Source organism: Harpia harpyja, chromosome 16, assembly GCF_026419915.1.
Source record: "Harpia harpyja isolate bHarHar1 chromosome 16, bHarHar1 primary haplotype, whole genome shotgun sequence".
Taxonomy (NCBI): domain Eukaryota; kingdom Metazoa; phylum Chordata; class Aves; order Accipitriformes; family Accipitridae; genus Harpia; species Harpia harpyja.
Window position 1 is genome coordinate 25,786,844 of NC_068955.1, and position 144,179 is coordinate 25,931,022.

General features: G+C 40.3%; 1 protein-coding gene and 1 long non-coding RNA gene across 5 annotated transcripts; both read left to right on the forward strand.

Annotated features, from left to right (window-relative positions):
• The first annotated feature begins 1,579 nt into the window (after window positions 1–1,579).
• On the forward strand, window positions 1,580–9,285 carry LOC128152771 (uncharacterized). 3 transcript variants are annotated; one of them, XR_008238752.1, is made up of 6 exons: window positions 1,580–1,727; window positions 5,501–5,590; window positions 5,802–5,922; window positions 6,382–6,462; window positions 7,041–7,188; window positions 8,678–9,285. It is a non-coding gene; the product is annotated as an uncharacterized LOC128152771 (long non-coding RNA). The 3 variants fall into 3 exon arrangements; XR_008238753.1 differs by lacking the exon at window positions 5,501–5,590 and having other exon boundaries at window positions 7,041–7,170; XR_008238754.1 differs by lacking the exon at window positions 8,678–9,285 and having other exon boundaries at window positions 7,083–7,754.
• An 820-nt stretch (window positions 9,286–10,105) lies between these two features.
• MPPED2 (metallophosphoesterase domain containing 2) lies at window positions 10,106–120,297 on the forward strand. 2 transcript variants are annotated; one of them, XM_052811784.1, is made up of 7 exons: window positions 10,106–10,465; window positions 15,515–15,758; window positions 49,663–49,844; window positions 70,989–71,214; window positions 112,818–112,933; window positions 115,623–115,736; window positions 118,865–120,297. In XM_052811784.1, exons 2-7 carry the CDS (start codon window positions 15,631–15,633, stop codon window positions 118,981–118,983), a joined length of 885 nt encoding a protein of 294 aa, XP_052667744.1. In that variant the 5' UTR covers window positions 10,106–10,465; window positions 15,515–15,630; the 3' UTR covers window positions 118,984–120,297. The 2 variants fall into 2 exon arrangements, with proteins under 2 accessions (XP_052667744.1, XP_052667745.1); XM_052811785.1 differs by lacking the exon at window positions 10,106–10,465 and adding an exon at window positions 11,637–11,705.
• Window positions 120,298–144,179: the final 23,882 nt, after the last annotated feature.

The following is a 144,179-nucleotide window of genomic DNA, read 5'->3' on the forward strand; positions in this document are numbered from 1 at the left end:
TAACTATAGTTTGCATTTACAAAACATTGCAATTTGATAAGTCAGATAGAATATCTCATCTGATGACTCTCATCCTGTCATTCCTCTTAGGGAAGTACAAAACAATAGTAATAAATCAGTATCAGTACAGCCAGAGGTATTTTAAGACAGCGGCTATTGGATCAGTTCTTGGACAGTTTAGGAGCATATTTTCCTGTTGCTTCCATTTTTAAACCCAGACTTCTAAAATCCTGAAAGCTTGACACTTTTTCCTATGAGTCACACAAAGAAAGAAATTTTTGATTACAACATGTGCAGAACCCAGAGTCCAAAACCTTGGAGTTCTCTTCTGTCAGAGGCTCTAACGCCTGATATCAAAAGATAATATCAAAAGTCGGTGGAGCTCCCTGTGGGTGCAGTGTTCAGGTCACACTGATCTCTGGGAGACCAAAGCGCATTCAGCAACAATGCCACAGAAGTTTTCTATAAGTACTCATGCTGTATGTACACATGTTCTAATATAAATATAGAATAACAGCATAGGGACTCTTACAACAATGTAACAAGAACAAAGTATAAAAAAAAAAAGGAAATAAAGCCGTTTGCAGACTACGGCAATCTTGTGGCTTGTGGGCTTTAATCATTGATTTTTGCTTTGTTAATTTGGCAGTATTGAACGTAGGTAACTGTAGCATTCTGATCCGACAAATATGTGGAAAAGAGCACACTGAAAATCCATCAGAAGATAAGTGAATGTTTCAAGTAACATGAATGTGCATAGTTAGTCAGATTCTGAACTGAAAGTACTGAAGTGTGTGTGGACTGACAGCGGTGACCTCTTCCTTTACTGTTCATTGGCTCACACTATTCATTTGAATAGAGACCCCCAGATAGGAAGAAGTAATTTACCCATTAGAACTCCCATATGTGGTAAATTTTCTTTTTAAGCTTACAGACTGCTTTATGATAGGCTAAATGTGAAAGAATAGAAAGAAACAAACAACAGTAGATGAAATAATAGGGTTTAATAGTTTTTGCATATTAAATAGCTGGCTAAAAAATCATGTATACTTAAAAAAAAGCTTTTAGATCAACAGCTAATGTCTCAACTCAAATACAAGGGTCTGATCTCAAGGCAGGGCAGAACATCTGCTCCTTTCAATTCTATCAATTTAGCTAGAAGTGAAGCCAAGGATTTCAGTGGGATGAGGGTGATTCTGTAGCTTCTGCTCTCTAACCCAACAACATGAAGTGTGGCCTTTAGTCTGAAGCTTGGGCAGAAGCTTAAATATACATTTGTCCAGGTTTATTCTGGATTTTGACCATCTTAAGGTTACCAGCTTGTTCTAAATGGGAAAGAGTCATTGTCAGACTATTAGTTTATCTTGCAACTGGGTAGAGACATCAGCTAATCTGGGGAAGTTTTGTGTCTGGATTTGTTTTAGAAGCTATAGAGTTTTGTAGGCTTAGCCCTGTACTGGATGTGCCACTGTGCTTGTAGAAGGTTGGGATCTAAACCCCTACTTTTTCCTTTGTCTTTTACGTTGCCATTTTTGTATTTTTAATTTTTTTCCTTTTTACTTCTCCTTTCCAGAGGCGAGACATCTCAACAGACAGGTCACTGTGACAATGAGACTGCTACAAATGGGCACTGTGACTCTGCTGCTCTCAGCTACTGTCAAAGGCTACGCTGTGTGCAAATCTGAATGCACAACAGGAATCCACGGGAACCCTAGCTGGACAGAAAGGTACCCTGGTTAAATTCTAACTGAGATTTATAAACTGATTTTGTAAACTGGTTTTCTTTTAGAAGGCATTTTTTACAATAAGATCACAGTTTTGAATTTGCAGTAATAACATCCCAAAAGATGGAATTGTGGTCAACAGGTCTGAGGAGGGGGAAGAACACTGATAGAAGGCTCCTCAAGTGCATAGTTTGGGTTAACAGTAACTGACAGAGAAAAATGACTTTTTAAGACATAGGTTTTGAGATCACCTCATGGGAAAAGATGCTATCAAAATCCATGGAAATCATGCCTAGATTAGTTTAGAAACTTGAATGTATTACCAGAAAATCCTCTCAGGATTCCACTTACCCTTTTTCTACTAAGCCTCCTATATGTGTATTCCCTAATAGAAAGAAGTCTTCTAGATATTTGTTAGCACAACTTTCTAATTAGGCTTATTGATAATTAATCTGGATAAATCCATGTGCAGAAACTTCTCATTATCATTCTTCTAAAGCATGATATAGGACCTTCAAGAGATGTTTGTTTACAGACATCTTCCATTTCATAGTTTCTGCTATGTGCATGCCATGGTAAGATTGTGGGTATAGTTCAGTTAAATTTCCAAATCAGACTACACTTCAGAGAAATTAGTGCTTGGTATCCACTGCTTAATCTTGATGATTGCCTTTTGTACATGAAAATGTTGATGTGACTGTAATAAATGTCCTGACATAAATATTTTCATTTACAATAGGACACTTTCTATCATTCCTGGGTCTTTTTGTTTTGTTTTGTTGTTTATTTGTTTGATTTGGGCTTTTTTTGTTACTTCCCGTTCTTGTTCAGCTCTACAAACACACTGCTAAGTGGCAGGAGGAATAACATATAGCTTGCAGTCCATCATCTGCATTCCCTTTGCATTAGGTGTAACACTGGCATGAAAATCAGAGCCCCTGCTCCAATTTTTCCAGCTGTCTCTGTCTCCCTGTGATCTTTTAGTACAAATTTTCTGGCAAGTCTTTGAATATGCAAGCTTATATCCCTTTCTTGAGCATACATACACATGTTGCTATCTCAAAACATGGGTACAACTGAACAGAATCATTAAATTTTTTTTTCAGTAATTTGAGTGTTTACTGATGTAGGCAAACCCTCAAAACATACAATATCTTCTTCCTTTGTCCTCGTGCTCTCAGATTTCTATGTAAGTTTGTTTTGTTTTCATTCAAAATGTATGAATAAAGCAATATCAGGATCTTTTCACTGCCATCTTCAGGTCTTATTTATAGAGTACTATTACAGCTTCAGGAATTGTTACCTTTTAGGCAATAAATGTCATCTTACTTCTGAGGTTACATTTGTTTTATTTTCCTTAGCAATATTATTGCTTTAAAACTGTAATATGTTTTCTATTTTGGTCTTTTTCTATTGCCCCAAGGGACTTGAGCTATAACTAGGATTTGCATTGGCCACGGTGCTGTTCTTATTCTGCACATGGTTACGGGTAGACAAGCGAGAGTGCCAGGGCCAAACATGGTATTCTATTGGAAGAGCTTGTGCCAAGATTTGGGCTTGAACAGTTTGGAGGAGACATGATGTCACTGTCTCCGTAAAGTGAATTTGGACAGGAATGTTGTATTGTATTTTGGGCATGTGTTTAAAAAATAACAATTAAAATAATATCTTGTATGTTTCCTTAATTTTTGTATTTACTTTCTGGTTTCACAGTCCTCGCCCTACATTTCTCATGTCCTAGTAGTATTTCTGTTTCATTATTTTTCAAGCAGAGTTTGATGACACTGATTTAGCAGGTTCTCACAGTTCACTGCTTCAGTTTTCATCAAATTATACTTCTAGTTATACTAGACACTTTCATCATCAATTTCCATATGCCTCAAAGACATGCAGGGACCAGTTTGCCAACACTGAACTCAAATGCTAGACAATAACTGGAATACAGGATTTTTTTTCCTAGGGTGTCTGAAACAAAGAGTGTAGAATCCCTCAGTTCTTAGCAAGTGTTTTCAGCCTGGATGCACTAAAAATCTAGACAATAGCTGCTACGGAATATTGATTTTAAAATGTCAAATCAAGGGATAAAAATTAACATTAACCAGAGATTATACCGTAAGACCGTATCCATTTCTTTCCAGACGCCTATCTTACATTAGAGAGCACTGTATTCGAATTCAAGCTTTGCTCTTTCACCACAGAATGGGAGGATTCATAAGCACTCTGAGCTGTATTTTCTGTACAACAGAGTTTGATAATTATGATAGTTAACACATAATAAAGATTTTGACTTCAGGCTCTAGGTTTACAAGTACCTTCAGCTCAGCCGTGTTCCTGGGGATATTCAAAGTGACAAGACTCCTGAGAATGACTGCGAAAGTCTTTTCCTTCCTTTAGGGAGTCTTGTTCTTAGCTTCATGCTCAAATTGGAAAGATCTCCATGTTGGAACACCTGACCCCTTTAAAGTGCTCATCCTACAATTCCCTAGTTTTCTATAAAGGGACCACACTCCTGACCCAAAGGTCATTTATAGTCCATAAACTGGAACTAGATGTAGATGTGCTGGAGACCATGGTTCTTAACGTCTGTCAAAAGCATAAAGTTAATTATGCAAGGCATGAAGTGAAGCTCTATTTGTTTGGATGTAAAGAGGTTAATTCTGAGTAACTGTTGACAACAGTCATTATCATCAGATGAATTTGCCATTATAAATCTGTAGTCTTCAAAAAAATCTTCAAGATAGCATAGGAGTAATATTCTCTCTTCTGCACCACCATGTAAATTGCTTTACTTGCACTGTGAGCTCAGATCTATTTCAGTTCTGCAATTTGTTTTCCATGTGGAATTTTGACTGATGTCGAGAATTTCATACATAACTTTCAGTGCAATAGAGACTTTCTCTCAGGAATAGAGAGAATTTTTCTCTGTCTGCAGGAATTTCAGTTCGTGGAGTCTGTCATTTGCAGAATGCACTCAATGTGATATAAACCCACTTCACTGAATCTTCACTCTAAAATCAGAAGGACATGGGTAGAGGGAGAGTGTAGACAGGAAGCTGTCTGGCATCACTGTGACTTCTCAAAACTCATGGGGACACAGTTCATCTTACAACCAGGAACAGAAATGTAGATGGACAGAGTCTGCCACAGGATGAGATAATCTATGTGATGAAGAGGGAAGGGAGTTGTTGAATAAGTTAAAGGTCAAGGAGAAGAGAGGTTTGTAATAGTCTTTACTGTAGTACCAAATGCCTGTTTCCTGACAAACCTTCAAGTTTTGGAGTTATTTGGTACAATGAGCTTTTGAGTGCCTGAACTGCTGCTGAATTAAACGGCTGGTTTTCTCAGGCATTAGCTTTCACTCAATGCACTGTAGACCACTTAAGTGATAAAATGATCACTTGAGGAAAAAGACATCCACCTTCTCCTAAACAGGTAAATTGATATGCAATAAATAGGATGTTTGAACACCTCCCATTACTCCCACAGTTGCGTATTCCCTGCCACAGCTCATTGACCAGAAGGTGACCACCAAAAACCTTTCCTTGTATGGTGCCCTGAACCTTCGGTACCTGGGAGTTCCTGCAGTAATGTCTTTGCAATAACTGCTGTGCATCAAACAATACTTGCATCTTTATGGACATACAAAACTGAAGTTACTGCCTGCTCTATTATGAAGGAATAAATCACCCATACATCCTTCTTAATTTTCAAAAAGAAGGTTTGGTGGAATGTTCAAAACAAACAAAAAAAATTAATAGGAATGGTTTCTTATCTAGGCACCTTGGCTAGCAGTTACACTGGGAGTTTTCAGAAGGGCAAATGATTCACCCACAGCTTTTTTGCATCATTTTTTATTTCTACAGAGGGTGAGTAGGAAAGTTCCAATCAAATATTTAATTTAATTTAATTTAATTTAATTTAATAGGGGCAAGGCAGCAGACAACCATTATCCTTTGACAATGTTCTGGTCCATCGAATATAAAAGGAATGCCCAGAAGACAACTAGTGATATTTCCTTCAGTAGTCTTAACTGATGGTCTATCAGCATTATAGTGATGTGCTCCTCTCTGTCTGCAGATTCTGACAGAAGGCTCACTTCCCCTTGAGAGTTGTCCTTTTTCTCTAAAGGCTGGTGCACTTATATGGAGAGGCCATGGATTCTTCCTGAAGATGTAGTGTTTGCTGGAGTGTTGAACAGGTTAGTGTATGGGCCCATGTATGTGACAGAAACAGATAAAAATTTGTAATGGTAGAGATTACAAAAATCAAAAGCCAAGAGGCTTTTTTTTTTTTTGTTGTTAGGATTTTTTTAGGATTTAGTTAGCTGCTAGTTCCAGCCTGTGATTTTCTTAAGGGAAAGAAGCTCTAAGAGCTAAAAAACCAGTTTGTATCTTCAAAATTGGAATCCTGTTTTTTTTCTGTTTGTTTGTTTGTTTGTTCTTTGTATCTAATACCATGTTCTTCTGTTGTTTTCATGTTGTTGGCCAGCATGCACACCAAATGCTCTGTGACTTACAGGCTACAAATGGAGGAAGAGAGCAATGGAGAACTCTTAATCTATGCAACTATATTCTGCAAATTTGGAATGTAGTATCTGCTCAGTGGGGCATGAAGCCTAAACTAATGCAGTTTTCTCCTGTTGTCTTCTGTTCCACAGTTACTGAAGAATTTCTACTTTAATGAGGGGAACAAGCCTGTTAAGATTTGGCAGAATTGCAGTGGTCTATATTTAAATATGGTGAGTCCAGTGACTTTCAGTGTAGATTGCTACCAGTGGTTGTCCACTGGATGAAGCTCTACATTCTTAAAATGTTAACAAATCAAAATATGTGTTGTCTAGTGCTGTACCAGCATGCCTCAGTCTCTGCAGGCTGAAACTGAATTCTCTCTGCAATACAAATGAGAACCCTTGATGCTCTGGTCTTAAAATGGCTAAACATCCAAGAAATAACATGTATTCAAACAAACAAAACAACTCCTTCTGATACTGCGTCCAAACTAAAAGATAGTGTGAAACACTGGCCTAACTTTTTCTGAAACTGTAGCATACCCTGTGCTGGTCTTGGACCTGCACTACAGGCTGTGGCAGTCTCTATTATGCCAGCATAAGCATCCAAGAGTCTGTGCTGTGGTCTAGTCTGGGGAAGTGATATGCCTTAAAACCCTTTTTGCCTTTTTGGAAGGAAGCTTTCTTTAAAACTGAGTTTGTTCTTGTATGGTTTGTATCCCTGAAGCATGGGAGCAGAAGTAAGTGGCAGGGTCCTGGGGCAGGTGTGGAAACACCCTTGAAGTAACATTGTTGATCATTTTATACAGTGAGACCTGGCCTTGTAATCAGGTCTTCCTTCCTTTGGTCAGACGATGGAATATTCTTGAGCTTACTGTGAGACTACTCTCAACAAGCAACATGCAACAAACTGCGGAGCACAGTAATGCACCGCATGAGGTAGTACGTCCTGACCAGGTAAGGTCTGTATCAGGACAGTACTGTAACCACAGACCAATGTCACGGTATACACTTTGAAATGTTTTTAGTTTTTTTTATTTAATTCCTTTCTGTGTAAAAGATCACTCAAAAAGTCTTATTATTTAAGGAATGAGTTCTCAGAGGTGGACTTTAAATGATACTTTCTTGTATTCCTTCACAGATACTTAGGGAAGATTTTTCTCAAAGTAAGAAAGAACAAAGTAAGATGGGTGCCCATGGTTTACTCTGGACTACCCTATGTGTGTCTCAAAAGTTGTGAGCTCTGTCTTGTGCTTGGCAGAAACTGGAGACAGTGGTACCTATGAAGTGTGTTAGAGATGACACAATAGACTTTGAAGAATCTGTATGCTTTTTGTGATACTGTAGTGTTTTATAATTTTTAACATGCATCTGCTGCATCTGTACCTTTGATGATACTTTGGATTTGTAAAACTGAAAACCAAAATCCAGTGCAATCTCTGAACATGACTAAGATTTCATATATAACATACACCTTTAACGTTACGAATAGGAAGTATTAAACAAAAGCTGCTTGTTCACTGTTTTGACTAGAAAAATCAGTCCTGTGACACTCACAATAAGTTTTCAAATTTCTCTCTGAGACCCTCTTGTTAAGTGTGTATTAATAAATACACATTCCAGCCAAAATAAAGATGTTTTCTTTTTCTGTACTTACAGACTTGCATTTTGATGCTGCTTTTGTGAATTAGAAAAAGAAGGCAAGGAAATGCAACTCTTTGCCTCAGAAAACCCTTTAATCAATTTAAGAAAAATCCTTTTTTCTTCTTTTAGCAACTTCAGGGCCATCAGGTTTCTAAAGCGGGTACATCTTTGGAAAGCATACTTTTCTCCGGGAAACAGAAAACAAGTAGTTTGTAAAAAGAAAGAGTTTTGTTATGTGCTCTTGACAGAAAGTGTTTCAGAGTTTGTCAAGTCATGTATTAAAAACAGTGCTCCCAATGACTGTATTACAGCTTGGTGTTGTTGCTGAACATTTAGTATTGCGAAAAAGATGTGACCTTAGAATCGGGTCCCACTCTGGATTCATATGAGCAAAACCCAAGTACCACTAACTTTCAGGCCACATACCTTGCTTTATATAAGGACTAGTGAATTAGTTAAATGCTTATTTCAGTACTACGACTAGGGGTAATGTCTGATTTGTCTCTCACCATACAAGGTGTCAGAGAGAAGGTCTTTAGGCTTTCTAATTCCCAGTCACCTTACCCAGGCTTCCACCCTGTTTCTCCCTCTGTGCTAGAAGCTCATTTCTGTAGTGCTGGGAGGTCTAGATGTATAAGGACACAAATACAGGAAAAGTCCTGCTGCTGCAACTGCAGAGAAGGGATGCAGCAGGTTCAGGATCAAACCCACTCATCCTCACCTCCCCCTGCTTCCCCCACGTTTTTATATTTAAGCTGGCAGGGGTACCAATGAAGCTATCCTGTTCTCTTTGTGTCCCCAGTTGCTCATCTCGCTCCCTGCCTTGTTCCAGCAGAAGCCTTTGTGCAGTTATGAAGTGGATTGGATGAGGCGACCGACCCACATCAAAACAGGCTGCTGGGGCTAACTGGATTGGTTTCCCAGGTGGGGTTCCCTGTTCTCACATGAGGGCTAGCACAGGGATGAAAGTGGGGTAAGTGGGCTGAATGCTGGATTGCTTATTTTACAGCTGTCAGAGTAAGTCAGCTACAAATATTTGTGGAACTATGGCCCCGGACTCCATTCCAGGCAAAGATTCCCTGGAAATGTTGCTTTGATTTGTTGAGGAGGACGACTCATCTGTGGGCCATTTTGTCTGAAACAGGAATTCTCCTTTGGTGGTTCACAGTGCTTACTTCTGTTAAAAGGAAAAATGACAATAGTAAAAAAATCAGACTTAAAGGTCTAATATGGAATTTGGAAAAAACCTTACGCTGTTTAGTCTTTTTTCAGGTTGATTTTTCTTAATTTGCCATGCTTCTAAACAGGACAATCCATCCTAGTGGATTTCTGTTTGGCAATACTGGGGACCCTTTTCATTGTTTTCAACAACAAAGAAAAACCTGCCTAGTTGCCATGCATATCGGAAGGTTGGCCAGTGTCAAAATTACTTATTTTAGATATGTGGGACACTACTTACTCTTAGAGGCCTGTTAGAAGTATTTTCTGTCACCTCGATTATTCCAAATTATTTGGAATTTTTTCCTTTGCTTCTCTTTTTCTTTTTTCTCCCCATTTTAAGTGTATGACTGCGGAAGTCCCCCCTTCCATTTGCTGTCTGGAAAGTAAAAGAACAAACCCCTCTAATCTTTACTTTGTTACTGTTGTGGCCGTTGACACAATTGCTGTGGGTTTGCGGAAAAAAACCAAACCAAAACAAAAGACGAACAGTAACCTCCCTGATTGTACCTCTGCATAGAAAAGCCCCAATTACCCTAAGACAATGTTCAGCCTCAAAGGCTAACCCTACAGTAGTGTTTATGTTTTTTTCTGCTTGCTGAGGTTAGCTTATCTACCGAAGGAGCAGAGCACTGCATTAATACCTAATGATGAAAGGTGCGGAAGATGTGAAAACCTGTTTCGAGGATTTTTTTTTTTAAAATTGTTGTTATTTATTTATTTTATTATTTATTTAGGCAGAGGGAGAGCCGAGCAGCGATGCCTACTGCCGGGCCGGCTGTCTGTAAGGGGTGCGAGCCGGGCGCCTGCCGCGGCCTCCCGGGCGCTGCCCCGCAGCGGCGGGGGGGGGGGGGTCCCGGCGGGCTGAGGGCACAGCCCTCCCCGCTCCCCCGGGGCTGTGGCAGGCGGCACCCCCCCCCCACCCCTTGACCCCGGCTGGGCGGCAGAGCCGCTGCTCCTGCCGGCCTGGCGGGGGGAGGCTGTGCCGCACTTGGGAAATGCAGCAGCGATTCCTCCCTCCCTCCCTGCCCGGGGGGGTGAAGTGCGAGGCAGCGGGAGGAGCTGTGCGTGTGTGTGTGTGTGCGTGTGCGAGCAGCGCTCCGTGGCCGCCGTGTTTCCTGGTGCCTGCTCCCTGACCCCAGTGGCAGTCCCGCTCACTGCACCGCGCCCGCCCTCGCCGCCGCCCCGGACCCGGACCCGGACCCAGACGCGGACCCGGACCCGGACCCAGGCCGCCGCCGCCGCCGGGCACCGCCGCGGGGTCGGGCGCAGGCTCTGCCCCGGCCGCGCCCCCGCAGCCCCATGGAGCGGCCCCGCTGCCCGCGCTGAAGGCATCCCCGACCCGCCCGCAGCGGCAGCCGGCGGAGGGAAGGTGAGCAGCCCCAGGTCGGTGTCTGCCTGCCGGGGGGGGGCGGGCGGCGGGGGGCAGCGGCGCACAAAGCGGCGGGTTAGAGGTGCCGTGTCATGGACGAGAGCAGCGGCGGCGGCGGCGGGCGGGGGGGGCGGGCAGGAGCTCCGGCGGCGGCGCCGGGGCCAGCCTTCTGCAAACAATACTAAGGATAAAACTGGCCGCCGGTTCTCCCTGCCTCCCCCGGCGTGACCGGCCCGAGCCCGCTGGGTCGGGTCGGGTCGGTGCGGCCGCGCTTCCCCGCAGCCGAGGCGGCTTTTTCGGCGGCGCTCAGCGAGCCTGCCCTGCCCTCTTCCCCCAGGCCGTGCCCCCGCTGCCCTCCGCCGCCGCCTTGCGCCTCGGCCGGGGTGGATTGGGGGGGGCGTGGGGGGGTGGCTGCAGCCCTGGAAGTGGCCTGGGGGCGGGAGGCGGTGTGCCGGCTCCTGGCTGGGGGTCGGGGCGGGGGGCGCCGCGGCGGGGCCGGGAGGGTAGGCCGGGGAGCATTGTGCTGGCTGGGGCCAGCGAGAGCGGGCGGGAGGGCGGGCGGGCGGCAGCGCCGAGCAGCCGGCGGGGGGACGGGGGGCTCCGGGGCTCCTGGCGCGGAGGGAGCCGGGGGTTGTGGGTGAGGGGACGGGGACGGGGGGACACGCCGCAAAAGTAAGGAGGGTAAGGCGGGTTGCTTTGCCGTTCCCCGGCGGAGTTTCCCCTCTGCCTTTCGCCGGCGGGAGAACCCGCTTTGAAACCCTGATCCCGGAGGCCTCAAGCACTTGGAAACCTTCCGGGGGTGGGGGCGAGGTGCGGCGGACGGCGGCGTTGGCACTGCCGGAATAAAAAGCAGCCGGGCATCCCCCCCCCTCTCCCCGCCCCGGCTCGCTGTGGAGTTTATTGCATCCCTCCCCCGAGCATCCTCCCCACCCCCAACCCAAATCATTTCGGTTCTGTGGCAATGGGTGGTGGTGGGGGGGGTGATGTGAACTTTGCGCGCCATGGCACGTAACGCACAAAAATTGCTGAAATGCCCCCTCGGTGGCAAGCCGGGGGGGAGGGGGGTAGGGCAGGGGGCGCGGGGCGGGGGCTGCGGCACACGCCGGGACGGGGCCGCGCCGGAGCCATTGGCCACCCTGAGCCATCAATCATCGGGGGGGGGGGGGGCGAGCCCGGCGCCCCGCGGGGCCGCGGCCGGGGCGGCCCGCGAGGCGGAGGCGGGGAGCGGCGGGGAGCCCAGGTACCGGGGGGCGGCGGCGGGGGAAGGAGTCGGGGTCCAGCCACCCCCCCGCCGGTGCCACCGCCTGGGACTCGGCGGGTAGGCTGGAGCCCGGAGTTGGCCGCAAAGTGCAGCGCAGCCTGGCGGGGGGGCTGTCGGGGCAGGGGGTGGATAAGCCCCGAGGCGCGGGGGAACGCGCTGGGAGAAAGCCGGGGGTGCGGGGGGCGGGCGCCGGCGTTCGGGGGAGGTTGTTGCGGCGGCAGGTGCCCGCGCTCCGGGTGGGTGTAGCGTGTTTTGTTGCTGTAACAGTGTCGGGATGGTGGATGTATCAACAGAAGGTGTTGACACGGAATTAACCCTTTCCGTCTCCTGCCGTTCAAAATTTTCTTTTGCAACCCGAGAGCAGCCGGAAGGCAAATTTTTGAAATTCAGATGAGGAAGGCGTAAATATTTTATTTGGGGGAAATGCGTTTTCCGCGTGCCTGTGCGCTTGGACATACGTAGAGCTGGTGCGTGTAGCTTTCCGTGAAATGTAACATTACGCTTTCAAATTACTTATCTGTGCGTATTTTGTGATAGTTTTTTGACGCGGCAGTAGTATACTGGTTTAAAATTAGCTGCGCTTGAGTTTGTGTCGGCCCTTTTATGAAAAAGTGCCGGTTTCTACCTGTAAAACCGAGCAGATGTATACAATAGCACATCTCCTGTCTCACTGTCGGTACAAATCCACGCTGGAAAAGGTTTGTTGCTCCCAGGATAACAGCTATATGTGGGAAAACGCGACATGCTAAAAAAACCCCAAATCTTCATTTAGGTTTTTAATATAGTCATTCTTACTTAAAACTGCTACGTAAGGTGTGGAAGATACCACACATTGTTTTACTTGACAGATGTGAAAAATAATGCAACTTTTATTCTTTTGTACTCATCTCCTGTATGCAATCTTCAAAGAGTGATTGCAGTTGGAGGAAGGAGAACAGTAGTGATTCAAAGTAGACTTTTTAATTTTTTTTTTCTTGGGCCCCAAATAAATTTGTTTTTTAAGTTCTGAAGTGTTCAGCTTCTTTTTGATATTTTCTTCAGAGAAGTTCACAGTAAAGAAGGTAATAATTAGATACTTCTGGTAGCGAGCTGTAGTACTCTATGGGGCACTAAATGGAAATTAGAGAATTGACACAGAAGCCAGCTTCAAATGTTACTGTTTCTCCAGTCCAGCATTTGTTGTTGAATTTCATTTTAAAAGAATGCTTTGTTGGGCTTTGTCTTAATTTAAGTATAGAGATTTATTTTTAAGATTAAAGATTGGAACAATGGGAAGCAATTGCAGCTTATATACTTACGATCTTACTGAAAGTCAACTTTAAAGTATTTAATACAGCTATTCAAGTATCCTCTTATCATTTGTTTTATGCCAGTTAGTTGTAATTTCTTTCTGTAGCATGGATTGTTATAAACCTTGTAAAAAATGCTTATTATCTTTATGTATAATTCACTCTCATGAACAAATGGGATTTTTTTTCCTTGAGTGAACTATAATACGAAATTTAATGTTCTGACCTTTCTTATGCTAGATTACTGAAAATAGTGTGATTTAGCTTTTCTGAAAACCCAAGCATATTTTTGTTGTTGGTTTAACGTGTTGGTTTATATTGTAGCTTTTAATTGCGAAAAAATAACATTAGACATGTAATTTTCACACTACTTCTTAATTTATGCAGGCGTTAAAGTTCTTGCTGTGTAGAAGAAAAACTTAGGGTTTTTTTTTCCTGGGAGCTTTGATGGCTAGCATTCTTGTTAATGACAGTCATTTCTCTAACAGGAAGATGTTTTCATTTGTATTTACTTTTCAGTGCAGGGCAATTATGCTGCTCTGTGTTGCACACTCTTCGTAGTTTCTATCTCAAAAGAATTACAGTACTTGGAACAGGACTGCAATTTGAAGCAGGTGTTGTGTTTTACTGTTATGCAAAATAACACTAAAATATAATTGTAAGGGAAATTAAGGAAACAGCTGCAAACTTGGTGTGGTAACCACTACATTATGGTTTGTGAGCAGTTGTTGCACGCATCTTACATCATGTCTAACGCAGTAAAGATTTGGTTTAGTAAAGCTCACCTTGCTGATTTTTACTCCTGAAACTATTGCGTTTATTCTTATGAGAGGGGATTAGTGCAAAGACCAGACCATAATCTTAGTTACAGAGATGTACTGTCTCACTAGTGACTCAGTTTTTAAATGGGAACTTTATGGTTTAGTTTCATCTTCATCTTCTCCCCCCCCCCCTCCCCCCCCAATGCTAAAGAAGATGAAGGATAGAACCCAATTACTGGAATGAAGGTTGCAGAATGTCTTAACCCAACTAACATATGGAAGCCTACATAGGCCTGAGGTTGTAAAATAGTAAAATAAATGGCCTATAGCAGGCCATCTGCCATTTGCAGGGCATTTTTATCGTGCTTCATGCCAAAGTGGAAATTAGTCTTTGTATTAAAAATATATTTTGAATACAAATCAAAGATTCCAAATGTTTAACGTTACACATGGCAAACACATTTCTATCTGGGAGCGAAGAGAAGTCCAGGAATATCACACTGGAAAAATACTGCTTGGTTTGATGCTCAGGGCTCAAGTCATTCTCTTCGCTTTCCTATCTCTTTGTCTTCCCAGTAAGCACTGGTGTACTTTTGTAAATTACACACCAGATACGAAAAATTCAGTATTGCGTATGGCAGCTAAAGGTAGTGGGGGATGTGATCAACTGATGCAAAGTGTCATGATTTCGTGTAAGTCCTTGCAGCTAGGGTAGCGTGCTCCAGCTGAGGATCTACCTCGTAAACAGGGCTTTTATAGAGTTGCTCATCTTGAAAATATTCTTCGAACATCAGCTGATCAATTTTCACAAAGTCCCTCTGAAAGGAAGGCAGCTGAGGTATCCTCGGTTTATTGATTGAAGAAATTGAAGCTCAGATTCTGTGCAGGGAACTCAACAGAGAGCAGGTTTGCGAAGTTTCTGGCGGTTGGACCTGCACTCATATTGTAGAATGCTTCCAGTCTTAACGCGAAATGTGTTTAAGAGCACTTTGAAGAAGTGAAAGATGGGGATGCGTAGAGAGGGAAGAACATATTTCTTTCATCTTACGTAGAAATATTTATACATAAAATCGCACTTAAATCTGTCAGATAAATCATTACTGTCTGGTGATGAATCCAAACCAGTTTCATTGCTAGTGCACTGTAACACGGATATTTTGTTAACATTGTCTAGACACTCGCCTTTCTCTGGACAAATAAATACTTTGATTCAAAGGTATTTGGGTGTACCTTTTGCTATGCCATTTTAAAATTTTCTGCTTTGCATCAGCTTCTCCTAAGTCTCTCAGATGTAAGTTATTTTGTAAAGCTAAAACAGGGCCTTGAAAACAAGCGTGCGTATTTGTGGAAAGCCATTTGTCCTTTGGGAAACTGGGTCCACTTGTTAATTTTCATGGTTGCAATTAGCACAAGATGTTACTTCAAATAAAGAATAGTAAAGTAAATGCGGAGTATTTAACTGGAGCTTTCAACACAGATTTTTTTTTTTTTTTCCTGAAGATGAAGCCTTATTTTAAGCATTCATCCTTCAGATGCATTTAATGATGATGGAGTGAAATGATGAGGTAATTAAAAAAAAATGGGAATAGTAATGCTTTGAGAGTTAGGTGATGGGTACATCAAAAATATAGAAAAAGATCTTTGAATGGAAATCAGGAGAGGATAGAGTAATATGTCTGCGTATGTTTACATCTCCTTTGAGTTTATAGCAGTGTGTGCTGTCTTTCTCTCCTGGCAGAGGTCCACGGAGTTGATGAGGAGCTGCTGGGAGTCGGGAGCTGCCTGGAACACAATGCCCTACCCCGCTCCTGGCCTTGGGAAGTTGTGAGCTGCTCATGTCCATAAGGAGGAAGGATGGCTCATGGAATTCCTTCACAAGGCAAAGTTACCATAACGGTGGATGAATACAGCTCCAACCCAACGCAGGCGTTTACACACTACAACATTAATCAGAGCAGGTTCCAGCCTCCGCATGTGCATATGTGAGTATTCCTGACACTGCCTTTGTGTGCGTGTGTGTGTGTGTGTCTGCGTGTGCCTTGAAAGTGAGAACTGCTGCTGAAGGAGTGGGTTGAAAGCTGGAAAAATTGGTTAGTCACATTAGCTAATAGGCAAAACGGTTATCGAATTTCTTCCATGGGGTGTTGGAGAAACACTGCTCCATCATCTCCTGGAGATGGCTCTTTCCGCCTGAGGCGCAGTGCCACCGACTTCGAGAAACTTGCCCCGGCGATGAGTAATAGGGTACATTTTCTGATACTTGTCACTTTACTGATCTCACTTTAACTCGCCTGAGGGACCCGTTGCTTTAAAATTTAAGCTCCCTTCCCCCAGCCCTTACACTCAGCTGCGAAATAGGCCTAATTGGGACTAATTGTCCCCCCTGATCACTGAATCTTTTGTCCTCCTGGTTGCGAGTGGAACGTGTGCCGCATGCTGCATTCCACTCGCAACCCGCAGCACAAAGGAGTCGGGGGCTGCCCGGTAGTTCCTCCCAAGAAATACAAATACCGCGTTAAAACAACGTCCCTGGCCCGAGCTTAAACCACCAAAAGCATGGAAGTGGGGAGCTGAAGGCTTCTTACCTCACCTTGTTATTCCTGGGTATTGTATGACACGCAGGATCATTCTGCTGCACAGCACCTAGCACAATGGTTTGTGTTAAGAGCTAAGTACCAGTTTTAACTCTGAATTTCCTTTCCATTGTTTAGTTAGGTTTGATCTTTATCTGTCGGTTATTTCTGTGAAGGTTCTTTTTCTTTTAACATTAATAGACTGAAAAGCACGTGAAACTAAAACAAAGACGACATCTCTTGACCTCCTGCGTGCCATTGTTAGTCAGGATTTTGAACGATGTCACACTATTGAATTTGATAAGGATTTTGCATAATAAGGGCGGAAAAGTTGTATGGTACTTCATTGCATTTTTGTTATGTAGAAGCCTGCCGGAAGAGTCACAATGTAGGAGTTCAGCACCTTCTAATAGGATTTCTTGTCCTTACAATCTTCCTAAAGCCAACTTTAGGAAGGATGCTGAAGAGTGTCTGTCCTGCATGTGACTTTTCAAAGTGGAAAAAGTTTTCATTAATTACATTTGATTTATTACTACAACGATGATGTAACTCTTTTAGAAATATTTCCATTTCTCGATTCACTTTTCAGACCTTTCGTCAGCAGATTTCTGTTGCATGTTTTGCACTCCAGACTGCACTTCTGACTGACATTAAGTACAAATTCTATGTAGAGAATGAATTCGGAACAAACAAAAGAAATGCAGAAAGCAGTTTTAAAGAACCCCTTCTAACTGACATGGATTTCAGTGGGAGCTGATTTTAGGACTAAGTGTGGTGTTCAACATTGTAAAAATTGCCCATGCTTTGTTTCAACACTCCAAAACATTTATACAGCTACTTTTCTAATAATTTGTGTATCTCTTGAATGATAATTGACTAGACAGATGTCTTAAAAGATATTTTACTTGTTTGGAGAAATTGTAATTGAAATAAATACTGAAACTATAAAGTACAGTATAATGACAGTATTTTAAAGGATTTTTAACTGAAATACTGCAGCTTTCTTAAAACCAGTAATTTGGTTTCAAGGAAGGGTGTGGCATACTAAAAGGCACATCAAAATTTAGAAAAATTAGGAAGGGGGTTAGTCTCAGATTTACAATGGAAGCAAAGAAAATTTGCAGTGCAGGAGGTGAGTTCAGGTGTCAGTCTGGATAGCAAATGATGGTTTTTAGAAAACCTGTTGAGGAAAAACTGACAGGATCCTACCAGGTGTCTAGAGTTGTGGGTAGAAGAAAGCAAGGAAGTGAAGATACGACTATGACTGTGGGTTGTGTGGTGGTAAGAACAGCAGAGTTATTTCTGGGGAGGAGAGACTAGATTGTGTGGTAGCTTCAGAAGGGGTCCTTATTTGTCTTCCCAATGTTTTGTAATGGAAGCATGCATATTTCTGAAAGGAGATGTCATCAAGCGAGAAACCTGAACAAATAGATTGGTAAAAGCGGTATTAACAAAGAAACCATGATCTTTTTATCCTGTTGTATCTTTGCTAGGGCCACATTGCTGCAGCTGCCAGGATTGTTCGATGGGATTTGGTTTTACATTCTGCTTTTCTTTTTTGCTATCTTAAAGTAAAGCATCCGTATTTTTTTTTCTAAGAGGGAGTTCGAGGAGGTTTTATTCTTCTCTAGTGAAAAATTTATTCAAAAAATCATGGGAAGATGAGAAATGAGTAAAGCAACACGGGAGCTGAGCGTTATGACATGTATGTGAATAGCAGGGCAATACATTGTTACAGGGCCCTGCTGCATACCATAAATCAGTAGCTGGGTGCAGCTTAAGGACAATGTTCTTTTCTAAAGGAAATAATTTTTTTAGAAGTAATTTCTTTATAGAAATGTATCTTCATGTGCAAAGGTGAGGACTGGATTCTTGGTGTACACCAAGCTATTCTAGTATCCTTTGGGCCCAACTCTCGTCTCACACAGAGTAAATGGAGAGTCTGTGGAATATCACCAGCGTAAACCTGGTGGTTAAGGCACTACTGGCGTTGCTCTGCCTCTTCTGTGGGACACGTGTCCTGTGCTTTTTCTCTGGCTTTCATTTTGTGCCTTTCACATGGCAGTGTCATGTAGTTTGATCAGCAGGGATACAGTTCTCTTTTATCATCTTTATATGTATTTTTACACTAGCGCTGCTTGGTGAATCTGTTTAAGTGTGCTGTCAGGTAGATAACAGTGAATTAAAGCTCCCTTTGCTTGGGCTGGCTGTGACAGCAGTTTTGTCAGTTACTTAAGCTCTGGTCTAATATAACTTTTGAATCGGTTTGTCCAATCTTTGTATTTCTCTACTAATGAATGTTTGAACACGTATTCTAAAGACAATTTTTACTGTACGATTATTTTGGATAAAGTGATATAATGTTAAATATTTTGTCATCTTGAAGCAATGCTCCCACCTACAGGTTTCACTTATTTTCTGAAGATGTTGTAAAATGTTTGTATTTGAATGCTTTCTACAAGTAGTGTTTACTTTCAGTTAGTTTTAATTAACTGCATCACCTTTGTTCGCTGCTTTAAAGGGCAGCCGCAAAATAATAACAATTATAATGTGCCTGCCTTTGCTTCTTAATGATTATTATTCTTTGGAAAGTCTTCGTACTTTCCCGGTTTTTGTCAGGAATTGTGACTTCAAAGAGGCAAATGCTTCTTGCTCTTTCGGTGTAGTGCTACCAAGTATTATAAGGTTTTAAAAAAAAAAAAAAGCTCGCAAGCCTGTTTAGACCCTTGAGATGTTCTGTACAAGGCTATGGTCAGTGGTGCCAACAATACCAGTGAGCAGTGGAGTAGGATGCAGCCTGGGGACAGGATGGCACCCGCGGGAGGAGCTGGCAGCCTGGGGCAAGGTATGCTTGAAGCTGTAGAAGGCTTCATCCTGTGAAACCCATGGCCTCAAAGTAGAGAGGATAGAGAAAATTTCCACTATTGTAAGCAAACAGTAGGAAAAAAGTAAAAATGACTAAACTTAAAAGATAATTGAATTCATCAGGTATATTTATCATTTGCTTAGGGTGATCTCTCTTTTTTTTTTTTTTGTAAGACCTTTTTTGGTTTTGTGGCTGGTGGGTTTTTTCCCCCTTCTTTTAACTCAGCAGCTTTACAGCAGCCAACACAGTGGGTCTTCAAACTATTTTAATATAACAGGAATTACTAAGGCTCAGTTTTGTGGAACCTTCCCATCTCACCTGTTTTTTTTTTTTTTTCCTCAGTCCAGTGGAAAGGAGCTGAGAAGAAAGTGGGACAAATCCGAATGGAAAATTGTTCACTTAAGTTTTAACCAGAGGGGAAAATCTTCCTGTTTTGAGTACAACACACCATTTACTTTCACAGGGGAAAAAAAGGGGGAGAGTGTAATAAACTTTGTGTATCTGTCATGGAAAATGCCTTTTTGACAGGCCCAGCTGGTAAGAGTGAGGGAGTTTTGTGGAGATAAACTAGCTGTAGCCCAGGCTGCTGCAGGCTGAGCCTTTTAGAGGAGTTCATTAGCTTTCCTCCGGTCTCACCAGAATGGCTGGTGGCTTGTTTTTAGGATGCTTGGAGTACACACTAAAACTCTGGTATGGTTTAAATTCAGTAGTAGGGGAGTAAGAAAGACAGAGGCTTCTGTGCCAGAGCAAAAGTCTTCTAAATGAGTTTATGCATACCTGAACAATCTGTAACTATATAATTTTACTGCCTTTTCTGTACTGGAGTAATTCCCCATGTGAGTATTCTTATTTTAAAACAAAGAGTATAAACAGCGTTTTATATTATTAGGACTATATATGTATAGTTGAATAAAGTATTTAAATGTATGAGTGTGTGTAAATGTGTATATATAATAATAATAGTAATATAAAAATATAGCTGTATAATCATGGAAGAAAAAACTTTCAACTGTGACGAAGCCTTAAATTGTTAAAACCCAGAGCTCTTATTAGAATACTAACCTTGAGAAATAGGATCTTGCATATTTTTTTTTCTTGGGGAAACCATCCTGCATTTAATGGGTTTTATAAACTCCCACTGAGATTAGTGGGAAATCATGCATTTGATTTGTAATACTCTCAACTTTTGTTTCATATAACGTGTGTGATATTTAGGGGGAGGGAGAAAAAGTTGGCATTAGTAGAATGTGGACTCATTTGACATTTACCAAATAGTGGAGTTTGTGCATGTAATAATATCGGTTGAGAGAATACAGAGATTCAGTCTTAAGCTAGTTAGCTATACCTAGTGTGACTGGGCAGGCTATTTCAGCTGATACTGGTGTGACAGAGGATCACAGTTTTGGTGGAAATTGTTGCTCTGTCCATTAATAACACTTCTTACAAAAGCATACATAGCTTGTGACCACCTGAGTTCCTTTTCACTACTTATTTTTCTAAATAAATTGAAAAAAACAGTACTCCCTGAAACAATCAAGTCACATTTAAGCTTTAATTGTGAAAACATGAGTATATTGAACGAGTGTAGTTAAAGCTTGAGCCTTACTTTTGGACACGGGGAATTTTACTGGGGTTGTGCCTCACAATTGGTCAGCTTACCTTTGTGCAGTTTTAGTCTCCTTTCCCTCCCTCCCTGGTCCCTCAATGGCTTGGGTGGCTACTGAAACACAGCAGCTTACAGCCTGGTGCGTTACGTAAAACAAACCTGTTTTTCTTAAGCCAACAGCAGCAGCCCTTCAACAGCTGCCCCGAAGCAGCTGAGCTCTCCCTGCAGCGGCGTGGAGATTCCAGCAGAAAGGCAGGGAGGACGACAGCTGTAGGTGAGAACCCTTACAGCTGTCCCAAAATAAATAGTCCCCACTCAAGAAGAGGGCCATTAACTGATTGCGTTTTCTGATTCTCCTGCCATAGAACAATGGAAGCTGAGTTGCAAAGATGCTAATTTTAATCGTCATAAAGAAAACTCTTTTACTGGAGTGTGTGCATATGTGTATGTCTGTGTGAGTTAAGATCTCTACTGATCTTAATGATTTTACATTATTTAAAGTTACTTATTTTGCCCAAATCTAAGCATAATATAAGTTCTAAACTTGAATTTTACATGTAAAGTGAGAACAAAAAAACTTTCATGAGGGTACACTTAATATTTAAAGCCTTTTGAGATGCTGGACTGGAGCTTGCTGAAAGTGAAGTCTTCATACAGTGGTGATATAAGGCTCAGGGATTGCAGTTTTGTAATTAAAACTCAAATTTAGGCCCCTTGTATTGTGTTTATGCTGTTCAGTCATAATATGCTAAACTCTCTTGAAAAATTGATTACGTTTCTGACCTCCCTTTTTGTCATTGTAAAAGGGAATAATACCAACCTACCTTTAAAAAAAAGTTGGAACATCCCTGGAAGGCAGATGCTGTAAAAGTGCCATTATTATAAATGTAGGACAGGTTTAAAATAATTTTTTGTCACCATCACCCTGTTAGTTACTATATTTCCACATTGCCCTGTCCTAAGATGGAAGCCAGGTCTGGTTTAAATTGGTGATAAAACCTTTACCTCTAGTGCTAGTGGAAACAGGCTGCTAGAGCAGTCTCCATGCCTATCAAGATCAATCAGTCCCCTCAGTATGAGCTATCGGCCTTGTGCAATTACCACCGGTTGTCTGAATGTAAAAGCGGTGCCTGTAGGTTACTTGCAGGGCTGGAAGGGGAGAAGTTCTTGATACACAGACTTCAGCGCTGAACCTGTCGCATCCCAGCTGCTCGTTCCTGCCCCCATGCCACACAGATTGCCACCTCCCCTGGTAGTGTTGGCAGAGCCTTTTGCGAGGCTGCTGGATAGATCATACCACTGAAACGGTCTAGGTTAAAAATGGCCATTCAGTGGTGTGGTGGTGGTTTTGTGTTTGTATGCTTGTTTTTTCCAGTTAGCTACTTTCAGCGATCTCTTTCTTGGTATAGCCTCACGTGGAGTGGGTTACGGGGGTGGCCAGCAAAGGTGAGAGGGCAGTGAGCTTACAGATCAGCCGACGGGCAAGGATAGGGGATGGACGTTTCTTCAACTTACTTCTTCATTGACGAAATCGTGCTGTTAAAACACCACCTTGTAGAGTCAGTCCGGCCCCTGTGGTAAACCCGGAGAGGGAGAAAGAAAGAAAATTGTTCGGGTTTTATGCACATGTCTGTTAATGTTCTGTGTTCTGCTGTATTAATCATGTAAAAAAGCCTTCAGGTAACAAGTACTTTAATTGTAAGGCCCGTTTCAGTAACTGAGTACTATAAGTAGAAATTTTCATTACATGAGCTGATTCTACGTTATAGTATTACCCATGTAGTTCATTTAGTGGTCAGTCATACTGAGTGACAGTTGATGTATGGTTTCATATCTATGTACAGTATACAGTGTGTTCTCACCCTGTGGGAGGTGTGTGATGGGATCTGACCAGGAGTGCTTTCTGCAGCAGTGGTCCCTACCGCGGTACCTTGTGCTAGAGGGAGACTGCTCACCGAGGGAGTTCTTCTTTTCTCTGAAGTAGTTGGGCAAAAAAGGTGGATATACAGTACAGTCAGGATGTTGTACTGTCACTGGAAGTTTGTAGTTTCTTTTTTTAAAATATCAGGGCAGTAGGGGTATTGTTGTGGGAAGCAGCAGATTCTTGCTTTTGTGTAATGCTTGAAGGGTGAGAGTGCGATCTGTCCTGTGAAACCACTTCTAGAGCGTAGATTTCCAAACAGGGAGTTAATACCTCGCTAAATTTGCAGGCCCCACAGTGGGGGAATCCCATTGTAGAGTTTTTGGCTTATGGTTTTCTCCTAGTGGCAGAATGAGGCTGGTGCTCCCTGCCAGCAGTGATGAGAGAGCATGTTCCCTGTGACAGATGGCTATTCCAAGCCCAAGGAAAGTGCTGCACCTACCTGGCGCACATGTTGTTATTTTATTTTGCAAATCTTTGTTTGAATATCTCGTTGAACAAATAAGCAAAAGGAAAGCCCTGTAAACAATTTGAATTTAGAGGTCTGTGTTAAATTACTATATGCAGCTTACTTATGTTTGATGCAGCGCTATTTCAGAAGTACTGAAGTGTTGGTGATGAATGTCGATTTTGTACTGAATGTTGCACGGTAACTTTTTGAGTTTACATTTCCAATCCTGAGCTAGCAGAGGTGGCTTAATTTCCGCGTCGGTTGCCTGGCATGGGTATCTATGGAAAAATTTAGAAACGGAGGGCCAGCATGTCTCCTTCCCAAAAGAGCATCTGACGAGTTTCGTTTTGAATTCCGTAAGATGTCACGGCATAACTTGAGAAAGTAAACGTGCTTAGGTGTAGTAGAAGTACAGTGAGGCAGGGAGATTTATTTAAAATGCATCTCTTACAGCAAGCTACGAAGTTACTTCTTTGAAGATACAGTAAATATGGCGGAGGGGTCGGTTACTTGCGTTGCCCCAAGTGATGAATGGTAGCAGAGAAGGTGGAGTGCCAGTGTTGGGCAGCAAGTCCCCTCAGTCTTGCATGGTAAAAACATTTACCTCTTAATTCATGCCAGGTTTTCCAAGTCCCTAGAAAGGATTCCATCAAGTTGTGAGTTTTGGTCCTTGAAGCAATGGCTTCTTGTTTCCAGTGGTTTGAATAGTATTTGGCATATGGAGTTGTAGTTTCATGGACTTCGTTGTGGTTTTTTCTGCTTGCAGAAGGCCTGATACTGGCTTTCTGATCTTTTCTGTAATGTGTACCTGCAGAGCAGTGCAAAACAGAGGAAGGAGGTAAGCATGTCTGCATATATACCTGCACATATTTCATAGAAGATACTTCAGAAGATATAAAGAGCTTGTTGTTTGGGATTTGGAAATTCAGGTCTTGCCTATTTACTTTCAGTTTTGATGTGGGCTGTTAAGATTGCGGGTTTTAGGTCTTACGTTGCAGAGGGCAAGTTTTGTGATACTCTGTGTGGTTGTTCTTATTATGAGGAAGCTGTGGCCAAAACGCGTGTGTTTAAAACACTGAAGTCAAACCAATTCTATCCTGTAGTAAATGTGACGAGACTTCATTTAATGATTTTTATTTTGATGCCTTTTTCAAACAAAAAGACAGCCTATGATAGTCTTGTACCTAGTAACATGTACAGTAAACGTGCCCAGAGCAGTATCAAGTGGTTAGAGCAGAAAACTGCAAGTCTGGATTCCAAACAATAAACTTTAGGTACCTGGAGTTGCAGTCATTTCATTTATCTCCTGAAGAGTTGACCATAAAGCTTGGTCTTAACCTCCATAAACCTGGAGATTTCTCCTGGCACATCAGCTGTATGTGTCCTGCAGCATCTGCTGCATGAAGGTTGGCTGAAACAAAATGCTGGTGGATGAGCATTGGTGTTGCATGCTGCTGCTGAAGCTTTCAGGGTGGGGGCGGAGAGGATGGCTAGAGAGCAAGTCAACGCGTAATCCCCAAATACAGTTGTCCTCTTCATAACTCTGATGGGTCAAGCCCATGTTGCTTCTTTCTCTTGTCTCGAGGATCAGAATGCCGTCAACAGAGTTCGCCTGTGTATTCTTCACTGTAGGGAAGTGCTTGCTTCTATTTTTATATGCTCTATTTTATAATGGGCATATTTTCTAAATTTAAATCATTATGTTGAGGGGAGAGACAAATAAGAAAATCCCAATTCTCTCCTCTTTTTACCAAAAGATTATTTAAATGATTGTGCTGTGTGGTGTCTTGTGATTTTTTTTTTTTTTTTTTTTTTTTTTGTCACAGGTTGTGGATTTCATATTCCCAGACCCTCTCTTCCTTGCATGCTGCTTGACATTAGGGCTACAGAGATTCCACTGCATGTTGACAAGGAAAAAACAGTACTGGAGGCTTCCTCGCAGCAGAGTCCCCACTTACTGTACTGGGCATTAACTTACATCCAGCACATTAGACTTAAAAGCACACAGCCATTAAATGTAGCAGTCCCTTCCCAGGAGGGCAGCAGATGGAGAGAGAGTGGGGGAGGGAAGGAGAAAGGAGTGTGATAGAGGGACTTTATCTGATGTATTTGTAAGCCAGGAAACTTGCTATTTACCACGTTTACAATTTCTCTGGTATAAGGAATTGAGTGTAGTGACTGGGAGCATCAGGGTCAGCACATTACTTCTAAATGTTTAGCTATTGTATCAGTTTATGGGAAGGAAAAGGTGCTAGTCCAGTATATCTTCCCTCATGCTCCTTTTATATAGGGAGCACAAAGAAAAAAGTCATTACTTTTTAATTACTCTAGGCTTCTTTGTTCCTTAAAGCACATTCACTTTTGACCAGCAGTGAGAATTACCAAAGGGTTATTTTCTTTACTGTGAATGGTAAAGTAGTAGTTTTGGGGAAAATAATTGTTCAGAATTAAAATTTCATGTAGTCCAGCATATTTAATAAATAGGAGCCTTGTCCTATACTTGTTAAATGCAGTGATCAGTGACAGTGTTAGTGCTTCCAGTGGGACAGGACTAGTCACTTAGAGATGCCAGATTAAGTGACTCCCTCAATTTTAAGCTATCATTCTTTCAGGGACTTCTTTGGTTGCTAACGAGGTACATATAAGATTATGGTAATTAACAGATATTAAAGAAGAGGGAAATTTCATCTTTGTGGTTTGTTTATATTGTAAGTTTCAAGTCAGCCAGGCATTCACTTTTCCTGCTGCTGGAAAGGAGTGAATAAATTAAAACTAAATAAATACATAATTATACATAAAAAATCATATAGAACTCAGGTGTAATCTTTGAAATTATTTGAAAAGTTTTAAAATAAATTGCTTTCATTTTGATTATATCTCTTGACATTAGTTTGATTTTCCATCATCTTTTGTTTGTTAAACAGTGATGTTTGCAGCTTTGAAAGGAAGGCATGTTTACAAGAAGAACAAATTTTGTCCTGCTATCATTATTATTCTATACCTTGAAAGCTTCCACTTAGGACACCCTCTTTGGGTTACTGAGGGAGAGTTATGACTCATATTGGAACTTCTTAGATCTTTTGGAGGGTATTTTAGTTGTTTGCACGAAGTTCTTAAGACAGTTTTTCTGGTAGAAATGTTGTGAGTATAATGAGGATGCACAGATCAAATACTATAATACGAGTTTCAGAGAATTAAAATGATGATGACAGTCCTCTAGGGGTGGTATATGATTTCCCCCCCCCCCACTGTGACCTTTGGTGGTGTTCTGCTTGGCTACTTTGCATTGCTGCTTTGTGAGAGTGCTGCTGTGTTAATGGAAGGATCACACATACTGTTCCTTTCAGAACCTGATAGATCATCTTGGCAACAAAATGAAGACCTTTAACTCTTGGGAGTTTTCATCATTTGTTGTTAGTTATCTATTACCATAAAATCTGTGCCTTCAAGAAAACAGGTTGTTTTTAAAATGTATGTAAGTAGAGTAGAGCCTTCATTTTCTCTGAGCCAGAGGAGAAAGGAAATCCCTGGTATTGGTTTCAAGGAATTTTAAATGATCTCTGTATAGGGGGATTTTGTTTTGTTTTCAGGCTTATTCATTTTAGATATCATTAATACAGAGCCTATTTTCCTGAAAAGAATCCTTGCATTCAGTCTAGATTGTCAAGAAGGATATTAATTTAAGTTGAAAATTAACTTTGGATCACCTGGCTTCCTTGATTATCTGTTCACACCATCGTTTAATAACTGTGATATGCAGGAGTCACTATTTTCAGTCAGTATTTCTCTTAGAAGGTTTTAAGACATCATTTTACAGAATGAGAAAGACCTTTTATGAATCATTTTATTCAGTGCAGAGTTAAAAGGTGTAAACTGAAACATATAGAGTCAGGAAGTTGGTAGAGGGTTTTTTTTAATTAATTAGTTAAAATTAAATGGGGCTATATAGAAGATTTGGTACAAGAAGTGGCAGTTTTCTGGATATCTCTTTATAAAGAGGCAATGCAATTTCTTTAGGATCCAGACACTTGTCCAATAAAATGCAAGAGGAATGTACTGGAGGTGACTAATATGGAATAAATGGAAGATGAGAAATGGATAAATGCTCTCAAACACCCAGAAATAACTAGAGATAAGATGTTGGCCTAAAGTATAGTTCTTAGCACACCTTGCACCTGCAGCTGTATTTCATTTGTTACAATTTTACTGTCTGCATATGTGTTTAAAGGCAATCTTGCTCTAGCATGAAGCGTAGCAGTAATATACGGCACATTATAGCTGCAGCAGTAGTATCGCAGTCTGTCTTTCAGGTTTGTATGTGTTTTATTATTTTTCTAACAAAAGCTTTTTTGGATTTTGAGCTTCCAGACTTACGCCTTGTAGTTGTTCACAAGGGAATCTGGCAATGCTGACCAAGAGGTTATACGTTAACATACCGAGGCAAGGTCATCTGAACCTTTCAGTGCTGTGCCCAGAACCTAGCGGCTTTAAAGGCACACTTTTTTTTTTTATTCTTTACAATTTTTCTTCTTTTGGGCTTAGTGTGCTTGTGAGCAGTGTCAGACAGTGCACTGGGAACAAATTCTCTTTCTCCACGTATGCACACAGAGCTATTGTAGTTACTGTTAGAGCTTCCCTCATAAGTTCCCCACAAATGACTGTCGTCTCTTACCTGTAGGGACTTCACGTGGAACCAGAAGGGTAGATTAGTCTCTGCCTCCATTCAAACTAGAGTTTCTTCAGAGAACACCAGTTGCCGTGGTGGTCTTTTTACGTGAATGTCTTTATAGGAACTAAAGCACAGTCCTTTGTGGTTTTTTTTAAGGCACCAAACAGCTGTCAGGGGGTAGAACTTCTGTTCATTTAGGGTCAGATTAGACAATGAGCTCTAAATGAAAAATCAGGTATACTGCTATCTATCCACTGATTCATCTAATCTTGAACAATATACTGTGCATTCATAGGGCATGAACAGCACTGACCAGTAGGTTCAAAGAATTTATGGATTTTATTCCTCTCTATTTTGCAAGCAGAAAAAGGCAGAGAACTAGGAGGTAAAATGTTGGTTCCCTGAGGGTGTAACAAGTATATTATGTATCAGCTACATGGGTTGCTGCTGGAGTTGCCATCCCCAGTGTTCTGATTTTAGGATTCTCCTGAAGGATGGTTCTGTTATCCTGCAGAAGGAACAGTTGAACAGAGCCTGAAGAAGTTTCCTGAACTGCCTTAGTTTGCACTTCAGTACATTACTCCAAATGAAAATCAGCTTCAGTTTACTTGAATACTTTGACTTGAAACAGTGATAGTCAAGAACCATGGTATATGGGTGGCTATATCTGGGAGAAGGATGGAAGACAGAGTAAAACCTAGACTGTCCTTATTTAATTTGTTGCCAAACATGGGTCAACACCCTGGCTCAGAGTGGGCAGTGACACTTGTTAGCAGCAGTGCTCCGAGTACTGGCATACCAAAGTTTCATTAGGTGGCATTTAAACAAATGTTTTTAAATGTTTATCTGAATTTGCAGTCATTTTTGGTCCAGTACTGTAGAAGGGTTGTGTTACTATACACGTGGCTACAGATGTGACTACTGGTGTTCTTTGAGCATGACGAAGTTGAGGTCCGTTCTCCGTGAACATTATCTGTTTCACCCATTGCCAGTTTTCGGTAGTCATACCACAGTATCTCCTAGTTGCAAGAGGCGTTGTGGCTGCTGCCATTAGTTGCAACTTGAGATTTTGGTGATGTTGGTTCAATGGTTCTTGCAGATCTCGTAACTGAAAGGGCTTTTAAAAACAGGTGGGTATAGTATTAAAGCAGTGACTACATAGGGCCTAGCAAAAAATATTTTCTATTTGTCTTACTGATGCTGCTGCCTGTGTTTTTGAAATAAAGTCTTCTGATCCATTACACAGCTACACTTCTGCTTTCTCTGACGAGCCTTATGACTGTATTTTGGACATGTCTTCTGCAACGTGTGATACAGCTGCCAGTGACTTGGCAGCTTAATCAAGTTAGGAGTTCAACTGTACAAAGGAAGAAGAAACCTTATTCATTAACCTTCATGTATCTTTTGGTAATTAGTAAAGGTGGTATGGGTAATTACAAAAAAGACTTGAAAGTAAATTGAGACATTTTAGTAGGTATTTCCCTGACCGTGAGAATCTGACTGTGATGGTATGGGGAGACACCAGTCCACATGTGCAATTTAAATAGGTCTGGATTCTGCATTATAAATATGCACCGGATGCAGGGGAGAAAACCAGCACATTCTCTCAGGATGCTGTTAGGGCCAGGCAGAATCTCATTAGGGACAACTTCAAAGATCAGTTCCTCATGTCCATAAAAACAAGTGTAAATTATCTTCTGTGAGCCTGCTGTTAGCAGTTGCACTGTTACATTATGCATGATTCTAGACTGCACATGGTATGAACAAACTGTACTATGTTTCATTAGTGTGTTTCATTTTTATGCTAAGCCTGGCAGCTTTGCTATTTATTTGTGGTGTTTTGGCTAATACACTATGCTACTTAAAATTTCCTGTTATATTAGCTGTTGGTAGTGACACAACACCTGAAAAGGACTTTTAAGGTTCTACAGTGCTTATGTTTTTACATAGCAGTAGCATATAGACAACTCCCTGCATTGACAGCTTTACTTGCTTTCTCATTCTTCTTGCTTCCTGCACTTAGTAAGAAGGTGGCTGGCTGCTCCTGACTCTCTTGGAGTGAGTCTTGAAGGAGCTTTCTGTGATGTTGCTCTGCAGCACTTGACCTAAATGTTTATGAAAATAATAAGACAGTAGAACTTCAATAACTTGTGCTTTCACTGAGCTACATACCCCATCATATAGATTTGAAAGGCCAGTTTGTAATTGTTGCTGGAGAAGTGTTTTGAAATAGTGAAGTGCAACCTCTGTGCCTGGAAGTTTTGTCACAGGTTTCAGTAAGATCAAGATTTTCGAGTTTAAGTCTTCATTATGCTTGCAGAAACAGTAAGATGCCGTGGAATATTTTCCTAAACTGAGTTATATTGCTAAAAAGGGCAAATATATTTAAATTTTTTTTTCTTTGTGGTATTTCTGCCTTTTTTATATGGCTTAATCACTGATGAAGCCAAGCTAGGAAAGCATTCACTTGCACACTTAGTCAAGGCTCACCACTGCCTTCAGATGGGATGTTAAACTCCTGAACGGGTCAGCAATCTGATTTGCACTGTGGTTTCACAAAGACATGCAACCTGGGGCTGCTTTAAGCTGCTCAAACTAACATCCCTTGTAACATCCACTGTGTTTTGAGAGCTGGCTCAAGCCACTGCTTGTTAAATTCATAATGACAATGAGTGTGTGAAGCCATGCTTTTATGAGGGCTTTTTTGCTCCCTGTTTTTTTGGGGGCTGGTGGTACTGCCAACTTGAATAGCCCTCACTCCTTTGCACTGCTGTTCTGTTCTCCCACGTGTCTGTGTTGTACGTGTAACATAATTGGGAATTCAGAATAATCCCCTGGAGTGAGAGGAAGAGAAACTCTGTGTAGCCTGGTGGAGTTCTCCAGTCCTGTTCACCATCCGTCCCTGCAGACAGTTTTTCTAGCACAACAGGGGAGACTGCTGAAGCAGGAGCCAGCCACAGCAAGACAGGGCTGGGAGCTGCAGAGGCTGGCACTGCTGCTGGAAGGCAAGAGTATCAAACTGTATACCCGCACTGGTTAGTAGTGGACTTGTGTTCAATGTACGGCTGACTTTGCAGTTCGTTTGCAGAACTACTTCGGGAGACGTAGCCATGAAATTGTTGGTTTATGTGTCTTGTGGTGTCGGATGGTTTAGAGTTCACTGTGTAGGTGAATTGCAAAGCTAGAATGAACCCACAAGACTTTCGTGTAATTTCCAAACAAGACGTAAAGAATTCCCCACTGTTACTCAAAGCTACAAGAATAATCTGAGATAATTTCTACATCCTGAAGGGCCTGAGTGCACCTATGGAGATCAGTGGGAATTTGACTTTATGCAGGGCCAGCATAGTGCTTTAAAGCGTGGAGAGCGCTGAGCTGCCAACGGTCCTGCTGGGGTTGCCACAATGAAGGACGATGCAAGGCACTGGTCGGTGCAAGGATTCAAAAGAAATACCCCGTTTTGAACTGCAGGGTAGCGGCTCTGGCCCTTCCCTGGTACTGAGGCCTCTGGGGAGCTGCAGGCACTCAATGTGGTCCCACTTACAGCTGTGCTGATGGGATGGAATGAATGAAGAGTGGTCTTTGTTGTGTGCGGTCTTGGATAGGATGTTCTTCTCTCCTTGAAAACCTTAATCCTCATTTAGAGCTCCTACCTGTGGCCCCCCTGGAGGAAAGGGCAGTTAGTCTGAACAGAGGCCAAATCTATTTCAGTGAAATTTGCTAGTATAGTTCTAATGTTAATCATCTTAACAGATCCACCTAAAGAGGACACAGATTATGCTGGTAAAAAAGGTTATACTCTTGACAGCAGGCAGCCAGATGGAGAAAATTATGGAAGCAAAAGTTTTGCTCCTTCCTGGCTTTAGGGGTTTTTTTTGTTTGTTTCATATATAGTGGATCTTTTACTGTTATAAAAACATTACAAAAATAATTTTCTCTAACTGACATCACTTTCTAGTGCAGAATTTTCTGAATTTTAATGAAATTAAAAAACGTTGAGTTCTTTACTCTGGAAAACTCCCAGCCACTTCAGCTGCCTTTGAAAATCTAACGAGCAAAAAAGCCTCCTTTAATTTTTTTTTTTTTTTCCTGCTCACCAAGTGTAATAGAGGAGAATTTGACTGAGCTTTTTTTTTCCTGTAATTAAAAACCAAAGGAATCAAAAAACCCATGTGGTGTATATTTGTTTCTACATGTGTGTATGTATGTACATATACATATAGTTGGTGGCTTAACTGTTGCCCAGAGAGAATGTTTACATGCAGTAATAGCTTTGCCATTCTCTGGAAGCTTGCTTGCTTTTGACATTCTTTTGACTTCAGTTTTAAAGCACGTAAAACCCCAACATGGTTTGTTATCTTGCTAAAGAGTGATCAGTTTCATTAGAAGTTCAAGACTGCATTGGGAGGAAGTCTTCATTTAACATCATTGTTTAGGTCTGGCTCTTTGTCTGACCATAGCAGACAATGTTTGAAACAGCGATAAGATAAGAAGTGGCAGTGATAGCCATGCTGCAGGGTTACTGGAAGGGCATGAAACAGCATCTCGCCATTGGACTTTAGAGGTCTGATTCTTAGTTGTAATGGGTGATTGAAATGTTCTTCTCATAGAGTTGGCAGTTAATGTGGCGTTCATGTCAGTGTGTCCCTTAGGAAAAAATGAAGTGGTTGTAGGAAGACAACAAAAAAAAGCAAAGTCTGTAAAACTGAGCAGAACATAACTGTTTTTCATATACGGCATGGTCACTTGCTGCTTTTACAGTTCAAATAAATACATGAGACCATGTAAGGATACAGTTTTGTTCAAGGAAGTTACAAAAAAAAATGGAGTAACAAAAAAGCTTGGATGGTTAGGACTGAGATGCTAGGAAAGAAGGGTGTGAAGAAGGTTGTGAAATACAGCCCCTTAGCACAATAAAGAAACTCCAGTCAGGGCTCTTGTTATCTCAACATATTAAAGTTAATTGCTTTTCTTTTTTTTTTTTCTTCATTCATTTTGTTTGTTTGCTTTTAATTTGTCTGTTTAGGAAGTCTGTTTCCCATCCAACCCTAATACTATCTCTAACAAAAGTAGTCATCTAGAAGTCGAACATACGATGCTGGATCAAACTGTGTCTGGAAATAGAGAAAACTCTGATTAGACCAAGGAGATTCTTTCTTTTGTCTTAATAGGAAGAAAAAAACCCCACTCAACATCTAGGAAAATTGCTATGTTGGTCCAACATGCAGCTTCTGCTGAAAGGAGCAGCCCACTGCCTTCGTTCCTGCTGTGCTCCAGTGCTCCTGTTGCTTCACTTGTGCTTGTACTCACCTGTCCATCTGGTGAGCTGAATCGGATTGTGGAGGGGCCACACACCTTCCAGGGCTAGCCCAAGGCAGCAGTCACACCATGAGAAGTGGCAAGGTGGGCACAGGAGAACAGCTACATCTAGGTCTAGGTCTGCACAGCTGTCCTGTGAGTACTCCCTTCTAGGCTGTGATGTCTGAAGTCTTGACTTGTAGTACTGGCTCAAAACAGCTAGTGCAGCTGCACTGTGAGTGGGGTTGGAAAGAGGTTTGACTGAACACATGCCTGGAAACAAGGAGTGGTTGCGAGGATGTGACCAGCCACCTGTCTGTAGGCTCCCAGTATAGGTTCTGGGTTAGTGGAAGAGGAAGAAGGCCTTTTTTTTCCCTTTTTGCTGACAAGTACCTATGAAATAGTTCATGACTCGCACTTTTACACTCTGCCTGTTAAGGAGGGCCAAGTCTGTGCTTGTGTATTTTACACTCTTAGCCTGCAAATAGTGGCCTTTACCAGATCTGTGGATGGTAATGGCAATCATCTTGATAGGCTTCCTGATACAAGTTGTTATCTCCCATGAGTCAGAGCTTGGTGGGACACTCATGAAAGAGAGAATCACAGGCTGGGAACCATCAGGGAAAATCCAGGAGACAACAGGTCTTCGTGGTTAACACTTTCTTAGTGGTGTGAAAAATCACAACATAGTTTGTGCAGTCAACAGCACTTCCCTGCACTTACTTCAAAATAGAATAGTGGCTGTATGTTGTATTATCCTCAGTGAGCACCTCTGACATCTTGTTAAACTGGTGGCAGGCCATACTTAATGTCCCGGGGCTGAATTCCCTTTGTACCATACTGCAATTGTCCCTCCACATACAAGCGTGTTCCCACCACGCTGGGACTGGAATTGCATTTTTGCCATCAGGCTGGGAACTGAAAAGTGAGTGGCACATGCTATGAGTCAGAGACCTTGTTAAATTCCTGTGAGGTTAGACTCCCTTCGGATAGTTGGCTTGTCCCATTCGAGCACAGATAGGCATACCCCTGCTTACTGAGGTCTTGGAGCTGATGGTACATACGCCTGGCAGGTCGCCTCATACTGAGAAATAGTTCAATGGCAAGTCTGTAATTCAGGCTATTCTCTGGGCACGGTTATTTAGCAAAGGTCAAGGGCAGAGCGACTTACTGGATCATGTTTGGGGGGTGTGTGTGCACAGAGGGAGAGCGGCTTATGAGGAAGGGTATTGTCATACAGTGAATGTCACTGATATACATGGAAGTGATTGTCAGCCACTTTAATTAGCTGTTTTACAAAAAAGATACACCTGTGCTTATTTAAGTTGTATTTGCTGCTATCTTGGTGACACACTGTAAAGGGCATACAGGTATCAAATCATAGTAACAGCAAGGTATTACGTTGTTGAGAAATGGTCTTTGGGGAGATCGTGATGTTTCAGACAAGAAAATGTCATTTGTGTGGGCGAGATGAGCATAGCTCTTTGGAACTGCATGATATTCTCTTGATCAGTTAAAGATGATCTTTATTTAAAAAAAAAACTAACATGTTATTTGACGAGGAGAGAAATAGATGTGATCCTTGTTACTATAGGTAATACCAATGGAAAAAAGCAAGTGCTAGAGATGGTTTCTTATGCAAGAGTAGTTGCTACTGGAAAGCCTCTGAGCATCTTACCATTTGGTTTCTACAGCAGCCTGCAGACAAAGCCATTCTTGAGGAAAAGTTACAGTCGATTTTTCCAGAAGGCAGGTTGACCAGAGCCTCTTAATTCTAGAAAGAGACAGTTTTGCCCTTTAGGGGTATAGTTAGTCTCAAGTCTTCACAGTCTGCAGAAGATGAAGGAGCTCAAGATTTTATAGGCCAAAGTAAACCAGTAGAGTAGAACTAGATGGAATAATCAATTGCAGAAGGGATTTCTGGAACAGACTGAAGTATCTTGCCAGTTTTGCCCTTAAGGGCAGTACTCGTTATGAAACAGTCTGTAAGTCTGTTCTTGATTGCCAGAAAGTTTGGAGGGAGGAAGGAGGAGAAAGGTTGCAGGAAATTAGTCACTTTAGTCAAAGAACTAAGAATCTTAACTGCTAATTTTGTTTAATATAGATGACTGTTAAGTATTGATGTGAACAAAATAGTTTCACTTAGCTCACATTCCTGTACCATTACGGTCACTGTGAACTTTGACTTTATTGACTTCAGTAAGCACGAGCACAAGCCCTTCGTGCTGTCCAACTGGAAATTTCAGTGGCAAGCCAGAACGCAGAAATGTAAAGAAAACTAAAAAACAAATGGATCCAGATGTAAAGGAAGGAATGGTTAAGACGGCTGTTCCCAGGTTTTAACAGTTTTGGGGTTTTGGCTGGGTTTTTTTTGTTTGTTTGGTTTTTTGTTTGTTTTGGTCTTGTAGAGCAACTTAGTGAATTAGCCTGTTTCCTTACTTAGAAAATGCCCTAATAGTTATACACCTGTCAAAGATGCTGGGAAGTTTTAGTTAATATCTTTTACAGAATGTTTAGTAATGATTTTTTTGCTGAAAACTCATAGAAACATATTTTTTGTTAAATCTGAAATTCCCCAGAGCCTTGCAGAGCTGTTGTGGAATTCTGTCATAGTCTGTCCCTGGAAGGTATCTTTTCCTGCACCATAATGACAGGGAAAAAGAACTGGCATTTCATTTGCATGCTGAGAAAAATTACTGCGGATGGGTAGGTGGGTGCAATTTTACACATATTCTTAGTGAAAGCAAAAATGGTTTTGATTGTTTAAAAAAACCCCACAACCCTCCCAAATTAGTATAACTGGTGATGAGTGCGCACTGATATTCCATATATTCATGTATTTTGGTTTTGCCAGTTTGTCAGTTTTACTGTGAATTTTCAAGTAGCTGAAGCTTTCCTTAAGTTTTTATTATCAGAATACATACTAAGGGCATTTAAGTTACTTTTCCTTTTAAGTACCAAGAGGAGTATGAAGATGAAAACCAAGGCTAAGTATGTAGCCATAGAGGGAAACCGATTCAAGATAGTTCCTACAGAAAAGGCTGTTCTGCAGCTGGTACTCTGAAATTCCTCTTGGTGTTGGACACTCATTTTCTAGGAAGGGTGCTTAAGCTAAATCAGAAAACAGGACTGTGTCTAATAAATAGACTCCCTGTGGAGTCATACAGGAAAAGCTATGGTACTTTTAATTCACATAGCCGGTCTTACTTCAGAGTAACTTCCTCATATTCTCAAGCTTCAAGAAACCAGAAGATAAGTAAAAACAACGAAAAAGATTCTTTTGCATAAAAAAGGTGTGGGGTTGGTTTTGGTTTTTTGTTTTGTTTTTTTGTTTGGGGGTTTTTTACTCATGGTTTAGGGGATCTGAGGTATGATTTCTCTTTCTTTAGCTTATTAATGACAAGTTTGGTGGAATTCATCTCTGTGCATAAGACCTTATGTACCATTGACTATGTGAGCTTAAGTGTTGCATTATTCAGTTTATGCCTTACCAGCACCCCACCACAGTAGGATGAATTTCACCCACTTTGGTTATTCCCATCTAAATGTGAAATGATGGTTTCTATTTGTTCTGCTGCAGATAGGATGTTTCATAATTTTTACATGTCTAATGCATTGGTTGAAGTAATGACATTCCCTCTTTTGTTTTGAAGTGTAATCAGTGAGATTGCATTTGCATCGCTTTTAACTGAATCACGTAAGTGAAATTACATTGCCCCATCTCATTTTGTATCGTAAAATGTTACGTGGTGCAGCTTGTTTCCCTCCTTCCTGGAGCTTTTCATGGTGATACTCTTTCTCTAAATTTCAAAGCTGCAAAGTATTTGCTTTTTGTATTTGGTGTAGAAATTACTTTCTGCAGTGTACTTCTACATCTGCCACGTGAACCAAAATTTTGATAGTGTGTAACATATGGAATTTTCAGAGCTTTCAAGGTCTTGTGTTCTGTTGCATATTAAGTGATTACTAAGTAGGTTTGTACAATTAGCAACAACCTCTGAGTCATATGTGATAATGCCTTACTACTATTCACATATAGAAGCTGCATATTGAGGCATTTCAGCTGATTTGGCTTTGGAATTGACTTGTAGAAAATATTAAAATCAAAATGATTCTGTTGTTCTTCCCTCTTTTCCCCTGCCTTTGTTACTGGCATAGAAGCGAAAGTAAATGCATTTTTAAATTGAGTTTTCTAAAAGTATCCCTGAGGTAGATTTCTATCTTGACTATAATTCATTTTTGGATTTATTTGATTTTAGGGATACATCTTTGGAAATAAATGGTTTAATACAGTAAGAATAATTGCTAACTGCAGAAGTCAGTAACAGTTCTGATAAATATGAATGTCCCAGATACACCCACTGAGGACTTCTAAGTCATTAATTTTTATGATAGAAGTATAAGCAAAACAAAAATGTTCTTGGATAACCTGTAACACTGTGGTTGCCCACAAACCCTCTGCCTATTAACTACATTATTGATAAAATCTCCTGATCATATATGCAGCAGTGCTTCTCATAATATTGTCTAAATGTGATGTGTGTCAAATAAATGCCATAAACAAGTTATAGTGATGGTACAACAAATATATTCAGTGCTGGTTTTTACCCATAAGATTTTTTTCTTTCCTTTTTTTTTTTTTCCTTCTGTAAGAAGGCATTGGTGCTGAGTTCAGCAGCCTCTATCATATAAGTACGCATTGCTTAGGAGAAAGCGTATGAGAACGCCAAGTTATGAGTGAGATTTGAAAAAGAAAATAAAGGGGGAAGAAAGTTAGTCAGAATGAATTGTGCATTTCTAAGGAGTATCTCCAGCTGAAGCTACATTAGTGCCGTGTTCTGCTAATGCAGACATGAGATTTTATTTCTCCCCCTGCTATAGCTTTATCTACCAAGCTTTTTCTCCCTCGAACTAATGTTTGTATCTTGAAATATTGTGGAATGTATACTATTTGACCTGCAGTTTCCTTGTCATAAGTTGTTTAATAGTGGAGAGAGAGAAAAGAGGGAGAAAGCTATCTGGTATAATCTTTTTAGCTGGGGATGTATTTGGCACAATCTGTTACAAATAAAAGAACCTGCTTTGAGTATCTACAGTACAGCACACTACAGCCCTCCAATCCAGTCACCAAGGAATTGCAGCTTTTTGTTGATGGAATCCAGTTCTGTCTGTGACTGGGTTTCATGTTAGACATGTATGTCAGAGAGACAGTGTTAGCTGTAATGAAGACAATTGCACTAGTAAGATAAAGGACGGAAAGATAAAAGTGCAAAATTCTTTCCAGTGGAATTTGATGCCCAAAGTCATCTTTTTATGTTTCTGTGTCTTCAGCAAAGTTACTGTGAAGGCTTCAGAGCATATCTAAGAGCAGAACTTGGTTCTGGTAATTTTTTTTTTCTCCTCCATGCTTCAAAGAAAATTATACAAAGTAAATTCATATTTTTCTATACATCCTGAGACTGATTCAGATCTCTCGCCAGTCTAAATATAGAATTCAAGTTGAGCTTGAGATGGATGACTGGTGTCAAAATTTGTGGCAATGGAATTACTAGGAGTTTAGAAATAACTAGGCCAGCTGTGTGACTATGTAACATGAAAGCTTAGATATTTTCAGTCAACCATTTTAATGTAGCACCGAGCTTTTTGGTAACCTGGATGCTGAGTAGGAACCTGTATTATGGTGTTGGTAGAAGCTAGTTAATAATCTCCTTTCTCTATTCCTATTAAAAACAAGGACTTAACTTTAGAAGGAGAGCTAAATTGCTGTCTGTATTTTATCACCTTCTTTGCAGAAAGCTTCTTAAACCTTAAGAGGAGCTAGAGGCTGAAACCTTTGACAAGGGCTGAAATAATTCATATATGTGAGACTGAGTGGCAAAAGGCCTTTTAAGACAGCATGGCTATTATGAAGACTTTTATTTAGTAGGAAAATAGAGTTAGATGCCCAGATTTCAATGGGAAACATTTTATTACCAATATCTTCAAAAAGTTTGTAGAGCTTAGATGCAGGAGAGAATATACATCCTAAAAGAGACAGATTTTTGTACTGGTGCAGATCCACAAATTGATTTTGTAGATACCGTACAGTGTCTGCCAATTTACTTCCTTAAAATAGTATCTCATGCTGCATGTATACTAGGAAATTTCTTTTTATTTGAGTTACACGTTCCACTCTGTTCACCAATCTCCTACTGATATCAGTGACAATTTCATAGGCATGTTGATGGCACTCTATGCCCTTAGTAGCTTAAAAATGGGAACTGGTGGCGTTTGCCCAGCATGAATTGTCCTTCCTTTGAACAGATTTTTTGGACTCAGTTCATCACGCCTGTGGAAGTCAAATCATAAGGCAGAGAGAGCAGCAGAGAGACTCATGATTAGCACTCTGTTTAGGAGAGGGCTAACACTTTGCTTGCATGGAAATTGAATTGCATCTCATCCCTGGAGAGGGTGATACCTTCAGGTCAGAAAGTAAAATGATTGATAAGGTTAAGTGCAGAGTTTCTTACTTGCTCTGTATACTTAACTTGTGGATTAAAGAAGAACACCACTTGTATTTCCTGAGCTGAAAGTCAGTGAAATTTCAAGTAGTTACTATACTTTAGACTAAATGTAGGGGGGGGGGGGGAGGTGTGTGGTGTGAATCATAACCAACCTTGAGTGATTTTCTGCAAACACTCTAGGCGTAATCATGTGGGTGTCTAAACACTGAGTATTTGTTTCCAAAACACTAAGGTAGATTTTAGATTTGGTAGCAAATTCTAAAAGATAATTAGTTCTCAAAATTCTGTGCGCCTTCAAGTCCAGTTGTCCAGTTGCCTTATTGTATAAGAGTTACTGTCTATTTGCTGAATTTATCATCTCCAAGAAAAAGTACTGAGTTATGCTTATGAATTCTGTACATTTTAGGACATTACAGATTTTATTCTTAATACAAATGGGCATCAAAAATGGAGTATATGCTGCAATACATGCTTATACAATTCTTTTTTGACAGAACCTTGTGATTATAAGTCATCTCATTAGTTTTCTACAATTGTTCCTCTGACAAAAATTGTCCTAATTTCTGAGAAAGATGGCATTTTTGATGTGTCAAGTTAGAGCAAAACCAATTAAATTTAATCTATCCTGGAGATCTGCTTCTATTTGTTTTGGGGAGGGTTTTTTTGCATTACAATTTGAAAAACTGTTTTACTGTTGAAGCAAGGGCTAAAGCCTTCTCTGTGGTTTTCACCCTAGAAATAAGTCCACCCCATTTTATGACTTGTGCAATTGAAATGATTGGAGGGATACTATACATTAATTTAGCCTCACTCTTGCGGAGATATAAAGATGTATATTTTGCAAATCTCGTCCTTTAAATTAAAATTGGATCTAAATTTACTTCTCTTACTGGTTTGGGATGCCAGATTGTACTTTCTGAGTATATTTAATGAGTCTGTGTTTGTAGAGCTTATAGTAGGGAAATAAAAATCTGGTTTCAGTGTAGAGAGGTTATTGACATACCTTCCTAGTAGGTGCAGTTTTATCAGCAAACGAGTTCTTTTGGGATGGGGGTAAGGCATAATTTATAGCATTCCCCCAACAACAACAACAAAAGAATGTGGGAAAAGTGCTTCTTAATGACTTTTAATTGAAGCCATACCAGCATAAAAATGGGAATTTACTGTGTTACTAAAATGAAACTTTTGTCTGGGCCCTCGAGTGATGCTGATACTGGTGTTGATACTGCTTTCAGTTCTGTTTTGCTTCTCTAACCTTTGGAATGCCACTTATACCTAAATTTTAGAAGGTATTTCATTGACTAAAACAAAATTCCGTTGCAAAGGGATGATGAATAGGATTTTCAGAAGCGCTCAAGCAATTCAGTTTCTGAATTCCCATTAATATCAAAGGAGGTTAGGTACTTCAAAAAGGAGACCAGCTGACTATTTGCCCCCAAAGAACACCATAGAAAATCTGGATTTTAGCTGTTTCTGGTTTTATTACTGACCAGAATCTGGGATTAACAGAGTTTGGACTCTTAATTAGTTGAGGTTTATATCGGGCTGAGAAGATGTATTGCTATAAATTCCTTATAAAGGAGGGGTTTTTTAAGTTTGCCCAAATGATGACAGTGGATAATATAGGTCTTTTCTGTTTAATCTCATAAATCTCACTGGAAGTAAAACAGCTCCAAAACCTGTAATAAAAAGATCCATCATTTCCCTGCAGCTGTAATTGTTGGAAACATTAGCAGTAAGCTGCTGAGTGGTGCATTGAATCCTCCTGTGGGCTTGTAAATGTAATTTTTTTTTTTCCCTCCACATTGCGCCGAGACACAATTAATGCCGTTTCTGAAATAAATATCAGACCTCTGTTTTACAGTTTCCAGAACTCTCTCTTAAGGTTTTGATGGGTGACACATGTACATGGAGGTTTCCAGAAGAGGTGTGGCTTTCTAGGTAATTTGGGATAGTCTGTTCTTAGATATGTGTGCTTGTACAAGTAAGATCTACCAGCGAGAGTGTTGAAAGGTATTTGCATCCCTTTCTAGTCAGAGAAGAAACCAGATGTTTTCTTGGTGTTTGACTATACTAGAAGACAGACTGAAGTTAACAAAAGCACTAATACGTATGATTTAAACAATTAATGGCTGACAGTGGCCAAGTAAAGCAATGCTATATTTTGGCATTCATTGTGTTTATTGAGAGAAAATTAGTATTTGGCTTTGTGTCATTCAGTGTGTGTTGTATCACAAAATCAGCTCTGTGTATGTGCATGTATGTATTTTTCTGGCTGGAGATGTCCGGATATCTGTATGATGTGCTGAATTTATACTGTAAGAATTTGCAGACTGTTCACCTTTCATTGGAGGGGACAACATGATCAGATAACCTGCCTGTCCCCTCCATCAAAGTTTTTGTAGTTTCCCTTTTGAAATCAGGAGATCAGTTATAAATACTGAGGAGTTAATCCATTTGCCAAACCATTTTATAAAATAGTCACTACAGCCTCAAAAATATTTGTAAAAGGCCTGTTTTGTTTGGAATTTTTAAATTCAAGTTACGAAGTGATAGTAATTCTTGACTGACGAGAGTGAATTTTCAGGACCGCAGATCTTGACACAGGAGTGTTAGCACAGTGCGTCTGGAGGGGCCACCAGTGAGCTCTCTAATGGGAGGCGGGTGTGGGAAAGGAAAGGAGCTCCTGGAAGGGGAAGGCAGAGGTGCCGAGGCGGCCATGTAGAGGTTGCTGACTTGCAGTCGTTTTCTTACCTGGTGCGCTGGCTTTTACCTCTCCTCCCTGATGACAGGTGTTAGGCTGAAGCAACCGCTGCCACCTCTGTGGGGTGCTGTTACCAGAGTGTTTCCCTGCTGGGTTTTCTTCCCGTCCCACCACCCCACCTGGCTTTTTCTCCAATTTGCTTGCTACCCTGTTGGCTGAGGAAAGCCATGGTAACCTGTGGTGTCTGGCTTTACCCATGGGTTCTAGGATTGTGGACTCAGTGTGCTGAGCCAGTTCAGGGAGCAAAGCCAACTGGACCGAGCAGCTGGGGAGGCACGGCCATGCGTGCCAGGGCTGCGTCAATCTGAGCACGGGTGGTTGGACCTGCGGCAGAGGAGAGTGAGTGCTGGGTAAAACCCCTGGGGCCTGGTGAGTCCTTGGAAAAAATCTGAGGTCTCAGTCACTGTCCCAACAGTCTTATAGCCTCCCTTAGTGTAATTTGCCTTTTTCTGGATTTTTTTGTCACCTAAAAGCCTTGGTCTTGACTGTGCGCTGTTGGTTCTGGTGTGTGCCCAGCAATGGCCCTTTCACTGGTGTTTCATCGTGGTGTGCGAGTGGATGTGCTTGCTCTGCCTGGCCGGCCATGGGGTGTCGCAGACGGGCAGCACGTGTGGGAAGGCTGTCCCCATGTGTGCCGTCGCTGCCGTGGCTCTGGCTGCCGGCATCCTGCAGCTGGGACACGTAGGGGAGTTGAAACGTTGGGTATTGAGTTGGGTGCTGTCACAGTGATAATTGTAAGAAATACAAGTGCTTCAGTAGAGGAAAAAAGAAAATGCTTGGATCTTCCAAAATGCCTTACAAATTTGGGAAACCGCATTCAGAATAGCTGTGGGAGATGCAGTTGCAGAGCAACCCAGGCACAGAAAGCTTGCTTCCTGGTAGCTTTGGGAGAGTGGAGCAGCTCAAAAGATTTTGAGTAAGTTCTAATGAAGAACAGGGGCACTGTGTCTGCTCCACACTTGATGCTGGAGTTTTAGTTTTTAATCTGATGGTGTATGAAGTCTTTAGTAGCGTGTCCATGTTCATATCAGCCTGATCAACTAAACTAAATGACACTACACTGAAGACTTATGTTAATGTTTTGAGCTGAAGACTTTGAATTCAGATGTTAAATTTTTGTTTCAAAATGGTAGACACATTTGCAGTTTGGTTTTGATACAGTCCTTCTGGTCTGTGGCATTAAAAACTGGTTCTAAAATTATGACGTTGGCCTAATAGTCCTGAGATTTTTTTTTAAAATAAGAACAGTTACACATCTTTTATTTTCATTCCATTTCTTGAATGTCTGCAGGGCATACAGATGCATTTCATGCATTTTTCTTCAACTGAGAGACTTATTGATCTATTTTGACAAAAATAATTAAGCCACAGGTCTCACATGATCACCCAATTCTAGGACATGGGACTGGCTCTAAAAGAAATAATAAATATCACAGTATAACAAAGCTGTGAGATTTGGTTACAGTAACAAATACTTTAAATACCGTAGCAAGGAGTTTTCACAGAAATTCCCATTCTGCTCTTCTCCTGAACTTCCCATGCCAGCGGGATCATATGTAGAGACAGAGGTACAAATTCAGAGAAAGAAAAAGCTGAAGATGTAGAAAATATATTGCTTTTGTTTTCCAGTTCAACAAAATTATCTTTTGTTGCCTTAGCTGAGGAGGGGGAACTAACAGCACTTAGAAACAAACTTTTTAAAGTGTTTTTGCAGAAAATGTTTGTATTTTAATCCTAAAATAAATACACTAAGCTAACTGGCTCTTTGAAAAAGTATTTTGTTTACAAATTTTGAAAATAGGAGTAGCAGGAAGAGTATGAAGATTTTGCAAGAGGAAGCTAAACTGTAAATGAAGAAAACTGTGACTATTCGTAGCAAGTATGAGTAGGTGTTTTTTTAAAAGCTAGTAATATAGATGTGTTTTTAATATAGATCAGTTTCTAGATAGCATGTCTCCAAATGACTCCCAAAACAGTAGAGTAAGTGCAACAACACACACGGATTTTATGTGGTACACAGACTTGAAGTCTGTGCTTAAATGGATCTACAATGAATACTAATTTAGATGTCATAGAAAACAAACCCACAAATTCAGTCACACATATAACCCAATGGAGGAATTATTAAGAGATGAAAAGACAGCATACGATGTGACACAGTCTAGGAAGGACATGGGCCCTTATGTCACGGGACTATTCTTAATGCATCTGATGAGCCTGGGAAGCAGTAAAATTACGTGGTCTTCTGCGCTGACTGCTGACTTGTTCACCTGTAGCAAAGCCAACAGAACCATCTTAAAAAGTAGTGGATTGTAAGCAGTAACAGTGCTGGTTTGAGTTGTAGGGTTTGGGGTGGGGGGAGGGATTTTCGGCATCTGTAAATGTTTTGTCCGGCATAGGTGCTACATTCATCTGAGTGATTTATTTGACACTGGGAACTGGAAATTCTTCCTGGCTTAATGTTTAAGATTTTTATTCCGTCTTCACGGATGAATTGGTTTCTTGGGAATCATTCTGTAAGAGGGGATTTGGGGTCTGCATATCTCAAAACCCAAGAGAGCAGGGAAGTGAAAAGGCTATGAGTTCAGTTCTCTAAGCACAGGCATTCCCGGGGAGCGGCTAACCCAGGCAGAGCCCTGTATTTTCAGCATTTGAACTCACCCATGCAGAATTATCCTTTGCAATCAAAACTTTTATTTCTTTCAGAAAAATGGTGCTTGTGTCTTTTCTAAATTTTCTTGGAAAAGAGGGTCTCAGTGTAATTCTGCCTGCAGCTATGTCTCTCGGAGGGCTGCACTGCCCATTCTGTCTCGGAGGTACTTTCTAACGCTGCTGATTTGTAAGACAACTATGAGTAACTAGCGTAAGCTTGGGCCAAAATACATAGCTAATGTGTCTGTTCCATATAGCGTGACATCCTAAATGAAATCCTTTGCCTCCGTGCATGTGAAAAGCCCAATGTTTTCCTCCTCTGTGAGTTTCTGAATTCGGCCCTCCTGCCTCACTGTCAAAATCTCCTTGATAACTTCTGTGTTGCTTATTGTTGCTTATTTACTTAATCTCCGCTTTTAAAGTGTAAAGCCATGACAAAATTTGCTGTCTGATGGATGAGGGATGGCGTACAACTCCAAGTCCGTGCAGTCCCTGGGAGCAGCACTGGGTGCCAGCAGCCCAGCCAACGCCACGCTTGGGCTGCTGTATGCACAGCCGGCAGGGCAAGGGGCAGCACTCGGCTTGCTTACTTACGCCACCCCGCTGTCTTGGAAGTGCCATGGGAACCGTGGTTTTGGAGGAAGATACTGATTAGTGATAGCTGAGCAAGCCAAATCGGAGCCTGGTTTATGTTGTCGTTTGATTTAGCTGCAGCAATGTGTGAGGAACTGTAAATTTGAGGTTTTTACCTGAGGGACTCTTACTCTAAATGAGAACAACTGGTGGTAAGGGCAGTTTAGTAAAGCCAAGTAATTATCTGATAAACAAGGTCCTTATAGAAGTGCATGAAGATTACATTGTCCCTTCTGATTTCGAAACCCTTGTCATAAATGCATTAAATGTGACAGATCTTACATTACTGTCATGATCTTAGAAAGCAGTCATTGCTCAATGGCCTCACGGGATTTCATTCTGGGTCTTACATAAACTTTTGAAAAAACACTTAAGTGCCTGATTTTCTAAGGTGCAAGATATCTTAGGATAGGTAAGTACCTATTAACAGCTGTCTGTAAAGGAAGTTAGATGCCCAAAATAATTTACTAACTTAAGGCAAAAAATTCCTCATTCATTTTGATACTTGGCTATTTTGTTAGGTTGTTATCCATTTCCTGATTGCTGTATTAATCCTAACATATGAACACTTAAATTATTCTGGAATAACATTTTCTGTGTCTTTCTGTGAGCATGCTTTTTCAAATGCAGTGATCAAATAATCTGTAAAGTGTTTCAGTCTGACAGCTCAAGAATACTGAAAAAATAAAGTGGTGGTGGTGACGGAGAGTGTCAGAGTTAGGTGGATGCCCTGTGTTTGGAGCAAATGGTAAAGAATATGTTGAACTTCTTAGTTATGTGCTCTGATTCAGCAGGGACTGGTGGTGGGCAGGGCTGAAATAATTTTTATCTCCTCTTGAATCGCAGTGAGGGTCAGGTGCATAACTATTACAGAGCTTTTAGAAATGCCCATCTGTAATCCCCAGATGTTGGGTTGTGAGGTGAGCAGACCACCAGAAGAAGGGATGATGTTCACAGCCCAGGTAGAAGCCTGCTAGCGAGCAGCAGTGTGTCGCCAAAAGCTGTGAAAGGGTAGCACCTCGCCTACTGCGGTAGCCGATCTCAGAAGTTCCGAGGCCAATCCTCTCATGATGTAGTGAAAAAGAAAAATCTCACATTACTGTTTGCCATACTGTAGTTGTGGACAAAAAGAACGCAAGCCTTTAGGACTGGCAATAACACCACTTTTATTAAGTTTCTATTGAAGGAGTATTTTGAGTAAGATAAATTGATGGGCTGAACACAATAACCTTCAGTATCTCACTTTCAAATACTTAGTAGGTAAGCACTACTGAATAAGAGACGAAATTAAGCTAAGATGTAGAAAAAAGGTTACTTGGCAACACCATAGTGTTTGTAAAGAGGAGAAGGAAGGATCAGGAACTTAATGAATTTCGATTATAGAATTTTCTGTAAGTCATTGCATGAATAGAAAAATCCTAAACCAGATTTTGGTGTCATACTCTAATAGGGGTTGCCTATAGCAAAACAGGGTTTGTTTGGAAACGAACTGCAGAGAATAGCAAAAGCATAGCTGCTGTGTACGAACAAAATTGGACTCCCCAGAGGCAGGCAGTGCTGGTCATAGCTCAAGCAGAGACACTCTGAACAAGGTATGTGGTAGTGATGAAAGTTGGTCTTCATTTTTTGTGTTGTGTGGAGTAAACATACTTGGAAGTGTGGAAGTGTTGATTCGGGGACCCCCATGCTTACTGTTAAAAAAGTTTCAGCTTACTCTCAGTGGTTGGGAGGAAGACACCAACTACAAAAACACTATGGCCTATAATTATAGTTTTGCCTAGCTTGCCAGTGTGATTTCAATGGGTAGATGAATTTTCCTCTGTAATAATAACCTTATTAATTTCTGACCCTTGCAGAGAACAAGAATCCATTGATTGCCAGAGTTCAGATTTTTGCAGTGGGTTTCTGTAGTGTTAACCAGTTGAATGGCTCAACTAATTGTACCTGGTGCCATGGGTGGAATAGGAGGTGCAATACCAAAACCAAAACAAGTTATCTATTGAACTGCCCCTTCCCATCCAGTCCAGCCTGCAGTAAAATCTGTTTTAAAGGTAACCATCATCTTGTAGAACCTGAATTTTGCAAATTAATTCAGCGGACCATGGCAACCAAATACAGTACATTTATGGTAAATACAGTTTGATTGGAAATAATTATGGTACCTAGGAAAACGCAGTCTAACAAATAATATCTTCCCCCCTTGCCCACCATGCTAAAATTTTAGCTCTTGATAAAGATTCTACCAAATGCAAAAGACTCAGTAAAATCTTGTTAGTAAGTGTGTTCATGTGGACATTTTCCATTGGAGACCAGTACATACCCATATGGAGTTTGACTTCTTGAACCACTATAAACTCCCCAGTGTAGGGAGCTGAATGCTTTTGGTCTTTCTCACCTGTGTAGGGAGCTGAAGTTAAAGACACTGGTAGAAGTTTTCACACAGTTCAGTGTATAGTAAACACTAAATACTAATTTTGTTTACTGAAAATAGTAAATACAGTTCAGTAAATAAAGGAATACTTCAAAAGCCTATATTTTCTTAAGATATGTGCTTTATTTTCTCTTACTGATCATACATCTTGTTACAACTATGGGGATTTAAGAAAAACGGATTCACAGTGATGTGTGCTAGTTGTTTTTCTTTTCATTCAGTGTGGAGAGCAAAACTGATAAAACCTGTTTAATTTTCTTTTTACCTTCAGGTACTGGTTTTGGAATGTTGGTTGTGCTAGTTTGTCCCAATAAGTCTTAGAACAGCATTATTTTGGGTGCTGTAAAATACTTAGAGCTTGGTTTCACCGCTCTGATGATTTGAGATGTGAGTGGGCTATTCTGACATAACTCCTAAACACCTCAAAATTTCTAGCTGAAGCTAAGCTCTAAATGTGATCAAAGTGGCATATCAATGGAATGGGTTGGAAGTTTTGTGGAGTTGGGAAGGGGTTTTCTATGGTGTTAATCCAGATGCAGTGCTATTCAAATGTTGGGTTAAGTTGAGCAAATCAAATTACAGTAACTCTGCAGAGAAATAATTGCTATTCCAAGGTAGACAATAGCTTGCCTTTTGTATTTTAAGTTATTCTGTTACAAATTAGAACATTTAACCGCTACGTATGCATAAAGCACTTCTCTTCCCTGTTATTTGTCTCTATTCTGCTTAAATTTAAAAAACAAAACCCAAAACACCTGAAAACCAAACTTCTATGATGGGTCACATATAGTTGATGAGACAAAATTAACAAATGTAGCTTGCAAATAACCAATTGAACTAAATTTTTAACATCACTGGCTATAGAAAAAATGTTTTATCTATGGTTGCTTAGTGCTCTGCCACATCAGTTCCTGACTTTATAGGTTTTGGGAAGATGAGCTCAGCATTTTGTATGAGGGTAAGAAGTTGTCATTAGACTCAGTTCTGCAATTTCCAGGCTTCATCAAAGCACTCCTGAATGTACCTAATTGTGTGTAAACAAATATTCCTGCTGGAATCTGTAGGAGTGCCTATGCCCTTGAACAAAACCAGATGCTAAGCTGCTCAGCTCAAGTGAGAGCCTGTTGCTGGCCCACCTGCGAGACCTCTTATTTAATGGCCTGTGTACCTGTTCATGTATAAGGTAGATGATGGAAAAAATATGTCTGAATTCAAAGTCTCTTAAATCCTTTTTTCCCAATGTTTAAATGAACTTTAGTATCAGAAACTGGCCATATCTTATGTATTTTTAAATTTTCCTTCCTTACCAGGTAAGTATTTAAGAAGCACTGTGGTCCCTTCTGGGTTTTTGGCAGTCTTGCATTACAGAGTCCTTTCTTTCAGCATGGTGTGTGTAAATGTATGTGTATGTGTGTGCATGCATGCTTCTGTAGAGATAGATCTGTGTTGATATCTGAAATAATAGATGTGAGGGTTTTAACCTTGTAACTATTACGAGATCTTTATGTGTCTGCTTTAGGGTCGACCCTATCCCATATGACACTCCAAAACCAGCGGGCCACACGCGATTTGTCTGCGTCTCAGACACACACTCCAGAACAGATGGCATCCAGATGCCTTATGGGGACATCCTTCTCCACACGGGCGATTTCACCGAACTGGGACTGCCCTCAGAGGTTAAGAAGTTTAATGACTGGTTAGGTAAGGAATTACTGCATTTTGGTGACCCCAATTAACCTCTCCTGTCCAAGTGTCAGTCACTGCCTCCTAATTGAATTAGAGCACTAGAAAATCCCCCCCCCCTCTTACTTCACTTGTCCTCATGTGATGTGCTGTTTCTAGTCTCAGTATGATTCTGTTAATTAAGACAAATTTAGAGACTTCGCTGTATTTCTGCATTATCCTGGGGGAAAAGATTCTGTTATTCCACAGCAAGGACTGTGTAGCCTTATGTGTGTGCTGAGCGGTGGTGCCACCTCATATGAATGCATACCGTGTCCCATTAGTTGATGCAGTGTGGGTTTATATCCACAGCCAAAACTATTGCTCGCTGTAATTTGGATTTACCATAACTTAAAGCAGTGCTGAAAGCTACAGTGTATTTGAAATGATAGAAGTCCTTCTTCCCACAATATAGGATGGCAAAATCAGTAATACTGTTTGGAAGAGGAGAATTTTTTGGGGGTGGTATTCACATGATTGCCCTTTTGAGTTAAGAGTACTGGCATTTTAACTTTGAACGCAGGCACTCCACACCTCTTTGGTAGAACGCCTTTCACGTTCTGCTGTATTTGATAGCAGTGCCCCGATAGTGTATTGCTACAGTTGAGGGCAATTAAACTGCAACAGCAGAAGACAAAATGAAGTAGGGGAGCTTGTGCTGGATGCTCCTGTTATAAATGCCACTGGTAGGCTGGCTGTGTACTGCCATGTCACCACTTGCACTAAAAATACTCAGAGTTGAAGGTGACTTGAGCAGCTGATCTTCAAGAAATGTTAGAATGAATTTACAGCATTATATAAAAACCTTTGAAAGCATAGCTTTGTTATCAGGCTTTACCTCCATCACTGCACTCTCTCTTGCCTGCTGTATGATGGCCACATCTCTACGTGCCTTTAATAGCATAATTTTATTCCATTGGAGTTCCTTGGCTGACCCTTCAAGAGATAAGTAAAGAACATTTGGATTTACAAAAGGAATTTTTAAATAGAAGAGCTTTCACATTCTCTGTCTTTTCACCTTCCTTTGCAATTTCTCCATACTGTTCTTTTTATCTTCCTTCTGACCTCCGCTGATCTCCACAGCCCAGTTTTAAAGAACATTTTTCCTTCTTTTTATTGCTGTGCATGTGGGATTGGGGCTTCCCGATATTGCCATGTTACTGTAACTTAATTTTATCATTCTTATTTCTAGGAAGTGGTACTAGATTTTATGGGCTCAAAACTATCCTTTTTCTAGGAATGTAATCGCAGGACTGGGAAGTAAGAAGAGTAGGAGAAGTAGGTGGATATGTACATAGGTTGAGGGAAGAGACACAGTAGGAATCATCTCCCTCAACTTTTGGGTGTTTGTTGTGATAACCTGTAGATGTTAGTGTTGCAAAGGAGGAAGAGCAAGCAAGGTAAGGGCAGTGGGAGGCCGCACAGCTTCCCTGGGAGGTGGGCTGTGTGGTCCTACCGAGCTTCAGTCCCCATAGAGAAGCCAGGCACCTCTGCTGTTCAGTGGGGTTCAGTTGTTATAGATGCCAGGCAGCTCCAGAAAAGGAATTGCTTTCTGGAGAGCGGAGACCTCCAAAGTCTACCCTGAATGCACTGCTAAGAGCAGTGTCTGGCTACCAAAGTTCTTCTTTGGACTTAGGTCATTTCACAAGTATTGGTTTGATATAGCCAGAGCCCATGCCCAGTGCTTGGCATTTGAAAACGCTAACTCAGTACTACAGAAAGAGAAAACAAGTAAGCTGCTAGTGTGTTTTCACCCTTTCATGGGGAATCTTAGAGTATTGGCAGCCACTTGGCATTCCTTTTATTTAACAGGTGTTTCACAATGATCTTATTTTATCACATAGATCCTTGGTTTAACACTGGCAACAGAAAAATTATAACCCTTTGAATAGGTTTTGTTCCAGCCTCAATAATTTACCATGGGGCATTCTTAACATATATATAGTTCTTGTAGAAGTCAGTATGGTATTTATCTGAGAAAGCAGATTTTTTGCATTCTTTGGCAGTCAGTGAAATGGGAAGCTTTGACTGTGCCAGGACCTACTGGCGTTGGCCTCAGGCTTTCATATTTCAGGTACAGAGAAAACCTCTTTTGTGGTTTTTCGGTGGGTTTTTTTGTTTTGGTTTTCTGGTTTGGGGGGTTTTGTTTGTTTGTTTGTTTTGGGTTGGGTTTTTTTGTGCGTGCGTGTGTGTGTGACATGCACAGAGTCCACTTGCATTTTCATATATATGACAATACCAGTTATTACGTTTCTGGCATAAGGTCAGGCAGCAAATTGATTCTCCTGTGTAATCTTGTCACATTGGTGAATACTTGCTCCAGTGCTGTCCTCTCCTCATCTGGAGTCAAAACACTATGAAGTCAGGCATGCCGTTTTGCCACTTTATTTCAGGCTCCTATCTGCAAAATGGGAGTAATAATGTTTTACTATTTACTATGTATATTGTGAAGAGTAATACCTTCAAGGTTGTGAGGTGATGACATGTAATATTTTAAAAAATACATACTAGTGGCAGGCAGGAACAAGCAGGATTCCTTCTTCTTCTGCCATATAGTGGGAGGCATCTTTTTTCATCATAGTTGGTAGGAACGTTATTCCAAAGCCATGCATTGAGAACTCCCATGAAATACAGCGTTGTCCTTATAGAAGGGGGTTTTCATATCTTTTGGGTGCATGGTTTTCTCCACTGGCAATCGTGTTGTAAAGCAGTAATGAAGACAAGGCATCTGTATCGTTTATACCTTGAGGGAGAGAAGCGAGGCTTCATTCCACAGCTTATTTTACCTACTCTGTGGTAAAAAAACAGGGCCTCATCTCCACTAGGATTAGATAATGGGATAACTAAGGCACAATAACTGTCCATAATTTTCTTGGCAGTAAAGCCAAGGGAGAAGTTAAAAGATGATTATTCTGAACCCTTGCCTCGCTTATACTTCACTGGGTGTTACGTATGCCGGAGTTATACAGGACTGAGAGCACTTCTGTCAACCCTGCAGTTTTGTATTTTGTGGGTCTCGCATCCCTTTGCAGCTCTTCGAGCACCTCACCTGAGCAAAAAGTTCAGCATCTTATCCATCCATTTCATTAACATTCATCCTTCTTCCCTGTCTCTGTAGCCGAATCGTGGAACATGCGTTCCACGCTCTCTTTCCCACTCCTCCTAGCTCTCAGCCCTTCCTGCAACTTTTACTAGTACTTCTGCTTTTTTCCCTTTGGCTGATAAATTTTCATTATTGGTTTTGCATGAAAGTCGTCTGGGCTTATACATTGAATAACCTCTGTGGTCACTTAGTGATTACATACACTGGCTGAGGTAATTTATTCACTTTGTTTTGGTGTGAACATGTCCCTTGGGTCTTGTAACTGCTGTAATCACTTGACCTTAGTGACTGTTAAATGCTTTAAACACAGTTATTTTAAATTTATAATTGTTTTCATTAAAAATCTCTTATAGTAACTTAACTGACCTTGCAGTAAACACAGCGTTATGTGCTGAGGAAGAATTAAGATGTTATTCTATGCCCAATATATTTCTTACTCAGTGTTTCAACACACTATTATTATCACTGTTCATATTTTCCCCATCCATTCTCATTCAGTCATATATGTGAGATGAAATACAGGAATATCTAATTATAGCTCTGTCTTCATAGTGCAATATTTCCTTTCTTGTGTGATGGGAAGTGATTGAATAACTCATAAGAACTGAAGAGAAAGCAAAGATAAATTCAGGCAGATAGATCTTTAATGAGTGACGATATGTTTATTGTGCTCAATTAGTATGGGCCTGATTGTACATACACTTACTTCTGTGAACAATTTGCATCTGGTTTAGTCATTTTTCTCAAATAGCCAGTTTTGTTCTTTTTTGTCTAGTGGTTATCTTCTACTGTGTTCATTTTTGGTTCAGGGATTTTTTTTTTCCATGCAAGATTTCTAATATAGGACATATTACTGGATGAACTAGGCAAAATTCTGTAGTGGTAGATACAAATAAATCCAGTAGGTGAAATTACTGCTGGTTAATGCCTGTGGAGCTGAGAGTAGAATTTGGCTATGTTTTTTCTGAGTTGTTCTGGGACTTAGCAACTTGACTGTTTCATGTTTTTTTCTTTCGTGTCTTGCTTTGGTTTTGAATGAATGTTGCTTTTAATTTCTGTGGGATAATGACTTGAGGAACTTTGTGAATGGTTTAGTGGCCAAATACATATGGGTTTTTACTGGAACAAGTATTTCTTTAGCTGTAATATATGCTTGCCTTTAGTATAAACTTTGCTGATAGAGCTAAAATAAAAATTCAGGGTTTTTTCTGTGGTGTAGTTCCTCCATCATGTTACTTAAAGTGAGAATGATTATACTATTTTAACGTAGAGGTTTTCTTGTTACACTCTGCATATATGGACGTGGTCCTCAGAAATGTATTGTCACTAATTTAAAGTTCATGTTTGTGTGAATGTTTAGTTACTGAAAATAGCAGCTTCAGTTTGGAATTGCTAGCTGTTACATGGAATAGGTGACAAGATGGGAAGAGCACTGGAAATGTGTTGTTGCTCTCGGAGGTATGGACAGACGCTTGGTTGTAGTCTACAGTTAGATTTCTGCTTTAGTACTGTAGAAATTTGAAATTATATTCAAAACTGTAATCCAGATACCTGCTGAAATAGTGTTTGATCTTGAAGATAGTATAATTTAATCTGAAAAAAAAAATCCCTGTAACAAGATAGTATAATAACAAGATCAAGCTCTTTTCTTATCACTGTTTAAAAATTCAGAGTCACATTGTTCTTGTATCCTTTCTCATTCTCTTTGGTCTGGCTCAGTTATTCCCTCATTTTATTGAGGCTTCATCTTCTCTCGAGGCATATTTCATTTAGGGGTTTGTGTGTGTTTCTTTTGCTAATGTACACTGAAAACAGTTTCATTGTGACAGACTATTTGTTCTTGAGAACTTTTGCTTTGTAAAACTATATTTCTAATGTGAATTATTTTAGCATCTGACATGACCATTTTTTATAAAAACAAACCAGTAAGCTCTAAATTTCTCCAAATTCAGAGGGGTATTAGCTCAAAGTATTCTGAACTAATTTAGAACCAGAAGGAAGCTTATGAATATTTTAAAGTAAAATTATAGCAATAAAAACAAATCTCTTCCTATTTTTATAAATTGATTTATTTCTGATTTGTGTTTTTACCATCTGGAGCATATTTTGAACCCTATATTGCTCTACTTGTTATAGCTAGAATGAATAATTGACTAAACATAAAACACCATTTCGATGAACGAAAATCTTAGCACTTGAAAAAAAATTGCATTCATTGCAAGTGAAAGAAAATGCTGAGGTAGCTTTAATCCTGTAAGTATGTATGAGTTTTGCACAGCTGTTCTGAGAGAGAGGGAAGCAACTCCCTGGAAAATCTATTAGTCTAATTTTGAAAACAGCTATGCTTTCTGTGAGTGGCTCTGGTGAGGAGCTTCTTTAGGCTTCAGACACTGGAATACACTTGTTTTAATAAGAGGTTGAGCTGGCTGCTGAAGACAGTTGACTCTTCTGTTGGTGTTGGCATTCTGGTATCCCTCTGATACCATTAGGAGTTTGATGTGATTTGCAGGATTCAGACCACGTTGGCTGCCTGTTTCAGAGATGCTCTGAACTGAAGAATAATGGAGACCTGAAGGTGCACTGGCAAGCCTGTACAGACAGTTTTATTGTGTCTACTTGCTTATTAAATCTAGTTGCTAATAGATGCTGAATATTATGAGTTTGGAACATGTCGATGCAATTTCATAAAAAAACCACCCCAGATTTATAAGATGAAATCTAGAGTCTTTGTGGTTTTTTGGTTTGGTGGTTGTTTTTCTTTTACTTATTTAGTGCTCTGGATTATGTATCTCACTCTGTCTTTATAGTAAAGGTTTTAAAACCTTCTTCCAAGCTTATTTAGGTTTTATTGCAGTATCACTACTTAAGAATATTTCCTTTGCTTTTGTTCTGACTTGAACTGTGTTTAATGTCATGGTTAAATTCTCATTTGTACTTAGTTTTAAATTCCCATATGGCTTGACTAAATTAATCATCAGTGCTCAGCTTTTATTTGCATACACCTTTTTTAGATATATTAATACTAATTTTAATTTTTTTCTTCTCAGAGGAATAAAAATAATAATTTGAGCATTACATTTTAGTGTATTTATAAAATAGCGGGGAAATAGAGCCATGTGGATTTTTGGTAGTAAGCTGAATAATGTTTTCCTGATGCAGGAATCTACAGCGAAATATGAGAACAAAAATAGAAAAAAAAAAGTGTAAAATTGTACTTTTGTGCTATGGTTATTATAGTTGCTTCTTCATATTTATCCTCTGCTCTGAGTCAGATACTAGATGCTTTGTGGAAAACAGAACCCTAGAAGTATAACTTAAAAGGTAAAACAGAAGAAATTGTATAGAAATGAGTGTCAAGATAGTAAAATTTCCACGAAAGTGGAACTTGTACATTAAGAGCAGTGTAAGTTTATTCATATCTGATCAGTTGTTTCTTGTTTTGCTCTTGTTATTCCTGGCAAATTTTCATAAAGAAATTTTACAAGAAACTATTTTTACTTTCTGTTAATGGCATGCAAAGAACCTTTGAGGTTATTTAAAACTGTAGTCACTAATTTACTAGAGATAAAGTGTAAAATTCTCTATACAAGTTGTGTACTACCTGCCATGATCAGTCAATCCAAAGATCAGCGTGTTATTTGACGGCCATTAGAAAACTTGGCTCACGTGAAATGTGCTTTCAAAGAGAATAATGTTTTGGATTGAGTGGCTCTTTATATGTTTAAACCCAACATATTCATTTGGTATTTTTCAGTGAAAGAAAGGAGCCAGTGAGCACTGGAAAGTATTGCACAATTCTTGGACAGGACTTTCAATTACAATAATCGCTTAGTCATTTCTTGGGTCTGCTTCCCTGGACTGCTATTGTCTTAAAAGGGGGTGGGATGATCAGGTTTCAAATAACAAACCATAACCAAAACAAATTTATAAAATAACCAAAATAATTCTTCCTTTCAATTCCCCCTTTCCCGCCAATCCACTTTAAAACAGAACAGAGATTTATGGTTGTTGTATTGACCAGGCATGAAACAAGTAATGCCACGCAAATAGAAAGTTTTATAGACATTGTCATCAGATTCTTCCTCCAGCATTGCTGCTGCAGCCACATATCATAATATGAGAATGATTTCAATGGAAAGCAAGAGTATGTATTCTTTGTACACCATAAATTTATTTTGTCACTTACAAATTAATGTTGCATCAAAAATACAAAGTGCAAAAATACCTCTCCTAAATTTCCACATCACGCACACCATATTAACAATATCTAATTAAAATAAGAAGTCTTTCTGTTAGAGCATCACATTCCTGCCTAGAAAGAACAATGGTTTCAGGGTGGAGGAGTTGCTTTGAGCAGAGAGAGGTTGGGGCTGGGGGGAGAAAGCACTGCAGATTTTAGTACAATGTGTAGTGTTCAAAGAAATTTTATTTCATCATAAAGATTAGCAGGGTGTGTAATTCAATTTAAAGCTGGTTGGCAGTGTCCTGTCTATTACAAAGCCTTTTTTTTTTTTTTCTATCACCACTGTTTTTTTTATGTTGTATGTGACTACAGAACCTAGCAGACAGCAGGAATGATCTTTGGGTTTTGTGCTTCCCACCCCCCTTCCTCTTTTCATTTCTGCATGTTAGGAAATGTGTGAGATTACCTTAAACTGAGCTACAAAACGTTATCTCAGTGAAATGCCATCCTGCGTTTTTTTGGCTTGTATATGACATGATTATTTTTTTTGTGGCCAAATAGCTACTGAGAGTGAAGATCTGCTAAAAATGTTAGATTGGGGGGGTTGAATCAAGCTTAAAACTCAAATGTTAGCATTTATTCACACTGTTGTGAACATTACTATGCTGTAGAAAAGCAACATGCAGCAATTTACGTTAATGCAAGACTGGCAGACCTTTATCTTACAGTAATTGCCTATACTAGGGGGTTAATAAATGTTCCAAGATTAGTGACTTCTTTTTTTGTTAAAGAAAAATAGATTATTGCTTCTTGCTGGCTATAACCAGCCTGCATAGCTTGTTAATTAACCCTCTTGTTGCAGGGGGCTGAAGCTGAGTATTTGAGCTCGGACAAAGTCTGCATGCATTTTATGTATCAGGAATGATGTGTCTTGGCACAAAAGGGCTGCGAAAGAAAGACCCGTGCAACTCCACCTCTCCCATCCACCCCCGTCGTGCCTGTTAGAAGAGCTTGAAATCTTTATTGACTGTATTTAGGGAGTATGTTGATTTCGGAGGACGGGTGGCACTTCGGTACCACTGGTGGGGAGAAAAAGGAGAAGGGAACCCCTTCTTCCAGAGCTAAAGGAATTTGCGTTTTCTTTGTCCTGCTTTCTCGTCCTGATCCTGACAGTGTGAATGACGGTGCTCGCTCTGTAGGGTGGTTACAAGACCCGCTGCAGGCAGCACATTCTCTCGATTAAACCCTGGTGCAAGGCTGGGGGGACCCGGTCTGCTGCCACGTCCCGTGGTGCCGGGCTGGTCTCAGCGTCTGGCTCGCCTGCGGGCTGGTTCGTGTGGCCCTTCCGCAGCTTTGGGATCGGAGATTCTCAGAACTTGAGATCGCTTTGAGGCTCAGGTCACTTCAGTGCCTCACTTTGCTGAGCTGTTCTGGTCTCTTTTCTCATCCTGCACCCCAGCTGTGAGGTAAAAGTTACCAAACCCTGACTTACTATTGATGGTACGTTTAGTAGAAAAGGAACAAAGCAGCACAACAGGGGTCAGCAGTGTAAGGAGAGAGGCAAGAAGATGCAAAGCCAACACAGAAGAGAGCAAAATAACATCAAACCAGGGGAGGGACAGTGGCTTGAAAGAAGAGAGAGTCAAATGAGAGCACAGGGATGTAAAGTCATGGAGATTTACCTGCTTTTTCCAGAGCTTCATTTCTTCCCAAGTTAATAAAATTAAGAAATGAGAGCTCAGGAACACACTGTACTTTGAATTTCCTGTAACTGTTGATGAGTAAAGCTTGAAGACCTCAGAATTATGTACATATTTTCTAATGAACCAGAATCTTTAATATTACAGGCCAGGCTGGGTATCGAAGTGCAATAGCTCCTTTTCTCCTGAATGTTGCTTTTTTTTTTTTTTTTTTTTTTTTAATGTGACCAGCCACAGATACACACAGAGTTTTAATTTAGAACAGAGCTGCAAATGGCAAAAAGTTACTCACATTTCCTTACTTTTACCTGAGCTGCTCTCGCCCATACATTACTCTTAAGGCTTCCCGCTCCCTATGCAGCACTATGGCATTTGCACTCACTACTGAGGGATGAGCAGAAAAACTGCAAGGCAACCAGGAGGTTTCCTGCATTTTTGTGCAGATGTCTCCTGAGCATTGTGGGGAAGGAGTTCGTTCCTTCTGCTCTCCTCTGTCCCTGCTGCAAGCTTCAGTGGTCGCTGGGATTAAAATAATGTATCTGTAGCCATACCAGTGGTCCTGAGAGTAAAGGGTCCCGGACTAACGTCCCCTCATAAAAACCCCATGTGAAGTAATTCCCAGACTAGCAGCGTAGGGAAAGCCATTCGCCATTTGCAGTCTGCCGGTTGTAAATTATAACCCTGTGCCATTAGCTGGAGTGTGAAAGGCGGGGAGGGATTGCCTGAGCAAGGGCGGCTGAGGGGATGCCCTGCTGCGGCAGCCACCCGGGCTGCCCGGGGGACAGAGGGAAGGAAGAGCCACCGCTCTGGTGACCGACAGCTCGGGCTATACATGTTAAAATGGGTCCTGGCGTTTGAGTGAGTTACTAGAGAGGATGTGTGTACAGTTATAGTGGAAGCAATATAGCCATTCATAAACAAATGCTTCCGTGAAGCCAGCTGTAAAAACAACGATGCTTGCCTTTGAGGTGAAAGGGCAAAACCTTAGCAGAAAGGAGTATAAATAAGAAATAAATTGTTACCTTTGTGTAAGTGACTGAAATAGCTGTTCTCTTAGTGCTCTTTGTCTTGATGACCAGCTCTGATTAACTATAGTTGTCGCTTTATTCAGCAAAACTTAAGGTCTGCATATCGGGCCTTTTTACAGCAGTTTTTTCATTCCTTTTTTTCTTTCCTTTTTTTTTTTTTTAAAAGTCTGGAATTGATGGCTAAAATGTGCAAGTCAAGAGAGACCCTACTCTGCAGAAAGCACACTAGATGAAAAATTGCAAATGCTGCATGCCCCAACAGTTAATGATAGCATTTAATTACAGAGAAATATTTATTCATGTACCAGAATCCTCAGCGTACTTCTGTATACAAAAGGAAACTACAGATACTGCATCATACAGATTTTGCAGCACCTCATGAAAATGTTACTGTAAATTCAAATGCTACAGGTACAAGTACCATAAATCTCACATAGCCATTTAACTTGATTTAAAAACATTTCACTACCTTAGTAGGTTAGGTGCTTACTATTATTATCCTTATTTTATTAAGGAGCAGAGATGGCTGCAGCAGAGGGCCTATGTACTTGTAGTAACAAGGATAGGCAAGATAAAAGTTTCACCTCAATTCCGTCACAAATAAAGCACACAAACTCTTTATATTGCAGAATGGAGTTTACATTGCATATACTATTTTTCATTCATCTGTTTTGTCCTTCCTTCTGTGGAAGGGCAGTTAGGTGTTTTTCAGCACATGGGTTTGCCCACTGAAATTCAAAGAGCGGCACCTTGGATTTTGAAAAAAAACTTCAGTCTGAACTCTCTGTCATGAGGTCCTGGGATGCTGTAACATAAATAATTTGGTAATTGATATTCTGCAAAGCCAGACGAGAGGAGGTGGCAAGAAATAGTAGCAGGGGTGAGATTTGGAACTCAGAAATCACTGGCACCAATTTCCATAGTTACTGCTCTAGACCTTTATCAGGCTTGAAGTTTCCTTCTCTCTCTCTCTCTCTCTTTTTTTAGTGTTCAGGGTTACTCTATGTGCTTAAACTTAGAAGGAAGGTATCTGAGGCTATGTGCCATTCTGCTCAGGCAATTTTAGATGGCTAGGAAAAAACCAACAAACCCGCATAAGAGGAATTCAGTTCCTTGTAATACCGTGATACAGCTGGAGTGATTTGGTTGTCTCCTTTAGCAGCGAAGAAATCTCTCTGTGGGCTGGGTTATTAAAAGGAGTTTCCTTACAGGGCTCAGGAGGTTCATCTTGAAAGACGAATGGAATGTTTAGGTTTATTTAGAATAATAAATTTAAATGTGGGATTCAGAAAAGAATACTGGACGTTCATGAAGACCTGCTTGAGTATTTTTAGTTGACTGTAATTTCTGTTTGCATTCTCTGTGCATTTTCTCTTTGGTTTTTATCCTCTGTAAAAATTTCAGGAAAGGACTGTGGAGGTAGTTCTGAAATACAGTACGTAGTGCTGTCAAATGGATATCAGGCTGCTTCTAGAAGAGGAGTTTAGTTCAGTTTTTAGATTTCTCCTCTTCCGACTTAGAAAAGGAAGAAACAATTCCCAACAAACATCAGCATCGCTATCTGAAAATGTGCTTAACACCTTTGAATATCAAACTTGGTTCTCATACTTAAATGTTTACAAGTAAAAGCACAAAACATGATCACAGGGTAAAATTTCAAAAGCAGCTAATTGCTTTAGCACACTGGAGAATGTTACATTCTTAGAGTTAGTGAAAAGCTGTTGTCCTGCTTTTAGACAGTAGTCCATCCTTTTAAAACCTTTGGGATTTTTAAAAAATATTTTATCTTATTCTTTTTCCTTTCAGTTTCTTTTCCTTGTGATTATTCTTGCTGTCCCCGCTTATTATATTTTCCCTTATCATTATGGGAATTTATCCACGTTGTATTAGTATTGGTAGTCAGTTAAGTCTGAGCCCCCGTATGTTTTGTAGTTTACCAACGATGTACTGAAAAACCGTAGTTTTGAAAGAAAGCATTTCAGTTCAATGTGTAAAAATTGAAAGGTTATGTAAAATATACTGTATTATAGAAAGAAAATTAAAATAGTTATCAGAAGTTCCTTGTTGATGTATTTGAGATTTTTCTTCTCATAAGAAATGCTCTGACCACCTTCCTGGGATACAGAAAAAAGGAGGCATTTGGAGGGATTTTCTCAGAAATACTGACTAGGCTTTACCAGGCTGTGAGGTAGAGGGGGATGTGTGCCTCCTGCTTTATGCATTTGTAAGCCTCAAAGACTTTCATTTAAAAATGAGAAAACAATAATGGCAACAAGTTCAGAGAGGAGGGAAACAGGAGAATGTTTTTGGTGATTGTATGTGTTTCCTGATTGTTTTATTTATTTGTTTATCTTAAGACAGGTAGGTAGATATTGGAAGTATCCTGATAGAGGTGTGTTTTTCAGTCCCGTGGACAGAAAAGGAAGTTCTGCTGCTCACATAAAGGTCACTGTCAATAAGGCAGAAAAATTTAGGGCAGAATCTAGATCTAGGTCTGGGTCCTGCGTTCATAATTCTCATTTCCTTCAGTAAGTTTTCCTTCAGTAAGTAGTGAATAATTGATATCCAGACTTGTTTCTCTTTTAAGTAAAGATTTTACTTTGTATGGAAAATCTTGTCCTTAACATTTGCTGGCCTTTTGCAGTGTGAAAATATATGTACATGAAAATACCAAGACGTTGTCTGTGATAATTATGATTAGCTTAATTACTTTCTGTATAATTGTTTCTCAAGATGACCTCCTTTTTGATAGCTTTTATTCATTTATTTTAGGAAAAAAAAGACTTAATTGGAATTGTAAATTACAGAGACAAAGGGTATGTTATGGGAAGTAGGTTCAGATCTGTTTGTGTCAGTGACTGTTAGTTTTTATATTCTTAAGATTCATGGAGAAAAATCATTTAAATTGATACAATATGTGCCTGCACAAGGTAATATCAACAACCAATATATTATTTCAAAATCTGGTGAGTTTCTTTATAGAGGATTAGGTTATATAGTGTGTGGGGACTCCAAAAAGAAAATAGAATTGTGTATTGATGCCTTTAGAAATATTATTTGAGGGCAATAAAATGTTCCCTGAAATTCCCTCCTGAGTGGAGAAAATGGAGTTTGTTTGCAGTAATTGCATTTTCTAGCATTTGCTTTTGCACTTTCCAATATGAGTTAAGCCAATTGGAACCTGTGATTTCGTTTTGCTTATTGGCAAAAATACCATGTAAATTGATCTGTGATGCATTTATAGAGAATGCTTTGAAAATTTTGAAATAGAGATGGCTTTTTCTTATTAGATTTAGATAGTATTAGGGTTCATTTCTATATTTTAGCCTAATGTAATAGTAACCAAAAATGTTCCCTTTCAATTTAGTCTTAATCAAGTTCAAGGAGAACATTTCTACTTAGCCCCACTGGCACTGTGAAGGGAGAGTTTATGTTCCCATTCTTAGCCTTGCTGAGTTCAAGATCTGAGCCATTTGAAACCACACCGAGCTGAAATCGGTCTAAGACTTGTCAGTCCTGGTACATTAAGATCTTGGTCACAAGAGAAAATGTAAAATTCTGTTGGACAAAATACAACATATTTCTATGTATTTGCAGTATACATGCTCTATAGACCTTAAACTACAGGGGGTTAGATGCAAATCTCACTGTAAGTGTAGATACAGGGTAATTCTGTTTAGAGGAACACCCTTCAGCTCTGCCAGACAAAAGATGTTCTTGCCTGAAAACCTTATATATTTTCCCAAGTGAATGCTATTTCATTTAAAGGATCTCTTTGACAGTGTTCACATAGCACCTATGCAGTCGTGGTAGTCCTTTTTGTATTGCTTTGCTATGGGAAAGAGAAGCATAGCAGGAACTACCATTTCCGCAAGAAGCATTTTTTTAAATGAAAGAGAAAATAAGGCTATTGTGATTTCCAGGGAGGGTATTGTTTTCAGAATTCGTTAAATTTTAAAGGGAAACTTCATAGCTGTCAGCTTTTTTGATTTTAAGTTAGGTGATTTTTTTTTTTTTTCCTCTTGAAAGCTCTGTCTTTTAGGTTACATAATTACAAGCCTGAAAAGAAAGCCTTTCCAGGGACTAGGAAGCAATCTGTGCTGCTTCTGTTTCAGACTTCATAATTTTAAAGTCAATTTGGGGGACTTTTTACACCTAAAGTTGGCAGTGCTGCGAGCTGCAAAATCTGGAGGCTTTTTTGTTTTTGAGGTTAGACTAAACAAAAACTTCAGATTCTGCCTGTTTCAAAACAAATAAATGTCATGTATTAATTGATTAAACTTTAGTGAAGCTTTCCATGTTTCAAGAAAAAATGTTTCAATAACAGTAGCCCAGTGAAATTCAAAACAACTTTGAGATCAAAACCCAACACAAGTTATCTCAGAATAATGCTAAGGAAGCCGTGGAACACTGAAGTGAAACAAAAGATTTGTCGCTTATGTTGTGCTACATTTTCTCTTTCAACAGAGAGGAGAAGGATATTAATCACAAACAGTTACATTAGAATAATGTTATGGTTGGGACATAAATACATAAAAGCAAGGAATTGTTACCAATGCAGAGCATGGTTAAATCAGATCCATAGTTAACTAGGTTCTGCAGTGTACATGGCCCTGTTGTAGGGCTCATACTGCACTTGGTGATGTTGTGGCCCAGTGTTGTGCAAAATTCACTACGTTTACCTCTGGGAGAGAGAAGGATTGGAAGCACTTGGTATTAGGTACCGCTGATTCTGCAGTATCGGACTTCTCCTAAGTGCCCATATAGGTTAAGTAGTGCCTGTACCTGCGGTCACTTGGAGAGGACCGTGTTTGCTGAATACCTTGGCACTACCACTACCTAGCTGAATTACAGGTGCTGAGGCAAGATTCACTCAATACTTCCTTGCTTTCATGGGTTTATGACTCAACCTTGGCATTATTGTAACGTAGTTTTTTGTGTTTAATGTTTCTTAGACTTGGTTTTCCATTGCCAGCATGGAAGAAATCCTAATGCATGAGTTTCAGAGGAGAAGGTAGCAGTCTGAACCTGCTGTGTGGCTCGATCCGCAAGTGTGAGTATTAACGCTAGAGCTGTCAGGCCTTGTGAAAATTAATGAAGCCTGACGGTTACAGAGTGAAAGGTCAGAGGCAGAGCTTGCACTTACCTAACATTTCTGTTTTGTTGTGTCTAACAGCGTTTTCAACAAAGAGGAGCTTTAATGTACAAGCTTTAGATTTATCACAGGAATTCAAGGGTCTCAGCCTTTGCATCTCCCTGTGCTGTGGTCTAATGTTTTCTTTGCATAAAGGCAAAACAGTTAAACTTTCATTCATCTGCTGTTGCTGTTGCCCATGTGTGTTTTGCCTTTGTTTTTCCTTCTCCAAAATTTTCTTTTGGGGGGGGGGGGGGGAAAGGCGGCATCTGAACCGATGATAGTTTAAAAAGCTGGTGGAATACTTTTCATCAAGAAGATTTTGAGAGATCTTGTACTTCAGTTATTTGTACTTCTTTAGAAGCGTGTTCTGATTTTGTGCATGTTCTGTCTTTTATTTGCCTGCTTTTTTGATTTTAATTGTTTCATTCTGTAGATTTCTAGACACAGAGAAGTAAAATGTATAGAAATTCATGGGTTTATGTTTTCAGCCAGTATGTTGGTTGACATCAGTTTTAGCTATTCCATTGAGGACTTTTTGTGAAGGCTGGTTGATTAAAACAGCCAGAATATTTTCACAGTCAGTCAATCTCACCCTAGAAAAGATGTTTGTTTTTCCTACCCAGTTTTGTATCTCAGTACTTGCAGTTGATTGTTGGTGAGAGAAGTCCAACTTACCATTTGAAAGCTCGAGTCTATATAGCTGTACTTGCACAGTCTCACTCATTTGTTGCTGCCAAAGGAGAAATCAGAGCCTTTGAGATCTCTGTCTTTCTTTTAAAAAGCTGAAAGGGGTCTGTGTATGTTGCGATTGTGCCGTAAATGCTGGGAAGAGAGAGTAACTGTGGTCCTGAGATGCAGTGGGCTTTCCATGAGAAACCTTTATGAAGAGTTACAGAGCTGCTGAACAGTAGCAGGTTCTGCTGGTTGCCCATCGGTGGGCAGCTTGGGGAGCTGTGGCCTGGCAGCTGATAGCAACCGGTGCTGCTGTGGGGACTGGAAGGCCATAGGAACGACACAAAATCTGCTCTTTCAGTGTTTATCTCTGGACGTGTACGTGGTTGGTAATAGGTGAATGCTCCATGACCGGTTTGGCACTTTGGAAGCATATATGATACACCATAAATTGGAGGTGATTCACTTGCAGAGGCATCTCGCTTGTACAGATTTTCCCTCTTTTTGAAGGGACTACGATTTGTACTTCAAGGTTTCTCAGCCCATTTCTCAACATATGGCCAAAGGGCCTTTGAGGCTATGAAATGGGCATGAAAACACTTCACGTTTCATGGAAGCGTTGTGTGGTTTGAATAGTTAATGCATGCGTACGCATATTCAGAGCTTCACAGCAAAGGCACTTGCATAACGTTTGTGTGTAAATACAGGTTTCTACCACTATACAGACAGCTAGTATCACATTATTTCTTATTCCCCTACTTCCCTGTGGGTTTTGTAGGTAACAGTAGTCAAAAAATAACATGATTTTCTATTTTTATAGGGACTCAGCAGTTAACATTCATTGCCAGTCAGACTCCTTTTCATGTCTGGCAGCTCTACAGAACTTGGGTTGTGTGACTAAATTGTACTCATATGAAGCATGCCATTAAAACGGGAATGGTTGTTCAACAGATTAAGGACTCCTAGGATCAAGTACTTGACGTGAACTTAAGCACTGGAACACCTACTTATATAGGTTAAAAAGACCCGACAACCACCCCCCACCCCCAGTTTCCCTGCCTCGTCCCATGTAATAGGTGTATTAAAAGTCAGTCAGTTGTTCAGCTAACACTGTAAAGTGATATAAGTGGTTGCAGCCAGTAAAAAGTCCTGCCTTACTGGTGTATACAGAGCCTCATTCCTTTTTTGCTACATCAGTTTTCAGCCGGATCAGTTTCCTGATCTGCTGTGCTCTGCAGCCACCAAATCCACGTGTTGGCAAAGAGGCGTGGTGGCACAGGAGTGAGGATGAATGCTTGAGGGACAAAGGTACGTGGGACTGTAGCTTGAGGGTTGACTTGTTAAATGAAAAGTCACAGAAATCTTCTGAGACTCCCAGATTACTGTATTTACTATAAACAATTTAGTATTTACAAGTTATGCACAGTTAACTATCTTTGCTTTTATTTGACCAAGAGTGATACTGACCTTTTGTCTTCCAGAAGAGAACAACTTGTCTAATTGCAATATTTTCTTAATCAATGATTACATTGTGCCCTTGCTACTCTACTGTTGAGGGCAGATGTCGAGAAACACTTTAGACGAAATAATACAAATATATATTGAAGATACACATGCACCCTGTATGTGTATATATACACAGAAATATATAAGATTTCAAATACTCCAGTATAAGTGACTCTAATTCACAGGCTTGGTGCCCTAATAATTTTTAGTAGCTGTAGTTTTAGGATTGTGATCTCACCTGTTAAACATTTAAATATTTTTAATGTAAACTCAATTATTACCCTGGGAGTTGATAATTGGGGTTTCTGATATGCTTGTCCCAGCAAACACATCAGACTCTTTTCCTAGTTTGGAAAGTGATTCTTCTTTCTGTTTTCCAGATTCACAGTATGAGTTAGAGTGAATAATATTACTGATGTGTGATGGAAAATTTAATAGTTAGGAAATTAGACTAATAAAGACTAAATGTAGCTAACAAGAATCTGGTGAAGGAAAATGAGGAGGTGCCTTTCAACCTCTGTATTGTGCTACAGCATCTGTCTCTGTACAGATAGCGTGGATGTAGGTATGCAGAGATTAATCTGGTCAAGATGAAACTAAAATACCATGGAGTAAGAGATTGCGTGTCACTGTTTATGCTTCCATATTAAACAGAGAAGGTTAGCAGATTATAGACAAAGGGCAGGACTGCCAAAAGAAAGCACACCAAAATACTTCATAAATTGTATCAGGGAGAATGAATGTTGTGCACTGCCACAGGGCTTTTCAGGAAGGGAAAACCTGAATGCGATGAATAAATAGCTAATCTGATTGCAGGTAATTTATTACTGTGATTAGTGCTATATAGTCTTTCCTCAGGGAAGAGGAAAGAAATGGATGAGTCTTCCTCTTGCTGTTCCCCTTTGCTTGGGCCTGGCTTTTGATGTGTTCGCATTTTGATGAGTGGTGTTGCTCATTGCTGGCCCCCAAGCCAGCTCTGGAAAAGGAAAGCAGAATGTGACTGGTTGTTATAAAGTCGGGGAGCTAGGTGGGGAGCCTGGTCAGACCTTGGTGCCCGTCCTATGGTAAATATTAAAGTACGTACAAATACGGAGCGAAGCACATCTCGTCTCGTTGCTGGATGGGGGACCTGGGTCTGCCGTCGTTACATCCACAGCCAGCACTGGTTACTCTCCGGCTCGCAGGCTGTGGGTGTGCAGGACGGCTGAGCTAGAGCTGACGGGTAGATGTTGCCGAACTTGGGTCCCCGTGGGGTTTCTCCTCTGGGGCCTGTTGTGCCTTATTCCTCAGTCTTGGTGTTGGTCCTTAGGTATCAGTGGTGGGACCGTGTCCAGGTTCTCAGGAGCTGACCAAGCGGAGCCTCTCTCTATATAGTCTTAATAAAATCAGCGGCTGTCTTGACACCAATTGCAGTAAATACTGTTTGGTTTTCCTTACTGATTTCAGGTGCTTATATAGCACATATAATGTTACATTTACAGGTTTTAATAGTCATTGATGCCACCACTGGTTTGTCTTTTTGTGTCCTGTGTGTCTTCATACTAAGCCCTCTTTTTTAAGGTGTCAAGATGAAAAAACATTGACTTCAAGCAAAATGTTCCAGACTTAATTGGACATAATACCAGCAAAATGTGCTGATTTTCAAATCTATAAAAATAAATGGGGGAAAATGTAAAACCTGAACATTTATCCAGTAAGATGAGAAGTTTTCTCTGCTAAAACTGGCAAATGTTGATAACTTGGCAGAAACCTGAATTTAACTTCTCCATCCTACTTCTCTGAGAATTTAATCACATCTAGCTTGTTTTCAGGGATTGATAGTTATGACAAGTGTATCAAATTTCCTGCCAGTGGTATCTTTTATGTTTCCTGAGAGAGGAGAAAATAGCAATTTTGCCTTGTGCCCAGGAGTCACAGAGAGCAGGAGTTGTAGGTACCTGCCACATCGAGTTTTTAAATAAAAATGAATTGCAGAGCAGCATGTAGCAGAGATGGGGAAGGGGAGGGAAGAGAGTGAGGCATAAACTGTAGAGGAGCATTTATTGCATCTCCCCCAGCTTTTAATCTAATGCAGCACCGCAGAGAGTTATGAATATGTATGATCTGCATTTTGTTCAGATGTGAGGTGTTTATGAAGATGTCTGCTTGTTTTTTTTCCAGGGGATTTATAGCTTTTTGTTTTTCTTTCCAGAATTAACTAATTTTGCAAAGATGATGTTTTATATATCTATATATCTATATATATATCTTGTGTAATTCATGTTTCTGTGCTGTAAATATTGAAAAGCAGAGGGTTTTGACTGGTTCCCCTTAAGTCTTATTTAGGGGAAAGTTAATCTTGTTGTAAATACTTACAACTTTACTTTGAAACTTAATATTTAAAAAAAAACCAAACCACCAAAAAGGTTTTGAAAGTTGAAAGACAAGTTTTAAACTAGCAAAGCCACGTCTATTTAGGAGAACTGTATTCATGAGAAATACATAGCATCCGATTCAGTGTTCCTTGAGGCAGATGTTGGGAGTACCAGAACTGGAAGATGGACCCATAGATTTGCACATACTTTTTGCTGCCTTTATTAAAAAACAAAACAAACCCCACCAAACTTTTCTAAATTATTATTAGAAATATACACCAAAATAAATGATTTGGTATAAGACTAGGAAATCAGGCTTATGGTGAAGGCAGTAGAAGGGAGTTCTAAGTGTGGTTTAGGTTTGACGCAAACTTATGTGTGATTTTTGGCAAGTTACAGTGGGACAGATTTTGTAAAATAACTTCTGTGAAGACACCACAGTATGGGACCATATTTTTAAGGGAGCTTAGCACCCAGTATGTTTATTTGGAAAATCTGGCACTGGTCGTTGGTACCAAGTGTTTGAAAATCTGTCTCTGAACTCCAAAAATCTGGCTCCGTGGGCTTGATCCATGCCTCGTTCCAAACAATGAAGATAGTTGCCCTGACTTGAGGTGATCAAGCCTCTACCCTTTATCTGTGACCCTCACGGTAAATGAATTAACCACACTTCCTTTTTCCTACCTGATGTCTCACTCGCTTGGGTTTCATGGTTTCTTCTACACGTGTACGTCTTACTGAAAGGAGATACTACCATAAACTGAATTATAATAATAAAGTGAAAGTTCATTGCAAGTGAATTGGAGCTTCGAAGAACAGGCTAGGTCTGGAATAACTGTGCCCCTTCTTGAACACTTTGGATTCCATACAAATTAATCCAATTAACTGCATAATTTAAAAAACAACAGCACCAGCAGCCTAATTCAGTACCCCATGCCTGGAACCCTCACACCATAGTTGTGAGGCATGCAGAGACTGCAGTCTCTGGTCCACCCACCCACTCAGACACGCGGGGTATCTCGCTGCACGTCACTCGTGTGGACTGGGGCTCGGACTGCTGACTCTGACCCAGTCCCATGAATTAAGTGGTAGGACTAAGTATCACATCTTAGGCTAATCTAAACCAGTGTGTCATCAGTTGAAAGCAAGGGAGCAATGGTGCTTTATGCCACCTTTGGAGCTGGTTTGGTGCCTACCAGCTTGTTTTGTTTAACTCTGCAGTACACGCTTTTTATTATGACACTGCTTTGTGTTACTTTACATTCTAACGCAGTTCCATTCAATGGAAGAGGAGCAGCATTAATAACTTTTGCTCAACATGGAGATGCACACAGATCTTGGGTATTTCATTCTGTCACTGCTAGCTGTCTACTTATTGTGCCAGCAATGCTGGTGTGGGAGGAAAATGTGCTAATTAAGTCCTCTTTTTTGTTATTTCAGGAAACCTACCATATGAATATAAAATAGTGATTGCTGGGAATCATGAACTGACATTTGATAAGGAATTCATGGCAGACCTTGTTAAACAAGATTACTACCGCTTTCCCTCTGTGTCCAAATTGAAACCAGAGGACTTTGACAATGTTCAGTCACTCCTGACAAATAGTATTTACTTACAAGATTCAGAGGTAACAGTTAAAGGATTCCGAATATACGGTGCCCCATGGTAAGTCTCAATTTAAACTTTCTTTGCTGTTTATTACTTGATCCACAGCAGGAATCATTCCTGTTGAAAATGCATGAAGCTACTTTGTTGCATTGCCCTGCAGAACAGTATCAAATTTAGCTGTAAACCACCCTGAAACAATTGCCACATCTTTTTTGTGGATAAATAGGCTATATTTAGCCAAGTGTGTGAAATAAGACAGAAGGAATTGTAATTATTTCTATTCTGCCTGCTGAATGCGCTTTAAAAATTGTGGACTCAATATCCACTCTGTGCTTGTGGATTAACTGCAGCGGCATCTAGTACGTATTAGGGAAGCTCCATTATATTCTATGCCATTTAGGTATTTGTCTGCTGTGCTAATAGATTACTATGGTAGCATTTAACACCCCCACAGCACAAGGTTCAAGGCAGCAGGTGCTTTAAGCGTTACTTCTGATCAGTTCTAGGCATTGTTTTCTTTTGCTTGTAGAGTTGCGATAACAAAATTCCAAACCAGTTCTGATCTCGTTCCACCCCTGTACCAGGCATATGCAGGAAAAATTGCTGTCCGGTTTTGTACTAAGGAGACTCTTCCTTGTTTTTTCTACATGTTGTTTAATTGTGATGCCTGATACCTCTGTGGAGTCTTGGGTACCACTTGTTTTAAATTCTCTTGGTAACAACAGCCACAGTCCTTTGAGGCTCTACCAGAAACTTGAACTTCAGTGATGGTGATAATCATTGTGCTACTTGGCATTCTCAGTTGTCAGCTGAAGTACTTAGATGCTAATTTATGCACACCTATAAGAAGGGTTTATTATAAGCTTATAATTTACATTTTTGATGTTAGGCTTGCTTTAAAGGTGAAAGTAGGAGAGGAAGGGGGAATGGCAGGGGTTGAACCAAAGAATGGGGCAAACCTGTACAGACATTAGAAATTTTCCCCTTCGTCTTATCTCTATTGGCTGTTCACTTGGCCTGCAGACCTTGGTGATTCATACAACAACGCACATGTTGATGCTTCTGACAATGCTTTTTTTTTTTTTTTTTGTCATATGTGTACATTAGTGCTGGCTAGAAAACTGTGATCTAGCTCTTTATCTCACATTCTTGACTTAAGCTACTAATTTTTTTAATTTAAGTCATAGCCTTTAGATAGCATCATCCTGACATTGCTTAGCTAAAAAACCCAGAACTCTAAATCCTGCAGTATCAGCTAATTGGGAAAGATTATCTTAATTCAGGTTAGGAATCATCTCTTAAAGACATTTCGAAGTAATTTTTTTAGTATAGCAGCATATAACTCACAGAAGAACACAGGGCACGTTAAGGCCTTGGGTATTGTGAGGTGGATTTCAGACTTGCTGCAAGGTGAGCAGCTGTGCGAGCTGGAGGGTTAGATGCTGAGATTAAGATTGTGTTCAGCTTCTCTCGTAGCTATGTCTCAGACTCAGAGGGCTTGTATTCTGCAGGCATCCAATGATAACAAAGCGTAGGCATCTTTCAGATTTATTTGGGGCAAAGTTACCTGAACTCAGCTTGCTACAGAGGTGCTGGAGAGATGTGGAGAACGTAGAATCCAAGTCTTGGGAAGAGGGAGCTTGATATTCTGAAATGGAGAACCTTGTGATATGCCTTCACATTTACGTTTATATGTACTGGCAAGTTGTAGTGATCTTTTTTTCCCCTCTTCTGCTTCCTGAATCCGTAATGGCCTCCAGCTGCATTTAGAAGTTCTTTCATTTTGCAGGTATACACATGGATTTCGAATGTTTGTTCTGAAATATTAAGGGATGCCACATCAAGTAACAAGTTTTAACCATAACAAGTGAATGGCATACATATTCTGACCTAGTCATGGAAGACAAATCTTAATTATTCCTCCCTATAATCCACTGATAACTGTATTTTTCCAATTAGTGATCAGTGGGAAATAAAGCTAGATTGCTAGAAAGGCACACTGAGCTCCAACCAAGTGCAGACTTCTCCTCTCTCTTGAAGGATGTTTCATTTGTGTTCAGCTGTGAAAAACTGTTGTCAAAGCGTGTTTTGAGCAACTGTTGATGTGGACTTGAGGCTATCATTTTGAATACAGCTTTTTAGATCAGCTAGTCTGTGTTCGGAGGATAGAGATACTGTTCTTCCTCTGCGCTGCACCCCCACCCCCCCCAACAGTTCCTGGAAAATGTGAAAATTCAGCCAGTTTCCTGCATTTCAGTTGGTCTTTGAGAGGAAGGAAAAGTCACAAAGTCACATCAGATACTGGAAAAATCTGTTCCAAATCTGTTCTGTGCCTGGAAACTGAGACAGAATGATCAGACAAGCCTGTTAGCACTACTTAATTTTTTTCTCCTTCCCCTCCAATCACATCTCACTCTACTACAATAAATCTTCAGATTACCCCAAAGGAAGAAAATTTGTGGGGGTTTTGTATGTATTTATGGCCTCCTTACCCCAATTAGTTCTGTCACAGAAGTGGAACACTGGTCATTAACCCAGAAGATGCTCCAGCCCTAAAATGAGATAAGTTGGCATGTTCAATTTATGTGCATTTTTGTAAGTATTTCCAGAGGGAAAAAATTCTCATTTGCTGATAAAGCTACTGGTTTTAATTTAAAAAGAGGGATCAAACCAAGAATAACAGCTGTGATTCTGGAGGTTTCAGCCTGTCAGGGGTTTCTAAGAAGTAATTGCCAGAAGACTGGGAAAACTGGCTATAAGTCATCTATCTATTTAGAAAATGTAAATTGCCAACTCAGTGTAACTACAGAAAAGAAATATCAGTCCATATTCATTACATGTTATTACTCATGGTACATCTGAAAGCTTTCTAAAGACCCAAGAGAATTCAAGTAGTGCCTCCTAACTTACAATTTAGTAGAATTTGTATGTAGAAAATAACTTAGAATACACGGGAGCATTCATGTGTATTTGCAATTGGAATGTGCGGTGGTGCATATCAACAGCCTCTAAGGAGCAGAAAATTTGAATTTAGCCTGATGGTTCTGAGAGTATTAAATGGCATTAGCTGGAGGGGAGTTGAAAACAGAGTATCAGCCCCTAAAAGGGAAAAGACCAAGGGTGGGACGTGAATCACGCTTGGAGCTCTGCTCATTTTCAGAGGTGGAGAATGTAACTGACATTTTCACACCTTAAATAGGAGATTCTTTGATGTACCTTGAAGGAGCAAAACGGCTGAAGATTCTCTATTTGGTCTATAGATAATCCACAAAAACACTTCCCTCCTTTCTTTTCCTTCTGACTTTGCCCTATGAACCTAGATTGTTTGGTGGAAAAATAATTGATAGTTTATACTTTATGCAGTCAAAGGTCTTAAAGATTCCAATGGAAACATTTTCTCCTTTGGAAATTTGAGATTGAGGCTACTTATTGAACAGGACAAAAAATACAAACAGTAATGGATATATGAATTTTTAAATCTTAAAACTCCCTTTGTGAAGATTACGTAAGCATAACTCATACTGATGTATCTGTAAAAGGGTAAGGAGAGACAGTCTGTTTTTACTGCAGCTTCGGGTGCTGAATATGTATAAGTTAATATGTATAAGTTTTATTTAAATTCAAATGTTGTTATCTTAAAATAAGTATTTCTTTTTACATTATATTTGAAATTGTTCATCCGTGCTAAGGACTGAATTTACTATAGTATGCTATAGATGTTTGAATACAAATATTCTAGCGATGTCTGTTTTCTAATGAAGCTTTAAAAGCATTCAAACCACCAGAGAACTGCAGTTAACTGGAGCCAGAATTTGTTTAAACTACGTTTTGACAGAAACAATTGTTCAGGGAGAATATTTTTCTCTTGGCTTTATTTTGTTCTGCTGTTCAGCTATATAGGTAGCTTTTTTGATTTGCTTGAAAGAAAAAATAGCTAAAATGAAAAAGTATACTGATAAACTTCTGTGTGCACAGAAATTTATGGTAGTTAATTTCATGAATAATGAGGAAATAAGCTTATTTATGAATTTTAAATTTTGTTTTCCATAAAAATTGCACAAAAAATGTCACAAGCCATAAGTATAAAATAATTGAATAAAAGAATCATTTACATTATTTTTAACTATTAAAACCTATGGGTGAATTCCACCCATATCTAGCAGAATGAAAAGTAAAACTGAAGACCCAAGACTTTCAGTATATATATTTGTTTAGATAACTATAGATAGATGAATCTTTTTGAGGGAAGAAAATGTTTAATATAAAAGCTAATTTGATATAAATCAATACATTTTAATGGTTAACAGAATCAACTTTATGGAAATAACTGAAAAGCACAAATGTAAAAGATTAAAATTGATTATAATAATGACTGAAATCTGCGATCTGCATCATTGTGATGAAAATCAATTCATCCTGAATGAGGCTGGGAATAAAGCTCTTCCCTTCTGACAGGAACAGCAGCATTGTTCAGCAGTATCCTGCACATTTGTCAAGTTGTAGCTTGTTCAGGTCTCAAGAACAGAAGCACAAAGCTGGCCTCCCAGTTGCTTTTAATGAATACTAGTGGGTTTTTCCTATGTCCAAGAATTTGATCTGTAGGGTGATCCAGAGGTCAAGAACAAACGGCTCACTATCGCTCACCTCTTCGAAGCCAAGGCTTTCATTTGCTTTTTTTAGTAACTCTAGAGGAAGTGCCTTAACTCTTTTTCAGAAGCAAAATTTTAATTGGCATAGATAATGTAGCCTTAAGAAAATATAGACAGGTTCAGTCATCTCCTTTAAAAACAATATTTTGTGCAATTTTTTCTTTTTAGCCCAGTGTAAATTTTGGGGGTTTCATTGAATGGTTTTGCAAAGTTTGAACTTATTTCTATAATTCTCTTTCTTTCATTGCTTCATTTGCAATCATATTTTAATACAAGTAGCTCTAAGTTATTACATCTCCCTTCTTCTGATCAGTGTTTTCAGACTTCGTGTTTATCCTGTCAGAAAAGCGTCAGATGTTGTTTTTTTTCTTTTCAATTATAAGTTTTGTAATGCATCATGGATTTTGCTGACAGTCTTCAAGTTCTTGAAATAGCAAGCAAATTAACAGCAGATATTGAGCGTGAGGACTGGAAAACCAATTGGCAACTCACATGATAGGATTCAGATATACTGATGGGTTGGAATGGATCTCATTTCTTTTATTTTCATAGTCTTACTTGGCAATTAGCTTGCGCCTAAAGAAGGGAGAAGTAGAAATTGGGCTACTCAGCAATAAAGTTCTTCATTGCTATTTAGCAGTGAGGAAACCAGGGGGAGACTGGACAAGACTGTTGGTATTGTACCAGTTTTTCAGGAATTCCAGCGTTTATGCGGTAGAAGTCAGCAACTGAGAAAAATACTGGCAAAGACTGAAGTCTTCTGTCTGCTTGTTAAACAAACACACCAGCACTGTAGCATGGTTGTGTTTAAAGGTGCAGGCTTCTGTTTCATTTTTCTTGGCATTTGTCCTTCAAGTCTCTCGTTTTAGGATCGAAGAATGTATTCCCTTCAGTCTAGAATTGCAGCGGTTTGTTTACATTTTTTGCCTTGTTGGGAATGTCGCTGATTTTTCTTCAGTCGTCTTGATACCAGATTCACTTCTAAGTAAAAAATTGTCCTGTTTACTTTTAAAAGCTAGCTAGCTTGCTTTCTGACTGTCTGTCTGACTCTCTGGCAGTGTCTGACTGACTGTCTTTCTTTTTGTAATTCTAAATATAAGTAATTTTTAATACTATGATGCTACCCTGTCCTAGCTACTTCTTTGAAAAGTTCTGCATCCTGGCACTGGGGCAGATAATGAAGTCTTAACCTTTCCTTCAGGCTTGACTTCAGCAGTAATAAGAGCTTTAGAGTATTCATTACTAGTGTAGGACACAATTTGTGCCTATTTGTGGGTAGAATTCTAGCCAGTTAAAACAGACATAACATGGTGGCTCTCCTAACTCTTTTGAATCTTTCCTAGTGTGGAAACAGGGATTTGAATTCCTTCAGAGCAGTACCAAACAGATGATTGTGGGAATCTGCTCTGTGTCTCTAATTACTGCTCCATTTTCCTGGAGTTCAGTAGGTGCTGCGCAAAAAAGCAAAGAGCCAGAATGAGCATGAGCTGTGCTGTTGAGGGACTAATTATTTATGGTGGTCTCCTGTCTGTAGGTTGAAGTGTGGTTTGCTCAACAAGGAGGTCATTTTGTTATACAAGTTGTGTATACAGAACACACAAGTGGTGCTACTGTTTGTAGTTTTGCTTTGGTTTTGTGTTTTTTCACTTGCCAGCTGTCCAGGAATAGGAAGTTTGCTTTCCTTTGCTGAACACTGGAATAAGACAGTGGTCAATGTGGTGTTTGTGTGCATTGAGCAGGCTGAAAACATTTGCACCCAGTGAGGAGTTAGGAAGAGTAGGGATTAACCAGAATACTACAAAACTCCTGAAATTTTCAACTCGGCTGCTAGAGACTTCATCTTGGGAGGAGGTGTGAACCCCCTTAAAGAAAAGGAGCTGGGGAAAGAGGAGGGAAGGTGGGAGTTAACCCAACTGAGGAGATGCGCTGTTCCTTACAGGATTGGACTCGGTGCGGTGTGTTGATGCTTGCTTGAATAAATTCTTCTGTGCAGCTTCTGCACTTCAGGACTCCTACTTTTCCATTTTCTTCTACCTCTATGTGCGCCGTACCTCTTTGTGGTGGTCTAGTGCAGAAGGGAAGAAAGATAAGACTGAAAACGCCATGCTGTTAAGGTTAACTGAAAAATTACTTCACTCGAGGACAACCACCTTCACAGCAGGGGAGTGGAGAAGTAAGAGAGGGGCTTGAGCTTTGACGAGCTGACATCAGAAGAGATTTTGCATTGGATGGTGCTCTTCAAGCCCTATTAGTTTCTTTCCTTTGTTGCCCCTGTACCCTAAGCAAGAAGAATTAGGGAGCAGCTGGATGCTCTGAGTGACAGGCAAAGAGGCAGTTGGAGGATGTATGGGTGAGTGCAAGCCAGGGCTTGGCTGCTGGAGCACAGAGCAGGAGGAGGTTCAGGGCCTACTGGAGAAACTGGTGAGCCGGAGAAACCAGGACTGGAGCCAGGAACTAAGTGGGAGACCAAGACTTTGCTGTAGGGGTAGGCGGACTACATGAGGGCTGTATCGCTGGAAGGGCAAGGCCCATCCAGCCCAATGTGCGTGAACGTGTGTGTGTTTCCAGCAGGGTATTTAGATCGAAACAACACATCAGTGCATTTGGCGGGGAGTTACGAGCAGTGCTGCCAGTTTAAAAGCACTGGATGCATGAATCATTTCTCAGTCAGGAGTTGTGACCCTGAGTGAGAAGAGACTACATGGGCCGATACCTTTACAGTGTGAGCGTCAACCTACACTGGAAAAATGTAGTGAAAACTCCCCACTTCAACAATGTACCTAAACGTGCCAAGTTTGGGGCATGGGTAGTTTCACTGACTCAGTGAGATTCGTAATAAACTTTGATTAAATATACCATTATCAGTTATATACAGATACGCGTATTAACAGCTTTGCTGAGTTAAGCTGTAATTGAAAAAATAGGGGTACTTTCAAGTATCTTCAGAAGATGCAGTGAAATGAAGGAGATTGGGGTAGGGGGGTGACAGGGGAGAAGGTAAGTCTTGTCCTCTGTACCATCAGGTGTGTGAAATGGGTGTAGTCTACAGGTGGTTTGCTTCATAGTTCATCTGTTCAGGACAAACAGGAAAAAGTTTGGAAGAATTTACACTGCTTCAGGTAGAGCTGATGATAAAGCTCACATGATGTGATGGGGATAAAATGCAGTAGAAATGGAAGAGAAATTATGTTTGAAAAACTGTATTTGGTTTTAATATAGAAGTAAGTCAAGTAGCAAGTGACTAGATTTTGTTAGCTCACAGTGAAGGATAAGATTTTTTATGACTGTCTTCAAGATGATTTGGGTCATATTTATCTAATACTTATTGATCAGAATGCTAACTTTACCCTGACATGTGTATAAAATGCTTAAAGTAATTCACAGAGGCTATGAAATAAAGCAGAAATTGCACAGGCACTTCAAATAAGAGAACACTGATCATGAATCTGAGCATAGACATAAAGGTCAAGAGTGACAGCTACATTCATCAGGTTTTCATGAGAATCCATTCAGTAGAATAGATCTGGCACCTTATTTCAGAAGTGGTCAACACTCATGGATTCAGTTGAAAATCAATGAGACCGCTAGGTATTTATTACCACCTCTAAAATGTTTAGGTGCTAGTCTATATTATGGTTTGTGTGCATCTAAAGTATGAGAGTTGCTGACATTTCTGACTACTAGTTAAATATCAAAATCTTAATGTGGCTGAGAGCTATGTTTGTATATGTGCACACAGAGAGAAGGCTTAAGCAGTGGTTTACAAGCAGGAAGATGTCAACAGCTTATCATTGTGCCTTCATAGATGTGGCTGAGTTGCATACACCCTTGAGTAAGTACAGAAGGCCTCACAAGCTGTGATGCCGTGCTACTTCCTCAGTTACTTTCGCACAGACAAGGACATCGTTTTACGGCCTGCATGCACAGTGTACCTGGAAGAAAGTAATGGGAGTCACCACCTAGTAACTCCATTCTGTGTTCCTCCTCGTTAGCGTTTTAGGTAAACACTAAACACAGTATCCTTTAATATATGTGCTTAGCTGTTTGCCTTATGTACTGACATGCATGTCATGCTTGGAAACCCTGTGCCTGTGGCTACTTTGACAAAGGAAATAATGCTTCCTAGAAAATGAGCTCGTGATGATTTGAAATCATCTGACAAGTGTGTCGTCGTATTTATTTTGCAAGTAATGTTGTGAGTCCTTGAGTATTGTATCTGCAGACCTGCCAACCTGTCTATCCTCTGCTTCTGGAGAGCGCTCGCCTTCTGTTTTGATACTTCAGCAGCATTTGCTGGATGGGTAGGACTGACAAGAAAGTTGTGTGGTCTGGTTCTTCAAAAAGCCAGTTTATTTCTGTACATATGTGAATCAGTGTATCTCACTGACAAAAGCTGGTATTTGCAGCTGCTAATTGTATTGCTCTCTTGAGTAAGGTTTACGGGTTGGTTTGCACCCTGGGAATAAACTTACGGCTTGTGTATCGCCTCAAACTTTATATAAGAAAGCTTTATGTAAGAAGGAAGGATGAATCTTTCAGTCTCCTTTTCCTGGCACAGATTTTAATGCATCTTGTTTCCAAAACTGGGAATGTAATAAAAAGAAACTGCAAGAAAGGTGTTCTCTTTAACACCTCCCTTGGTGTTCCATCTGGGCTGCTTGGGACACTTCCATGTCCTGCATCGCAGGAGAATGGAGGAGAAAGGCAAGCAGAGTGCTAGTCTGAAAGCTGTAGTCCTAGTGTTCCCTTTTTTAATATGGGATGCCCCCATACACTGTAATCTCCAGGGTTTTGGGCACCTGGATTTGTCTTTTCAGTTCTTAGTAAGTTTGTCTCCCTCTTCTGTTTGAATATAACACAGGTTTTGTATTTGTTGAGAAACCTAGAAAGTACCATTTTAAGGAAGAATGTCTTCCATTGCCTAGCCTGAAGATCCTTTTTTATAAACTCCTAGATTTTATAAGGTTCAAGAATGACATTGCTTATGTTTTTGTGTGTAGAGCATTGGAAGAGGTAGAGCTTTTGGGAAAGCTTAGAAAATTTGAAAATAAGGCAAGTATAAATCACTCTGAAAATATTGTTTAATCTCTCTGTAGATAAAGATGCTCCGTCACATGGAGGATGAAATCCATCCTTCCTGAAGTTAGAAGGACTTTGCTAGTTCATTCAGGATTTTGGACAGCAGGTTGGACGTGTTTAATGAAGCACTGGCTACGAGTAGTACCTGCAGTTGTTCTTGAACTGTGAAGCAGGCACAGACACAGCATTTTGTGTTGCCATTATCTTCACTACGTTTTGTTCTAGCGAATAAAATTGAACACTTTCAAAAGCAGAGAAGCAGTTTTCCTCAAAGGCATGAAAAAGTTCCATTATTTTCCATATGGTATTTGTGTAGACACTGCACATAGTTCGTGCATAACTTCTAATTGTTGAACATTAGCAAAACTCCAGGTAATGAAAAAATGTACGTTATCTTGCATTTCGTTTCATAGGGATTTATTTGTAAGACTTTTCTCTGGCTGAGTACCTTTTCCTCATGTGGTGGAATCCTGCTCAGGGCCAGCAAAATCCGCTGGCCAGGATGGCACAGCAGGAGCAGCACACCTCCTCGCAGGGTCAGATGGGATGTGTAGGATCTCTGCTGGCTCTTAGCATCTGCTACCATATTGCAGTGGCAGCAGTGTTTTGAGTAACAGCCATTCATTGTACGCCAGTATTGTATTTGCTGATCCATGTATGTATAACTGAAAAGTATAGTTCCTGCAAATTTTATAATCATCTAATATCAACAGAAATGTAAGTGATACTTAAAGTGTGAGATGAAGGTATGCTTTGTTTCAGAGAAGGATTTTGTTGTGGTTTCATAAATTTTGGAGTTAACGTACAGATTAAAATATTCAGAGATGCAGAGGCTGATTGTCCATCTGGAAGTGAGCTGCTTTAGCACAGAACAGCGAGACCTCACCGTAAGGATGTGCCTTTAGCTGATAATTACTAGCAGTCAAACTACCTAGAGTGTACACCTTTTCTTATTTATATTCCAGTCCTGTAACCTTCGCTATTCTCTTGTGCCTTTGTTCTATTAATCTACAAAACAGGGCTCGACTTGTGATTAGTCCTTAGAGGTTGTTTCTATTAATCAGGCTGCAAAACAGGTCTAGTTGGATGTTCTGTTGCAAGTGTTTAATGTGCTTTCCTCATCAGTCCACGGCACAGAGCTTCTAGGGTTGTCTTAAATGGCAATGAAATCAGTGATGTGTCTGCTGCACTTTCTTTGTGTTTACGTCTTGATTGTGTTGCTGTAGGATGGGGAAAATAGAAAGAGGAAAATAATTGCAGTCCTACAGAAAATTGCTTAAGTTAGCGACATTTGTGGCTACATGTTGATAGAGAGCTAAATGGCAGCTGCAGGACGGATCCTGTCACAGCAGAACCGCTGGTTAGGTGTGTTTTGAATGAAAAGAACCTGCCCCATCTTTAAATGGGAGGTTTGAAATTCAAGCTTTGACCACAGATAGGGGCCTAAGTTTTAAACTCTCTTATAGAGTTTTAAAGACATATCTATCCCCATAACATTCAGAGGGTCATTTAAGATAGTGCGTATTTTTCTGCAGTAGGTAGAAAGCCAGACAGATTTCTGCTGATGTATATATAACAAAAAATAATCTAAGAGTTGGCGGAATATAAGGAAAAAGCCCCAAACTGAACTGTTCTGTAACACTTCCATTATTAGAACTTATCGTAAAATTTGAACAATAAACAGCATATGTAGTGAGAAACTAATCTAGTTTCATTATAGAAGATATTACTAACTATAAAAGCGTAATGATTTATGCTTCTAATTAAATACAGTATTTCCTCCCTGTAGGAGGAAAGTATCTATTTTTAAAATGTATCAGAAGAAACAAACCAGACCCCTAGTTATTTTTCTGTACTGTTCCTTAGGTTTTGATTTTTTTTTTTTAAAGTTTTTGTTATGTTGATTACGTATTTCTTTGCCAGCTCAATGAAGTCTGTCACTGAACTAAAGAACTTAGGCTGCTGTCTGGAAAAAAACCTGGCCCTGAGGCAGCAGGGTTTGTCTCAGCTGCTGTGCTTGCCTCTCGCTGCGTTCCTGCCTGTTTTTTCTGTATTCCCATGGCACATGCCTCAATTTCTCTAGTGCACAAGCTTAAATTACCAGCCTTTGCAAAACTGGCCCAGTATTGACTTCCAGTGAAGTCCACACCTGAATTTGCTGGCTGTGCTGAGAACTGGTCCCTTACCACTTCGTGCCATCATTTAGCTGCTAATTTGAAAGGCTTTGTGCTGCCTCACCCCCAGCTACAAACCGCTTCGTTAGGCTGTGGTTTGTCCAGTTTGACCTTTCATGGCCTAAAGAGCAGAGTTAAATGCCAGCGTGACACCTTCTTCCTTCCCTCGGCTGACGCAGTGCAGATGTAATGCCTTCGGTTGTGCCTTATTGCTGACATGATCCTGACACGAATAGCCGAGCGAGCGGCTTACGCGCACCCAAGTAACCTATTTCACAGCAATTAAGGAGAAGGCGTTCCCAAATGTATTGTGCCTTGCAAATCTATCGCACCCGCTCTTTATTGTGTTGGTTGGGGAGGAGCTGGGATTCTGGGTTACCGCCACCTTCTCCCTGCGGCAAACCTGAGGTGTTACAGACGGCTAACCGTTTGAGGGTGCCATATAGAAAAGCCATTTTTCAGAGGTTTGCAGACTAGTAATAACAGTCACTTAAATTAGTAATAGTTCGTACCGTCCAAGGTGATTTTCTTTCCAATTCTAGCCGTCTTTGGATAATGCTGTTTCAAAGCCACCACTGTGAAATTTTACATATGTTGTTCTTATTAGGAATTCAGAAGAAATAGGCCCCCTAATGTGGTTTTCTCTAGTCCCCTTTTGGTAATTTCATTTTCACCAGCTACTTCTACTGGGTTTTTTTTTCTTCTTTCTTCTTTTTTCCTCCCTCCTTATCATTTCCCCAATTATCAGAGAAATCACTCTTCCTGCATTGATTCATTTCGACCAGAGTCTGGAAGGCACAGAGAATCAAATTAACTAATATTTTACTTTTGCATGTGATTAATGCTAATGCTTACAAGGAAGAAAATACTTCACTGTGATTTAATTTTCATTCTCTGGTTGATTCCCAGTGATTTAATTTTGCAGAGGGTTGTCTCTCTGCTTATTGTCTCTTATAGAATCATTGAAGTTAGAGATGGAAAAGACCTATTAAGTCATTCTACCATCGCAGGATTGTCTCCTACACTGTATTTTTTCACGTTTTTCCCCAGTTTTAATGAATGGAGAAAAGGAGTTTTAGGTAATTCCTTTCGAGATTGTTCCTTAGCGTAGTAGGTGTTACTAATGGGAACTAATATTACGCTTATGTTCTTCCTATGTGCGTTTCATTTTTTAAAAACCCCAAATTATACCAGGTTTGATGAGATGAGCCTAAAGGTTTCTTGTACCTTTTGTGATGTTTATATTCTTGTACCTTTCAGGAACTCTGTCAGTTATGTTATATATTCAGGCTTTGTAATCCTTTCAGATTTTTCTCTCTTGCTCACTCTTGTCTCTGGTGAGGTTTTTGTTTTGTTTTTTTTTAATTCCTGGGTATTGGTTTTTGGTTGGTGGATTGGCTGGTTTTGGTTTTGTTTTGGGGGTGGTGGTGGTGGTGTTTTTTTGGGGCAGGGTTGTTTTTTAAATTTTCACAAGAGGCTCAGAACCAAACCCCAGTATTCCACATGGATATCACTAACGTACTGTATGTTGAATGGAGATACTTGTCTAGTTGAAATACTGATGTAGTATGGTGACCGTATGATTCATTGCTTCTGCAGAAAGTCCAGACTTGTGTCACACTGTCATCTTGATGTGTTGTGTTACATCCATGTGTGTAGCCCAGATCATTTTATTCTTTTTCCCCATCCATGTTGTAAGCTCATACATAATTTGATGTCAGCTGCTGCCCCTAGGTCTTTTGTTTTAGCTTAACGGCTTTCGGGTTTCTTTCTCTCACTGATTATTTACTTTTTTGAATTCTTCTCAGATGTATTAGCCTGCATTTCTTTCAGAAGGAATCCTGTTTTCTTACTTGTCTCAGTGTTTCTAGCCTCCTTTTGCATAATTTCTGTCCCCACTGTCATGTTTATAACACCTCTCACTATATTGAAATCTGTGAATTTAATTAATGTACTGTTTACCCGTTCTTCCAGATCATTAATAAAGATGTTAAATAAAACTGATCCTAATACCAATCCCTGTGGCAATCCACTAGCACCTCCCTTGTGCTGCTGCAATCTATTTGTTTATAGCCCTTTAGCCACTATTCATCCGTGTGATAGTCCTCACAGGCAAGCCAATTTTAGGTTTTTGAAAAGGGATTATATCGCATTTTGCCAAGTCTGGAATGATACAATCTACTATATTATTTTAATCTACTGACTTGACTGAATTTAATATATTTACAAAAATTAAATGTGATGAAATAGAGCTATGGTTTTGGAGCACTTTGAAATCTTCGCAGCTGAGTAGCTATAATTCTCCTTTATTAGAGCAATTACACCTCCTCCACCCCCACCCACCCCTCACCCCAATTACACCGTAATTTTATTCCGTGCTGAATTTAGACTTACTAGGAGATAATTCTCAGTATCACTCCTTAATTCACAGTGTACAGATCAGCACAATTCACAGTGCACAGATCAGCACGATGTTTCTCGCTGCTTCTCAAGGATCTGATTTTAAAAACAAAAGTACCCCAGATAGAATTCTTCTGTTAATATTTCAAGCTTCGAATTGTCTATTGCTTTTTTGTCAGCAGTCATCATGGGCAGAGCTTTGTTATTTTGTAATTTTATTCATATAAATATATATATATATATGTCTATTTGAAATTTCATTCACCTGTTTGCAGAAGCAACAGTAAACTCTTGCCTTAATTTTACGTGCACACTTTAATCCTTGTGAAATTTTTAAGATTTATGTGTTTGCTTAAGTTCAACATGGGTTTAAGTGCTTTCTTGCTGTGCAGCTTGCGGGTATGTATCATTTGGTTAGTAGCCCACTGAATTTATATTTCATTCAAATTCAAAGATAGTTTAAATTGCAATAGGAAAAATCTTTGCTTCATGACTTTTTCCCTTTACATTGTGTGCATCTATATGAACTTGAATAACGTTGTGTCATCAGCAGTTGAATAAAAACAATCTTGGGAAATTTCAGTTCCTTTTACATATGTTTGGCTTGATTTTACAAGCTCCATGCAAAAATCAATTTTTGCATTATAAAGTGTAGTATGGAGACTTTATTTGTCACAGCTTGGTTGGAATGGCATGCTGTCCAAATCACAACTGAATCATCATAACCAGGAGAAGAAAATGTATTAAAATATGGGTCACAGCCCTGATTTATGACTGTGCTAATCCAGAGCTATAGTAACATAAAACCAGAGCACTTGTTATTACCTTTTGCTTGATTAGGGCTGGGGAGTACTGCAGTCTGAACGAAGAAATCACTCGTGGCGCGCGTGGTGCTTGTACATCAGTGACCACACTGAGCTGGGATTTCTTGCTTCTCCTTGCTGAAGAGGGCAACTTCTCCAGTGATGCTAAGCAGTGAGATGCTGTATTAAGTGACTTTAAACACAGTGATTTTGATGTCACCCTGCAAGCATTTAAATCCCACCGAAAGTGGGGAAGGGAGGCTGGAAGACAGCTTATTCTCAGTTCCACTATCAGTAATACTGGATCTGAGCTCTGCCATATTACCCATTAATACGGACTTCCTCCAAGTCAGCCACGTTTCCGATTCATTCCCCAGAGCATAAAATAGGGAGTGTGTGGTGACTGCAGGAGGGACACAGTTACTCCTGCAGTTGTGCTCCAAATTTTGAACTGGTCAAGTTTATATTAGGTAAATGTTTTGCATCTTGTTGCTGCAGTGCTTTGGTTTGGGGGTTTGATCGAGTTTTGATCTCATGCTAGGTACACTAAAATGGGATTTACTGTCTTGTTGAACAGTGACTTCAGAACAGAATTAGTACTTCAGTAAGATCTGCTAATAATGAATAGGGAGAGATGGAGTGACAGGTTTGGTGTGTATCTTTGTACTTCCGTAAACATAAGGATGTCCCATTTGAATCAAAGTGCTTTCTGTGTAAAGCAGGTAATGGAAAGTGACCATGATATATTTTCAAGCAGTGTTGACTTAGCTGGCATATGTTCTTAGTGTGTTGAACCCTTGAGGAGAAATCCATTAAGAAGTTACTGTAGCCTCTCATCAGAAAGCCGTGTGATTTGCACTTGTGTATGTACATGAAAGGCAATTTCACATTGGTGACCGCTCTGGAATAATTTTAATTCAGACATATTTCAGAAAGATAAGTGGGCCAGAGGGAGATAGAATAAATGCATTGGTTTCTTCAGGAGGTAAATTCTTGGGTCATGGGTTCTTGGTGTGGAGGAGAGAGAATGCTCTAGAAAGGTGTCCGTAGTTTGTGAGAGCTGGTTACATATGCATGTCAGAAATGCCTTTAAAATTAATAGTTAGCACAGTTACTACGCTAGTAGAAGAACGCATATCTTCCAAGGAGATCTGGTCCTTCTGCTTCTGGAATGATACTGTGCTGGTATGTATCACAGTTCAATGATATGACTATTTTTAGTTACAGTATTTGATTTATATTAATTGCTGCAGACTGTAGTAATTGGTGGAACTGAATTTTTAAACTTTGTTTGCAGACCTGCAGACTGCTAGGCAGCTGCTGCATATGCTGACTGTGCTTCCAGTTAGAGAGCCACGTGGATGCCAGAAGGATGGAGCATATGGGTGAGGGAACAGGGAAGGGGAGTCCCAGCTCTGACTCTGTCTCACCATACGAGGAGCAGGAAGTAACTGGTTTCTTTGCCTTAATTTCTTCATCTGCAAATGAGGCTCGCAATATTTATATGCTTTCCTCACTGCTTGCCATTGGGACAGTAGTTTCAGCACGTGAAGCACTGTGAAAGTGCCAAGTATTAGTGTTAACTTATTTTTAGGAAGATGATCCAGCAAGGTACTGAGCAGATCCAGACTTACTTTCGTGAACGATTTCAAAGGAGCCGGTGGGACTGTTTGCCTGCTTGAAGTTAGTGTACTTGCCTAAGTACTTGGCTGGATCATTGCACTGGAAAGCTAAGTAGGTGTCTATTTTTTACGGGATAAGAAGGGGCGTATTTGAGATACTGTTGAAGTGGAATAGATAGCTGTGTTACTTGAAGTGGGAGCTGATAACATGTGATTTCAGGACACTTGAAGCCCTTTTCTCCAAAAAGAGGGAGGTTAATAAAAACCGTGCACTGAGTTTACTTCCTGAAATTTCTGTTTGTGATGGTAAATGCATCGCTCATTAATAATTAGTTTGTTAAGAAAGATTAAAAGAATGCAGACAGGCTTCAGTCTGTACTGCAGTACAATGGAGTCAGGGAAAACCATCTCAAATTTTTTTGCGGGAAATAACCGTGCTCTCTTGTTGCTATCCAAACCCAGCAATGGGCTGGCTAATGTGCCTTTACTATAGAAACCGTTCCCCAGGCTAAATCTGTACCTGAATGCCTGTTGAGAACTTCTCCCAAGGAAGCAATGAGTTGTCAAAGACCTGGGCAATCCCAGCCTTCCTCTCCCACTGGCCCATTTGTTTTCCACGGAGCTGTTAGGATGTTGCTTATTTTTCCAATAGACCCACCTTGGCACTGATTATCTGTGGGGAAGATATTTAGACTTCAGAGGAATTTAGACCTTCATTTGAACTTGGGGGTGGGCCACACATAAGCACCTGTGGGAAGAAACGCACCTTTGTACCTCACAAAATAACACTAATACTCATTCCTACCTACTAATAACCACCTCCTGCTCTTTATTTAAATCAGACTAAAAGTAGAAGATTGAATCTTCAATCAAAGGCACTTCCCAGGTATTTGAGAAAAGAGTCCTGCAGTCCAGGCAGTGAAAACCGATACTTCTTCTTACCTTCTATCAAAAGCAGTGTTGAAATGTAGGGCCTGTTATTGTATATTTATTCAGGCATCAATCACAATCAAGCCTCCTGCTAGTTCATCTGTAAGGGCATTGTAATCCTATTTTTATCAGTTCCTTCCTGTACAACAGGCTGTTAAAATAGCGTGAGTAGGGGTCAGAAATATCTTAATGGGTTTGGTTCCCAGAGATATCGGTGACCAGAGGAAGAGTTTTGCCGAAATTTCTTCCTGAGCTGATAAGGTAGATAAACAGGGGCAAGGTGCAGAGAGAGGGCATGCTGTGGGAAGTAGAGCATTGGATGGCACTGTAAAGGAGCTGCGGAAAGATTAGGTAGAGAGTATTACTTATGGAAAAACCTCAGGAGCAGATGGAAAATAAATGTTACTGTTTGCTGAGTTACCCGTTGTAAAAGAAAGTGTTTAATTTTTTTCAGGGTGGGTGGGCTGGTTTAAGTCTTAAGTGATTTTTATAATTAGCTTTACTCTTGGTTTTGCTGTTGTACTTCTTAAAAATCTACAAGTGATTATATATTTGAAGAAAGTTGATTGTCGCTGATTGGCAACGTTTTATTCTTGTTAACTTTGGATGGTATGCTACTGACTTATTTAAATAACAACATAGCTTACTATACATTAGAGCCATTACATTTTTATTTTACATTTTAACACTTTATATTTTTTGTACATTTAAAATTTTTCAGGCTGTAAAGTGATGAATTATGCTTTTAAAACATTTTTGCCATCAATTCAATCTGTCTTTGAATGCAAATTATTAGAATTAATGTATGAATGAACACAGAGAGTGGTTTAAAATTTGTTCACTTATCAGAATAAAACTACCTTAGAACTTCTAAATAGATAAAGTAAGTTCATTACAGCAAATTTAATCTTATAAGACAAAGTATTACCTTTGTCTCAGTTTTTAAACTGATGTATTGTTCCTGGTCAAGCTAGTCTTTCAAGATTGCAGAGACAATGGACCTAGTCTTTTATACTTAAGTTTTTGTTTTTATTCATAAATTGCAGGTGGTACCTTTGCTTTTCTGATTCCCAGGTTTTTTTGTTTTCTTTTGGGTTGGGTTGGGGTTTTTTGTTGGTTGATTGGTTTGGGGTTTTTTTTTTTTTCCTTCTTCATTTTAATCAAAAATTAATATGGACTACTTGTATGGGCCAAAATAAAAAATAAATTATCTTCTCCAAAAGCAGAAGGTAATCCTGTAAAAATCTTTTTCAGCAAACCATGATTCTAAGAGCTTATTTGGGGACTTCTGCTAGTTCAGTGGCTTGACTTTTAACTTCAGGAGCAATTAAACTTTGCTTATTTTTTTAGGATATTAATGATTTTAATGTATTATTGTAAGTGTAGACTTCGTGTGGGTAGTTACAGATTGAGGGTAAAAGTTAAAAACAATTAGCTGTCCAAAACAGTAATAATGACTTAATATAAATTGGAATTTGTTATGTAAAAACTCAAAATAGAAATCCATGTTAATTAAATCAGAAATGTAAGTTTGTCTCCCCACCACCATTTGTTGTTTGAATCTTAATAATTCTGCTGCAAGTTTGTGATAAACTTGCTGAAGAGAACAGAGAAGCCACATGTCAAGCTACTTTTCTACTTAGTAGAGTCTTTTTCCCCCCTATTGTGCTACGGGTTGCAGCTGCTTATGACACTTGGTTTTATGTTTAGTTACACAACATGAGAAGGTTATGCTCACAATGTACTGAAGATTTTGCACGGCATTCCACCATGTTTTTAGTTTAAATTTAGTTGTTAATTATTCTAATTGTGTACTCCAAATTATCCTTTCCCATGGAAACTTATTTAAAAGAAATTGCACAAGAAAGCAACCAATCAGTAAAGTAAAAAATATTTTTGGAGACTGAATGCTTTTTGCAAGCGTTAAAAGAGTGAAGGCGTCAGCATTCTTCCATCATGCATAGTGAAAGCTAGCAACAAATAATAGGAAGCCATGCCACTCATTGCAAGCTAAAAATGCATACATAGTAAGCTGGAGTTGTGTGATGCTTTCTGGAACACACCTAACACAAATTGAGATGAACTCGGTGAACCTGTGTACAGCTGCAACTTCTGGAAAGCTGTTGTGCTCTTCACAAAGTCTGGAGAAGCTCATGGGGATGGGTGGTGCTTGTGCTGATGGATTCAATCCATCAGGGCTGCTAGCAAGCAAGCACTGCAGGTAAGTCTTCCCCAGGGATCTCTCACAGATCTTCTTGTTTGCCTTTTTGTTCCTGTAATGGAAGTTCCTTGTGTTTTTCAGCCTACCTGTCAAGCAGTGGCCTTCCATACAGAAGCGTCATGCTGAATTGTGCGTTAAAAATCTTAGATAATCATAATTTTGTAGCAGCTGACCTTATAACATGAGCAATTAAATCTTACTGTTTGAGGAATAAGCTTCAGTTCAAGAAGAAATTCTGCACAGTTACAATAAACTAGGTTTTTCTTTTGTTGCTGTTCTTAACTATCCTTTCAAGAAGTATTAATCCTTTCTGGAGGCGTGGTATGTAAGTTAATTTAAAACTTGGTCTGACTTTTTTCCTCTTATAAATGACAAGGAGGTAAATATTGGTGTGAGCAAAAGATGTTATTTTAGTTGGAATAAATAGTGGGGGCGGAGGGGGTTGTGACTTTCATATCACAGCTTTCATGTAATACTTCTGATTCTAATTATATTGCACTTTTCCTCTCACCCCACTCTGATGGTTATATTTCAGGCGAATTCATTTTACTCCAGCAAAAGCTGACAAGAAAGGGCAAACTTGGCAAAGGTATAGAAACCACCCGTTCCTGATACTCTTTCTCAGAAAATAGTTTTTTTCATTAGCATGGTGATTTTTTAAAACGGCTGCCCTCAAGGTAGCCGAGCAGCACAGGGAGCTCCCCAGGCTCTGAACAGAAGATTCATCTCATGCTGCTGCTCTGTGGCTCCCGGTCAGATACACGGCACTTGTTAAAACTGTTCAGGATTGATTGAAAAGTTGCTGTTAAAACTTGAAGCAAAGAAGTTTACAGACTGTGGTTTCTATGCTTGATTTCTCAAATATGCGATGAGGTTGCTGAAAGTAAGCAGAGGAGCCCATCCTGCAAATTTTGGTGTGAAAAATTTCATTTGTTAGAAATGGCTCCCCTGAATGCGTGTCAGTAATTATGCGTGTTTGTGGAAACATGATCTTACTTCCCTTCCCGCTTCCTCACTGTGTTTTCACCATTCATATCTACTCTTTTACATTTTATTCCATGGGGATTTTATATAGATAATCAGTAACATGCCTCTAATCCTTTGTGTAAAATTTTGCTAGCTCTAAAGAAGATGGTGGTTTGTAAGCAAGGTATGATCCAGAGCTCACTTCATCTTTCCGTTGACTTCAATGAGCATTTGGTCCAGTCCTTCTGATTCCACCTTCATGGATTTCCAACATTTTAGTATCGTTATCATTAATGAAATATGTTTTGCAATAACTCTGCGGTAAATGTCTTGCCAATAGTCACCCGGAATTGATAAAGTTTCAATCAATGGGCAAACTTCTCCCCGTTTCACTGGGAGATGAAGTTTCAGTCCCTGTAAATGACTGTCAAACCTGGGATGACAAGCCAGAGGACCATTTTTCCCCCCAAGATGACAGAGACTTGCTCTGTTTTGATATATTTTGCAGTCAAGCAGAAGTTACTGTATAAACCTTGCATTGTATGCCTGATATTCTCCAGCTAAAATAAGACATTGTCCTTGCAGAGGCATCGGTAAACATATGTTTAAAGGTTAAATGGTAGATTATAAAACAGAAAATGGCAACTCATATTTACCTATGTGCATACATAGCTCTTGTAAGACAGCACACTAACCTGGGTGGCTTTGGACAAGGAAATTGATTGCAGTGGCTGTGCAATATTGATAGAGCAGAGTGTGTCTGGATTTTAACAGGACTGGACTAACGGATTGCAGTGATTTTCAGTCTGCTCATGCTAAAGGAGGCTTTTTTTGTTATGAAGTCGTATCTGATTTTGGTACCATGTTATAAAACATGGCACTTACTATAAATAAATCTACTGTAGTCATCATAATGAACTATCAAATAATTATCTCTGATAGTTACCCTATGTGAACTGGTTTTCATAATTTAATACCTTTAAATATGCTAAAAAAGTATATCTGTTTCCATGAATAGTGTGAGCAAAAGGCCCTGATAATTAAGTCATTTTCTCTTTGGGAAGAATGGAATTACCATCTAAAATATTTATAGGAAATATCTCAATGACCATATAATGTATCAAGTCCACTTTGAAATCACCATTTCCTATAGCTTGAGTTCAACAGAAGTTAAAATATCTTTGCATAACACGAGTAGAAGTTAAAAGTGTTATTAGTCTCTATTTTATCATGAAGTTCTATTGTCAAGGATAGAATTCCCAAGTGTACCAGAGAGGGGAAGGGGGTGGGGGGAGGGGCAAAAAAGGCACCAGATTTCCAAAGAAACAAAGAATAAAGAAAATGTCTGATGAGTATAGTTCAGGATAGGAATGAGGAAAACTTAAGAGAACTAGAAGTTTCGATGCTGAGCTAGCAAAATTGGCATAGTTCAGCAGAGAATCTGTTTGTTTTCAAAATCCATGTGGAAAGCACCCAGTCATAAAAGTGTCTTCAGCATCTGCAGAAAGGCTGCATCGGTGCTTTGGAAAACTGACTAGATGCATTTTTAGGCCCTAGATAACTTTCTGACTCTGGTCCTCTGAGTCTGATCCAAAGTTTATTGAAGCCAATAGGATTTTTTCCACTGATCTCAGTAGACTTTAAATTATGTGCTTGATCCTGAAGTTCTTGGACAACAGATGAGAAAAATTTAGATACTGTACTTGGAATTCTGTCTGATTAAGTACTACAGATTTACATTATGACATACAGCATACAGACTCAACCGTATCTCCATCTTGATGCTGGCTTTGGCATCTAAATAGCTTAGAAAAATATACTAGAGTCTCCAGGCCTGTAAGAATTTGAAAATGGCTTTTGCTTTATGCCTGCAAAGAGTCCTTCATTGCAGCTATAGTCTGAAAAGTTATGTGGGCGCTGTGTTTTCCACAGTGTAGATGTGTTCTAATATTTCAGTATATTATTTTCAGAACTTCCTTACATTAGGCAGGTATCAGTTCATTATACAGATAAAAATAAAAGATTAGGGATCAAAGCCAGCTCCTTCTTAAATCAGTAGCACTGGTTCCTCAATTCTGTTAAAGCCAGGATTTCATTTCAAAAGTTAGTTCAGAAGACAAAAGCCTTTCCAATCAACGGCGTGGCAAATATAGTTTCATACTAGAGGACTGAATAAATAGAGGACCTTTCTAATTCCAACTGCTTTTCAGCTGTACTGTTACTTGCTGGAGATGTAAACATAACTGTTTGAAATAGTATGTGAAATTATTCCAAATTTCTTAAAACTATTAAAACTTTCACTAAAAATTTTAATTCTAAAAAGAAATTGTTTTCAATTTTTGCTTGTGTTTGTGATGCAGTCCAATGCTACCACGCTTTAGAAAGGCAGATGGGAAGGATAAGGGAAAGCATGAAATCCACACACCACCTTTATAATAACCCTATTTATAATGTGGGCTGAAGATGGAGAGCTTTTTAAGTTAAATTGTGTGGACTTGAAAGCATCAATGCTGAATATTTTATGTGAAGCTTGTCAAGGGCCCTTACTAAAATAGCTTAAAAGCAGTATCACAGTTGCCTTCTTATAAGCATTGCACACTTTCAAAGAAGAAACATGCTGAAGGGTTTTCAATATTGCCAGAAGTTGGTATATATATTCTTTTAGGTGTCAGATTTTATATGCTGCATATATACATGCATGCTCATGTGAACAAACACCTTTCTCACCACGTTTTTGCAGAAGCTCTATTTTATATAATGCATGGTGTTCCTTAAGGTATAGTAATTTTTTTGTTGTTGTTTTTTGGATTTGGAGGTTTGATGGGGTTTTTTTGTATTTCAAAGCTGAGAGTTGAAGCTAAGCAAGAGTTCCTCAGCTCCATTTTTAGTTCAAGGGGATAGAAAGCAGCATCTGCAATCCATCCCAGCTGCTTTAAACATCAGCCTGTGGACAAGTTGCACCCTTTGCAAGGGCTTGTCTCCATTGCCTATAAAGGAGCCCAGCAAACTGACTTGTACCAAACATTTGACTTTTGAATGGCTAAATTTAGCTGACAAGGACTCTAGTATTAATAGACTTGCATTCTCTGTACTTAATAATAACAGGACATAGTTGTTCCTGATGCATTGTAAGAAATAAAGCTACAGCAGGGATAAACTTACCTCAGTAAGGATATTGTGATAGTGATTTAGGCACTGGAAAGTGTCAAGCACTGTGGAAGACTCATTCCTGATGACAGCAATAGCTTGTATTTTAAACACTTTGCTAATTCATCTATCTGAATACAAGTTGTAGTTAAGCAATTAGACATTGAAACAGAAAGTTAAATACTGCCCTTCCTTGTAAAAATTCATATTTACAGGCAGAAGTTGAACTGCTAACATTTGGTGAACAAAGTTTGATAAAGGACTTGTATGTTTTGATATACATGCCAAATCATGGTAATTTTCTATGCACTTTTTTACTTGATTATAATTGCGTATCATGTAATATAGCATAACTTGTTCATATATATATATAGATGAAAAATATATATGCAATATATTGTGTATAAGTGTGTGTGTGCTTGCATGCATAGAGTTACTGGCCTTGCCTGTACAGGATGGTGAAGGCGATTCCTCTACATTTTTGTTTGGTTTTTTAAAGAGTATTTGATTCATGTCTCCTCAATGAGGGGGACTTTCTGAGGAAGTTTTTTAACCACTAGAATATTGAATAAACTGAAGTCAGTGTCCACAGTCTTCTGCTTCTCTTCCCCCTTCTTTTTCCCAGCTGTAGCAAAGGAATGGTAAGCTAAGGAAACGGCTCAGGCTGCGTGTCCGCTGGGGCCAGGTAATCTCCTGCATCTGTGGAAGAGGAAGGTTTCAGGTGCATCACACTATCGAGTTCTGAAAATATATCCCCCAAATATGGTATATCTCACTTGTATCATCTTAGTCATGGAAGATTCTGATCATTTGGGGCCCCAGTTGTGTACTGTTAAAGAAAATAGTTGTATAGATTTACATCTTCAGGGAAACTAGCCAAAGTGTGGTGCAGAACCCTATTTTTACCCTACCTCTACTACTCAAAAGTTTGTTTCCTAATGCTTATAAGAGAGACCATGATGACCTCAGGTTTTTTTACACGGAAGGTATTGTGATAGTCAGAATGATTTCTTCTGAGGATAAAGGCAGGTAAAGGCTGAATAACAGCTTGTATCAGAGAATGGATGGCAGCAAGGCCTTATAAAGAGGGTAGAATGTGAAGTTTTAAAGTGGATGTTGCTAATAGAAATGCACCTTTTCATATCTTCCACGCTCTCAGAAGCAAAGCAATATCAAAGAGCAGAACAGCGAGAGGTGACTTATTGAAAAATAAATCATGGGTGAAATTTTGAACATTGACTTCAATGAGACCAGCATTTCACACACATTGATATGGGTGCTGGATGTTTCTGGATGGAGGTTGCTGCATACAAATGCTCGCTGCTCCGTTTTTAGCATCGCTGAGAAGGAGTCATTGCTGTGAGTGGCAGGTCTTCCTATCTCATCAAGGTGAGATAAACAGGAGTGTTATGCAGAGTGAGCAGTTACTCAAATGGAAGAGAGAGAATAAGCAATATTTAGGTGTTAATTGGTAATACAATCCCATCTATTTTTTTTCTAGTGGTTACCAGCTCTGTGACATGAGCAAGCCTATATAAAGAAGTTACCTTTTAAAGGCAGAAGATTATTGTTTCATTACAGCAAGAAAAAGAGATTTAGAAAAGAGAAACCCAAGTTCAGAGTTTGATCTTGAAGTTGTCCTTAGAACAATTCATTGTAGTTGTAAGTTAGGGTAACGATAAATGTTACCATGGTCTTTTCCCCACTGTCACTGAAAGGAAGTCTCTGCAGATTCGGAAGTCCCAGTGAGCAGGAGACATCATTTCTTAAGCAAAAGTTTTCTGAAGGAAGTTTTTATTTTTTCTTATCAATACCATCCAAGCCTCAGTCTATTCATCCACATAAAATACGTATTATGGCCACACGGTTCAATCTTCTGTATTGCAGGGGTTTTATTGCTGTCAGTCTCTCACTAACCTTAGTGAGAGAACCTGTGGTGGTAAAGTAAAAAATATTTGCAAGATTTGGCCCTTAGTGGCATTTTTAAATAATGTGTGTATATTTATACATACACACATAGATGCATACAAAGTTTTCATAACCCGTGCTCTATATTTCAGCCTGCATGAAGTCACATTGCAGAGCTTACCCCTGTTACCTTTAATACCTGGGAGCAGGCCAGGAGCCAGGGGCAAAAGTAAATTTTCGCATTTGCCAGGCATGGTTCATTGGAGAAACCAGCTCTGTTGCTTTCTTGTGCCTTTGCTCATCTGTCATTGTGGCAATACATAGTGACATTTCAAACTGCTAGCATGGAAATAAGATAAAAAGTGTTTGGGACAACTGGGAAATTTCATTTAGACAGAATGTCAGACCCTCGTCTCCAGTGAAAATACTGTAGGTTTACCATGTCCAACTTTGCGATATCATATGATGTGAAATTAAATCAGAGGCTGGCCATGAGAAGGAAAGCAGTTGAGCCTGTTCAGTTTTAGTTTGTCATACGGTTCTTGTACTCCTGATCTCTGTTCCTCACAAGAGTAAGTTACAGTGCCTAACGGTTTATAAAGGTGTTTTAAAAGCATGACTCTCACAGAAATGTCTTTTAATTACTTGCATTACCTTGAAGTTTGAAAGTTAGTTAAGTCTTTATAAACCTTGTTCTGGCCCTCATTGTTCTTGTGGATCAAGGTCATGCTGGCTAATAGTTATTCTGCTTTGCACAGTAACCTAACACTGGTATTTCGGGACAAATAGGCACCAGCGTGGCTCCTGAATGGGCGAGTTAAATGTATTCATAAGCCATTCCGTTCATTTCTCTGACATGGAAAAAAGGGTAGGGCTGCTTTCATCCTGCTGCCAACCCTTTTATCTCTAAGGAATCAAATTTCAGGAAACCTTTCTGCCTAGGTCAAAATTTCAAAGGGATCCTGTAATATTTTAAAAGTTTAGCATCTTAATTCTCATAATTTTACTGGGAATGTTTCTTTTCCCACTGAGAAGACAAAACAAAGCAGCCCCCCAAAACAAAACAGAAACCGATGAAAAAACCTAAAGCAAAACACAGGTTTGGAGACGTGGGGGTTAGTAAAAATGTGTTTAGCGTTACTTCACTTCCTACTATTCAGGACAGTGCATTGTTAAAACTGATGCAGTGTTCATACACATTGTGGTTATGGCTATAGTTGGGGCTATTGTTGAAGGATGTTATACAGACATTTATCATAGTATGTCACTAAACCCATTGTAAAAATGTCCTAGTAGTTAAATGAGGCTTAGATTTAATGAGGCTGTAAGAAAGGACCATTTTTTTTATCATACTGTAAATAAGGTTCCTATAGCAATGTCATTGGGATTAACGTGCAGATTTTGTTTTGTTTCAGAATAAGAGCAGTATCTCCATGAAGTTAGGCAAGCAATTTAAAGACTACACTTTTACAAAGCCTTTGAAGAAATAGTTGCTTGGTCATACTCTGACTACACAATGATAGTAGTAAACGAAGGTGTGACATTATAAAAAATTCAGACTTCTCCCACTCCCGCCAATAAACTAATAGTAAACTAGGTAATAAAATCCTAACACTAATAAAATACTACGTTAATGGCTAAGTAATACATTGTTAATGGCAGAAAAACCCTCTTCAATACTTTTAAAAAAGATACTTAACATAGTTCCAAATTTTTATGCTACTTCATATGCTAATGGTGAACTGACTTTAATACATGTTTTTAACACTACTGCCACTGAGAAATGTAAAAATGAGGCTCATAACCATGAAGATTTTACCCACTAACATTTATTTTTCTGGTAGCTGTGAAAACAGCCATCTAAAGCTCCAAAAGGTAGTGATTTGGACCACATTTTAGCTTTCTGCATTTATTTTCAATCTGACATATTTTCTGTGAAGTATAGGAGGCATGCCTTACGTTTTAATTACAGTTTCATACTTTCTAAGAGGAAATAAATACAATTTTAACCATTGGAAAGGACATTGTCAACAGCAGAAGATTAGGAAGGGAAGAGTGTCTTAATTATTCTTCATATGTTTCTTTTACGGTAGGGGTACATTGTTATCTTTAAAGCTGTAGTTTGATGGTAAAGCTTTAAGTGAGTTTTGCCATCAGAGAAGCAGTTCCTGCCCTGAATAACCAGTCCTGAGCCCAGTGCTACCGTTCTCCAGTCCTGTATTTGTGCTGTTGGAAGATTTGAATCCTGTAAAACCAAATAACTGAAAAGATGTTCCAGTTTTTTTGAAACATGGGTGACATCAGTGACCCCATCTCAGTCTCACCAGTACCACCAGAAGGGAGCAGTGCCTGTGGCATGGAGGAGCAGGGAAGGCTCAGGAGAGAGGCAGGAGGTTTTCCAAGTCGTTTTGCTGCCAAAGAAAAATACCTTACTCCAAGCATCTCTCTCTCTCTCTCTCTCTAGTCTTTGTAGATCGAATTGTGCTAGTCTATTCGTGAGGGACAGCTGTCCACAGCGCAGAAGGCAGGACTACCCTGGGCTCCTGCCTTCCCGACAGCCTGTTGTGAGCTCCGGGACGGAGCATGGCTGCCTGGGAGGCTGACTCACCCGAGTGAGAGGCACAAAACTCAGTTCTGCATCATTTGATTCCAATTTTAGTACTGCTGGCTTTAAGAGGAAGATCCAGACAATGAAGTATTCTCAGGGAAGAAAAAAAAAAAAAAAGATCATTCAGGATGAGGATATTTGGATCCATGGCAGCAGCCATAAACACAACAGCTTTCCTCTTCCACCAAGAAAAATTTCGACTTAGCCAGGGACTTGCACACTCTGTCAGTGTCCAAGGTTCCCCTTTGGCAGCACATTTCCTTTCAGCTGCTACATTCTTTGCTTAAACCTTTCCAGCGGCATTGCTAGGGGCGTGATTCTGAGTGCTTTATCCTACAAGAGTAGATTCTTGCAGCTCTCTATTTAGAAGGCTATTTAATGTTAGCTCTCTATTCATTTGGAAATAATGGTGTTGGGGGAAAAAATTAATTAAAATGGCTTCAGAAAGTAGTTAATTATAAAGCCTACCATGGCCTGGAGTATGAAATACATTGCAGACTGAGAAATCACGTAGAGGTGCATTACTAAAATAATTAATTTAAAATTTTACATATATCACCCACACAGCAAATGCTGTGGCTGCTGCTAAAATGAGTCCAGTGCCCTTCAAAAACTGTGAGCATCTCTTATATCTCCCACTCACTCCCTTTTAGATACGCTTGTTTTGTTCTTTACTATGGGCACGCACTTTGTGTTAAAGAACATCAATTTTGTGGAAGGGCTTTGGGTAAGAAATGAAATCTTCACCACGTTTATTTTAGCATTATCACTGTATTTTGTGGGGCCAGGGTTTAGCTCACTGAGTGCCCAATCTAACACAGGCAAGAGGTGCACAGACCTAACTGCTACCTGTGCCATGCTTCCTTCGTCTGGTGCAGCTTCTGCATTGATCTGGATCAGTTAGTGTCAGCTGTTAAACTAGTCTTAGACCATTTACAGTCCTGCTAGTTCTCTCAAAGGATAACAGAGATGTAGAGCCGCACCAGCGTGCTGGCCTTATACCACCATGGGATCCCATCAAGGCAATCCTTTAAGTTCAGCCTTGTTGTACCAAATTTAGGTCTTTTCTGTGCTAGTGCCACTGTGTTTGCCTATATATGCCAAATAGGAGTTAAATATTGCAAAGCCTCACCTTTTAAGTGCAGGAAAATAGCTGGTGGGTTTTGGTATTTGGGGGCAGGGGGGGTGGTTTGGGGTTGGGTTTTTTGGGGGGGGGGGGGGGGTTGCGCTTTACTTTTGAAGAACCAAGAACGTGTCCTGTGCAGGTTCTGGTTTTGTGATGACATCCAAACCGTGCCTGCTCTCCTGTAGCTATCAATATGCTGAGATTCTTGCCTCTTGTCAGTCTAATTTCTAGTTGGTGCAGGTTCTTGACATTCAGCGCTTTATCAAACATAGGCTGCTTGGCACCTATTAGCACTGATCTCAGCATTGCTAATAAACAGCAACATCAAGGCCATATTTTCTGGTTCCTGTCAGATCACTGCTTTCCTGGGTGAAATAAAAGTCCTATTAACATGCTCCTCCTCATTGGCTCTGACAGATTGATTAATTAGGCCCCCTCTTTAGATGACCTCTGCACTGACACGACAAGGAGGTGAATATAAAATGAATAGTTTGCCCACGTAATGGCGTACTGCAAGTTTCAGATTTTTATCAGATCAGACTGAAGTCCGGGGCCTGTATTGAAACCTACAGTGTACAGCGATATACGGCTGTGGGTTAAGAACCACAGGTTTTACAGCAGGGTTAAAGAATTCAGACCAAACCAATCCTAGCCATCCACATATATTGACTTTTCCTCTAAGAATTAATCTTTCCTTTACTCTCTTGACCATACAATACAAATCTAATTCATTTACATTATCAAATAAAATGACCTTTTGTTTTCAACAGATTTTTTATTGCCAGAAAATACAGTATGTTAACTCTGTGGTTATTCAGCCTCCCATAAAATACTAAGGTAAAGCCATTATTCTAGTGCCACTCTATTTAAATGTCAGTCTGCCTTTCTATTATAAACCACCAGCTCATAGGCTTGTAACTCATCAGTAAAAAATTTACTTCGGGTGAGAACTTGTAATACGAGCTCACAACTTTTCTTTGGAAGTGTATTTTTTTAAGATGTGAGTGTATATGATCCCAAGGCATGAATATGTAATTGTGAACCAATAGCACAGCATTTGTAGCACCAGAAACACCAGATCATGCCAGCATGTTGCCCACCTGACGGTGTCCCTGACTGGACCGGTGCTTTGCGGTTCCAGGAGAAGCAGTTTGGTCAGCCGGCTGCACGGAGGTTTTTGAACTGCGTTGCAATCCAACTAGGAGGCAGCTCAGGCTTTTTGTAAAACCTGGAGTTTTGACTGGTGGTCAATGAGAAAGACATCTTCCCTATCTCTTTTTTTTCCTGCTGCTTGCTTGCACTTAATTATGTTCTATTAACACTCTTTTGAGGGGAATTAGGTGTTGCATGTGGCCTTGAAGAGGTGTGGGGCTCAAAATCCTCTCTCTATCAAGGTGAGAACTGGAAAGAGCATGAATAGCATTTTGTTGATCAGGTGGAGTCACTGATACCAAGGTATTCTACTACGTTGGTTTCTAATTAAAGTTTTCATGTTAGGTTTTTTTCACTAGAAGAGTCAAATTAAGTCTCATTCAGTCTGTGGTAATCTGCATCTCCCACAGACCTCTTTGAAGGGACAACATGGTGGGTGAGCCTAAAATTAAATGTTGCGTAAATTGACCCGCGGGTAATCTGAGCTCCTTGTTTAATGATCTTGAAGCCAGCAAAAGCGAGTGACCCATGCTTAAACAGATACTTTTCAATTAAAATAATGCTTTTACTTCTGTGATGCCGAATGCTCTCTGCAGTCTTTTCAGCAGCTTCTGCTTCTTTTATGACCCTTGTGTTTTTTCCCTCAGTGTCTTCTGTCATTTTTTTTCTTTGTGTTCATCTGTTGATCAAGTAACTGCATTACTTTAACTGATTTGCTAAATTGGCTCATACATAAGAGCTCCTCCAGGTAATAACCAGCAAATTTTAGCTTATATTACTGGGCTCATGCTTGAGTGCTACAGCAGTTGGAGTTTTCATTGGTTTGGGAGTGCATCGTGCCATTTCTTCAAGTTATTTGTTGGACTCCTTGTCACAGGCAGAGCAACAAGAGATAAATGTATTTTTATACATATATATATACACACACACGCACATGTTGTATGCATGTAATATCGGGTATAGGATTTTTGTACGTGTGAACTTAGTTTGCATACAAGTCTCCTGAGGTTTCCTGAGCTGAGAAGGAGGTGTGATATGCATTTGGAGATCTATAATCACCCCTTTCCCCAGATGACTTCTTTTTTTTCGTTTCTTGCTTGACAGAATTTGACAAATAAAGTAACAATGTTTTTGGATGAAGATTGAACAGGAGTTGCTAACTTTCCCTTCCTGTAGACTCCAAAGTAGAATCACAGTTTTCAGTAAAGGTGAAGTTTTGAGTAGGTCAGATGTTAAATTTCTGCACAAAGAAAAGGCTGTAATAAATGAAGAAAATGAAGCAAATCTGCATATATTTTAAATAAATGACATTTCCTAAAACTTATAATTAAATAGTAAATTAGTATTATTGCTTAAAGTCCAGCCATGATATTTTATACTGTATCTAAATGTCAAGTAAGCATGTATTGTGACATTGGAAAATCTGATTGTTTTGGCTGTTTTCATCTGGTTAGTAAGGGTAAGCAACTTTACATCCAGCTTCAAGAATAAGCTGAAACGGAAGGTAGCACAGACTTCAAACAAACAAGAAATGCTGGGAGTATCCTGTGGTCTAATTATAACTAACTGTTTCCATTCTTTTCTGTAAATTTTCAGAAGATTATCTTACATGTTGCTACAATTAAATACTGTGGGCTATGTGTGCATGGAAGACTAATATATGTGAACCTTGTTTGGTTTTCCTACCAGGCGTTCTGGCAAGTTTCACTTTCTTCTTGAAGAACACTAAGCAGCATTTTGAGCAAAACATAAACAAAAATAGCGATGGTATTTATAGATAAACAGCACCATCTGGCAATAAGCAATCTCAGTGTCTGATTTTAAATTATAGGATTAGATAAAAATAATTGACTTATTGTTAAAGACTAATAGTGAAGATCATGGAGGGCGGCATTCTGTGTCTACCATCTGATTCACTTTAAGCAAGTTACTTAGGCATATATTCTGGCAAATTTATTCTTGGTGTAGTCAACCTAGTTCTGCACAGTGCCTCTATAAACAGTGCTCTATGTAGACTGTTCTGAGGCTAAATTAATTATTACTTGTAAGGTACTTGAAAAGTCTTTTTGAAAGCCTTCAAGTTCCTGTGATTGTGATGTAGGTTTGTGCTTAGTGGATTTTTTGGGTTGTTTTTTTACTTTTCAGAAACAACAGACTGGTTTGTTAGCTCTGGAAATTAGATCATGAAAAGGAGGGGCAACCTAGACATCCAGAACATAAGGGCACAAAGATGAAAATCTTTTCTTCTTGGTGCTATGTGCTAGAGCATGGGAGTGTGTTATATGGAAAGCTCTAAAGCAATGCAAAAGCAAGAGCTAAACTTGGCTCTAATGTAAGCGCACTGTTTGAGAGACTTTATAACTTGGAGTTCTTTTTTCTTTTTAGGTGTTTACTAACCATAGTTTTACTGTGAAAGATTAAGGGTAGCAGTGGTGGGTTTCATTCCTAAGGTGACTCAAAACATAGATGTGATATCTAGTAGGTATTCCTGTCAGCGTAAACCAGCAAGTCTCTTTGTTTTCACAGGATTACCTTCAGAGAACAACAGAGTGAGAAAAGTGACTTCCTTTCAGGTAGCCCAGCTATTGCTTTTTCCTCCATCGTCTGTGGCTGGGTTTTGCGCCACGGCTTATAGAAGTAATGACATCATCTAGTGTTCTCCCTCGTTTGTTAGTCAGGATTCAAATAGGTAGGGCCTGCAAGAACTGGAGCTGGTACGAGGACTGATGACGAGTGTATGGGGGGGCTGTGTCCCCTCTGGGGGAAGACTCACCTTGCGTGCTAGTGTCATTAAGTTACATGTATTAAGAGCAGTACGGGGTGCAGATGTAAAGGTGCTGAAACACTGCATAAGAATATGTATCCGGAATTCCTCTGGTTTATGGCTTCAGCATTTTTTACTGAATAAGCAATCATGTTGTTCTCTGACCAGCATAGCCTTTTGGAGGAACTACAGAGACTCTCTAGTGATGCTAAAGCATTCTGTTTTAAGTGGCATTCAAATCCACGAAGTTTCTAGAGGCTGTTTCTTAGGAGCAAGAGCCAAATTCACCAATAGAGCAGGCAGGCAGGCATATCATATCATATTCTTTTGAGTGTTTTATTATACTAATTTATATCCAGCAACGTTTGTTACACAGTTCACTAAAAGTAGCTTGCTTGTTTTAAAGGCAGCCATCTTTCAGTTAGTATTTTCCAAATGCTACTTTTATAAATATATAAAATGTTCAACTGAAGGTACTGGATATAATTACACCTGTACAGATTTTGCTTTTTTATATGTCAAACACACACACTACCCTAGTGGATCGAAAATATGCACAAATAAGTCTGTGTTGGGGGAGAGGTCTTCACTTCCCTTTTGCTTTTGCTCTTTAATTTGTGTTGTCATGGCAGAAACAGGGCTACTAGTAAAACCTTCTTCCAGATCTACCTGGGGTGGAAGCTTTGCCAATTTACATTTCCTGCATGGATAATAAGAGGCACATAGAAAATTAATTTAAGATGTAATAAAACTAGCATGTTATGATCATGTTTACTAGAAGAAACCAAGCGTCCAAACATCATTCTGTAACATGCAAGTTGTTGAGCAAAGCTGAATCAAAATTTCAGCCAGCTGCTCTTTTCCCTTTTGTTTCCTCTTTCCCTGTGCCTCAGAATGGACATTCGATTTATGTTGGGGTGAGCTTCAGGAGCTTCAGAGCTCCTTCCTCTAGATAGATATTCCATGATTCTCTGTGTTTCTACATGGACCACAAAATTCTGCTGTAACAATGCAAGGCATTCAAGCTTTTCTCAATACTGCAGCATCCTTTGACACTTCAAGGGTGCATGTACCCTGCACAGCGATGCAGTGTGGGAATGAAGGGGTCAATGTGCCCGCTCTGGAACAAGAAGTGGTTCTGCTAATCAGTCCAGCATGGTACTTCACAGGCCTGAGCTGCTGCCACAGTGCTCCCCTTGCCATGCAGGGAAACGCAGCGTACTTAATGTACGGACCCAGCTGAGGCTGGTGCTAGCTTAGACCAAGTCTATCCTTCAAGCCATCCTCAACCATATGCAGCACAGAAATACACATGGTCTAATACTTGCTTCTATTAGTAGGCCTTTGTAATTCTGTTCTTTTTAAAAGTAGAATGAAATTAGCCCTTGAGTCAAGTTTGAATTATTTTCATATTTTTGGGATATTACAATATCTCCCAGATCTCATTAAGTAAAGCCCTAAATAAAATGATTGCAATACAGCTAGGGATTGGAAAACCTCAGAAGATTTGGAGGAAATTTCCTCTTTGATGAGCAATTCAGATACTTAAGCAAAGGTTGCCTGAGTCCTGAGCTTTAAAAATTCTACTCCCTTCCTCTTCTTTCCAGTATCCACTGGCTTCCTGGTGTCATCCCCTCCTCTGCTTCATTTTATATTCTTTCCCCCCATCCTCAGGGGGCCCTGTGCTCTGTCCTCCATGTCTTGTGGTCCTCCATGACTGCTGGCACTTTAACCTCCTGTCTGCTCCTTTGGCCTCAACTTTCTTAAACCCTGGCATGTTTTTGTGTGTTTCTTTACACAACTTCCTTCTGTTTTCCTTTTTTTTTTAAAAAATACATCTTCCCGACAGAAAGATGAGTTGTGGTCTTAAATAACTGTCTGTGGTGCTCTGGTATTAATACAAAGCATATGAACTGAGCAGACGTTTTATGTTCCTCCTTCAAAATGCATCACTAGCCATTCAAGACACAGGATAGAAGATGTCAGTGGTTGATACGGGCCATCAGAGAAACCAAATACTGAAAGGTATCCACAGAGGTAGTAGGGTTTAGATTTGGGGACCAGAGCTCAGTTACCTGTCAAAGTTGGGGCAGCCTGGAGGCAGCAGAGGTGCGCAGAGAGCAAAGAACTGCAAGATGCAGGAGGGAGTTCTTTTCACATACTGTTTTCCAGCCGTATGGACGGCTAAAGCTGCACTTACTCTCCTGTATCTGTCCTTGTTTTAGGCGATAACATGCTGAATGGCGGCAGTCGAGGTCCTAGCTCTTTCTTACCTCTCAGAGATCCAAGCACAGGTCTGTCTGACAGGAGTCTTAAGCTAAAACCTCTATTGACCAGTTTGTACAATCTGAGGTGGAAGTTGAGAACACCTTGGTGCAAGGAGTATACCAGGTCACACTAGCTTGTTGTGATGAGGTGGTTGCTGCAACTTTTCATTGTGGAGGACCGCATCGTAGAGGAAGGGCGCTGTGTGAACTCTTTCCCTCCAAACACGGTGGATGTGTGGGGGTTGTGTTTCTCAAATGTTTTGTCATTTAGACAACCAGAAAGTGTTCAGAGGTTGTAGTATGTAAGTTGAAAGAGAGAGAGAAAACCTGCAAAAAAAGAAAATTACCAGCAGCTGTTGAGGCTTCAGGTTTTTGTAATATTGTAAAAATAGCAGAACTATGTTTTAGAGACTGCCTGACTTCTGTGCAGGTCAGTAATAAGGAGATACATGCAGTACATGGCTAACATAATCACAGTACTGGTAACCCACTTTATGAGAGCTTCAGCTGTTTAAAGATGCAGGGTAAGCAAAATCCCAAGGAACCAGACCCCATGATACTTCTTTCGGTTGTGTATTATTGTCCTCACTTTCTAAATGGGACACTGAGCAGGTAAATGCTAGTGGGAATGAAATACAGCTTGAGCCACCAGACTGTGCCCTTTACTGATACCACAACGTTACATATAACGAGCACATTTAGGAAATCATTTAGCCTTTAAGATTTCCTGCTTGTTGTTACATTATGAAAAAGCGTTTGAATATTCACTATAAGAGTGAGCTTAACCAAAAAATGCTTTTATAGCACTGAAGGCAAGTTTCAGAGCCTTTATAGAAGCTCTTATCTTGTAAAACGTGCTTCCTTAACACATTGTGCACTTGCTCTACTCAGCCTTTTGTTTCCACGATTGCACGCGCTCTCCTTCTTCCCCTTCGCCCCACGCTACAATCCCTTTTTGTGTATTCCCACTAGGCACGCTCTGTCCATTGACTGAACGGAGACGGGCACGTGTGTGCTGCTCTGCCCTGGCCAACATTTGTGCCTGGCGTTCGGGGCGGAGGGAGGAGGATTGAAAGGCTTTTCTTTTCTGTGCACAAAGGTCACTTCTCCCCCCGCCTTTGCGGTTTGTTCTCTGCTAGTCCGCTGCACTGCTGCAGCTTTCATCTAGGACCCTAATAGATACTTTGGGGATATGTTTGTAGGCTAGTCCTGTAACTGAACAAGTCTAGGAGTGCATCTCGGTGTCCTGTCCCACCGTTTTTGTCTTGCTAATGGAACTGTCTCTCTCCCTCGTAAGCTAGGTCTGTGTGTTCAGTTTGAACACTGTCAAAAAGAAAGAGCATTTCATTATTGTTACTAGTTGCATAGAAGTGCTTTCTGCTGCGATGCCTTCTAGACAAACCCATTTGGCTGTTATCCTGTGGAAGGAAGCAGACTGAGATTTTTGCCTCCTGTGCACTTTACTCATTGGATTAAGGATAAAATTGAAGCTTTCCTAAAAGACTGGGTAGCCTTAAAAATGAATGAATACCGGGGATTAAAAACACGTGAGATCTAAGCCTCTTTAGAAGTAACTATTGAAATAAATGGATTTACTGGCAGAGGTGAAAGGAAAACCTGAATCTAGAAGATCTCATTGTACATTTACCTTTTGAGTTGTTGAACTCTGAGGATCAGGTAATTAAATTCACGAGACAGAGAAGAGATGAAAGTAGGTAGTAGGAGATACCATCCTTTAAAAATGTTAAAGTTCCAGAAGGAGTTGAAGTTCCTATATCACCTGGATGACCTTGGCCATGGCCTTGCATCTCCTGTTTCCCCGTGTGACAGTGTTCCTTCTGAGCGTATACACCAAGAAGTGGTTGTGATTTTGTGTCATAAAATAACGCTCCATCACTGTGCTCTTTTTTTTTTTTTTTAAAATGTAATAGTAAAATACTAAAACCATACAAAGTTACTTGAGAGAAAGGAGATCCAATCACCTGCTGAAGAGGCAGCTCTCTACCATTGAAAGCAGATGGATTTGTGTGTCTTGTGAGGCAGTTCTCCCAATGCACCTGCAAAAGGAGGGTGAGTCTTGTCGCGAAGCTTAAGATCCCCTCCTTCTTGGTATTATGTTAAGTGATGTCTGCATCTCCTGCAGCACAAGGTGTGAAGACAATATACAGCCTACTGCTTAAGCGTTCTTTTAATTGCAGAAAATGTAACTTCCAAAATGCCAGGTGGAGGGGGATCTGTGGGGATTCCTGTGTAGAAATGAAGAACTGAAGAGAGTAACGATGGGCCAGGTGTCTGCCTTCAGTGAGGATATTCCCTGTGTCACATCTGGTGCCAGCATAACTGCTATCCCTAAATGATACGGAAGTTTTGCAGTCAGGGGAGGGCTGAGCTGTCAGGTGAGCCGGGGATCAAGAATTATCGTGAGGGTTTGATGGCACGTGAAGGATGCTGTGAAGTGCGGCGTGGTTCTGATGAGCAGGAGCTCAATTAGGTTCTCCCAGACACGGGCTGACATGCCGGGCAAGCGGGACCTGCGTCATGCCAGGCATCGGGTGTGAGGAAGTGTTCTGGTCCATCAAACATAAAATGACAAAATCATTTGTAGTCTCTCATTACTAATCCCTGTGATTTTTACGTCTATGCCTCCCTTGTGGCATTATTCAACAGCTGATAGCTTTCTTTTCTTGCCATCTACTTAAAAGTGAAGTATACTATTAATGATTTTAGGAGTTAACTGAAATCTTTTTACTGAGAGCTTCATAGGAAAGAAAAATAGGTCAGATCTTAAATATAGTTACTAATGACTAAGTAGCCCTTACTAATTATTTGCACCGGATTGCAACTTACCATAGGTGGGTGCAGCCAAAGTTCATTATAAACATTTCTTCCTAGATATGAGGTGGTTTCTCCCAGTAAGTAATCAGCTTGAGAGTATGTTGCAGAAGGCATGTAACTACATGCACAATTTTTTTCATTGAAATTATTTAGAAGTTGAGAGCAACTCTATTTAACTCTTCCGTACGCAAAAAAGGGCACTAATAGGAGTAAAGGATCCCTACCCGATACCCCTTGATAGGATGCTACCTACCTACAGTGCAGGCTTTGTCTTTCCTGCACACATTTAAAGTTTGCTGGGGGTAAACAGCTATTCATCTGTCCACTCACGGGATTCACAGTACATCAACTCCATTTTGTCTGCACTGCAACACAGCATAGTGCAAACATCGGATGACCTTCCTTGTGATCTCATCTAAACCTGAATCTGTGCCATAAAGCTGTTTTTTTCTTGGTGGTGTTCTGAACACGTCCTTTTTCCCCTTGGCTTTCTGGCAAGGCCTGAACCACCTCAGAAACGCAGGGACTCTCAGTTTGTCTCGTCAGGGCTCAGTACTTGCATTGAATATGCAGGTTCGTGTTTTAAATGCCCGAAACCTAAATCTGTAATCCAGGTGTTCTTCCAGTTGTGCCTGCTCTTCTCCTCTATGTATTCATTTCGCATGAAAATATTTAGTATATTAAAGAAGTACTTGACCATCCTATTTTGTGCACATGCTGCATAATGGGGAAGGTTTCTCCAAAGTTTTCTTACAAGGGGATTCCCATGTGGTGCCTGTTAGTCACAGCTAATTACAGAGGCTGGTGAATGAAGAATATATTGGAGCTCAGGTTCCCCTCCTCCTCTTCCCCCAGTGCTTCAGAAGAAAATAAAATAAAAAACCTGCAGACAAATCCAGGTTTTTCTGTGGCCGTAGTCTCCAAAGAGCTCCAGAGAGATCACAGATGTGGTTTCACATTTCAGGTTTAACTATGGTGTAATAACTACAGTATTATCTGCAGGAGAAATGCAAGTGGGGAAAGAATCATTAATTGACAGTGAAAAGTTCAACCTATGCGCTGTGTGTTTGTTTTTTTAAGCAGCTGAATGTTTAGCCAAACCATGTTTTAACTTTTAACTGCAGTCCTGAAGGTTACGATAATCTTGATATGTTAAAACCTAGGAACATTACAGGAAAGGAAATTTAGATACGTGCTTCAGAAAGGTCAATCATAGAAAAGCAGAAACACTTGTGATTTAGCTAAAGCTAAGCCACACGCTTCAGTTTTAATTCAGTTGCCTACAAACCTCCGGTGAGGTACGCTGACCTTATTTTACAACACAGGAACTTTTTTTAAATGTTTCAGTGGGTGCAAAGTAAGCCAACAGTGAGAGGTGTAATTTCATTGCTATGCACATGAGGAACCCATAGCTTACATAAAATGTTTAACGAACATCTAATTTTCTTGTCTTTTGCTAGCGTTCATCCAGCATCCAGGAAGTCTGCTAGGTTGAACAAGTTCCTATGTGTGTGGTATTAGTTCAGTAGGACTATGTGGGATATGTCTATTATTTGTAACTAAGGCACCAGTGACCTTCCTGCCACTGTATTAGCAGCGCCTGCTGTTTTCCCGTACTGCTGATTGTCAGGAATTCAGACCATACATATAACTGTGTATACTCTTCACTGGTCAAATGATTGTCTCTGGAAAAAAACAACTTTAATTACAAAGAATAAAAATTAAGACATGTAATCTTAGCAGGAAATTTCCACATAAATACACGTTTGAGGCTGAAAAAATGCATAATTTAGTGGGTACAGGAGGCAGATTACATAATGAAATGATGTAGGACTCTCTTTTTAACAGGTATGCTTTTCTTTAAGGTTGGTTTGTAGTTGGTTTTTTCACCCAATTTTTATTTTCAAAACTGAAAGATTCTGAAACACAGAAGACTGCAGGAGTAGCTTGAACTCTCAGAAAGATACCCGCAAATGACTACGGCTAGGACAGGAGTATCCTACCTAGAAAATGAAGCAATCCAGTCTAAATCTGGTGTCTGAGCTCTAGGAAACACACACATGGATGAAAATGCTTAAAATTAGTACAATACTAACAGCTGTATAAAAAGTTGTTAGAAACAGGTGTAAATACTACAGTGTCTCTTCAGAACAATTCCTCTGTGTACCTACCTGATAAGGAAAGGCTTTATTATAATACACCTGCATCAAAATGATTCAACTTGGCTGTTATGCACTGAAAAAGTACTCCTGGAAGGTCTGCTTTTCATTACTACGTGCCGGGGTTGATGGATAAACCAGTGTCTAAAACAACATTATGCTGTGATGGTGGAGACTGAGGATATCTGTTTTCCTTAATAAATACTAAATTAATTTTAAATTATAAGACCTATTGAAGAAGTCATGTGAGGCTAAACATTGTGTGCTCAAGACCTCTAGGAGGCTCAGGAGTTCAAAGCCAAGTTATGTGACAATGTTCTGATATTAAAAGTGCTAAAAGGAGCAAGTTGAGTTTAGTGAAATACCGTAGCACAGATGGTGCTTATAACAGCAGCATCATACAGCCTTCCTGTTGAACTGTTACCCACTAGCTGCCCTGTGCTGTGAGAAGTTGACTCTTGCCTCCAAAAAACTTTTGGGATTTTTACTTGTTTTGGTAGGTGATGTAAGGAAGGAGTTCTTATGTTTGAACATCCCCAAACTTTGGAAGAAAGCTTTAGATTTAGACTGTGTTTTATTGTAACTTTTTTCCCTTTCTCTGTAGTGAGTAAATGTCCCCAGGACTGAATACTCTTGAAGTACAATAAGAGCACAGGATATTAATCTAAGTTCAGACGTATAGATTAGTGTATGTATGTATTTGAGCCAGTTTGCTTCGGACGCATCCCCTTCAAAAAGGCTGTCTGCAAGTAATCTCTGAAGCACTGAAATTGTTTTAATTCAGAAAAATTGGAGAAGGGAAGAGATTTTTATTTTACACTGATACAGTTCATCTTATTTTTCCCCAAAGGACACCGTGGTTTAATGGATGGGGCTTTAACCTACCTAGAGGTCAGTCTTTGCTAGACAAGTGGAACCTTATTCCTGAGGGAATTGATATACTAATGACACATGGACCTCCCCTTGGTAAGTGAAACAAAAACTGTCTGTGATTCTTTGCATGAGAATTTTACTTTCAAAATAAGCAAAATTAATAATGCTATAAGCTATACTGTAATCGCACCCTAACTCAAAACTATGAATTAAAAAGCCTTTTTGGAAGAAGTGTGAAGTGATTAGGCTAAGCAGATCTGTTGACCTTCCAGATGTTTTCTTAATAAAAACTAAATTATTTGTTAAACTCAAGCTAGGGAAGATCAAATATCTGACTCCATAGTAGTTTGACATTTTATTTAAGAACACTATTCATCTGTCAAACAGTTTCCAATCCCATATGATTTTTCAGAAATTGACTAAAACTTTTAAAACATTTTTCTACTACAATGACATGTTACCTTAAGGTTTTAGAGTATGCAGTCAAGAGTTCAGGAGTATGTAGTCACATATTCTCTTTGATAATGTCCTTGTAAACTTAGAATATCTAACAGTAGTTTTAAAGATATTAATTGGCTTATAGTAAATTTGTGAAGGAATAAAATTACGTTCTCAGATAATTGTTCCTTACTTGAACTAATGACAGGTGAGCACAAGTCTATGAATGCAAAATTTGTTTTTTCATTAAGTAGTTGAAGTTTTTCATTTAGTTAAATTTTGCTTGCCTTGTAAATGTGAGTAATTCACTGATCCCCATTTTAATTCTACGTTCTAAACGAAGTTCTGATGGTCTCAAAAAGACACTAGGATGATCATTCAGCAGAGGCAGGAGTACCCAGTTTTGGCATATCTGAAGTCATTAAAGCCCGCACTAAAACCATTTGAAAATTCCCACTATTTTTCCCCTGTCTTGTACCCCACAAGATAGTATCACATATTATTTACTGTTTTCTTTAAGACACATGTGGAAAGCAGTCTAGGACTCTATTTCAAATATTTCAGTTGATTTTACAAGAACTGAGCCTCTGCCTTCTCTAAATATGGCTTATCAGGATAAGAAAGTGTGTCAGTCTCCTCTTCATTACCGTTATTGTTAGTAGACTGTGATTTTTGTCAGGGTTTTAGTAAGCTCCTGAAATCCAAGGGGTCAGATCATCGCATGATCACATGAAGTCACTGACTTTTGAGATGGTAGTGAATATAAAAAAAACTTCTCTGAATTGCAAGATGCCATTATAAAATAGCATTTAAGTGCTACCAGGCTGGCTCAATGCTCTCATAGAGCTTCTCAGTGACCGTGGAGTCAGGAATTAATGCATGTTTATGTTTCATGGCACAATTAAGTTAAGAGTCAGCAAGCTAAGCAGAGCTAAGGGAAAAAAAAGTCCAGAAAGTTTTTGACCAGTAATGTACTTAACACTCCCTTTATATCCTGGTTATTCTTCTAATACTGCTTAGAGAATGTTGTAAAACGATCTGCGAATTCTCTTTAATCTTACTAGAGCTACCAGCATGCTGCTTTGATAAAGCAGCGATAACACCATCCACTGACAGTGGAGCGCACCGGATATTGAAAACCAGCACTTTGAATAGCACTCTTTTAATCTGTTTGTTTTCCCAAAGAAGCAAAAAACCCCACAAGCATGTTTGTAATGTTTCATGGGTGCTATTTTAAATGGGTTGCTAATCCATCTGCTCTGAAATGGGTTCATCTAGAAATACTGTGATGCTGCAGACACTAATGAGTGCTTTAATTGAATAAGCGTACTTAAATTTTGGTTTCGACGGAGATAATGAAGTTCAATTTCAAAAGGTTGGCACTGTATTTTAACTACAGACACAGATTAGGTGCTAGTACTGTGCCTAAAAGGAGGGCGTCTAGGTCTCAGCCTGCATGATAATACTGAGAAAAATGCTGCTTTTTCAATTACATAAATATTAAGGGAGGTAGAGCTGTAACTGGACTCTTTGTTCTCTCCAAAATTCATTCAAGTTCATGTCACAACATGTTTTTACTACCTGGGATAAACTTGGCACAGGATGTAATTACTCTGAAGTCAGTAGAACGGTGCTACAGTTGGATGTGGCTCCTGATTTCCTTTTACTCCTCCTCATTTGTTTTGCCCTGCTGATCCTTAGTGGTGCCAGTCCAGGCAGCAGACTTCTGTAATAACAGATGTCATATTTGTGCATTTTTCCATATTATCCGTAGGACTGAGCGGCAACGTAGTCAATTAGCACTGGCTTGTTGGAAGCTATTTTGCTACGTTGCTTGTTGTTAGTGACCGGGGGCTCAGAAATAAGCTGACACTTGCAGATTGTGGTCCTCGGGAAGTTGTGGGAGACTGTATTTTAAATCTTTGGGGTGGCAGAGGTATCGGGTCCTAGATAGCTGATCTTCCTGAGGTGTTTTATTTCTGGAGTAACCACGTAGCTGGCTGGGGAAGCTGACTGCTGTAAGAGCCAGGGGAAAGGGAAGAAAAATTTGCAGCAGTGCCGGGAATAAATGTCCCAGGGTTTCAAGGTGGAAGATGAGTTTAAACCTATAGTTTAAAAAAACAAATCACATCCAGAAAAATATTAATGCAGATGAAGGGAGGAATTCTTAAGGAAGACAAAGTGACAGCGAAACATTTCTTAAAAGCCATTGTGTGCTTTAATGGAGAAGTTACGACTACAGATAATGTAATAAACCTTCTGTGAATTATGACTTCCTGAAAGACTATGTGAAACCTTACCTGAATAGAGAAAATTAATAGTATTGATTGCATTTTGCCTTCAGGTTTTCGAGACTGGGTTCCAAAGGAGCTGCAGAGAGTGGGTTGTGTGGAACTGTTGAACACGGTGCAGAGGCGAGTAAGGCCCAAACTCCATGTCTTTGGTGGGATTCACGAAGGTAAGGAGCAGCACTATTCCCCTCTTCGATCTCAGGCTGATTTCAAAGCAGCACATTTTGATGGTGTGTTGCAAAGGATGGATAATGGCATATTGGACTAAAGTAGGGAGGGAATTGAGGGAAGTGATTGCGTGCACAGCACTTCGTAAATTTATGCCAGAATTAAAACAGACTTTTTCAGGAACGTGTGCTACATTTAGCCACCTACATCTTTCACTGTGCAAAGGTTGTTCTATACAGGTTATTTGAAAGCAATTCAGATTTTGACAAACTTGGTTAGAGAAACAGATGAGATTCCCCACACTTGCAAGCCAAAATGAAAATTATACCCATTATTCCAAGCACAGGAGCCAAGAAAGGTGCTAGAAAAAGAAGAAAATCGGAGACAACTTACTGTCTCAGCTCACCTCCCTCAGTGTATAAGGAAAAGCAGAAAGGAGGGCATCTCGAGTCAGACATCAGGAGGAGAGATTGCCAGAACTCACTTTGCATACATTTCTAAAAGCATCCTGTAATACAGTTTGTACTGTGTATGTTACCTTCCAGCAGTCTCATATTTTAGAAGAGATATTTCCCCACTGTCAGTACCAGATCAGGCAGAGTGTGAAGCTTCAGAAACAATAAGCTCAGTTTGTGGAAGTGGAAGAGGCTGAGAGATTAAATACATTTTGGAGATACTTAAATATTTAATACAATTTTGTAGCTTTCATGTGGCTGAGAGACAAACGCTAGGAGTTCTGCCTGAGAGGGAGTGTAAGACTTTGTGACCCTAGAACTCAAAATTACACATTAAATGCTTTATATTGTCCCCCTGGAGGGTTCTCCATGGACTCTTAACTAGGTTCTCCATAGGCTTAAAGATTTGGAGGACTTCATAAACTAAAAATAAAAAAAGGATAGCTTTCTCAACTAGTGTTGTTGGTTTTTCTGAAGCCCTTGTGACTTCATACAATGAGTTTCATGCTGGGTATCTGTAAATAAAGAGTTTATAATAGAAATACTGACATGACCTTGAGTATAGTGGCATGAATAGCAGTCTTTCAGTGCACCCAGGAGAAGATTGGATATTTTGTATAAATATTAATCCTTGCATATTAAGAATAAGTGAATACAGCAAGACTTCCAGCTAAAACATGTAAAGTGTCTACAGCCTTTGTAGGCACGCTGGATGATGAAACTTCTAGTTGTAGTAGTGTTAAGTAGTGGGAGAGGAAGGTGCTTCTGTGTACAAGATCATTATTGTGAGAAAGCACTGAGGAACCACGTGAAGCACCTTATATTTAAATCTCATAGGAAAGGTGGTAGCACATATTAAAAGTGAGTGTTCAAATAAATTCTTACAAGAATACTAACAAAAAAGTTAAAATCCTGTTTAGTACTTACGCAGAAGACATAAGAACGGCTTGTTTCAGTAGAGAAAGAAATAGCCAAGTGTTAAGAGCATTATCTTACAGTGCAATTAATTCTCATCCAACTCCAGCTGAGATGAATGAACATGCACCACATTCCATTAAATCCACAGAGGCTATACACGCATTTTGGTGATGCAGGTTTTTTTCCTGGTTGACAAGCACGAACAACCACAAACAAGGTTTTTCCCACCATGAGATGATCTAAATCAAAATTGCCAGTCTAAATAAATAAAGTAATACAGGCGGACAGTGCAGCAATTCTGAAGTGATTATTCTTTCTGATAGACACTGTGGGTAGCTGTATTTATCTTAGCTTTCAGGCAGCAGTGATCTGTACTGTATCATAATGGTATAAAAGAAAAACATTTTTCCCCTGTGGGTTTGCAATGGGAAGTTCTCTTTCTCCATGAAACTCTAATTTTTTTTTTTTTTTAAGGTACATTTGGTGCCAAATTCTTCCTAGATTTTTTCTAGCTTCTTTGTTAGCTTTTTGTGGATGTCAGCTGAAAACAACGGCAAAGCTTTCTCTCACCTTTTGCACTGGTGGAACTGGAGCTCCTATCTCCTTATCCTTGAGAGAATGTCTGTACGAGGAGAGCTTCTACCTTCTCAGTATCTCTGTACTTCTGTTATCATTTGTTTTCTCACGTCACATTTGCTGAATGAAGTCTCAGCTGTGACTCAATTCATGGGTCGCTATAGTTTGCTCCACTTGCCCAAAATTACTGGAGTGCACAACCCTCCATTATGTCCTATTCCTGTGCGGCAAGTGGGAGAGAAGGCAGCGGCCAGCAGAGAAACAGCGTTGCTGCTGGTTCCTCAGACGCAGTCTGAACAAGAGCATTGCTGGCCAGATGTTTAGAAGGTTGAGAACAGTCTTCAGCATCCTGAAACTCATGCCATAGTGTTACTGAGGAGTCGAGTACTTGGCATGCTGAAAAACCTGTGATTAGTATTTGCTGCTTCTTGCTTTTTGGTTCGGGAACAAGTTACCAAGATCCCTTTGTAATGAAAAGCAGTCATCTGTTTAACCTTCATCTCAATTTTCTGCTTAAGCTAGGGGTCATCCATTGACCTTCAGTGCTCTGTTGTGTTTATAGCAGGAGATTCCTTTCCTTGGTCACGATTTTCACTGGTAGATAACATACATAAAGTAAATATGTATGTGTGTATATTTTTAACCTGCTAATGAGTTTCGGAGGTTTCACAAGCCAGCGTGAACACCAGCTTGGCAGTCCTATGATGAGGAACTGGATGGTAAGGGCTAATGTGGGGAAAGCTTACTGGGTTCGGTTCATTGCCCAGAGAGGGGCTTTTGTAGGTGAAACCAAAGTTACTTCTAAATCTTTTGCGCCTGATTGGTCTTTTCCTTATGACCGACATCACAGGCATGCAAACTACAGCTCGCTAATTAAGTAATTAGAAAAAGTACATGTGTGGTTTTGTCTCTGTTTCTGCTGTATCCAATTGCGACAGAGATTTTCCGTGGGGGGAAAAAAGTTTGTACATAAAAGCATCAGTTCTTACTTCAAATACAGTACATTGTATTTTTTTCAGTCAAGCCTTTGTGGCAGCTTTCAAGAGCTTGTATCATTTTGAAGGGATGAATTTAATTTTTTTCCAAAGCATTGATCCCACAACAAGCTTTCGGTGCAGCTGCCCATGGGCAGTATCGTTTGTTTATATTACAGTAAGTGTGACACATTCTCCCTACAGGTTATGGCATTATGACAGACGGTTACACAACGTACATCAATGCTTCAACGTGTACAGTCAGCTTTCAACCAACCAACCCTCCAATTATATTTGACCTTCCAACCCCTCAAGGATCATGAAGCACTACTGCACATTTGGAACTGGGGAAGGTCTATAAACTGCCATTTTCTAATTATAAAACTTACATTCTGTTACATGTTTATTTCAAAATTGGTGGGGGAGAACTTGGGAGAAACCATGGGGATTTTTGTTTTGGGGTGGGTTGCGGGTTTTGGGGGTTGGCTTTTTTTTTTTTTTTTTGTAAATTGCTGGTACAAAAGAAACAAGAAGAAAAGTTAGAGGTTGTGCTTTTTGGAAATGCAGCATTCATTTTAAATTGATAAAGCATTGTGAATTTGTAAAATGAATTTTGTTTTTCAATAAATTTGCCATTGTAAATTGTTATAGTGTTCTCAAAAGGACAGCCAAGCTTTCTTTTAATAAGTGAGAGACCTTATTTTAATATTATATTATAAGCTTAAAAATAGGCAGCATTTAAAAACACCCAAATTTGCACAACTTATGTTATTGTCGGGGTTTTTTAAGTGTCTTCTTTTTCCCTAGGTCTAAATGTTAGCTTTTCATCTCCATTTATATCAACTTTTTTTTTAGTAGCACAAACAATGTTTTGGGGTCCATTTACCTCTTGATATGTGTGCATGTACTGAAGCTTGTTTCTGTTAACAGTAGAATGCAGCAAGGGGAGAATCGACTTCTCAGTTGTTTGTCTCTCTACCTGCTTTATACGTTAAGACTGATATAGATAGCCACAGCCTGTATGTGATATCTACCTTTTATTGTTTGTTTTTAAATTATTTTAGCTTTAAAAGACTGGGGGTGAAAGCTGCAAAGAGCAGGTATTTCATGCAGTAAAAAAAAAATGTAAATGCGGACTCCTTTTAAATATGAATTTATATATATATGTATTTTTTGTGCATTATAACTAAGCTAGGATTTAATATTGCCAGTATAGCATCTGCAAAATTATGCTGTACAGCACATCTAAATTATGAAGGATGTGACACATTTTCCAAGTGCTCAAGGCCTTCAAGAGCCCGAGTTAAATCTTTGTCGTAGTTCAGGCATGTATAGAGTCAAATGGATACAATCAAGCCTAACTAAAATAAGGCTTAGTTGTCCTTTATATTTAAATATTCTTCTTGTCTTTTTTATTTCCTTTTTCTTATTTTGCACTGTGTGTAAATGCAATCTCGCTAGCACAAAATATTGTTGCAGATAGTTATTTCTGTTCTACCACTGTAAATGCTATTGAGCTTTGTTCTGTTTTATGTTACCTTGTTAATGGAATTTAGAAAAGCAGTTGTTTCTTTAAATTTATTGTGATATTATATCTAGCGGCCTTTATATGCAAATAAAATTGCAAGATTTTTAAATATGTGGTTTAAGGGAATTTTGCTTTTTTTTGTGGCATTAACAATTTGGGGGGACAGTGATAAGGGTGAGTAAGAACTTTTCTATTTCTCAATAAATTTTTATTGCTTACCATTTATAGGATGTCAGTTGGGTCGATAAAGCACTCAGACTTTTCCTTCCGTTTCTCTGCCATCCATCTTTCCCTTCCTTTTAGACAGAAGAGATTTTGTCTTCAGATGTTATAATTCAGTGCAACCAAGTTTGCACAGTTAAGCCTTGTAGGATACTATTCCAGATGACATAAGGAAAAATTGATTAGGCAGTAACCTTTGTACTTCCTCACTTGGCCATTAGTACCGAGCTGCAGGTGCCTTATGCTCATCCACTGCGGGTTAAGAAATGAATAGTCATAGATGAAAGATATCACTTTTTATCTGGATTTCTACTCAGTTTTGTGGCTACAGTGGGATCCACCACTGGCAAGAGAATTGCAGGGGAGTGTGGTTCAGTGTATGCCAGTAGAATGGCAAACACAACAGGACCTGCTGGTATTGCAGCAATACAGTTAAGTATATGATAAGAGTCTTGTTCAAAACTAGAAGTTATGGCGGTAAAAATCCCGTTTCAAAGATGAGAAGATGAGGCACTGTTTTCATGAATTGGCATCTGCAGTAACATGAAACAAGACCTGGAGAGCCGCAGAATATTCCCATTTATCTTAGCAGGTTATTAACTTCTGACATTATTTTGCTACAAAGGTTATAGACAACAAATTCTAGGCTCTTACAGCAGAGTGCTACCTAGAGGACTGCTGCTTATGTATTTTGATGCAATGCGCATTACACATAACTATGGAGTTAGGCTGAAATTTTCACATTTATAAGGCTGCTATACCGAAATCTTTTCTGGGAAAGAAGCTGTTGTACCTCTTAAATCTGTCTAGTTCTTGTTTTGTATGTGGAATTTCTTGTCAGGTTTCCTTACGGAATAGATAGGCACCTTGACTCTTTGAATGATATCTGCCCTGCTTTGCTTTCAGTGCTGGTTATTTTATCAATTGAGTCAAAGGGAAGAAAGTCACCAAGTATCAGTCCTTCCTTTTGGATGTAAATGCAGGATCTGTCTTGTGGATTTTTTTTCTGCCAGCAACGGGAGGACTAGGGAATTGGTTTTGGCAGCCATGGCTGTTTACTGGCAAAGAACATGGCTACATTTAAGATGGCTGTGCTTCCTCAGATAAAGTGTTTTCTTGGAGCACACAGAAATCATATATATAGCGGACCTTAGCTCATTCTCTTTCACTGATCTGTTGCTTGTTGTCACTGCATAAGGAGGAAATATCCATCACCTGGGATGCTTTGTAGTGCCATGAACTTCAGACGAGCAGAGAATAGCCGCTGCATCTGGATTGCTCTCCAGCCTTCTGAAGGACCTGGTACCTCTTCACTAGTTGGGACAGGTACAGTCCATGGCACCAATCTGTCATTCTCCAGGTATCTGCCTCTAGTGAAAACTGGGTTATTCCTAAAGCAAAAATTTTAAGCCAGCAGCTTTCTTCCAGGATTTGAGCAGCCTGAAGACTTCTGGCAGCAGACGGAGCCAGATGAATAAAGGCTGGCATAAGTTCAGCCAGGAGTCTGCCTTGGGTAAGACTGATAGTGACAAAATACCAGAAGCAATGCCTTGAAGAAGCAAAAGTCTGTACCAGACTCTGCAATAAACTATAAACTGGTACATGCAGCTGTAGATGTCCTAAAGGTGTGTATCTTTTGGTTTCAACTGTTTGCCATGTGGCTTTTTGGCTGTATGGCGCAGTAGGTGTGCTATCAAGTAGTTCTGTACTGGGATATGAGGGCCTGGATTTGTAACAACAGGCTAAGGCTCTCTACTTCCATTTAGACAAGCATCAAGGACAGTCACTGCTCTGTCATCAGTTAGCGTTGGTGCTGAATACAGCTGTTAATTTAGAGAAATATCTAATCTTCAGGGGTACTTTCTAAGTGTGTGTTTTCTCCTGTATTTTTTTTCTCTCTGGCTCTGTCAGCTTCACCTTGCACACCACTGGTTGTTCAGCACTGAGCTTGTTCTTCTCCGTGGCAGGATCTTTTTAATTTTATTCGCCCTTTAATTTTATTCCCTCAATTTTCCTTCATCCTTTCAGAAATTGATCTAGCTTTTCCTCTTCTGAGAAGGCTATCATTTTGGCTAGAGGCAATTACAAAAAGGCCAGGAAAACATTAGCAGTTTGGCACTTTTTCTTTCTGTACTCTTTAGAGATTTTGAAATGTATACGTGTCTGTCTTTGCTGTCACAGGCAGGTAATTTTCCTTTGCTGGATGTCGACCATATCTGACAATCAGGGTAAATGGGACACAGTATGATTGGAAGAAGTTTGATTTCACAGGGAGGCAAAAGTGTGATGAATCTGCTTCTTTTCAAGGATCCTTCACTACTAAAAGTAGCTCGATATCTGTATGCAGAATAAACCTTGGATAATAAGTCTTTCTCCGGGGTCTGATCCAAGCCCATTGAACTCACTGGGAGTCTTTCTATTGACTTAGCTGGCTTTGGATCAGACACCTGGCATCTATCTGGTTTGTGTTTCTGTCTATTACTCATCCTTCAAACTGGAGGAGATGGTCCCTGGTTAACATGCAAGAACCTCTTGGCAGGAAGAGGGACGTACCTATTGTAAGTGCTGAATCTTTCCAAGTGATTGATTAACAGCAGCGTAGTCGATTAACCTTTCTTCTTCTGAGAGCAGCTTTCATCTAGTCATCTCGATAAGGCTGAAAGCAGTCAAGGCCTTTATCAGGGGAGGGCTGCAGAACAGGATGTTCCCCAGAGGTGATTGGTTCCCAATTCTCTCTGCATAGTGAATTTAGTGAATTCAGCAGACCTTGAGGTCAAGCATTTATTAGGCTGAGACTGTCAAATCAATCTGGTCCACTCTAGGCAAGTTCTACCAGGAGAATGGGTTTTGCCAAGACTCTGTCTAAGAAATAGATTGATGACTAAGTCCTGGTTGAAGCTGCCTTTCTCTTTTCCATTTTCTGTGAATCAGATTTTTTCCCCTCACTGACACCAATATTTTCTCCCTAGACAAATTTTATTAAGGAAACTCCTGGAAACCATCTGTAATTTAAGTCGCAAGGAGACTTCCAAACTCTCTAGCCCTTCCTTTCTGTGTTAACTTGACCCAAAGGCTTTCTTTGAGATCTTGCTTTTGACCACACCTGATTGAGTTACATTTCTGGAATTTTCAGCCCTTCTCTCCCCCAGCCCCCCCCCCCCCCCTTTTTTTTTTTTTTAACTTGATATTTTCTAGCAGTTATAGACAGACAGGATCCTGATTTTCCCTGCCCAACATGATAACTTCTTATTGGAAGGAGAAACGCATTGTAAAAGCTGCATGGAACAAAGCCTGCAGCACAAAGCAGTCTTTTCTCTATTTTGAGATAGAGATCCTAACTTTCTTGCAGATTCCTCATTTGCAGTAACCAGTCTTTTATGCACCATCATCGTTGCTAACTCGCATTCACGTGCTACTCAGATAAAATCCTGTTATGAGCAGGCTTGGGCAGCTATGTCAGCTGTCAGCCCCTGTAGGACACCCTGCGTGCTTTTGCAGGAAGTCCCAGCCATCAAAGCACTGTCTGACCTAGAGAACCACACAGAAAGGGACTCTTCATAAATGAGTACAGCCGAAGTGCAACGTGGAAGACTAAAGTTGGGTCTTAACATTTTCATTTTCAGTTCCTGTTGGCCTAGTCAAGAGAAAATGCAAGAGAAGTCTGAGTGAGTTTAGTGCACTAAATCAGTTTTCAGTCATCCATTTTGATTTATCATTTTTTCTCCATCTAGCCATTGCTTTCCATACCTCCATCTCTGGCTTGAGCCGGCCAGTTTTGTAACGATTCAATTAGGATGTGGCTGTAAGGGTACATCTCCTTTTGTTTTACCTCTGAGTTTTTCTAAGGAAGTTTTCCTCAGGCTCAATTTGCTTTTTGTTGATGATAGAATAGAATCAGAGGAGTCCTTCATTTCTTCTGGGCAGCATTTCCCTGCAACGGTTAGTACACAGTTTGGTCACTTATTTTGTACCTAAGGTTTACATTCATGGAAGAGGGTCTGACAAAAACATGTACCTCAGTTTAGGATAACTGAATGAATGGCCTACATTCATCTCTTCTTCAAACAGTGGGTAGTATTTATCTAGGTGGATGGCTCAGTGGTACAATAGGTCAGTTTTATGAACTGAGGATTTAGGACTGCAAAAGTCCTAGGAGTTTAGATAAACTACAGAATACTCAAAAGTAGACTTGAAAGTATAGACTTAAAAGTATAAAAGAAAAGACTTCCTCAAATCCCATTAAAATGTATTTTTGTACTATCATTAATATTAATGTGGCTCAAACGTGTCAGTTTGTTGCCAAGGGCTTTCAGTGATGGACTGTTAGAAAAGGAACAGCACAACAAATTTAAGTTTTTTTGCATACTGTGTACAAGCACTTTCAACATTCGCTGTCACGTGAGTATTTCAGCGAAATATTTTTTTCTTTTCTGGCTGCTGAGAGTCACTGCAATTGGAGGAAGAGTGTAACTTTTTTTGTTGTTAATTGTCTGTATAGGTAGTGTTGCTCAAAGTCAGCGTGGATCTGGTTGGTTTGGGAGCTCATCACGCGCATAACAAGGGATCTCCCATGTAAGGCTGAGTCTAAAGGGACAGGATGCTGAAAAGGTAGGAGAAAAGGAGTCTCTTAACAGATTGAAAAATGACCGACTTGCCCTAGATCACACAGGAGATCTCACAGTCCTAAGAACTAAATCTGTATCTCCTGAGCAGTGTTCTAGCTCCTTAATTACAGTTTTCCTTTTTGTACACTTTCCTTTGCAAATAGATGGAGAAACCAGTTCCTTTGTTACCCCAAGAGCAAAGCTGCTGCTATGAAAATCATCCCAGGATCCTGGAACACAGGCTGGCTTGTGACAGGGGAGACTTACAGCTAGACAGAAAACAAAACCAATTCCTGCATTTTTAATCAAGCTAGAATAGAGGGAGGATAAACAGGTAAAACCAAGCTCTTGGTAACAGAACAAGCAATCTCTATTAGACGCACAGCAAAACATTTATCAATTATCTTAAAGTGTTAAAGTGCATCTTGGTTTTTTTCTTCAGCAGGCAAATAAGTGATGAATTAGCTTAGTCTAAACTCTCTGAAGATGATCACTATCGTAGATTCTTTAAAAGGTCTGAAGCAGGTACAAGATCTTTACATTACTGTAAGATAGAGACTGCAGCTCTGTCAGTGACACCACATTGTTATTGGCTTTGTGTTATGAGGTATCTAGAGAATTTTGGAGACAACGTATTTGAGCATCGTATTGACACTACGAGGCATCTGGCTCAAGCCCAACTGAGGCTGGGAGAGTGGCAGTTCCTAAGAGGAGCTAAATTGTATTGATTAAGGTCTCCTAATCAACAGAACAACTTCTTGTACAAAGTGCTATTGAATTTGCTGTAGACTTAACACTACAAAATACATAGGCTTATTATTCATAATCAATTATACTAGATCTAAAACTATGAAATTCAATAGCTGTATCAGCTTAAAATAAAACTCAAGTGGTTTATTTTTATCTTTGATTTGGGTTTCTATTATCACACTGAGGCCAGATTTTCAGATATCTTTACATTGTCAGGAACATTTGAAAAATCCTATTAGACACCCCATCACTTTGGTGGCATTTAAATCCATCAGCTTATGGTATCTAGCAGTATGTAAAAAAAAATTCCAGTTTTGTGACATGTCCTATGCAAAAAATCTTACCCGTTGCTCCAAGATTTCTTTGGAGCTGCTACAGTTACCAGTTAGACTTAAGCACAGTGGATAGTTGCAGATAGAATTTACTGTTCTTAGCAAAATACCCTACAGCAAACAATCAGCTATGCAAATAATAGCTGCTCACAAAAGCTGCTGCTCTCATTTGCATGACAGTGGCACTCCAGGCAAGGCTAGGACCTTCTTGACTTGGTGTTACATTTCCAACATGGTAAGAGTCTCCCTTTACTGTGAAGCCCGAGTCAAGCAAGAATCAGGGAAAGCAAAAAGCTGTTAACTATGATCTTTTTACTGTTGGAGCAGCTGTGAGACAAAAATTAAGCTAATCAGCCACAGTCACACCAGTGACCTGTGGCCAAACTAAGGATTGAATCCTTATTTCCTGATCTGACAGCTTGCTGCTGTTCGGTTCCCCACAGCTTTTTCTTTGAAAATGTCTTACAATGAGAACGAGCCAGCTTCCTAATCCTAGGTCAGAGAAACAAAATAATTTAAAAATGCACAAAACATTGCACATTAAAGCTATCATTTGAACCAGTGATAGCCAATAGATACCAGAAAGGGCACTCTAAAGACATTCTGGATTTCCAGGCTTAAGTACGTAGGCTATGATTACTGCAAATGTTAGACAAACAGTATTTTGTGACTTGTTTACTGAAATCTTCATTCTTCTGATAAAGCTTACAAGGGTGTGTGCCAAAGTTCCCAGGACAGGAACAATGTTAAGACCATCCCACCTCAGATTTTTTTGTTGTTGTTTGGGTTGGGGGTGGTAGGGCGTTGGTTGTTTTGTTGGGTTTTGTTGTGAAGTAGTTCACAAGGCACTATTCCTTGGGTAGGAAGTGCTTTTTGTTGAAATCTTAATCCAAGTTTAATTTTTTTCAGACCAGCCAGTTGGACTTCTGTACGCCGTGCAGTAAATTTTTTTCTTAGACTGTGTTTTGATAGATTTAGCTCCCTGCTGTAAAGACATGCTCGAACAATGGGGGCAGGTAAGCAGCATGGTTGCGCTGATGATTTAGAGTTTGCTGGCTTTTATATGGAACAAGAGGAAAGCTGGTCTGGTGTCAGCAGTCATTACCTTCTGTCTGTGATGTGCTTTCCCGACACAGTGGCACTTGAGAGACTGCTTTGTAACTATGTTACTATGAAAACAGACTTTTCCAAGGAATGAATTATCTATCTGGAGTGTAGTAACCATATGCAGACAACCCCAGCTGTAGCTGTGGCTTTCACTAGTACCGTTTACAGGCCTGAATATTTGTATAAATGCCAATTAAGCTGTGGTAGCATTATTTGTCACAGAAAGCTTGGCCATATACAGAAAATACCTCCGTTTCTGTTGCCAGACAATTTGAAGAGGACTTTTACTGCAATAAATCAGCCTTGCGTGATTACAGAATTGCAGTAAGTAGTTTAAGCATTTCTGTGGATCTGATTTTATGAAGTTGGTGATACTGCTGGTGTGGGTTAGGGATGCAGGAGTGGGTGCTGTGAAATCATTGACAAAACAGCAAGACCTAATGGCTTATAAGAGCACTTCTATTTGATGGAACAATCTTAAAGCCCAAGAATATGGCAATGGACAAAAGACTGGAAACGTGTTTAGAAGGAGATAACACAAAATCTACTCCCTCCTCTGAATATACATTCAAACAAGAACATCTTGTCCAAAGGAAGTTTGACCAGCAGCAATTATAGCACTGATTTTAGAAATTAATAAGAAACACAATGCATGTGCCTATGAATCACCTGAATCATCCTGCGTATTGATTTGTCTATTTAGTTGCTGGAATAGATGTTTATACTTTTCTGGCCTCTAAAAATCAGTGTGTAGCCATGCTATTGCGTATTTGTTACTATATGCATAGGCTGACACTGTGATGATAATTTGATACATCCACAGTAAGAAGTAGGTGACCTGCCATCTAGGTCAACTGGTTCTTTTTCCTTTGAGACAAGATAGTAGCTCTTCATAGCAAATGAAGCCTCTCTAATCTTCAACCATTGTCCATTTACACATGAGTAAATAGGTTAAACTGTTCATAAAATGACAGAATCATACCAAAGAGTAATACAGAGTGGCAGTAGCAAAACTGAAAAGCAGTCCATTATATTCTGCTTGGGATAGTACCTGCCAACATACTGAAGACTGAGTGCAGTTTTGGATAACGATCAAGTTAATGGCTATGGGGAAATACAGTTATTCAGAAAACAGTCTTGCCCTCATTCGTCCTGCCAGGGGACGCGAGGGCTCTCGCGATGGCTCTCCAGAGCTCAGTGCAGCCATTCACCGGTTTCCCGCAAGCGAGGACCCTGCCCCAACAACTAAATGGCCATAAGGAAATAAAACGTGCGCAATTAACACCACGGTTGTGTCTCTGCATAAAAGAGCAGTGAGTTTCATTACGTAATTAGTTCTTATTTTCCTGCTTACTTCCTTATGGTCTGGACGGTACAGTATCCTTTCAATCGCAGCACGTTTCCTCCTCTGCAGCAGTACCTCCGAGGTTTGCTCCTGCTGGCCGTAGGGCCAAGGGCTGGGGAATGCCATGGGTTCCCCTCGCTGTCACCCACCGTCCCACGGGACTTGCCTCCAGCAGTGGGAGTGGGTACCTGAAAGGGGCAGGAGAGAGAACAAACGGTAGGCAGTAGCAATATGTTTTACAGTATGTTCGCATGCGCAGCAGTGTGGTATAGCTCTAGAATATAAATAAGCATAAAAGAGTATCGCTATTACTCTAGCAAGTAGGAATGATTAACTGAGCTAGCCATTTCCCAAGTCCATCATCGTCCCTTACACTCTAGAAAGCTGCTGTGATCCTATAATAATCACTGGATGTTATCTTTCCATTTGGGTAGTTTGTCCAATATAATTCAGCCAGGACTTATGGCTCATCCCTACTGTAATAGGTCACCATATGCTTCACATCTGGTCCTACAAAAAAAGCCATATTACACATATGATGGCAACTATTTTAGGGGACAGTCTCCAGAGACCCATGAGTGTGACTAGCAGTCTTGACAGTTTAGCAGTTTCATTAATCAGCATTAAAACCTCATTTTACTATTACAGGCATAATTACTACTAGCTCAAATGATGACTAAAATAAGCAATTTCACGAGTTTTGTTATTTAGCCAGCTGATATAGCCAATTTTTTTCTAAGACGTAGGCACTTAAAAAAAAAGCCAACAGCAAGTCCACCACTTTGTCTCATCAAAAGTCATTGGACCAAATTGACCCCATCAGTGATGATAGAGTAGAAGTGTATTTAATCAGAAAACAAGAGAAGGATGTAGACTTCTTCATGTTTATGTTTCTCAGAATTCAGATCTCTGGTTTGTCACAGGAGAAAGTGCTGCATTAGGATTGCCTGGAATATCTGCTGTTAGGTGAATGTTTCCATTTACACTTTGATCTAACTAGCTTTTATCTGAGAGGGGGAGGGAAAAGAAAAAGAACCCAGTTTGCAGAGAATAGTATGCAGAGAAAGTATGGCTTCTCTTGCCTCACACACCACATCCTGGAACACACTGGTATTTAAAGATTGAAACATTTTATTTTCTGTACGTTTGCTATAGAGGGTTGAAACTTGATACAAATTCTTTACTTAAAATACTTGAAGTCTTCCTATGAGGATAAAACACAGCAGCCTGGATTACTCGCTGACTGTCATGTGCAATTCCATGTATGTGTCTGTTGTTCTTCTCCAACGTCCTAACAGCCTTTTCTTAACATACTGGTAATCCTCTAAAACATTAGTAAGAGGAGGGTACAGGGTGGACAGGTACATTCTGACTTTCAATGGTTCATACTGTGAGACAGCTGCCTGCAAGAAGGCAGCCTGGCAAACTGAGAAAAATGCCCTTAAAAAGAGCCAGAGAATAATAATTTGGTTCTCTTCTCCATTACCCACCGAATCAGAGTTCATCCTGTGCTCCGTACAGCACAGCTGACGGCTTTTACCTTCACCAGCTCCAGGTCCTCAGGCTGTGAGAGGACTCCCTTGTATGCCACCACTGAATGGGCCAGAAAAAGCAAACTTCATCCTCTTTAAGTAAAATGCTTTCTTCTTTGCTACTGGAGGAAGAGTAACTTTCCATCAAATTCAGTGAACATTTGGGATTTCTGGACTCCAGATTCAGTGTAGCAGCAAGGTATATGTACTGCCTTAAAACCTTAGCAGGGTAAGGGCTAATTTCCAGGTGGTTCATTATAATGGGAAATCCTCTAAAAGTGCTCTGGGATTGTGGACACGCCCCTGCTCTGCATATGTCCTGTGGGCACCTCTTCAGGAACAAATAATTCCTTCAGCACTTGCAGCTGAAATTTCCCCTTTTCCCACTGATGAGCAGAAAGTTGTTTCATTCTCCCAACACAAGGGTGACTAAATACGTTTTTGGTGGGCAGCTTTTGGGTACTTTGCATTGCAAGGTACGACGTACCCATTTTTAAATGAATGATGTTACAGCTACAAAGCAAGGAAAGACACTTATCCCAGGCACTGCAGTTAAATTGGGTTTACTCCATGTCCCACCTTTAAATAAGCCAGATATTGGGGTAAATGAGCAGGGATGCTGGCCCAGAGCTGCTCCATGAGGTCCCTTTAAAGGCCACCCGCTGTCTGTCCTGGCTGGCTCCCTGCCAGGTTAGAAATCGGAGCAGGAGGCATTGGAAATCCCTTGAAAACTGTCGGTTTTCAAACTGCCAAGAACTGTGATGCTAAGCAAGGAAAACGCGGAAGATGTACTGGATACTTTACATGAGCGGGTCTCCAGGGTTGAAATTTATTTTAAGCTCGTGCTTATTTTTAGAGAGTTTCTTGCTGTTGTTGTCAAACCTATGCTAAAGCAATTATTGTCTGCAAGGGTCACCTGGAGTTCAGTATTACCGAAAAACTTACAGTGGCGCTGTGAATGGCCTGAACAGCTCAGCAGAGCAGCCTGCACAGACTTGGTCACTTAAAGAAACAGAGCAGCTTCCTTCTTCCCTCCCTGACTTCTGCCTTTTGGGTTTTTGTTTTTTTTTTAAATGAGAAGCAGGTTTGAACCCTTTTCTTTAATTACATCAAGCCATACTGCTAAAAACCCCTCCCCACTCCAAGCAGCCAACTCCCTCCCCAAATGCAAACCCTGACCTGTACTAGGGGGGCAGCTCCATCCTTCTTTTGCCTGGGCCCTCAGGGATATTGAACAAGCCATCATTAGGTTTCAGAGCAGCCCACTCAGACAAGATCTATTTTGACATACTGTCTAAAATGGATGAACCAAGGTATAGACAAAGCTATGGGAAATGAAAGCCAAAACAAGAAACAAACATAGCCATCAAAGGAAACCTCTCAAATGTGCTTTTTCCCCTTGATCAGCTGCTGGCCTCCAACTGCTCCTTTTCTGTCCAGCCAAAGCAGTGGGTACAGAGTTGTGCTGCTCCAGCACGTGCGTTACTGCTGCGGGAAAGCGAGCACTGTCCCAGTGAAAGTCTGCTGCCACCATGCAGCTTCATTTTAATTTTCACATTTTCTAACTGTTACACAAACTCTTTTCTTAAATAACATCATTTTTACATTTAGACGAGTTAAGAGACTAACTTTTCTACTCAGTCCCTTGGCTGGGGAATTGCCGAGTAATGCAAGGCAGCTGTTCCTGCATTTGAAAGCTCTAATACTAAGAACTTACGCAGAGAAAGAAGCCTGCGCTAGGGAGAAGGAGTGTGACAGAAACAGTAGGAATCCTGGGCTGGCTGCTCAAAGGAAAGACGAGGATTTTATGAAGTTGTGTCAGAGCACCTTAGCCATCCTCTCCGCTGCAGAAGGAGGACTCAACAGCCCAGGTAAGTACTATATTCCTTGTGTGAAAGCCATATTCTTTGTTTTTCTCCCTGCTATAAAAAAGCAGAATACATGTGGGGCCAGAGCTGTCCCAAAATGTGTTATGTTTTGACAGTTATGCTCCAGAGAAAAGTAGGATGGATATAGCTGTTGGTTTTTTGAGGGGAAGGAAGGATTTAAAAAAAACAACAAACAAACAAAAAAAAAATCAGAAAACTGCCTTCTTTCCTTACTTACCTCATGCACTTTTTGAAGCAGCCCATCGGCTGCTGTGATTTGCACACTTTGCTGAGGGCTGAGGAGCTGAACTGCTTCATTTATGGCAGCTGCAGGTGGAGGCCTACTTTACATATGTGTGTGTATTTTTATACGCATGTATACATACAACATCATCATGTTTTCCCTTTTATATGTCTGTGTGTATATATATACACACCAAAAATGAAAGCGCTGATGCTTTGTGCATTGACAAGCATCCACAGGTGTTAAGGCAGCTGGTTTTATGGGGTATGTGCACACACACAGACTTTGGGGACTGTTTTCATTATACCCAACCAGGAGGGTTTTTAGTAACAGGGTGCAAGAAGTTGGAAGAGAGATTTATTTTCAACTTCTCTGTCACTCATGAAAAATACCTGCTCGCAGATAAACCTGTTTATTAACTCAAAAAGTCGTGATTATAGGCAATCCTCAGGACAAACCTCTTGGACAATACAGAAATGCTGCAATTGTCATCACAAATGGATTTTATTAGGTACTGTGGAACTGCAGAAGAGCAGGTAGAGGCCTGATCCTGCACCCAGTAGAGACAAAGGTTTTGGCGCTGATCTCAAAACTGCAGGCGAGCTCTGGTACTGCTAATGCTAGTCAGGCACAAGAGTTTTATTTGGTAGGAGAACAGAAACAAAAGCAGAATTCTGATACCAGCTTTTGGTGGAAAGATAATACATTTTGTTCTCTGATCATCACTCTCATATTTAATAATGAGAAGTATGTGTACTAGGTAAGCACAGCTGGATCAAAATAATTCCCTGATGGAGAGACAGAGGCCTTCAGGAAAGGGTCAGTCTTTATTGCCTGTGAGGGGGCTGTCAGCATAAATAATTATCATGAACTTCAACTTCAAGCAATCAAACTTCATCGTATTGAAGGAGCCCCATTAAATGCTCAGATTGTTCTTAATTTGATCTAGTGCAGTCAATTCCTTAGGGAAAGAGAGACTGCAAAAAATCAATACAGCATCGCAAAGGAAGCCGAGGTGTCTTGGTCGTGTCTGCCAGAGGGAGCGGAACCGTCTGAAGGAGGGGACGTCGTCTCCGTCCCACTGAGACACAAGGGCGATAAAGCTTGTGAACTGGTCAGAAGCCCTCGGATCGCTTGGACCAGATGACGAGTTTCGAAGACAACTCAGCTGAGGCAAATCAGACTCAAAGCAGCATTTCTTCTAAAGCTCCGCTGAGATGGTACTAAGCTCCTCTTTTAGGTTGCCTCGTTTCCCAGTTCTTATCCAGCCAGTTTGCGTGACGGCATCTGGTCTGCCCCAACGATGCTTTTCCACCACTCGCTGCGCGCTGCTGGCAGGCTGCTGGGGCCATCGCTGCCGCCTCGCCTCGGGTTTAACAACTTCTGTCTTCAGAGAGAGGCAGAGAGTGATGCAGGTTTCAGTGCACCTTCTGTTCCCCCTCTGTTTATAGTTCTGCAAGTCAAAATACGCTGCTGGTTTCAATTTTTTTCTTTTTTAAACTCTCCACTCATCACTTTCTTCAGAGGAGATAGTGAAATACTGGACATTAAAAGGGAAAGATTCTGGATTTGTAGGCAAAACTAATAATCCAAATCTAACCCACTAGACTGAGCTTTAATATTCATAACATTTAGACTTATTTAATTATACCGCCTGGACCTGTACAAACATCCCCTCCTAAATGAACCCCTTTTCCTACCCTGTATATCTTGCACTGTGAGCTGCTGCTACGCTAACTGTTGCAACTATTGTGAGAGGGCACTAAAAAGTTGAAATAATTGGCACAAATTTTTTTGTTAGAACTACTCTTACCTCTCATGATTTAAAATTTACCCTCTGTCACTTTGTAGTTATTCTTTTAACCAAAGTTCATATTGAAATATTTCTAAACAAAAGAACAGCTTGTGGTAAGCAGATTTTTTTTTCCCCCTCATATTTTGATCGTAGGATTGTGGAAAAAATTTAACTTAAAAAAAAAAACAACAGAAAAATTAATGAAGCCAAGGCCACTTGAAAGTAAAATGCCTTTTCATTTGAAAGCTCTCTGTACCTGCCCACTTAGAGGAGTGGGTATAGCATGTGTGCATTGGGCTTCAGGGATTCAAGTTTTCCACCAAAAAGAGAATGGGAGATGCTTCTTCTGAATTGTGCCTCAGATAACTAAATTAATTTTAAGTCAGAGATATTGCAAATTACACAGATCAAGATTTTTACAAACAGATTTAATTATCTTTCCCTTTCTCATTGCTGGTCGAATATTAGGAAACTTGACCTGATTCAGAGTGGGAATAACAACCCCTACTCTTTCAAGTGGGCTTCGATGGACAAAAGATGCCTTGCTCCTACTCCTCGGGGGTAAAGAAAGCAAGCAGGCTTTCACATCGCTTTAGCCTTTTCCCTACAGCAGGTTCAGAGCGGACGCTTAAATCTGCAAGGGGAGGGTGCCCAGCTTTCCCTTTCCTTTTCAAAATAAATGAACAAAACTTTTAGCTTGCTCGTACCAAGCAGCCACCTTTTTGTGCGGCAGAAGATAGCTTTTGACTGACTGACACGGCAGGTGCCGTGGGAGCCAAGACAATTCTGCATTTCAACCGATTGTTGTCACTACCAAAGCCTATTATCTAGGGTAATAAAGTTTAAGATTAAGGGGATTCTGCATGTTTGTGCTATTCTCCACAAAGCTTATCTTCTAATAGACCAGCTGCTTTATTACACTTTGCCCGCCACTCCTCATTGTCTAGAGAAGCCACATGTACGAATGGGAACACACTGAGGCAGGCCTTGGCTACCAGCTGGGAATATCGTATTGCCCTCAGTCTCTGGGAATATTAAGTTACCAGCAGTTGCCAGCTGGGAACATCGCATCTTCCACCTTGCCTAGCAAAGCACATCGTGTTATTGTCAGGCTTCTGCCAAGACCGTAACCCAGTTGTGTTCCCACTCTTCTTCTTCCGGACGTGGGTGCTCCCCATGCAACTGCTCTGGCTCTGCTGGCCCACGGTGACCATGCCTGCTTCATACTAGAGATGCAAGTATTCAGATGAAAATGTCTCCTCCTCCTATTCTCTGGCGTGTGCCCTTGGGAAAAAAATGTTAAACATCTGTAGCAGAAAGTACTCAAATGAAACTGCCAACCATTCATCACTCGGAGAATTTATGGATGTCTTTCCCTCAAGTCTTAAACCTTGCATTCACTGAAGGCCACAACATTGAGATATTGCCACATATCTTATACAAAACAGGGACTCAACTAACCTCAGGTCAGGGGGGCACGGAGAGATACTCTGTGTCGTTGCGTCCCCCCACCCCCCTTTTTTCTTCTTCTCTGGATATATCCTAGATGCATATTAAGAAATAGGATCTGCCAGTGTAACATCCTGCCTTCCTCACAGAGTATGTGGGAACATTAAAACAACATTAGCATTTTACTTTCAATACAAAGATCTCGGGGTATTTCAGAGGGACAGAAGCTGACCTTACAGAATTCAGCAAAGACAAACGCAAAGTCCTGCACTTTGGCAGGACTAACCCCGTGGATACGGTACTGGGGAGCAGCCACGCTGAAAAAAAGCGGTGGGTTACGGGAGGCAGTGAGCTGAACATGATCCAGCAGTGTGCCATGGCAGCTAAGGTGGCCGACAACATCGGGGCTGTATTAGAAAGAGCACAGCCAGTAGATTAAGTGATTAGACCCCTGTCCTCGGCACTTGTTAGACCACATCTGTAATATTGCATCCAGTTCTGGGGCCCCCGATGTAAGGAAGATGAAGAAACTATGAACTATGAAAACGATTTTATCCGGCTTCTGTATTACCATCTGGTTCTGCAATAGGAGCGTCCTTAACAGCCCCCCTCGTAATGCCATGGCGGGGAGTGCAATAGCATGTCAATCCCAAAGTCCCTGTCCTTCATTCAAGGCACTCAGTATCACAGCTTATGATACCTTTTAGCTCCAAAATGAAGACTAGGGCTGACAGTTTTGGTCTTTGGGGGTGGTATTACCTTTAATTAGCAGATAAGACTACCCCTAACTTAGAAACTGAGTTGTCTTTGGGATTGACATAGCAAAGCCAGAATAAATTGTCCTGAGGTTTGAGAACAGCTTCAAATATCACTTATTTCCATCCCTGATTCAGACATGCTGTCTTCATGTTGGCTCAAGAAAGCAAGCACATCGAAGATCAATATACTTTAGGGAGCAGGTGGGAGGAAGAGAAGAAGAGTAATGGTGAGATGATTCTCATATTTCTTTGAGGCATGTTAGTATTTCCTTGGCCACAAAACACGGATCACAGGTGTCCTAAACTCCAGAATGAGGTAGGTCTTTGCTGCAAGATGCATAATACTTGTATGAGCTGGGAGCCCTGCAGATATCTTTAACAGGTACCAAATATTTATTGGGAAAACAGGAAGAAAGAGTGGCAATTGTGGGCCAAAACAGTCTGCATGGATGGGACGATTTGGGCTCTTCTCCTTTTCAGGGATATCTGCAACAGTAATATGCCGTAACAAACACAGGCAATGATGTGCATCGCTCTGCAAACTCAGAGCCATAGAGAAAAAGACTGGGTGAGAATTAACCAAGTATCAACAAAAAAATGTGGAAAAGTATCAAACAGGAGATTTTGCCTTCAGTGATTCATTTTTGGGAAAGATCTAGCTGGTCTGACTAGAACTTGAGATCAGAGCACAGAGCGTACATGCGCTATAGTGACAATACCACAGTTCACACTCCTGTAAGCTGCTTTATCATAAGGCAACAGCACTTAATTTAGCTCTTAATAAAAAGTGTCAGAAGATTAAGACCAAGCTGAACATTTCTACTGCCATCCTGGGATTTAGAGGTTATGTTGAAATCATTAATACAACCACTATTTGAACTCTTTTGATCACCAAGTATTAAATTCATCCATAAGTACATAAATCCTAGGAAGCAGGAAAGCAGAGCTACCCAGCATCGCCTGTCCTTTTTCACTTGCTTTTCTCATCATTGCCTGTAGTTGTAATGTCTTTCAATCATCTCCTGAATTGCATAAAGAACCAATACTGCAGTCCCTCCCCATAAAATGCTGTCCTAAATTCTCTTAGAATCTCAGTTTTCTTCTTTCAGACTCTCCCAGAGCATGCATTAAAATCCCAGGTGGCTTAGTTCCCTCCCCAGGGCTCCCGGGCACGTTTTGTGCCACCCCTGAGCACGGAGAAGCAGGCCTGACTTTGCCCCCTGCTCTTTGTAGCACGCAGGTATTTCTCAAACGCGTTTAGATGATACTGATGAGTCTAGATACATTTGCAGTATCCCCAGTTGTGATAGCCCAGCTGAGCCAATGCAGTGTGCTGGAAGAGGGTGAGACAAATTTCATGGGTCAATACGGGAATGTACCTCTGCATTCCCCTGGGAAATTCAGGCACATTATACATTCCTGCACTGAACGTCTGGCTGTATGTTAGGGGAGGCTGTGAGATGGGGTGCTGCCGTCCCTCCTTCCTATCCGTGCGGGCAGGAGCTGAGTCTGGTTCAAACACATGGCAGGGCAGCACCCGCTCTGCTCAGGGTTTTGGTTTTGGTTAACGTCAGTCCTGCTCTTTCATGCTATTATCTTGCTAGTGTGTATGGCTTTGGGATTTAACCCTGAAGATTTTATTCTGTATTGTATTATGTTGTTGTTGAGTCTATGGCGATGAGTACTCGTCTGCTGGCAGAGCTGACTTAACAGGGATGTTCTGGCTTGCACGTGCTACCCTAGTAGGTCTGGTTGTAGGTCCAAAGACCTTAACCCTGTGCTGCAGTGATAAAGAAGAAAGCCTTTTTTTTTCTTCTTTTTTTTTTTTTTTTTTAAATAAGATGAGTGACTAATGTAAAACCCACCCCCTAAAGCCAGAAGACCTCAAACCATTTATTAAAACAAAATCTACGTTGGAAGTGGATGAGTTAGCACAGCAGTCAGGGAACTCTAATAGCAATTTTTTTGTTGTTGTTTTAGAAGTTCTTAACAAACGTTTCCAAATCAGACAAAGGATATGCTAATGAGCCTGCTGAGTTGACACTGCCTTCCCACAGCCGCAGCTTTTAAGACAATGGCCACGTTTTCTTCTGAAACAACTCCCTTATTAAAAGAAAGATCTCCAGAACACACCGATTCTTGCAGAGAAACAATTCCTCTATTTATATTTTCTATTCTGCTTTAAGGAGTGTTTGGATAAAACTGTCACTCCACAATATTATGCCATTGTTTCATATTCTTTCTTTTCACATCCTTTTCTACCCTTAAAATGAAGATTCATATGAAACCTCTACTTACTGTTGCAGAAAACTGTTGGTTTGGGGTTTTTTTAAGCGCCCCTCACCACAGTGCTGACAGCTCAGGTTAGATTACGGGATCTCTTAGGAGGTGAAATGGTCTTAGTAATGCTTTCGACTTTCATTACTCAGCCAGATTGTGGAGTCTATCAATTATACCTACATTGACACGCTGGTGAATTAATTGGTGCGTTTGACAAGGACAGCTATTACCCCGTGTTGTTCTGACAGCTGGGTTTGATATCAGAAATTTGTCAACCTTCCCCTTCACGTGAGCTGCTGGAGGAACAGTTGAGTAGATCAGGCGAGGACATTGCAAGATTCCCCCCGCCCCCACACAATCTCAACATCTGGTGATAACCTAACCCTAAATAAAATCACGGACATTCATAACATCAATAAGCAAACAGCATGCCAGACCTGTGCTATAAAACAATCTCCTGTCTGGGTTGACAAAGCATTCAAGGAGTGAGAAAACTAATTTATTATCAGAAAAGTTAGCACCTTTCAGTAATGACTTTCTATGTGTCCTTCAAGTGCCAGTTATACGTACTGGGGGGAAGTATTTTAAGTTTATCTGAGTTTGGGGACTGGCGGTTACAAGACAGCTGATAACTTAAATTTCACCTCGCTTAAGATCAGGGCCAAGATTTGAGTTACAGTTGGATGTAAATAGTTCTGGGCACAGAGCACCTTGCTGGGGAGCCGTGCTGCTCGCTGGCTACCGCTGCCCCACTTTGAGACAGTTTCTGATAGTTTTTCATTTTCTTTCTTTTCTGTGGCTGCTTACAAGAGCTTTTCCCTCGCCTTTTAAGACCAGATTAGAGAATTACTTAGTATTTTAAGAAAGAAAACAACATGTGGGCATGCTCCCCGCCTGGAGCTGGCAGAGACTTGCTGGCCTCACAGCCTTAGTCTTAGTTCTTGTGCTCTCTCCTCCAGAGGGAAACACGTCAGCTGGTCCCCAGCTCAGCGAGAGATCTTCCTTTTCTCAGTGAAGAGCAAAAACCAAGCCTTGGCTTTGCCCCCTCCACACCCCACCGGTGGGCACGGAGAGGAAGAAATGCCCTTGCAGCCAGCAGTCCCTCTCCGAGCCTGACAGGAAAGCAATGAAAATAGACTTATTCTCACAGCCTAAAGCAGTTTATGAGCGAACCCTCAGACACGTAACTTCGTTAGGTCTAGAATTTAGCACCAGTCATGCTCAAAAGTTTATTTCTAAACAATTAGCGTATGTTAAAGCTATTGGAGAGTCAAGACTTACAGCAGCTCTGTAAAATGGAAAAAAGAAGAGCCCCAAACTTCCTAATTCCCCAGCTCAGCAAACAAGTATCAGCTACTTGGCTTTCCCAAGGCCACGTGGCAAATTGCATGTGTCCCAGCGAGAGAACCAGGTGCTTTGGGGCAGTCCTTCAGCCACAAAGCAAGTATCTTTTTTCTTGAAAGAAGATGGTTTTATTTTTTAAAATAATAATCTGGAGAACAGGTTATCAGCATCCGTTGCCCTGTGAAAGTAGACATGGGTGGACTTTCAGCTGGGCTCTGAAAGGGACTAAATCCGTGGGGAGACCGGTCTGTCTAGCCGGTGGCACCGTGGGAGCAGAGTCCAAGCCTGACAGCCGGCCTCCGGACTTCACTGGTCCGATGTTTTGGAAGACAGCATGCTCAACCGAGAGCTGCCCAGAGCTGCCTGAACTGGCCAGCAAAGGATGGTTGAGTCCCCATCTCGGGGCTTTCCCTCAAAGCAAGCGAAGCGTTTGTTTCCACGTAGGTGATCGCTACAAATCCTTTCTCCTACAACTGCAGGTCCCTTCCTTGAGAAAACACAATGAAGAGGAGCTGCTCCCCTCCACCCATTAGCCAGTAATCCCTGGGTTAATTGTGGGCCTTGATAGGATTTCAGCACAGGCTAGGTACTGAAGCGCAGAGCACTCTGAAGATTTCAGCAAACTCTGGCTATGCCAAGAGCATTTAGAAAGATTTATTGGGAGGCACTTAAACACCTAAGGAATTAAAGCACAGTGGCTAGGTGACAACAGAGTGGGAGGACGGAGGTCTTGTTACTTCCTAGGCAGTTAGATGGTTAGGGGTTTTTTTGCACTTTCCCACCCTCCCCACACTAAGAAGCCTTTAAATCTGTGTTTCCTGGTATTACACTTGCTGCTCAGAAGACCGAAAAGGGCTTAATTTTTAAATATTATCATGACCACGGAGTGGTGAAGCATTGCTAACCTGGAAAGTGTTTGGCTAAATGCTTCAAAATGTCAAATGACCATATTATCATTAGATCTGGAAATTACTGTTTTTTTAAAAAGATAATAATGCAGCTGGTTTTTTATTTATACCTTACTAGTTTTGATAGTAAGTGGTATACGGTAAAGATTGAATCATCCAAAGCTTGGTGAAAGGATACATAGGAATTGCTATTATGGTGTTTATGACTCTGTTGAGGGGAAATAGCTGTAACCAGCTCATTTATTTTCTTTGACCACGTCACATGTTGGTGGACAGCAAATTCATTTTATCCAACGCACAGACATGCAGTTAACACCAAACTTCTTTAGTAGCTAGTCCAAGAAAAGTAAAGTTAAAAAAGTAAAGGTCTTGTTATAACTAATTCAAAAAACTAGCAGAAGACGATCTGGCAGGCTCAGTCCCACAGATTCTTGTAGGAAAAATTTGCCTCATGAAAGTCAGTTGTTCCGCTTACAGGACCAGGGGCTGCTCGCCTGTGCAAGGGTTTCCAAAGCTGAGCTGCACAGCTGCTTGCTTTCCACTGGAGCAAGCACTGGTACCTGCCTGCCTCAGCCTTATACCAGAAAAAATGGACTCCTAGATGGTTTCTTGTTCTGCATTTCACCCCAGAAAAATGTTAAGATGGGGGAAGAATGCAAGTGAAGCAGCTTGCTTATTCCTTCTACATCTGGCTGCAAAGCTGGTAAGTGATAAATTGTTTGCAAAGAGCTGGAAATGTGTGATATGACAAAACATATCCCAATCTCTGCAAGTTTGGTGATATCGCCTCTGAATTAAATGGATGATTTAAAAAGATGATTCAATCAGCAAGCAGAGAAAGTTGCAAAAATTAAATGCAGTTCAATGGTGAAACATTTCAAATTTTGAGGCACTACGTTAAATTATGCAGCTGTACATCAAACTAACTTTCAAGTCAAAGTGACCTTTGGTTAAGGTATATTGAAATAATCTTATTTTATGAAATATTTGTTGGGGGAAAAAACCCCACATGACATACATAGATTTTGCTATTTCAGATACTTGTCTTGCTAAATTAAAAAATACAGCCTTGTAAGTGTTCATTAGCAGCAAAAGAAGCGCAGCAATACGTAGAGTTAGTGTGATCACACTGAAGTGTTAAATTACCTGAGCCAGAACTGCAGTAATAGATTTCTTTTAGAAAAAGGATGGTCAAGTAGACATAGATGGTAAGATTACCTTTAAAATGTTTTACTGTAGACCTAAAATAGCCGCCCAGCTTAAAAAAAAAAAAGAGCGAGAAGGGGAGGGGGGGGAAGAGAGAGAGAGAGAACATAATTTCAAAACCCTTAGCTTATTTTTAATTTATAGTCCTTGGAAAAAAAATAAGTGGATAGCCCAATCATTTATATGCCTGGGCAAAAGCAATACATCTATATAAAAGTACAGTGATATATTTCTGTTGCTAGTTTAATGTGCTGCTCTGTGCCCTGCGTGTTCTGATTCATTGGAGAGCAGCAATCATGTCGACAGGAGCTGTTCTTCAGTTCCCATCAGCGACAACTAAAGGCCAATTCAAGGTTGTGGTGGGGTCATGAATCTAACATAGTCACTGATAGAACAATTTCCCTTCCGCATGACACCATTGGTGGGACACAGAGGGAATATACAGCAAGGACTGCTGCAGGTATGTCTTGTTATTCTCATCCCTCCTCTGCTCCCCCCCCCCTCCTTTTTTATTTTTAATTTTTGGCGATGGTCTGTGCTGTTAACAAGGAGCCTCTGGGGAATACAGAATCAGTCAGTGGAAAATAAGAAGAGGGGAAACTTCTAAGCCTTTAAGAAACCAGCATACTCCTGGCCTCTGTGCAGGGCAACTCAGCAACATCAGCTCAGTTTGAAAGCTGGATCCACCCCAAGACAATACGAGCTGTGCATCCCTGCCAGTCTTACAAACGAGAAGGATGCTCGACCAAACTCCACAGTGATTTCACCTCTGGTCCAGCACCCTTTGAATTAAATAAAGAGGCTTTTTTATCTGGACATAACCCCACCAGAACTGCTACCCTTCTGCAGCATGAATATCAGACCTGAATTTTGCCTGACAACGCTGTTATTTTTGCACATTGAAGCCTGTAGATGATCCTTCCAGGGGACTTGGCACAAGCTTTGAACAAGTTGCAAAAAAAAGAGCCAACTCCCACTATTGTTTCTGCCATACATGTCCCAGGGAGAGCAGACTTTGGACCAGATGAGTAATATTTCATTCTCTTGCCACTATTAGCCATCATGAGACCGTACCGGTGTGACTTAGCCCTGCAAATTCTAAGCACCGGGCACGGGGCTTATGTTGAGGAGCAACTGCATTGCAGCTGATAGAAATGCTTAATGCAGTAAGCTTTACATTTTGAAAAATTACTTCTAGTACCTCAAGTCTGCAGACAGTACTGTTTTCTGCCTTCCCTATTAGAAGAAGCGGACCTCTAAAATGTGGCTTTGCAGATTTTGTTAGAAAGAGACCACATTAATTAATGCAATTAATGTTTAAATCATGCTAGAAAAAGCTGCAGACCACCAGTTCAAAACCAAAACTAATCAGCTACAGCAAGGTGCATGGTTATACTTGATGCTTTGTATTTCCCATGTCTCGAAAGCCAAACGCCTAGGTCATATCTGCAGTGAATAGGGATGGGTCCAAGCTTTTCTTATGACCAAATTTTCCTCCCTTGTGTGTTATGCTTATTCACACCCGGAGCCAGACCAGCTGCGGAGGTCTCTGAAAAGGCCATAAGTGAACTTGACCTCGCTCAAGTCCTCCTTCAATGGGCTGAACACAGAAGGGCTGAAAGAACAACGGCCCTTCCTATTCACATCGATGCTGTTCGACAGGGGCATGGGGAGCTCAGCCAGCCTGCGGGCTTGAGCCTGCTGCCTGGTTCAGTCTTCCCCTTCTGGTACAAACGCACCAGGCACGACTCGGCGAAGATGAGGGAGAGGGAGCTGCAGCAGTGCCAGAAAGCAGGTGGAGCCCCGAGAGGAGCTCTGCTCGCTTGAGGCATCTCCCCAGCTTTCTAGTGAATGTCCTTCAAAAGAAGTTCTGCTCTCCCTTTAAAATAAGGGGCTTCCCTCCTTTTTTTTAAGCAGCTTTAAAGCTAGATGAGCCCCAGTCTGCCATTTCCCTTTGATCCCCAAGACAATTTCAATGATACTTTACGTGAAAACACCAACAGGACCCATTTTAGGTATCCAAACAAAATTTAGGCCTCGTCTCTACTGCTGTGACCTTTAAGACTTTTCAGACCATCGGCATTTCACAGCTCAGCATTGGGAAACTTAAACGCACCTTGGCTTGCGCGTCGGTATGGGGATCCTTAGCACAAGGAGCACGGGAGTTTGATGTGAGTCGTGCGATGGAGCCAGCACAGCCTCAGGCCCCGCTGAGGCCTCAGTACGTCAAGTGGTGTTACAGCATTT

Coding starts and splice junctions, on each gene's coding strand:
- MPPED2 (XM_052811784.1), top strand. CDS start 15,631: ATGGCTCATGGAATTCCTTCACAAGGCAAAGTTACCATAACGGTGGAT. Junction 112,934..115,622: donor GACACATGGACCTCCCCTTG/GTAAGTGAAACA, acceptor TTTTGCCTTCAG/GTTTTCGAGACTGGGTTCCA. Junction 115,737..118,864: donor CTTTGGTGGGATTCACGAAG/GTAAGGAGCAGC, acceptor TTCTCCCTACAG/GTTATGGCATTATGACAGAC.